This window comes from Neoarius graeffei, chromosome 12 (genome assembly GCF_027579695.1).
Source record: "Neoarius graeffei isolate fNeoGra1 chromosome 12, fNeoGra1.pri, whole genome shotgun sequence".
Taxonomy (NCBI): Eukaryota; Metazoa; Chordata; class Actinopteri; order Siluriformes; family Ariidae; genus Neoarius; species Neoarius graeffei.
The window spans coordinates 76,818,306-76,962,484 of record NC_083580.1 but is presented as its reverse complement, the minus strand read 5'-3'; the positions used below and the strand labels follow the sequence as shown (position 1 = coordinate 76,962,484).

General features: G+C 41.3%; 4 protein-coding genes across 8 annotated transcripts in view; 3 read left to right on the top strand and 1 right to left on the bottom strand.

Moving 5' to 3' along the window:
* Window positions 1-35,905: 35,905 nt before the first annotated feature.
* elnb (elastin b) lies at window positions 35,906-77,312 on the top strand. Its single transcript, XM_060934937.1, has 67 exons — window positions 35,906-35,981; window positions 38,937-39,209; window positions 39,499-39,534; window positions 39,676-39,879; window positions 41,201-41,227; window positions 41,397-41,477; window positions 41,584-41,751; window positions 42,028-42,054; window positions 42,168-42,659; window positions 43,284-43,310; window positions 43,932-44,000; window positions 44,137-44,544; window positions 44,640-44,726; window positions 44,811-44,858; window positions 44,944-44,994; window positions 45,073-45,105; window positions 45,189-45,269; window positions 45,695-45,736; window positions 46,336-46,692; window positions 47,235-47,354; window positions 47,454-47,483; window positions 47,719-47,970; window positions 48,072-48,101; window positions 48,335-48,646; window positions 48,752-48,781; window positions 49,008-49,319; window positions 49,425-49,454; window positions 49,571-49,870; window positions 49,976-50,005; window positions 50,120-50,449; window positions 50,537-50,566; window positions 50,768-50,986; window positions 53,246-53,278; window positions 53,362-53,646; window positions 54,212-54,241; window positions 54,338-54,571; window positions 54,668-54,700; window positions 54,786-54,989; window positions 56,241-56,273; window positions 58,309-58,386; window positions 58,490-58,522; window positions 58,648-58,761; window positions 58,836-58,892; window positions 58,997-59,098; window positions 61,634-61,669; window positions 61,782-61,805; window positions 61,896-61,952; window positions 62,075-62,155; window positions 62,521-62,541; window positions 62,655-62,681; window positions 62,813-62,839; window positions 63,003-63,017; window positions 67,315-67,362; window positions 67,455-67,550; window positions 68,006-68,146; window positions 68,591-68,641; window positions 68,761-68,799; window positions 69,017-69,043; window positions 69,120-69,281; window positions 70,699-70,752; window positions 71,407-71,544; window positions 71,624-71,683; window positions 71,819-71,860; window positions 73,551-73,610; window positions 74,449-74,505; window positions 74,902-74,958; window positions 76,699-77,312. The coding sequence occupies exons 1-67, from the start codon at window positions 35,906-35,908 to the stop codon at window positions 76,743-76,745; spliced, it is 7,215 nt and encodes a 2,404-aa protein (XP_060790920.1). The 3' UTR covers window positions 76,746-77,312.
* Window positions 77,313-96,505: 19,193 nt separating this feature from the next.
* On the top strand, window positions 96,506-116,568 carry limk1b (LIM domain kinase 1b). 2 transcript variants are annotated; one of them, XM_060936443.1, is made up of 15 exons: window positions 96,506-96,785; window positions 99,115-99,253; window positions 99,607-99,716; window positions 99,877-100,053; window positions 100,138-100,243; window positions 107,247-107,425; window positions 107,580-107,769; window positions 107,857-107,943; window positions 108,040-108,171; window positions 108,281-108,340; window positions 112,129-112,194; window positions 115,278-115,449; window positions 115,545-115,600; window positions 115,682-115,839; window positions 115,937-116,568. In XM_060936443.1, exons 1-15 carry the CDS (start codon window positions 96,742-96,744, stop codon window positions 116,118-116,120), a joined length of 1,860 nt encoding a protein of 619 aa, XP_060792426.1. In that variant the 5' UTR covers window positions 96,506-96,741; the 3' UTR covers window positions 116,121-116,568. The 2 variants fall into 2 exon arrangements, with proteins under 2 accessions (XP_060792426.1, XP_060792427.1); XM_060936444.1 differs by having other exon boundaries at window positions 96,508-98,945.
* A 9,205-nt stretch (window positions 116,569-125,773) lies between these two features.
* septin4a (septin 4a) lies at window positions 125,774-141,979 on the top strand. Of its 3 annotated transcripts, none has more exons than XM_060936442.1 (11): window positions 125,774-126,228; window positions 126,337-126,433; window positions 126,526-126,612; window positions 127,920-128,043; window positions 131,968-132,102; window positions 132,204-132,321; window positions 132,392-132,493; window positions 132,637-132,733; window positions 137,127-137,289; window positions 139,708-139,804; window positions 141,711-141,976. In XM_060936442.1, exons 1-11 carry the CDS (start codon window positions 125,965-125,967, stop codon window positions 141,768-141,770), a joined length of 1,344 nt encoding a protein of 447 aa, XP_060792425.1. In that variant the 5' UTR covers window positions 125,774-125,964; the 3' UTR covers window positions 141,771-141,976. The 3 variants fall into 3 exon arrangements, with proteins under 3 accessions (XP_060792425.1, XP_060792423.1, XP_060792424.1); XM_060936440.1 differs by lacking the exon at window positions 141,711-141,976 and adding an exon at window positions 140,165-140,244 and having other exon boundaries at window positions 125,873-126,228; XM_060936441.1 differs by lacking the exon at window positions 137,127-137,289 and having other exon boundaries at window positions 125,873-126,228; window positions 141,711-141,979.
* The window catches only part of mntb (MAX network transcriptional repressor b), a 42,224-nt gene continuing 39,960 nt past the window's right edge, over window positions 141,916-144,179 (bottom strand). For both annotated transcript variants that reach the window (XM_060936438.1, XM_060936439.1), the window contains one exon: window positions 141,916-144,179. This exon is cut by the window's right edge and continues 343 nt beyond it. In XM_060936438.1, coding sequence (XP_060792421.1) covers window positions 143,957-144,179 — 223 coding nt within the window. In that variant the 3' untranslated portion in view covers window positions 141,916-143,956.

The window sequence follows — 144,179 nt, the reverse complement described above, 5'->3', positions numbered from 1 at the left end:
CCCACAGTCCAAAGACATGCAGGTTAGGTTAACTGGTGACTCTAAATTGAGCGTAGGTGTGAATGTGAGTGTGAATGGTTGTCTGTGTCTATGTGTCAGCCCTGTGATGACCTGGCGACTTGTCCAGGGTGTACCCCGCCTTTCGCCCGTAGTCAGCTGGGATAGGCTCCAGCTTGCCTGCGACCCTGTAGAAGGATAAAGCAGCTAGAGATAATGAGATGAGATGAGATACATTTTAAAACTGTCATTTATACAGACTGTTTAAGCACTCTTCGCTGTTTTGATGATGATGATGATGATGTGATGGTGCAGGAACTTTGTGAACATTTCAACAGCTGGTATCAGATCATAAACTGAACTGACTTGGCATGTTCAAAAACTTGCTCAATTTGTCAGGAAATCACAGTTGGCTTGCACAGTTTTAGACAGCTTTAAGCAGCCTGATGCTGTTTGTTAAAAAAATGTGACGCCAAAAACATTTCCACATTAAATGCTTTTTTAAAGGGGAGAGATCTATTGTTGTATAAGTACTGTATATTACTGGCAGAAAAACAAAATTTTTATTAAATCCCAATTTTTGTCTTTGTCTTTGGCTTTTTTCCAGCATTCAGCTCGAGCTGCTTCCATCTACCTCACATATTGTTGTGTTATATTTATATACAGTATTGTGCAAAAGTCTTAGGCCCCCTATTTTTTCATACAAACTTTATTGTAGATTTTTATTTTATGACTTCTACATTATCGAGTCAAAACATTACAAAAACATTTTAGAGTTCCAAACGTTGTTTTTTTTCCAGCACAAAATTAAATGTTTGTATCTGATCAGCATATTACATAAGAGAGCACTTTTCAGATTAAAAAAGAAAACATAATGAAGGCTACTGGGTTTTGGTGCAAAATGAAGAAGCGAGTGTGACAGTCAAAGTGTCCAGAAGAACTGTGGCTGGTTCTACAACATGCTCAGTAAAACCTACAGCTCATTTCCGCATAAAACTGCACTCATTGGACCTGAGACTACTGTTTATATATATTTTTAAAGCAAAGGGTCGTCTCACACCAAATATTGACTTTGTTTCATTTATTATGGCTTATTGATTACTGTTTATAGTATTTTTTTAATGTTGAAACATTTCATTTCATTATTGTTTTAAGCCATTTTTGGTCGACAGCATTTCTTTACATGTGCCCAAGACTTTTGCACAGTACTGTGTGTATAAAGTTATAACATAAGACATTATATTTAATCAACTTAACATCCATGTAACAGAATTGTTATTCCCTGATATTCCATCTACATTATGCTTCGAGTTGCGATGAGCAAACACTCGCACAATTAGTGCTCTCTTGCAGAGTCCTGGCTATAAAAACAAAAGAATGTAAATACTTGGTTGATTCGGTCATTAGTCTGTCTTTACAACATATTTTCTGTCAACATGTTTTCCTCTTAAATGCAGCAGGGAGAACTCCTTTTCCTCTCCAGTGCCCCATTTCTTATTTGGTTGTAGTATTTAATTTTCTTGATCTTTGTTATCGATGAAGGTCAATATGCGCTCGGTGAGAAAACAGAGTGAGATCATTCGAGGACTGAATTATGCATGTGTGCAATGAGGGAATCATTTTATCCTCTGGCACAGAATGGTTCGATTATAAGAGAGTCTGCTACATACGGCTAAAATCTGGAATGTCTGTCCTGAAGCTACAAAGAATCTTTGAAGAATTTTGTGTTGCTTTTTTAGGGCTTTTCTTAAATGAGGATGGTAATCTATTGCTCCACGGACTGAGGTTTGGTTAAATCACAAATATAGGCCTTGTCACACAGGCATCCTGTTTTACTTCCTGGTTTTCCACAGTCCCTGTTTCTTGTCTCGCTTGAACATAATCCTGATTTTACTCTCGTTTGCTTGTTGTCATAGTTTTTCTTAGTTCTCATTTTCTCTTATTTTCTCATTCTGTTGTCCACTCCAGTCTTTGACCTTGTCCATGTCTCAAAGCCTTGTGTGAACCTTGTATGAGGTTCAGTCCTTGTCTATGAGCTAGCCCCAGTCTTGTTCTTAGAGATGCTTCTACGTTTTTCACATGCTGCTTTAAAGTAGTTCTTATTTCGTACATCGCTACCGCTCCAGCGCCTCCCTGATCATGTATCTGGATCAATAATTTGCTATTGTAGCTCATTATTAGTCTTATTCTATACTAAACAATATTCTCTTATACTCAAGTTTATTTTAGGTTCCTAATTTCTTCGTTCTCATAAATTCTTAACGTTCCTTTAGCCTCAGTGCATCTAGTTATTCTCTGGCATCGACCAGCTAAATCACAGTGCAAGCATCAGGTATTTCAGAGACTTCATTTCCAACTCTATTAAAATGGAACAGCTGCTAACTCAAACAACATGGCTCTTAAAATATTCCCACTCAGATGGTGGACCACAGCTAGCCTGATGGCAGATTCTCACTGTTAAATCAGACTAGATAGAACCTGTGAAAAGTGATAAATCACTAAGAAGTCCTTTAACACTAAATATGAAAGCTGAAGTGACAAACGCCAGTGGCAATGCTCACAATATTGCTGATCATGGCATTCCTGATTTAATCGTTTTCTTCTATTGGGATTAAATCCATGACTACATCTACTCAGATCCGCCCATCACTGCAACGTTTCTGTTTTAATATACACATACTAATATTCTTAGCTAACTTGTAGACCTACTTTCTGACTCTGATGGCTTATAATTTAGTCATGTGAACTGGATGAAACTTGTTATTGTGTAAACCATGGGGAAGCCATGGCCTAAAGGTTAGAGAAGCAGCTTTGGGACCTAAAAGTCACTGGTTCAATTTCCTGGACCAGCACGAATGGCTGAAGTGCCCTTGAGCAAGGCACCTAACGCCCAAATGCTCCCCAGGCTGCTCTGGGTATGTTGTACGTCGCTCTGGATAAGAGTGTCTGCTAAATGCCCGTAATGTAATGTAAACCAAGCCTTGAGTCTTGGCTGTAATCAGTGACATGTTGGTCATCTGAAAATTGTGGAGAAATCAAAGCTGGTTAGTTAATTATATTGGTGGTTAATTCATTGCATAAAGTTTTCATAAGGTAACTCAAATACGGTAACTCAAATGAGACTGTCAATGATGGTGTAGCTCACTCTGGCCCCGACTAGTCCAGAAGGAACGATTTAAAGTGGGCCACCTTGTGCAATAAATGTTGCAAGCTATATACACTATATACAAGCTATAAATAGACACTATATCCACCTTAGGAATACCAACCTATTTGCCAGAAAGAATTCAAAATGGCGAGGAATTGACTGAGAAGAAGCAATTTTTGTTGAACTGCTCATTAAGGCTTAACCCCTTCAATGCCCTTGGATGAGTCATGTACGTCATGAAACCTTTGACCGCTGTGCCTTATGATGTACACTACTCGTACTAAACACCTCCTTTTATGTACCTTACATGGCACATTACTTTTACGTCACAGTGGCACATATGAATTACAGTCAATGTCTAAAACATTCTTCCATCATAAGGCACAGCTGTAAAAGATTTCATGACATACGTGACTCGTCCAAGGGCACTGAAGGGGTTAATCAGTCCATAATTTCATTAATAATTGTAATGAAGCAAATCTGGGTAGAAGTTATATGCACCCTAGGTACCCCTACCTTCATGCCAGAAAGAATCAAAATCAGTGAAGAATTCAGGGAGAAGAAGTGATTTGTGTGGAAACTGCTCATTAGGGCTTAATTACTCCATATCTTCATTATTAATTGCAATTATGCAAATTTGGGTAGACACTACATGCACCCCAGGCAGACCTACCTTCCTGACAAAAATAACAAAAATTGATGAAGAATTGGAGAGAAGAAGCAATTTTTGTGAAATGTGGATGACCTCAGATGGACGACGGACGACGGGCAACACATGATAGCATGAGGTCATCACTTGTCAGCCAGATGAGCTAACAACCACTTTTTACAACTGTGGTGATCAGAAAAGCATGACACAATACTCAAACATTCAGGCAGATGAGCTACAACAGCACAAGACCACATCAGCTGTCAGACAAGAACAGGAATCTGTGGCTTCAGCCTCAGTGAAGATTGGAAAAGGGCCAAGAAGGGTCAGCAAGCTTCTTAATCAATGAGTGAGTTCACTTGGCTCTCTTTTTAGACACCACAACTGAAGAATAGAATGTGAGTATTGCTACAGTAATTGTGGAAATTAAGTGCAATAAATTAAGTGCACGGGGTGGCACAGTGGTGTAGTGGTTAGTACTGTTGCATCACAGCAAGGTCCTGAGTTTGAGCCCAGCGGCCGATGAGGGCCTTTCTGTGTGGAGTCTGCATGTTCTCCCTGTATCTGCGTGGGTTTCCTCCGGGTGCTCTGGTTTCCCCCACAGTCCAAAGACATGCAGGTTAGGCTAATTGTTGGCTCTAAATTGACCGTAGGTGTGAGTGTGGAGTGTTTTTATGTGTCAGCCCTGCGATGACCTGGCGACTTGTCCAGGGTGTACCCCGCCTCTCGCCCATGGTCAGCTGGGATAGGCTCTAGCTTGCCTGCGACCCTGTACAGGATAAGCGGCTACAGATAATGGATGTATGGATGGATGAATTAAGTGCATAGCTATTCTGTCAAAACAATTTAAAAAAAAAACCCAGATGTGTAATTTTTAGATCCTGAAATGCTTAAGCCTTCACTAGAAGTCTGTGAATTGCCATCTGGACACATCTGGCTAGAGAGACTCTATGGGTACATCCTGACACTGGTGTCCATGTGGTCTGACATCTTTGCAGATATACCATTTAAAACATGGATGCACTGAGGATTAAACCACTGTTTGTTTCTGGTTATGCTTCTCAAACTTTCATAGTGATCTCATTGGTAATTGTAGGCTTTGTTTCCTGACCAGTCTTGACCTCTTGCCAGGTCTCTTCCTGATCTCAACAAATTTCCAGTATGTTATACTGTATATGTATTAAACTGAGTCTGTTTCCTTTGTATCATTCCTTGGATATGTATATATGTACTATATGCGTTGAGAATATAAAGTATGCGATGTCTGTTCTGGGGCCAGATGACCAAATGTGATATCCCAAATCAAACAAATATCAAATACCAAAGACAATTTTAGTTTAGACTAGTGAAGTCACCCCAATAACCTGGTCCAAACAGTAGATAACAGCGAGGCTAACTCATATCTTGACTTAGCATGGGAAAGCAAATTCTGGACTGAATGAATAATGACAAATCGGATATTTAAAAACCATACTGAGTAACTGTTACTGTGACAAGAAATAGCGCTATTGATGTTCGCCATGAAGTGACTGAACATCTGTAAAGCATTAAATGCAATCTGTCTGAAAGCCTTTGTTATACGCTATGGGACAAAGTTGGATAAGTGAGGGTGATGGTGAGGGAACCTGTGGTTTAAAGTAATGCTTCACAAATTGGTTCAATACTTGATCTATGGATTAAAACACAGCCACAAGTGCAGTCATATTCATACAAACATCTATTCAATTAGCAGAGAGTTTTATCCAAAGTTCCATCTACTAAAATTCCATTAGACATTAATATCTCATCTCATCTCATTATCTCTAGCCGCTTTATCCTGTCCTACAGGGTCGCAGGCAAGCTGGAGCCTATCCCAGCTGACTACGGGCGAAAGGCGGGGTACACCCTGGACAAGTCGCCAGGTCATCACAGGGCTGACACATAGACACAGACAACCATTCATACTCACATTCACACCTACGCTCAATTTAGAGTCACCAGTTAACCTAACCTGCATGTCTTTGGACTGTGGGGGAAACCGGAGCACCCGGAGGAAACCCATGCGGACACGGGGAGAACATACAAACTCTACACAGAAAGGCCCTCGCCGGCCACGGGGCTCGAACCCGGACTTTCTTGCTGTGAGGCGACAGCGCTAACCACTACACCACCGTGCCACCCACATTAATATCTATATACAGAATCTTATCAAATATTTCTTAAACATTGTGTTAACTCAGACAATTCTAGAATTTTGCTTGTTGGTTAGCTTATGCCAAAAAACCTTGTTCGAAGTAATGAGGTCGCATTAGCAACTAAAACAAAACTAGCTAGAAAATTTAGCAAATTTAAAGGTGTTGAGTGCAAAGCTGTATTCTGGTCAAAATTTTCTATTTCTATTGGTGTTGGTGTTTTGAGATGTTTCGCTGCTGCACACACACACACACACACACACACACACACACACCGTGTATCCTATGTGTTAATGTTTTGCTGAGATAAAAAGCGTCCCACATTTTACAATTCCGGAGATTGCCGAAGCAAGTGAGCAACAATATCACACGACCACCTTGGGGCATTTTTGACCGACTTTTAACCAAAACCAGTTGGCGTGGGCAAACATGGCGGGCTCATGTTTTGGCAGAAACATAGTGAAACATAGTGTTTTCTATCCCTACCACCAAGCCTAGTGTTGTGTGCTGGAAGTGTGTGTTCACCAGTTTTATCAGCATTGTTTCTATGTTGCTTCCTGGTCAAGTTTATTTCCTCACCAAAGCCACAGAATCAAAGTTTAACCAAATAGAAAATAAACAATGATAGGTAACATAATACTCTGCCAAAATTACACCATTAAGCTATCTCAGTAAACGAGACACTCTCAGATCCCTATTAATATCCCCTGCCATCTCTGATAAAAGCGAATTCTATGTATGGTAAAACCTCAGAGAGCAGGGTCATTGCCCAGAGCCTTGAATGATTTCCCCCCCTCCTGATTAAATTTCTAATGTTTACTCAGTGATTCCGCAAGCTCTACTGCTGTAGATACAAAGTGTTCTCATGGCTGTGGCACGAGATATATTTACCACACACACACACACACACAGACTCATATTCGACACCATGGTATTATGGATGAATCATATCATAACATCATAACAACCACTGCTTATGTGTGTGTTTCTTTGCTTTGTTGAATGCTGGACTGCTTCAATGATCGGTGTCATGATCAAGATGGTTGTCATGATCAAGTACTGGTTTGATGAGTCAAATGAAGTTGAAATTTTGAAGTCTGGTAGTTTAGGAGCGAGAACATATTCAAGGTTGCTTAATAATGCAAAGATGAAAGTTAGGTTGAATGTTTTATGTTCGAGTTGTATGTTCTTACAACCATATTTGGTTTTATTCCATGCTGAAATGGATGAATGCAAATACTTTAATCTACACTGTATAATGAAATCTAGGGGTTATAAGAATCAAGTAGGGTCAGCGTTTATTGTACTCGTCATCCAGTGTTGGCCATATTAATCATTTTTAGCTCATCTGGCTGCAGGCCAGGCCGGATGAGCTTATGCGATCACATGTCGTCTGTGGTCCGTCCGTGGGCCGTCGTCGTCCGTCCACAATTTACAAAAATCGCTACTGCTCCTACAGGATTGATCGGATTTTGATCAAACTTACATATAATGTTCCCCAGGTGGGCGTGCATAAAAGTTGTCAAGATGATGGTGCCACCTGTCATATTTACGATTTTATGGGTGTCTGAATTTTTTGGGTGACTCGTCACATTAAATGCTACTTTTTGTAAACTGCTGGGACGTTTTCACTGAAACTCACCCAGAAGACTCTAAAGACACATTCCAACAAGAGTTGTTCACCAGGTGGCGCCACCTACCATGGATGAGGCTACAGAAGGGTCATGTGCAATTTTACGAACATCGCTACTCTTCCAACAGGAATTATCGGATTTTGATCAAACTCATACGGAATATTCTCCAGGTTGGTATGTATAAAAATTGTCAAGATGGTGGTGCCACCTGTCGTATTTAACATTTTATGGGTGTTTGAAAATTTTGGGTGACTCATCAAACCAAACACTACTGTTCGTAAACCGTTGGGACATTTTCACTGAAACTCACCCAGAAGACTCTAAAGACATATTTCAACAAAAATTGTTCACTAGGTGGCGCCACCTGCCATGGATGCGGCTACACAGGGTCATATGCAGTTTCACAAAAATCGCTACTCCTCCCACAGGATTGATCGGATTTCAAACTCACACACAACAACAGTGGCCGGTATGAGCTACAGACCCATTAAGGCTATTTTATTAAATTTGAGATATTGCTTACATGGAAATCTGAGTATCAAGGGTTAAACCAACATTCTAAACTGTACCTTTTGGTTTCCAGAGAGGAATCAGAAAAAGCATTTAGGTCTCCTATGAATGACTAGTGCTTGAGGAAAATCACTTTATGTTGGCCAAGCCATTGGAGAGGTGATGGACATTGGACACTTCACTTAAATTCAACTTTGACCCAGTTTACACCAAACTTTTTAAAGTGCAACCAATAAGTTGAGCACTTACAGTACCAATCAAAAGTTTGTACACCCTGACTCTACTCATTCATAGGTTTTTCTGTATTTTGACTATTTTCTGCATTGTAGAACAATACTGAAGACATCAAACTATGAAATAATATATATGGAATTATGTGTTGAACAAAAAAAAATTGTTAAAAACAAAATATGTTTGGTATTTTAGATTCTTCAAAATACCTTGATGACGCTTTGCACACTACTGGGGTCATCTTAACCAGCTTCATGAGGCGGTCACCTGGAATGCTTTTCAATTACAGCTGTATCTCGTCAAAAGTTAATTAGTGGAAGAGTTTCTTGCCTTCTTAATGTGTTTGAGATCAAACAGTAAATAGTAAATAATAAAAATATAGTAAATAGCCCTATTCCACACCACAACTGTAGTAATCCATATTTTGTCAAAAATTGCTCAACTAAGTAAAGAGAAATGACATCCATCATAACTTTAAGACATAAAGTGTCTTTTAATTAATAAAAATGAAGAAAAACCCATTGAATTAGAAGGTGTCCAAACTTTTGACTGCTGCTGTATATGTAAGGACACATAACAAGGACACATGTTTTCTCCCATCCTCTCCAGTTGCCCACCAAAGCCAGAAACTCTTTTTTTAAATTTGAGATATAGATAATATTTTACATTAGATATCCTTATGTTACGGGCGGCACAGTGGTGTAGTGGTTAGCACTGTTGCCTCACAGCAAGAAGGTCCTGGGTTCGAGCCCAGCAGCTGGCAAGGGCCTTTCTGTATGGAGTTTGCATGTTCTCCCCATGTCTGTGCAGGGTTTCTCCGGTTTCCCCTACAGTCCAAAGACATGCAGGTTAGGCTAATTGTTGGCTCTAAATTGACCATATGTGTGAATGGCTGTTTGTCTCTATGTGTTAGCCCTACAATAACCTGGCTACTTGTCCAGGGTGTACCCCACCTCTCACCCATAGTCAGCTGAAATAGGCTCCAGCTTGCCTGCAACCCTGTAGAACAGGATAAGTGGCTACAGATAATGGATGGATGGATCCTTATGTTACTCGTTCATGAGTTGGAAAAGTCTTTGGGGCATGTTTTCGTGTATGTACAGCATATTGGATTGAAATCAGTACAGATCTGAAGTGAGACTATTTGGTAGAGGTGGGACAAAATCTAACTCTAAGACATGGGCCTACATACAGTGGCATGCAAAAGTTTGGGCACCCTTGCTGAAAATGTCTGCTACTGTGAATAGTTAAGTGAGCAGAAGATGAACTGATCACCAAAAGGCATAAAGGTAAAGATGACACATTTCTTTAATATTTTCTCCAATATTACATTTTTACTTCCATCATTTACAGGCTTAAAATACCAAAAAATGAAAAGGACCTGAAGCAAAAGTTTGGGCACCTGACATGGTCAGTACTTAGTAACACCCCCTTTGGCAAGTATCACAGCTTGTAAACACTTTTTGTAGCCAGCTAATAATCTTTCACTTCTTACCTGGGGGATTTTTGCACATTCGTCCTTGCAAAAGGCTTCCAGTTCTACAAGTTTCTTGGGCTGTCTTGCATGCACTGCTCTTTTGAGATCCATCCACAGATTTTCAATGATGTTTAGGTCAGGGGACTGTGAGGGCCAGGGCAAAACCTTCAGCTTGTGCCTCTTGAGGTATTCCATTGTAGATTTTGAGGTGTGTTTTGGATCATCGTCTTATTGTAGGACCCATCCTCTTTTTAACTTCAACTTTCTTACAGATGGTGTGATGTTTGCTTCCAGAATTTGCTGGTATTTATTCGAATCCATGCTTCCCTCAACCAATGAAATGTGCCTTGTGCCACTGGCTGCAACACAACCCCAAAGCATGATCGATCCACACCCATGCTTCAGAGTCGGAGAGGTGTTCTTTTCCTGGAATTTGGCACCCTTTTTTCTCCAAACATACCTTTGCACATTGTGGCCAAAAAGTTCTATTTTGATTTCATCAGTCCACAGGACTTGTTTCCAAAATGCATCAGGCTTGCTTAGATGTTCATTTGCAAACTTCAGACACTGAATTTTGTGGCTAGGACGCAGGAACGGTTTCTTCTGATGACTCTCTCATGAAGGTCATATTTGTTCAGGTGTCGCTGCATAGTAGAACAGTGCACCACCACTCCAGGGTCTGCTAAATCTTTCTGAAGGTCTTTTGCAGTCAAACGGGGGGTTTTATTTGCCTTTCTAGCAATCCAACGAGCGGTTCTTTCAGAAAGTTTTCTTCATCTTCCAGACCTCACCTTGATCTCCAGTGTTTCTGTTAACTGCCATTTCTTAATAACATTACGATCTGAGGAAACAGCTACCTGAAAACACTTTGCTTGTAGCCTTCTCCTGCTTTGTGAGCATCAATTATTTTATTTTTCAGAATGCGAGGGAGTTGCTTAGCTGTTGATATTAGGGACAAATTTGAGGAGTCAGAGAATTTATACAGCTTTGAAAGCTGCATCATCTGACCTTTCTGAATGAAGAATTTGAACAAGCCACAGTTCAATAAGCTAATTAAGGTCTGGAACCTTGGTAAAAGTTACCGGAGAACCCAAATGTATTGGGGTGCCCAAATTTTCGCATGGTGTTCCTTTACTTTTTTCACTCTCCAATTGTACAAAACAAAAATAATACACAAATCTTGCATAAAATGCTGAAATGTCTCGTCTTTACCTTTATGCCTTTTGGTGATCAGTTCATCTTCTACTCACTTAACTATTCACAGTAACAGACATTTTCAGCAAGGGTGCCCAAACTTTTGCATGCCACTGTATTCATTCATTGTTATTCTGTTTAGTTTACCAAGTTCAAGCCAGATGGCCTTTTGATTTCATGAAATTTAGTTCCCTCTGAAATGTGGTCATTGTGCTAGATGTTTATTCCTGTAATATCTCACAAAATATCAGGCCATTCTGTGGCTGGGAAGTTATTTAATTTGAGGGGATTAAAACAAATAATGTGCATGAAATCACTTGCTTTGCACAGTCAAGCAGACAGAGAAAGTCCATGTACGCATGCGCAGGTTTACCTTCTTCTTCTTCTTTTGGGTTTTACGGCAGCTGGCATCCAGTGTTGCATTACTGCCATCTACAGGTTTACCTTTGAGCGTGCACTGACAGTTCCATCATTCTGTCACTAAATGAACAGCTGATCACACCGAGTTGCTCGCTGACCTCCGATATTTATTAGTTTGGTCCTGCATTTCCTTTCCTTCGCAAAATAATGTCTTTTCTTCTCACTGTCCGTTACTGTAGTCGGTCTTTCACATTTCATTCGCACACTCACGTCCTCCATTTTTCTCTCATGTTTCAAATTTATATCCCACAATGCCTTGCGTGAATGGGGAAAGCCCACCATGTGATGCATGATGTAGTATCTTGAATTGGGTCATGGTGAAGCAGGAAAAAATAGCAGAGAATTTCAGGCCACATGGCCCTAAATTCATTAATTGTTCTGTTTAAAAAAACTAATAAAATTGGAAGTCTGTGATTCGAATTCAGTAGCTTTCGGTCCACTAAACAAAAATAATTGGGTATCGGGGAAAATTCTTTTTATGACCTACACTTGAAAAATCTGAAAGGCAGTTTAGCTTTTATTGTAAGGAACGGTGCACAAACACATTCATAAACTCAAGTCAAGTCAAATTATTTGTATAGCGTTTGAGCAAAAAACTTGTTCATACCCATCATATCTAATATGGATTCTGCCTGGCATGTTCTTGGGAGGTTGGAGGAAACCAGGGAATGTGGGGGAAACCCATGAGGAAAACATGCACAGATCAGGATAATCACAAATCAGGATTGAACCAGGGACCTTGGAGCTGTCAGGCAGCAACGGTACCTGATGCACCTGGGCCCACATGTGACATGTATCTGAAATCTAATGTCTAATGTTAAATAAGAGTTAAACATTCACTTTGGGTGTACTATTCTAAAAGAACAACACATGAGCACTTAGAAGACCTTATGAACACTATTCTTTTTACACAGGCTCATGTCTTGACTTGGATGACCTTGTTTTTGCTGGCAGAAACAACTCCTGGCTGAGGGTTATCTCGCTGTGTGCCTGCATTCCCCCGATTCCTCTTTCACTTCTCACCCTGCCCTCTTCCCTCCCCATGAAGTCTCAGCCGAGACAGACCTGACATCATCCTTTTACAACAGTTGTCTTCAGGAACACAGAATGCAAAACATTTGTGATCCAGTGAAGTATTAGATTACAACAACAAGCTGGCATGGACAAACCTCAGATCTTTGCTGATTTCTTTTTCTTAGTTCTTGTTGATGTTGAAAACTTTATGTTTGTCCCCCAGGTGACCAGGTCATTAATAGCTCTGAAAATTCATTTCAGATCATATTAATTTACTGGTTCATAGTATTAGGGCGCTCCACATTATGTCTACAAATATCTCAGTCACCGTGTTTGCTTGGGCGGCATGGTGGTGTAGTGGTTATCACTGTTGCCTCACAGCAAGAAGGTCCGGGTTCGAGTCCCATGGCCGGCGAGGGCCTTTCTGTGTGGAGTTTGCATGTTCTCCCCGTGTCCGCGTGGGTTTCCTCCGGTTTCCCTACAGTCCAAAGACATGCAGGTTAGGTTAACTGGTGACTCTAAATTGAGCGTAGGTGTGAATGTGAGTGTGAATGGTTGTCTGTGTCTATGTGTCAGCCCTGTGATAACCTGGCGACTTGTCCAGGGTGTACCCCGCCTTTCGCCCGTAGTCAGCTGGGATAGGCTCCAGCTTGCCTGCGACCCTGTAGAACAGGATAAAGTGGCTAGAGATAATGAGATGAGATGACTGTGTTTGCTTATTACTCAATGAACTGGGCTCAGGATTGGAGGATGGCAACAAGTCCAAGACCCAGAGACAAAACAATTTTCCAATTAAAAGATAAGTTCCTATAAAAACAATTATATAGTGTTACAAAGTTAGGAAGAGCTCATTTGAAAGCTGAATCATGAGGTTACTCTAAAAATTCACTAGATATGAGGAGTAGCCAGTAGAATAATGCAAGTGTGCTCGACTTACAGAGTGATAGAGCTTATGCTGTTATTAGTGTTGTTCTGCTTCACTGCAGTCTACATCACAAAGCCATTGCAGCATGATTATGCTATTACGATATCTGAAAATGGGTCTACTGACTTTCTCTGAGGCATGCAGTGATTATAACACACAAATATCTGTACAATGTATTGATCAAGATGTTGACTAGAACATAATTACAGGCATTTAGCAAACGCTCTTATCCAGAGTGATGTACAACATACCCAGAGCAGCCTGGGGAGCAGTTAGGGGTTAGGTGCCTTGCTCAAGGGCACTTCAGCCATTCCTGTTTATCCAGGGAATCAAACCAGTGACCTTTTGGTCCCAAAGCTACTTCTTTAACCATTAGGTCATGGCTTCCTATGAAACTCAAAACATTGAATTTATAATTTGGAGACTGAGAGACTAAGCAAAACTCATGATTTGAGATCTAGACCGAGGTAGAAAAAAATCCAAATCTTTCAATCCAGCAAGGAAAATCAAGAAGAAATAAAAGTATATCTTTGTAGCCTATGGTGACTTAACCTATCTCAACTTATAGTGAACTGGCAGAAGGTTATAGAAAGATTGGTTGTCCATTTCTTAGATACAAACACACTATCAATGATCTTATAAAACGTGGTGATGCACTACACACATGGAAGGACACTGTAGCTGAGAGGCCGGAGTGGCAGAAGCGCACTTATGCAAAAAGATCATCGTTGGCTGTCCATCACTAGCGATGATGACTGCTTCATCAGGATGCGCAGAAACGCATATGGGCCATGAGGCCCGCACCAGAGTGACAGAGTCATCCGCAGTGGCAGCACAAATGGCCTGGCTGAACTGCCACGTAATTTCTGGTTTCGTGAGCTCCCACACACTATTCTCCTCTCCTAATGAAGTGCCTTTCACAGTAAGGTAAGACAAATGATGTCATGCCCCCTCATATTGTCTCTCTGGACCTCCAGACCTGATGCCAAGTGGTACACAAACGTGCCATAGACCTGACGGGTATGGAAGTTGCCCCACAGTGACAACTGACTTGCTGAGTGATGCCATCCGTTGGCCATTTGAGTGGCCTTTCCACATGCCAGATGGTGGTGTGCCATTGACCCTGTTGGGTTCATCTGCCACATTGCACCGAAAAGTGCCCTGCTGCCAGCGCCTTATTGGTGATGTACTATTTAACCCATAGCTGGAACCCAGGCAGGTGCTACCACTCCAGGTCAGAGCAGACCTGGGAGCAATGGTGATTAAGGGGTAACTCCACTTTCCCCAATATGCAAGTCCTCCCAGACCTGAAACTCACCACCGGTTGCAGTTTAAAGTCATACCCAGGACTAAAGATAAAAGATTCAAAAAGATAGACAGTGACAGAAAGGAAGACAACAAAAGAAGAAGAGCCAAGCGCCATGAGAAAAGAGCTTGGAAAGGAAAGGACACTAAGTGAATCAACGAACTGTCTATCACTGATTGACTTTCACCAGGTATTGGGTCTTAGGCATGTATTTGTAACATAGGATTAGATAATATAAAGACAATGATGGCTGTAGCTCTTGCCCTCTGTCATCTCTGTTTTACTTGACAGTTTGATTAACTCTGGTACTCTCCTGTACATGCTTAGAGCACTGTTATTGTTTTAAAGCTTCGACCCCCACCAGTTAATCGAGGCTAGTGAGTCATGGGAAGGAGGCTCGTAGCAGATGACATCACATGGCATAACTCATGTGACGTCAGATTGCTTAATGTTATTTTTAAAGCTGCGCCACAGCCCCTTTGGTGTGTATATAATGAAGAACACATTCCTTACACAAAGACAGTTAGATAGGCTATTTAGGTACGTATGGGTTGTTTTGTGTGGTTTTTTTTGGTAAATGTAAATATATTTTTACATTCATTCAACAAAGGCCTTCTTACATGAGTTTTATTTCATGGATCTTATGAAATCCTAAGCTGCATCTTGCTTTATACACAATTGAAAACAGGGTAGGACTGCAAAGACCAGCATTTAGATTCTTACTGCATGTTGCTATATATTCACACGTCATTCATGCAACATGACGAGGTCCACAGTACAGTATTCTGCAATGTTCTTGGTTACATTTCTTTTATTTTTTTTAGCTCTTACATCATACAACTCGCGAAATATGTTTGTGCAGACCAAAGAAATCAAATAATGTCTAGTCCTGTTCTCACATCTCCTGTCTTTGCGGTTAATTTGCCAAACAACACTGTTTTAGCATGCCCCACATATAATTCTGCATTATTTCAGGAAGCTATGGATTGTGGTTTTTAGTTGAAAAACCCCCAAAACAAAACAAAACCTGTATAACATTTGTTTATAGCTCAGTGTTGGAGTTCGCTCTATATTCTGTCTTGAGCGTGGCATTGAAAAGAGTTACATCTGAAAACAATACGGTAATATTCTATAAAAAGCATTAAAATATGACTTTCTGATTAGCAAAGCTGTCCATACATTCTCAGAAAACAAAGTACATTGTTGTACCTTTAGGCGTACAATGGCTTGTCACTGGAGCAGTACCCTCTAAGATACTTACAGTATTTGTACCATTTATATACTGATTGGGAACATATAAGTACCTTTTTGATGCTAAAAAGGTACACATAATTATCCTGATTGTCCAATAATGAGCCCTAGGGGGTACATCAGTGTAGATTGTACCTTGGGGGACAGAAATGGACTCCTACTGTACCCCTATTTCTGTCAGTGCAAGACATTCTGTTGAAAAAATACTCATCAGGTTTCCTGGAGGCTGGGGGTCATGTATTTGTGTTTGTCAGTATGGCTGGGTGATATGATATCAATATCTCATCTCATCTCATTATCTCTAGCCGCTTTATCCTGTTCTACAGGGTCGCAGGCAAGCTGGAGCCTATCCCAGCTGACTACGGGCGAAAGGCGGGGTACACCCTGGACAAGTCGCCAGGTCATCACAGGGCTGACACATAGACACAGGCAACCATTTACACTCACATTCACACCTACGCTCAATTTAGAGTCACCAGTTAACCTAACCTGCATGTCTTTGGACTGTGGGGGAAACCGGAGCACCCGGAGGAAACCCACGCGGACACGGGGAGAACATGCAAACTCCACACAGAAAGGCCCTCGCCGGCCCCGGGGCTCGAACCCAGGACCTTCTTGCTGTGAGGCGACAGCGCTAACCACTACACCACCGTGCCGCCGTAATATCAATATCAGTGATAAAATTGGTCAAATTTTGATATGATCGTTTATCTAACAATACACTTTTCTGTCATATTCTGGATATCAGGATATTGCTATAAAACCTTATTTAAATTATTATACATTGACTGATTCATTGTTAACAGTGAATATTAATATTTTAAAAAATTGCTTTCTTGGCACGGTGGTGTAGTGGTTAGCACTGTCGCCTCACAGCAAGAAGGTCCTGGGTTTAAGCCCAGCGGCCAGCGAGGGCCTTTCTGTGTTGAGTTTGCATGCTGTCCACGTGGGTTTCCCCCACAGTCCAAAGACGTGCAGGTTAGGCTAATTGGTGGCTCTAAATTGACTGTAGGTGTGAATGGTTGTTTGTCCAGGGTGTACCCTGCCTCTTACCCATAGTCAGCTGGGATAGGCTCCTGTGACCCTGTAGAACAGGATAAGGGGCTACAGATAATGGATGGATGCTTTCTTGACTCCCATGATAAGAGCAGCAATCTCCAAATTTAAAACTTGCAATCTCCAGACAAGAGGGTAAACACTTTTCTGTTGCACCATGTGGGACTTTGTAGCTTGTAGATTAAATACTGTAAAAAGTTTTTACAGTGGTGAACCGTTACTATTAGAGCTGGGACTTGAGCTCAGCCAAAACTTAGCCAGACACCAAAAAAGCAACAGGACAAGGATTTTGCAAGGGATTAGCGTCAGGCTGCCAGGTTGCTCTGTTGTGTGTAGCTGTCAATGTTGATTTTATAAATAACTAAGTACAGTAAATTACACAGGGAAATGAATACTTAAGTATGAGTGAAAAATACTGTGGTGGAGCGTGCAGCGTGGAAGAAGAGTCTGGAGACAGAAATCTTAGTTTCTCGGTCATTAGCCTGTGCTAATTGCTCTTGATAGATAGCACTGGCTTGACCATTTTATTAGCATTCGCTAACACTACTGATGAATGCTACACTGGCTGGAAGGTGACTACACTGCTGTGCTGACGGCGCTGACTCGCGGTTAAGCTCACGTTGGCCATCAAGAAGGCTAAGGGCGATAAATTTTTGTTCCCTCCCACTGTAAATCAAAATTTGATTGATTAATTCATCTGTCATTTCCTACATAAACATATACTGCCATGGCCTTCTGTCCCGGCAATGAAGTAGCAAACCAATGAGTGAGCAGCTCTAAACTCTTCTCAGCCTAGAGACAACAAACAAACAAAAAAAATCTCATTGGATAACTCGATTTTAATTTTTTCAGGACAGTAACCCTTTCATTTCTGAAGCACATTTGATAGAAAATGAGGCCGAATTAGAATTAGAAGAGAATAATTATCATGAAATTATGAAAGAATGAAAGCAATTAAAGAATAAAAGAAATTAAATATAACATTTGAAATGCTGATATATTTGGGCCTTCTCTGAAGGCCTAGAAGGCCCTGATGGTTCCCCTCTGGTAGAAACGTTGTTGAGAAATGTCTTAGATGAAAGCAGGTTGTGGCAGCGGGGGTGTGGCCAAGCAGCAGTCTGTGAATGGAGGGCGGGGTCGGGGAAGGTAAGTGACTAAGTAATTCCACCTGCTGTCAATTAATGTGTGTGTGTGTGTGTGTGTGTGTGTGTTTGTTACAGGGATGGAGCATAAAAGGAGAGAGAGAGCAGAGAAAAGGAGCTCTCTCCCCGACCACAACGCACGTGTGAGTGAGTAAGTGAGTGAGCGAGCGAGCGAGCAAGCAAGCAAGCAAGCAAGCAAGCAGAAAAGCTAAATAAAGTGGTTTGTGTAACCATCAACTCTCACCTGCCGTGCTTCTGTGCTCCACCCACATCAGGAACTGTTACAGTGGTGCTGAAACCCAGGAGGCACAGAAGGGAACCACCCCATAGAGTCCTCCCCATTCGAAGAGCTCATCCTTGCCCTCGCTACCACCCAGCAGAACCAGCATCAAGTGCTGATCACCCTCCGAAAGGAACAGGAGCAATGCTTCGAAGCCTTGATGCTGGCCCAGCAGGAAGATCGCCAGGTGTTCCGGCATCTGCTCACGTCAGCAGGGCCATCGGCCACCGCTGCCGTCACCCTCATGAAGATGGGATTGCAGGACGATCTGGAAGCGTTCCTCGCTTTCTTCGAGCAAGCAGCCAAGGCGTGGGGGTGGCCGCTGGAGCAGTGCGCAGCGCGCCTCCTCCCACTCCTGACTGGCGAGGCGCAGCTCGCAGCACAGCAGCTCCCTGCTGACAGCCGACTGATCTATGCTGACCTGAGGAAGGCCATCCTGCAGCGGCTTGGCCGCTCCCCGGAGCAACATTGCCAGCGCTTCCAGACGCTGGCACTGGAGGAGGTCGGCCGGCCGTTTGCATTCGGCCAGCAACTCCGGGACGCCTGCCGGCGGTGGCTGAGGGCGGAAGACCGCGACGCTGATGAGATCATCGATCTGGTGGCATTGGAACAGTTTATCTCTCGACTTCTGGAAGGAATGGCGGAATGGGTCCAGTGTCAGCGCCCTGTGTCGCTAGAATGAGCCACTGAGCTGATGGAGGACCATCTGGAGGCGGCGCCGATGGCAGGCAGATGAGGCCTCTCCCCTCGCTTCTCTTCTCTCTCTCTCTCTCTCTCCCCTCCCCCGTCTCTTGTCCCCCTCTCCACCCCATTCCCCTGCCATGGAGGTGGCAGCTGGCTCCTCCCCAGCTGGCCCGTCACACTTGTGGTGTCCTCCCATCTCCCTCTTCTGTGTCTGTGTTGTCTCCCCCTCAGGTGAGTGACACCCATAACACCAGTGTAGAGGGAAAGCCTGGGCCGGTGTGCTAGCGCAGCGGGGAATCGGAACATGTCCAGAGTCAGAGCTCCGCAAGGGAGGTGGGTGCTGTAATCTGGATCCCTGACATGCCAGAAACCGCCTCCAATCAGGCCGGAACGTATCGCATACCGATGAGTATTCAAGGGGATACATATCACGCTTTGGTGGATTACGGTTGCAATCAGACCTCAATTCACCAACGCCTGGTGCAAGGTGAGGCATTGGGGGGACCACAAGCGGTAAAAGTGTTGTGTGTGCACGGGGATGTTCACCATTACCCTCTAGTGTCTGTCCATATTCTATTCCGGGGCCAAATGCATAGAATAAAGGCAGCGGTTAGTCCTCGTCTCACCCACTCGTTAATTTTGGGTACTGATTGGCCAGGGTTTAAAAAACTAATGGAATATTTAACATGTAGTGGGTCCTGCACTAGTAGGTCATGGGAAGATCCCGGTGTGGCATTGACTGGAGAAGCTGTCACAGAGCCATCTATGTCAACACCGCATCAGAGTGAGGAGCAGCCCGCTCCTCCTCCCTCTCTCAGGGATTCCCTTGGGGATTTCCCATTAGAGCAGTTGTGAGACGAGACTCTGCAGCATGCGTTTGACCAAGTGAGAGCAATCGATGGTCAAACTCTTCAGCCAAGCGCAGCACCGACTTTCCCCTATTTTGCTATTATTAAAGATAGATTGTACTGAGTGACACAGGACACTCAAACTCATGAACGAATAACCCAGTTGTTAATCCCAAAGAGCCACAGGGAACTCGTATTCCATGTGGCTCACTTTAATCCCATGGCTGGACATTTAGGGCAAGATAAAACACTAGCCCAAATAATGGCCTGGTTCTATTGGCCAGGGATTTGCAGGGATGTCCGTCGGTGGTGTGCGGCATGCCGTGAATGCCAATTAGTAAATCCCGTGGCCACTCCAAAAGCGCCTTTGTGCCCTCTTCCTCTAATCGAGACCCCGTTTGAGCGAATTGGGATGGATCTTGTCAGGCCATTAGATCAGTCAGCACGGGGATATCACTTTATTTTAGTTCTGGTGGACTATACAATGCGATATCCGGAAGCAGTGCCTCTCCACAATATCTCAGCATGCAGTATTGTGGAAGCGCTCTTCCACTTTATCTTCCGGGTTGGGATTCCGAAAGAAATCCTGACAGACCAAGGCACCTCATTTATGTCATGCACACTGCGCAAACTGTATGGGTTACTGGGGATTGTCTATCCGCAACAGTGTCTATCACCCACAAACGGATGGCTTAGTAGAGCAATTTAACCAAACACTCAAAAACATAATCCAGAAATTCGTAAGTGAAGATGTACGTAATTGGGATAAGTGGCTCGAGCCCCTGTTATTTGCAGTACGAGAGGTCCCGCAAGCCTCCACGGGGTTTTCTCCCTTTGAATTATTATATGGGCGTAAACCGCGTGGCATTCTGGACGTGCTACGGGAAAATTGGGAGGAGGGACCTTCACTTATTAAAAATGAAATCCAGTACATTCTTGACCTGCGTGCAAAACTCCACACTCTCATGCACCTAACCCAGGAGAATTTGCGGCAGGCAAAAGAACGTCAAAGCCGGCTGTATTACAGGGGCACGCACCTTAGAGAGTTCACACTGGGAGACAAAGTGCTCGTATTATTCCCCATGTTGAGTTCTAAATTAGTCGCCAAGTGGCAAGGGCCCTTTGAGGTCACACAGCAAGTTGGGGACGTCGACTATGAGGTGAAGTGAACAGATAGGGGCGGGGCACTGCAAATCTACCACCTCAACCTTTTAAAACACTGGAATGAGGGGGTCCCCGTGGCGTTGGCATCGGTAGTCCCAGAGAAGGCGGAGGTAAAAAGGATAACATCTTGGACCACTCTGGTCCCTTGTGGAGACCACCTCTCACTGGCCCAACTCACGGAGGTAGCCAAGTTGCAGAAGGAATTTTCCAATGTGTTCTCACCCCTTCCTGGTCATACCCATCTCATAGAACACCAAATCGAAACACCCCCGGGGGTGGTAGTGTGTAGCCGCCCTTACCGATTGCCCGAACACAAGAAAAAGGTGGTTCGGGACGAACTCAAGGCTATGCTTGAAATGGGCATAATCGAGGGGTCCCACAGTGACTGGAGCAGCCCAGTGGTCCTGGTTCCCAAGACCGACGGGTCGGTCCGGTTCTGTGTGGACTACAGAAAGGTTGACACGGTGTCTAAATTTGACGCATACCTAATGCCTTGCATTGATGAATTGCTTGATCAGTTAGGCGCTGCTCACTTTTATTCAACACTGGATCTAACAAAGGGATATTGGCAGATCCCCTTGACTCCTCTATCCCGAGAGAAAACGGCCTTTTCCACACCATTTGGTTTACATCAATTTGTCACGCTCCCTTTTGGGTTGTTTGGGGCGCCTGCTATGTTCCAGTGGGATATGGACAGGGTCCTCCACCCTCATGCTGCCTACATGGCCGCCTATCTAGACGACATCATAATTTACAGTTATGATTGGCTGTGGCACTTGGAACACCTAAGGGCCGTTCTAAAGTCGCTGAGGCGAGCGGGCCTCACAGCTAACCTGAAAAAGTGTGTGATTGGGCGGGTGGAAGTACGGTATCTGGGGTTCCACTTGGGCCATGGGCAAGTGCATCCCCAAATTAACAAGACCGCAGTGATTGTGGCCTGCCTGAGGCCCAAGACCAAAAAGGAGGTGAGACGGTTCTTGGGGCTGGCTGGCTATTATCGTAGGTTTATACCTAATTATTCAGACATCACCAGCCCACTAACCAATCTCACTAAAAAGGGGGCTCCAGATCCGGTCCAGTGGACAGAGCAGTGCCAACAGGCCTTCTCTGAGGTAAAAGCTGCACTGTGTGGGGGGCCACTTTTACACTCCCCTGACTTCTCTCTCCCCTTTATTTTGCAGACTGATGCATCAGACAGAGGGCTGGGGGCCATTTTGTCCCAGGAGGTGGAGGGCGAGGAGTGCCCCCTGCTGTACATCAGCCAGAAACTGTCGATGCACGAAAGCAAGTACAGCACAATCGAGAAGGAGTGTCTCGCCATCAAGTGGGCAGTCCTCGCCCTCCGATACTACCTGCTGGGGTGCCCTTTCACGCTCTGTTCAGCCCACGCACCCCTCCAGTGGCTCCACAGCATGAAGGATGCCAATGTGCGGATCACCCGTTGGTATCTCACCCTCCAGCCATTTAAGTTTGAGGTGATCCACAGTCCGGGGGCGCAGATGGTGGTGGTGGACTTCCTGTCCCGTCAGGGGGGAGTCAGCTTCAGGCCGGACGGCTCCCTGGCCTGAGTCAGGTGGTGGGGGTATGTGGCAGCAGGGGCGTGGCCAAGCAGCAGTCTGTGGATGGAGGGCGGGGTCAGGGAAGGTAAGTGGCTAAGTAATTCCACCTGCTGTCAATTAGTGTGTGTGTGTGTGTGTGTGTGTGTTACAGGGATGGAGCATAAAAGGAGAGAGAGCAGAGAAAAGGAGCTCTCTCCCTGACCACAATGCGTGAGTGAGTGAGCAAACAAGCTGAAAAGCTAAATAAAGTGGTTTGCGTAACCATCAACTCTCACCTGCCGTGCTTCTGTGCTCCACCTACATCAGGAACTGTTACACAGGTATAGAAATGAACACAGCAAATGTTAGGTTATGATTTATTTTTCAAAATTGAAACATGTTTCTCGTTTGAGTATCTTATTCAGTAACTTTTTAAAGTCTGGTTACTCCCAAAAGTGAAAAAGGAGAATGGAAATGCACAAGATTAAAGATTAAAGATGTTATAATTTAAAGATTCCATTCCAAGTCCACATTGATTATCTTGAGGGAACCCTCCCAAAGGGATCAATAAAGTTTTATCTAATCTAATCTAATCTAATCTAATCTAATCTAATCTAATCTAATCTAATCTAATCTAATGGCTATTTATTGCTTTCATTTGCGTTTACAGAAGTAGTAAATATTACCATGAAAACTATGTCTCTCACTATACCAGCCTTTATTTATAACCTATAGATTATTCAGGAAGGACATCCATCCAGCCATAATACTGGATTCATTAACTGGGTTTTACATTTTTTGATTAGCTTTCAAACATGGGCACATTAGACCTCTGCAGTTTTCAGCGATGGTGCAGGTGCATGGACAACTTATATTTAGACCATTTACAAAATGAATCTATTTAACTTATGTACAGTACCCGTCAAAAGTTTGTATACCTTCACTCTACTCATTCATAGGTTTTTCTGTTTTTTGAGAATTTTCTACATTGTAGAACAATACTGAAGAGATCAAAACTATGGAATTATGTTTGTTTTATCTGTAACCGCTTATCCTGTGCAGGGTTGCAGGGCAAGCTGGAGCCTATCCCAGCTGACCATGGGTGAGAGGCAGGGTACACCCTGGACAAGTCGCCAGCTCATCGCAGGGCTGACACATACATAGACTCAAACAACCATTCACACTCACGGTCAATTTAGAGCCACCAATTAGCCTAACCTGCATATCTTTGGACTGTGGGAGGAAACCCATGCAGACACGGGGAAAACATGCAAACTCCACACAGAAAGGCCCTTGTCGGCCACTGGGCTCGAACCCAGAACCTTCTTTCTGTGAGGTGACAGTGCCAACCACTACATCACCATGCCGCCTATGGAATTATATGGTAAACAAAAAAGTGTTAAACAAAATATTTCATATTTTAGGTTTGTCAAAGTATCCACATTTACCTTGATGACATTTTGTACACTATTGGCGTTATCTTAACCAGCTTCATGAGGTAGTCACCTGGAATGCTTTTCAATTAACAGGTGTGCCTCGTCAAAAGTTAATTAGTGGACTAGTTTCTTGCCTTCTTAATACAGTTCATATCATCAAACAGTAAATAATAAATATACTAAATAAATAAATAGCCCTATTCCACAACTGTAGTAATCCATACAGTATTACAGTATGTCAAGAACCGAACAAATAAGTAAAGAGAAATGACATCCATCATTACTTTAAGACATGAAGTGACTTTTAATTCATAAAAATAAATAAAAACATTGAATTAACCCTTTGATGCAAAACATATGCACACCCCTTCTAATGCACAACATGGGTCAAAAATGACCCGCATTCATATTCCAGGTTATTTCATCTCATCTCATCTCATCATCTCTAGCCGCTTTATCCTTCTACAGGGTCGCAGGCAAGCTGGAGCCTATCCCAGCTGACTACGGGCGAAAGGCGGGGTACACCCTGGACAAGTCGCCAGGTCATCACAGGGCTGACACATAGACACAGACAACCATTCACACTCACATTCACACCTACGCTCAATTTAGAGTCACCAGTTAACCTAACCTGCATGTCTTTGGACTGTGGGGGAAACCGGAGCACCCGGAGGAAACCCACGCGGACACGGGGAGAACATGCAAACTCCACACAGAAAGGCCCTCGCCGGCCCCGGGGCTCGAACCCAGGACCTTCTTGCTGTGAGGCGACAGCGCTAACCACTACACCACCGTGCCGCCCCAGGTTATTTCATGCTGACTGATTTTTTCTTTGCTCTATCTTTTGAAATCAATTTATTTTATGATTGAATATTCCAAATATTCTTTAAATATCTTGTTTTTAATTACGACAAATCTTTAATTTAATTTTTTCTTTCCTACTTTATGAACAAAAATACTTTTTATATTACTACACACGGGTCATCCAAGTGTGATTTAAAATTAAATGTCTTAATACTATAATAATTTGTTTCAAGTAATGAGCAGTGAATGGGGCCAGTTATTTATTTATTAACTATGTAGTTAGCTAAGCCAACTACAATAAAATTAGCTAACTAAAGTAGGATATGTCAACAGCTAGGTAGCTAATAGTAATTACTTGTAACTTTCTGACAAGTAATCTACTCACTCTCAAGGTAACCTAAACATAATAAATTTTTTTCTAAGGTAATGTTAGAAGGGCGGCACGGTGGTGTAGTGGTTAGCGCTGTCGCCTCACAGCAAGAAGGTCCGGGTTTAAGCCCTGTGGCCGGCGAGGGCCTTTCTGTGCGGAGTTTGCATGTTCTCCCCGTGTCCGTGTGGGTTTCCTCCGGGTGCTCTGTTTTCCCCCACAGTCCAAAGACATGCAGGTTAGGTTAACTGGTGACTCTAAATTGACCGTAGGTGTGAATGTGAGTGTGAATGGTTGTCTGTGTCTATGTGTCAGCCCTGTGATGACCTGGCGACTTGTCCAGGGTGTACCCCGCCTTTCGCCCGTAGTCAGCTGGGATAGGCTCCAGCTCGCCTGCGACCCTGTAGAACAGGATAAAGCGGCTAGAGATAATGAGATGAGATGAGGTAATGTTAGAACAATTGAAAAACATTACTTACATGTATTAGATGGGCAAAGGGCGCTGTGCTGAGCTGTGAAATGTCGGACACAAGCACAATTCACAGTTCCCACCAAACGCTGGAGTAAATGTATGCGGGTCGGTTCTGACCCATGTGTGTAAACTTGATGTAGAATTACAAAAGCTGTGCTTGTTCATAACTTAAGAAAGGAAAAATAAAAATGATGATTTGTGCTAAACAAAAACAAGATATTTACTGCATATTTGGAAAAGTAAATGACAAAATGAATTTATTTCAAAAGTATATCATAGAAACACTCAGCCATACATGAAATAACCTGGAAAATGAATGCAGGTCGTTTTTGACCCATGTTGTGCATTAGAAGGGTAGTGATACAAAAAGGGTTTTTATTCAAAAAGTAAGAAAGGAAAAAATAAAATAAGGAAGTATGATGATCAAAAACAAGTTAATTGAGGAATACCTTGAATACTGAATGATGGAATTCATTTATTGCAAAGATATAGAAGATAAAAATTCAGCCGGGTCACTTTTGACCCATGTTTTGCATCAAAGGGTTAAAAGAGAAAATGTGTTCAAACTTTTGACTGGTACTGTATAGCACATAACCAACAACTTGATCAAAGCATGACATTCACTGCACGTGGAAATCATACATCGCTAGCAAGCTAGCAATTAAAATGTCTTTAAACAGACTGCTTTTACACTAACATTTGTTAAACTGTCTCCTTATTTACCTTACCTGATCTCTACACAACACCCAGGCAAGTTTAGAATTATAATAAAACACTTCTACAGTGGTTTAGTGAAATGTGTTCAGATTTTCTTAAAGTAAATGTGCTAAAGAATATCTAACAGTGGTGTTTCATAGACTAGTGGCCACTATGAAGTTGTTGACTAGTCGAGTGGTAGAACACAGAGAACCAGAAGGTAAAGAAGCAGTGAAGTTTGAAAATAATTCAGACTAGCTCCAGCCAATTCTATGGATAAGTTCACGCTTCACTTGGAAACATCTTTTTTCTTAAAATTTCTTTTGCTTTAATGGACAGTTAACGCTTTGATATCACGTTGTTTAAAGGAAATATCTCGCAAATAAACAAATTGAACTAAAAGTTGGTCTTTACGCCTGTCCTTTAAAAAAGTTGCATGTTGAATTTATCTTTAATGATCTAACCACTAAAGTGATGAAAATAGACGGGACTATTTTTTTGTCAGGGAGGCCGCCATAACTCCATCATGCGTGATGTCATTTTCTGCGAGCACAGCAGAGGTGTACAAATGCATGCTATACTAGACTATAGTATAATATTATGATCTAACATGACTTCTCGGTCAATTTGTTTGCATTTCACCACAAAAATTATGGCAATGCAGTATTAGAAAAGGAATCAAAATAAAGTACTGGCTAGTTTATTGCCTGTTTATTTTTAAAAATATATATAGACCTGCTTATCTTCCTTCCGTCTGATACATGACATGGTATGCTGTTGTGCTGCCGGTGTTTTGTAGTGAAACAAAGTCGGGTTCACGTCTGGCTTCGGTTGTCATTTCTGCCTCGTGTCTCGCTTCTTCCCAGTGATTTTTTTTTCATCCAAGTCCTCCACAAAACAATCTTTTGTAAAATGCTCACTGCACAATTTGCTGCTTTTTCCAGGAGTAAAGTTTTCTCGCTTTACTTGATGAAGCCAGTTCGCCAAACATCTTGGATCCAGGACAGAATAAGGAAGACGTGCAGAATCCTACATCACGCAGCACCACCCTCGTTTTTATCTTCTAATACATCCATGTATCTGGCTAATCCATCATGGCCACACCCAGGGAAATGGCTCAATGGACTGATGTTACAACTTTAGCATGTTTGTTAAGCTAAAGTCCACTTAATTTTTTGTCTAGAGCACATTGTATTAATGTATAATGATGACATTTCATAACCCCGTAATTTGTCTGTGGTTCTCAGTCATCCAGGTCATAGTAAACTGTAGGTGCTAAAGAAGTAAAAGAAGCCATCTTCGTCAACCTGGAACATCCATCACTGAACAGATGAGGTGGTCTGAGACACCACTTATACAATGCAGTCCTTGGCACATTTCCCAGAAAGCTGAATACACATCCACACCAAAACCCAACTGACTTCAATGACTCACATGATGGCAGAGAGAGCCAACAACCCACAGATCACCCTAACAACTCTCTAGGCTGCTAATAGAGATCTTGCAGTCACGTGACCGGAAAGTACACAGCCGCCATCTTGTCGGTAAAAAACACCGCTGAATACTGCTGCACTCGTGTACAAAATGGATAAATTTCAACCGACGGACTACACGGCTCATTTTTCTAATGAACAGATAACTAGATATATGCCTAAAATAAACAACCTACAGATTAGTGACCCTTATCGATTACCGGACGTAGTTTTCACGACCGTGTCAGTGGATATTGAACTGCCAGAGGTGGAATACCCAGACGTGCATAATTACCTCATTAACTTTCCCTCGCTGTTCAGTGGTGAAGCACTGCGTGCTTATAAATCTCTGGACAGTTATCTTTACAGAAATTCAGGATTTGTCAGCCGCCCTCAGATGTGGCATCTTGTAAACAAGAAAATAACAATCCTCATTGGACGGGTAAGTCACTTAAGTATTACTAGTACTGATACTAGATATATCAGTAGTATCTAGTATAGCACTGACCAGCCGATTATAGAATAGAATAGAATAGAATAGAATAGAATAGAATAGAATAGAATGTAGTGGATGTTGTAGTGGAATATCCACTTGTCCAATTGTATTGAATATCCAATTGTAGTGGATATTGAAGTCCGGTACAGACGAACAACACGCAAAAATACACACAAAAAACATAAAAAACGTGCACAGGTAGGGAGAGCTTGTAGCCGCAGCTGTTGTAGTAGAATTGTATATAGTAGGGTTTTCCAGAAGAAAAGGTAGAAGTAGAAGCAGAACCAGAAGTAGAAGTAGAAGGCGGAAATATGGCGTTTGACCGACAAGAGGGCGTCTGTTACAATCTGGATCGGCTGTGACGTCACATGCAAGATCTCTATACCATTCACACCTAGCCTCCAGTGACCCTAACACCTACAGGATGACTCAACAACCCATGTGACCTCAACAACTCTTTTGGTCAACTAGAGGATGAATACCTGGAACTCCTCACTAGTCAGACAGAACTGAAGAAGCCTTTTGGATGAGAGGTGAAATGTCTTCAAAAATTTCAAGCAAGTCCAATTTCCTTCTTGAACACCTACAGTGAACCCCATAATTTCAAAATTTCCTGGTTAATTGCTTTAAAGGGGAGAGGTGTATGCAAGATTCCACTCAGCAAGTTTAGAGATAAATCAGTGACGTAAGCCAGCTCAAAATGGTGATTAAGGTTCGTTTTCTAATGCTACTGAGGTCAGAGTTCAAACTGCCCGACACTGATGTAGACACCACGTCCTCCATCCATCATTAAGCTACAATTTTGTCATCATTGAGCTATAAGGCAGAAAAGGTAATTTTTTTAGTCAAACAATGATTTTTTTGTCATTTTTGGCTTTTTACAGAATTCATCAGACTGGTCTTCCTGGAGCGCCTCATTAGTTCATTCATGCGTGTATTATTGATTTCTGTCTGAAATTTGCACTAGATTTGACCTGAGAAAAGTTACATTTGTGCCAACTTATCTAAAGGGGCCCCGAGACCAAGTTCTGATATCCTGTTGAAAAACAATCCACATTCCCCAAGCCTTGTTAAATGGTGAGAGTCGTCTGTGGGAGAGTAAGCAGGCAGCATGTAGATCCTTATATAGACAGCAGACATTAGGTAAACGTAAGGTAGACATGAGGTAAACTGAAAATAGGCGCATTTCAATCAACAGTTTTATTCATAACCATGATATGCCTCTCTGAGCTGGCAAAGAGAGCAAGGCACTGGGCACACAACACCGAAGTGTGTGTGTGTGTGTGTGTGTGTGTGTGTGTGTGTGTGTGTGTGTGTGTGTGTGTGTGTGTTTATATACTACTGAGGACCAAATGTCCCCACAAGGATAGTAAAATCTGACAATTTCGACATTTGGATGGTCCCAATAAGGAAATTGCTGTTGTGTTTGTTTTAAAACAAAACATTTAAACAAACAAACAACTAAATAAATGAATAAATAAATAAATAAATAAGAGCCAAAAAGTTTCCTTTTCATTACTGAGGTTAAGGTTAGGTTTAGGTGCAGGCACAGCATTAATTAACTGCAATAATAATTATGTCAATGGAAGGTCCTCACAAGGATAGTGAGACAAACGTGTGTGTGTGTGTGTGTGTGTGTGTGTGAGAGACATGTTTATATATCTGGGTGGGGATCAAATGATCTCCATATGGAATATCTGAGAGTTTTGACCATGTGGGGACCTTGAGCTGGTCCCCATAAGGAAAACTACTTCATTCTCCATGTTACGTTATGTAGTGATTTGACAATATACAACCCCGATTCCAAAAAAGTTGGGACAAAGTCTCATCTCATCTCATTATCTGTAGCCGCTTTATCCTGTTCTACAGGGTCGCAGGCAAGCTGGAGCCTATCCCAGCTGACTACGGGTGAAAGGCGGGGTACACCCTGGACAAGTCGCCAGGTCATCACAAGGCTGACACATAGACACAGACAACCATTCCCACTCACATTCACACCTACGGTCAATTTAGAGTCACCAGTTAACCTAACCTGCATGTCTTTGGACTGTGGGGGAAACCGGAGCACCCGGAGGAAACCCACGCGGACACGGGGAGAACATGCAAACTCCGCACAGAAAGGCCCTCGCCGGCCACGGGGCTCGAACCCGGACCTTCTTGCTGTGAGGCGACAGCGCTAACCACTACACCACCATGCCGCTCTTGGGACAAAGTACAAATTGTAAATAAAAACAGAATGCGATAATTTACAAATCTCAAAAACTGATATTGTATTCACAATAGAACATAGACAACATATCAAATGTGAAAGTGAGACATTTTGAAATTTCATGCCAAATATTGGCTCATTTGAAATTTCATGACAGCAACACATCTCAAAAAAGTTGGGACAGGGGCAATAAGAGGCTGGAAAAGTTAAAGGTACAAAAAAGGAACAGCTGGAGGACCAAATTGCAACTCATTAGGTCAATTGGCAATAGGTCATTAACATGACTGGGTATAAAAAGAGCATCTTGGAGTGGCAGTGGCTCTCAGAAGTAAAGATGGGAAGAGGATCACCAATCCCCCTAATTCTGTGCCGACAAATAGTGGAGCAATATCAGAAAGGAGTTCGACAGTGTAAAATTGCAAAGAGTTTGAACATATCATCATCTACAGTGCATAATATCATCAAAAGATTCAGAGGATCTGGAAGAATCTCTGTGCGTAAGGGTCAAGGCCGGAAAACCATACTGGGTGCCCATGATCTTCGGGCCCTTAGACAGCATTGCATCACATACAGGCATGCTTCTGTATTGGAAATCACAAAATGGGCTCAGGAATATTTCCAGAGAACATTATCTGTGAACACAATTCACCGTGCCATCCGCTGTTGCCAGCTAAAACTCTATAGTTCAAAGAAGAAGCCGTATCTAAACATGATCCAGAAGCGCAGACGTCTTCTCAGGGCCAAGGCTCATTTAAAATGGACTGTGGCAAAGTGGAAAACTGTTCTGTGGTCAGACGAATCAAAATTTGAAGTTCTTTATGGAAATCAGGGACGCCGTGTCATTCGGACTAAAGAGGAGAAGAACGACCCAAGTTGTTATCAGTGCTCAGTTCAGAAGCCTGCATCTCTGATGGTATGGGGTTGCATTAGTGCATGTGGCATGGGCAGCTTACACATCTGGAAAGACACCATCAATGCTGAAAGGTATATCCAGGTTCTAGAGCAACATATGCTCCCATCCAGATGACGTCTCTTTCAGGGAAGACCTTGCATTTTCCAACATGACAATGCCAAACCACATACTGCATCAATTACAGCATCATGGCTGCATAGAAGAAGGGTCTGGGTACTGAACTGGCCAGCCTGCAGTCCAGATCTTTCACCCATAGAAAACATTTGGCGCATCATAAAACGGAAGATACGACAAAAAAGACCTAAGACAGTTGAGCAACTAGAATCCTACATTAGGCAAGAATGGGTTAACATTCCTATCCCTAAACTTGAGCAACTTGTCTCCTCAGTCCCCAGACGTTTACAGACTGTTGTAAAGAGAAAAGGGGATGTCTCACAGTGGTAAACATGGCCTTGTCCCAACTTTTTTGAGATATGTTGTTGTCATGAAATTTAAAATCACCTAATTTTTCTCTTTAAATGATACATTTTCTCAGTTTAAACATTTGATATGTCATCTATGTTCTATTCTGAATAAAATATGGAATTTTGAAACTTCCACATCGTTGCATTCCGTTTTTATTTACAATTTGTACTTTGTCCCAACTTTTTTGGAATCGGGGTTGTATAAGATTATTATAATGAACCTATATGCTACATACTGGGTGTAATATTTAGAATAAGTCTTACTGTGTCTTTATCTCTTTATTGCTGGACACAACATAATCACTGAATTCGTAAACATGCTGCACCTTTCACCAAATTTATAATCACGTCATGGTGGTTTCATAGCTTCATTTCCAAACCTTACACTTTTTGTGTTTTTTTCTTTTCTTTTTTTTCTCCACATACTCACTGCAGCTTATCACCCTGGGAGAGAAATGTATATCTTCTTTGTAGACCCCTTTCCCCTGTTGTTTTTTTTATTCTGCAATTATTTCATCGCATAACTATGCTGCTCCATCAAACTGTACGTAAAAATGGTTTCAATCATGTTTCACGCAAGGCAATAAAAGCAGCTTTTGTGTCCAATTAAGGTATTACACTGTTTTGCGTTAAGGAATTACAGCATTGTGAAAGCCTCAGGCCTACTCCATTGCAAATCCAACGCTTTATTAAAGGCACATTAGACATTGGCGAAGTCACTTCATGCAATGGCCAATAACTAACTGACTTAACTTATCAGTCCTCACACAGGCCAGACGTCTTGGTTTAAAACTGTCTGCGTTTGGATGCCAGTGTGTTTTGTAAAGTCTGTATGCAAAAATAAGAATTGTCTTGTGTGTATATATATATATATATATATATATATATATATATATATATATATATATATATATATATATATACACAGTGGTGCTTGAAAGTTTGTGAACCCTTTAGAATTTTCTATATTTCTGCATAAATATGACCTAAAACATCATCGGATTTTCACACAAGTCCTAAAAGTAGATGAAGAGAACCCAGTTAAACAAATGAGACAAAAATATTATACTTGGTCATTTATTTATTGAGGAAAATGATCCAATATTACGTACCTGTGAGTGGCAAAAGTATGTGAACCTTTGCTTTCAGTATCTGGTGTGACCCCCTTGTGCAGCAATAACTGCAACTAAACGTTTGCGGTAACTGTTGATCAGTCCTGCACACCGGCTTGGAGGAATTTTAGCCCATTCCTCCGTACAGAACAGCTTCAACTCTGGGATGTTGGTGGGTTTCCTCACATGAACTAGTCACTTCAGGTCCTTCCACAACATTTCCATTGGATTAAGGTCAGGACTTTGACTTGGCCATTCCATTCCAAAACATTAACTTTATTCTTCTTTAACCATTCTTTAGGAGAGCGACTTGTGTGCTTAGGGTCGTTGTCTTGCTGCATGACCCACCTTCTCTTGAGATTCAGGTCATGGACAGATGTCCTGACATTTTCCTTTAGAATTCACTGGTATAATTCAGAATTCATTGTTCCATCAATGATGGCAAGCTGTCCTGGCCCAGATGCAGCAAAACAGGCCCAAACCATGACACTACCACCACCATGTTTCACAGATGGGATAAGGTTCTTATGCTGGAATGCAGTGTTTTCCTTTCTCCAAACATAATGCTTCTCATTTAAACCAAAAAGTTCTATTTTGTTCTCATCCGTCCACAAAATTTTTTCCAATAGCTTTCTGGCTTGTCCACGTGATCTTTAGCAAACTGCAGACGAGCAGCAATGTTGTTTTTGGAGAGCAGTGGCTTTCTCCTTGCAACCCTGCCATGCACACCATTGTTGTTCAGTGTTCTCCTGATGGTGGACTCACAAATATTAACATTAGCCAATGTGAGAGAGGCCTTCAGTTGCTTAGAAGTTACCCTGGGGTCCTTTGTGACCTCGCCGACTATTATACGCCTTGCTCTTGGAGTGATCTTTGTTGGTCAACCACTCCTAGGGAGGGTAACGATGGTCTTGAATCTCCTCCATTTGTACACAATCTGTCTGACTGTGGATTGGTGGAGTCCAAACTCTTTAGAGATGGTTTTGTAACCTTTTCCAGCCTGATGAGCATCAACAATGCTTTTTCTGAGGTCCTCAGAAATCTCCTTTGTTCATGCCATGATACACTTCCACAAACATGTGTTGTGAAGATCAGACTTTGATAGATCCCTGTTCTTTAAATAAAACAGGGTGCCCACTCACACCTGATTGTCATCCCATTGATGGAAAACACCTGACTCTAATTTCACCTTCAAATTAACTGCTAATCCTAGAGGTTCACATACTTTTGCCGCTCACAGATATGTAATATTGGATCATTTTCCTCAATAAATAAATGACCAAGTATAATATTTTTGTCTCATTTGTTTAACTGGGTTCTCTTTATCTACTTTTAGGACTTGTGTGAAAATCTGATGATGTTTTAGGTCATATTTATGCAGAAATATAGAAAATTCTAAAGGGTTCACAAACTTTCAAGCACCACTGTAGGTATAAAATCTCTTTTCGTTTGTCAAATGCATCATATTGTTGCTGTATGCATGTTACCAATGCAACACATCAACCAAAATTAATAGAGTCATCTTTGTGAATTTATGGACATTCGCACATCTGTAATTACACTATGTGGTGCTAACATGGTATGTTGATTTTACTTTTTGGAAGGAAGACAGTTTAAAAAATGTTTGATTTGGAGCACAGAAGAAAATCATCTTGTGATGGACTTGTAATTGGTTACATCATTACAGCTCTGGTTGCTTTATTTTTGTTGTACATTAGGCTCTTTAATGAAGAACATGCCTGTCGTTTGTATAACAAAGGCCTTATGATGTTTCACTTACATAATTATTATTAATGCAGCTAATTAATGTTATACCGACAACCAAATACAATCCTAACCTTAGTATCCAAGCATCCAAAAGGAAATTTTTTGGATCTTTTATTTTCTTTTAGTTTTCCTTGTAGAGACCAGCTAAATATCCCCATAGGGTCAAAAACCACCATTTCTATCCTTGTGGGGACTCTCTCTCTCTCTCTCTACATATATGCGGTTTTACGTTCAATTTCAAAATGTCTATCAATACAAGAATGACCTAATCTTTAGTCTTGCCAACAGCCGAAAAAACACAGCTTGGGTTCTGGCAAGAAGGATCCCAGCCCAAAGAAGGAGAGCTAGATCACCAGCAAAAATTAAACTTAACTCAAGGAATAAAAAAAAAGTGATACCTTTCCAGGAAACCCCTTAGAATCACTGCAAAAGGCACCGAACCTGCCATACCAGGTTCGATTATACCAGGAGACCAAGTGATAGATTTGAAGTATTCAGTAAAGCAGCAGCATAAGCATGTCTGGATCTATTGATAATTTGCTTATACAAAAAAAAAAAAAAAATCTGTTTTGGTACATCTCTGGAGCAATTAAGTAAAATAAATAAATAAATAAATAAATAAATAGCATGTTTTTGGAATTCATGAGAATATCTGGCATACAATATATGGATTTTATTTTGATGTAATGATATCTTACTCTCTCTTAAACTCTATCTCTCTTCTCTCTGTGTCTCTTTTTTTTCCCCTCTTCAGTCATGTGTTTCCCAAGCACAAATTATTTTGGGAGCCTCAGAGGTGGAGTAAAGAGGAAAAAAAAAGTTAAATGTTCATAGACACAATGTTGGGTGTAGTAATGATTTAGTAAATCATACCCTTACCTTTGTCCAACCCCCCATCTTGATTACACACACACACACACACACACACACACACACACACACACACAGACATCCCACTCCAATTTCCCTCCTTTTTCAAGGCATGGGTGTACTGCTATGAGTTTTGAGGGGGAATAAAACCCCTAGGTTGCTAAAGGACAGGGGTATTACAGAGCAGGATGGCGAGGGGCAAAGCTCTGCTGCTCTTCCATGGATTTGTCCTGCTGGCTCTGTGTAGACCCTCACTTCAAGGAGGTAAGATGTCTTGTGCTTTCTCAAACAGGCTTTCTCTCTGTGAAATCTTCCAGATGCTGTAAAACACAACACCCTCAAATCATTATTATAGACAGTGATCCAATTGTTATAATTAGATTGTGTGTATCTTTGGCAGCAGGTAGAAACTGATGTAATCTAGTGCAGATTTAAAGGTCCTTAGGACAAGTTCTTGGGGGACAAGTACTTTGTCTTTCAGATTCAACCAATAGTCATAGTCACTGAGCTTAACTCCAATGACTTATGTTAACACAAGCAAAAAGAACTTTAAAAATAAAGTAGGGTTTTACACTTAACATTTTGAAAGAGAACAGGGAGCTGGAAGAAATAAAAACAAAAAATCTTTTTTTTTTCCCGCTGTAATGACATTCTAGATTATGAACGCACCACCTAAATCATTTTCAAATTCATTTTTTTTCAGCATTCTGGATCATTATTTTAGTGCATTTCTACAAACTCGAGACAAGGCTCTTTAAAGTCTTGTAAGCCCACTGAACTAATATTGAATTGTTGCACTTTTTTATGCAACTTACCAATTCGTAAAATGTAAAATGGAGGACATCTGTGTACATTGCTACCACTACAGAATGTAAAATAGAAGGCACCTTTAATTGTTTATTTACAGGTGCATCACTGGATGCAGTTTAGAGATTTCATAGAGTACATTAAGAAGCTAAATCAGATTTCACCAGAACTTCATTCAATCACCTTTTTCAATTCAAAAAATGAATTATTCCAATATATATGCTCATGAATGAAGAGATTGTTATCTAGTAACAAACTACAGGTATACTGTTCTCAAGGTATCATATACTATTCGAAAAAGAAATTATTTACATACACTTCAGGGTCTTCAGTTGTCTTTCTGGAGGAGTGATCATTAAAGGTTCTTCAAAGAACCTGAGTGTTTCTTACTCAGAGTATATAGCAGTTACAACCCTTTCTGGAAAATATAGACCCTTAACCATCCAAGGAACCATTGAAGAACTCTAGAAAGGGTTTTTTGTTTGTTTGTTTTCTAAAACTGTATAGTAGATGAGAAGACATGTTCCCATAGATATTAACTCTAATGTCACAGATACCTAGCTGAAGACTATAATTTTCATAATTTGATAAAAATTAATCCTTAAAATATTAATTACAGGATAAACTTTTTTGTTCCAGATGTTCATGTAACATTGAGTGTTTAAAGTTCTATGGACCTGGAGGAGGATAGTACCCTTATGAAAGGTGTAAATTCTAAGAACTGGCCTTGTTATTCAAGTAATAGTGGGTCAATAGGTAACTGGAAGAATGATAGTGGGTCAGCAGGTAACTGGTGGGATATTAGTGGGTCAGCAGGTAACTGGAAGAATTGCACTGGGCCAGCAGGTAAGTGGTGAAATGGCAGTAGACCAGCAGGTAACTGGTGGAATGTTAGTGAGTCGGCAGGTAACTGGAAGAATCATACTGGGCCAACAGCTAAGTGGTAAAATGGATGTAGACCAGCAGGTAACTGGTGGGATATTAGTGGGTCAGCAGGTAACTGGAAGAATTGTACTCGGCCAGCAGGTAAGTGGTAAAATGTCAGTAGACCAGCAGGTAACTGGTGGAATGTTAGTGGGTCGACAGGTAACTGGAAGAATCATACTGGGCCAACAGTTAAGTGGTAAAATGGCAGTAGACCAGCAGATAACTGGTGGAATGTTAGTGGGTCAGCAGGTAACTGGAAGAATTGTTCTGGGCCAGCAGGTAAGTGTTAAAATGACCATTGACCAGCAGGTAACTGGTGGGATATTACTGGGTCAGCAGGTAACTGGAAGAACTGTACTGGACCAGCAGGTAAGTGGTGAAATGGCCAATGACCAGCAGGTAACTGGTGGGATATTAGTGGGTCAGCAGGTAACTGGAAGAATTGTACTGGACCAGCAGGTAAGTGGTGAAATGGCCATTGGCCAGCAGGTAACTGGTGGAATATTAGTGGATCGACAGGTAACTGGAAGAATCATACTGGGCCAACAGGTAAGTGGCAAAATGGCAGTAGACCAGCAGGTAACTGGTGGAATGTTAGTGGGTCGGCAGGTAACTGGAAAAATTGTACTGGACCAGCAGGTAAGTGGTGAAAAGGCCATTGACCAGCAGGTAATTGGTGGGGTATTAGTGGGTCAGCAGGTAACTGGAAGAATTGTACTAGACCAGCAGGTAAGTGGTGAAATGGCAGTAGACCAGCAGGTAACTGGTGGAATGTTAGTGGGTCGGCAGGTAACTGGAAGAATCATACTAGACCAACAGCTAAGTGGTAAAATGGCAGTAGACCAGCAGGTAACTGGTGGAATATTAGTAGGTCAGCAGGTAACTGGAAGAATTGTACTGGGCCAGCAGGTAAGTGGTGAAATGGCCATTGATCAGCAGGTAACTGGTGGGATATTAGTGTATCAGCAGGTAACTGGAAGTATAGTAGTGGGAATGGCAAGTAATTGGTGGAATATTAGTGGGTCAGCAGGTAACTGGAAGAATTGTACTGGGCCAGCAGGTAAGTGGTGAAATGGCAGTAGACCAGCAGGTAACTGGTGGAATGTTAGTGGGTCAGCAGGTAACTGGAAGAATTGTACTGGACCAGCAGGTAAGTAGTGAAATGGCAGTGGGCTGGCAGGTAGCTGGTGGAATGTTATTGTATGAGCAGGTAACCAGAGGAATGGGTTGCTAAATGTAAGCTACCAATTATAGGCCCTTCAGCAAGCTCGCCCTGCACGCTGACCCCAGCATCCTTCTGGGATATACACAAAATTCAATACTGTACACATGTGTAATGACAATAATGGTAACTTATATGTTCCAGATGTTTTTTAAAATGAGTACATTTGAAATGTATACATTCCCTACATTTTCTTTTCTCTATCATTCATCACTCCAAATAATTTAATAATTATCGACTAAGATTTTTGTTCTCTGTTGCAGGAGTCTACATACCAGCTGCAGGAGGAGGAGGAGGGGCTGGGCCTGGGGTAGGGACTGGCATTGGTCCTGGTTTTGGACAAGGTGCTGGAGCTGGTCCAATAGGGGGTCTTGGAACTGGACTTGGTACTGGAATTAGGCCTGGGGTAGGGCCTGGCATAGGACTCGGTCTTGGAGGTATAGGAACTGGGGTCCTTCCAGGGAGTGGTCTTGGTGCTGGTCCTGGAGGTGCACTAGGAACTGGACCAGGATTTGGCACTGGTCCTGGAGTGGGAGGTGGTAGATATTTCCTTTTAATAAACACTAAATATGCTAATATAAATTTTCTCTAATTTTTTAAAAATGATTTAGTTAATATTTTAGCGTTTGGCACATATACTGTATGTCGAGCAGATATCTTGTTTATGTCTTCAGCATATACTGTATGTTATTTGAAAAAACAATTCTAGCATTTTTACATTCGTAGCCTTGCCATGTACAATAGTAAACACAGGAAAAACATGTACAAACTCATATATTCTATAAAAATAAATATTTCCTCCATTACAATGTATTTTACTACCAGGGAGGTTTCCTGGTTACAAGCCAGGAAAGACAGCCGGTAAGTGGCATACTATATTCTTTATACTTAACTATTATGGCCATACATTATTTTTAAAATATAAATTTCATTTATTTAAAGACAATATACTGAAGTTAAATCAAAGCAAGACACACTTTTTTTTTTTTAATTATGATATAGGTCCTGGTACAGCAGGTACTGCATTTGGTTCTGGTAGTGGTGGGCCAGGACTTGGAACTGGAGCATTTGTTCCTGGTACTGGTACAGGAGGAGTAGGCCCAGGTGGTTATGGTACAGGTCCTGGAACTGGTGGGCCATTCACTGGAGGTCTTGGAACTGGTGGAATAGGTGTTGGTGGCTTGGGAACTGGAAGATTTGGAGCAGGTTTGTGGAAATTCTGTTAGACAAGTTACATAAAAAAATTCACATCTAAAATTTCACTGTAAACTCTCTTTCGAAGGGCTGTCCTGTAATTCCCCCAAAGACCCCCATACAGTATATTGAGGGTAACACACTAAATTACATGATATGGTGGGCTTCGTTGTGTGTATACTAGCTCTGAACCTGTTGGCCATGTGGGTACTGGCTCTGGATCTTGTAGGTTTGGTCCCGGGGGCATTGGATCAGGCGCTTTCAGTCCTGGAAGTCCTGTTCTCAAAGTTGTCAAATCTGAAAGCAAGGCCAGTGGTCAATACTGAAGGGCTTGGATCAGATCAAGTTAGATCAGATTGACTTAAATTCCACAAAAAAACAGCAGCAAGAGTTTTACTGTAGATCTTGTAAAGCATTGGATAAACAGGGATGGTTTAAGTTGGGTGTGCTAAACCTTTAACAGGATACAATTAACAGATACATTGACATTATAGTAAGCGCTTCGACAAATATTTTTGATAGCTTTTTTTTAAATCAAACAGAATATGTGTCAAGAAAATCATGAATAATAGCTAGATGCCAAAAATGTAACTGAATGAAAAGTAGTTTATAGACAATTTCAAAAATCATTATATATAAGGCAAATTGTTATTCATACATTTCTGAGATTCATATTCAGGCTATAGCTCAATGCAAAATGAACTCATCTCATTATCTCTAGCCGCTTTATCCTTCTACAGGGTCACAGGCAAGCTGGAGCCTATCCCAGCTGACTACGGGCGAAAGGCGGGGTACACCCTGGACAAGTCGCCAGGTCATCACAGGGCTGACACATAGACACAGACAACCATTCACACTCACATTCACACCTACGGTCAATTTAGAGTCACCAGTTAACCTAACCTGCATGTCTTTGGACTGTGGGGGAAACCGGAGCACCCGGAGGAAACCCATGCGGACACGGGGAGAACATGCAAACTACACACAGAAAGGCCCTCGCCGGCCCCGGGGCTCGAACCCAGGACCTTCTTGCTGTGAGGCGACAGCGCTAACCACTACACCACCGTGCCGCCGCAAAATGAACTGCTAAATTAATTTCAATTATAGAATTATTTTAGTAGCTTATGACAGTTTCCCAAAAAAAGATCAAACAGACTTCAAGCCAATTAATTTTTTCTCTTTACCAACTACTGTATTATTTCTTCTACTTTGTGTTTCTCATGCGTTGATACCTGGTTAGGTATAAAAACTTGAATAATTTCAGACTGAGCCAATTATTCTTATTCTCACATGACACACACTATTTTTTTTATTTTTTATTTTTTAAAATCAGGAGCTGCTGGGAAGCCTCCAAAAACAGGTGAGATTAAAGTCAGCCATTCTATAGCAATTATATGGATGATATTTCCTTATACAGAGTACACAAGGCAACTTTTCAGCAGATTTTCTATATTTAATATTCACTAATATGTATAAAAACTTTAATATAGTAAATGTGTCATTAATAAATTTATACTTTCCTGGGGCAGGGTATGGTGCTCAGGGACTTGGAACTGGTGCTCTTGGAGGTAGTGGACTAGGAGGACTTGTGCCTGGAGGTGCAGGGCCTGGTGAGTTTGATGCTTTTATTGTTGTAACACTGAAAGTCCACGAATTGAATGTCATTACTTTTCCATTGAAAAACTTAAGAGAATATTTGGCACCTTGTTTATGGAGGGAGGGGTGTTGGAACTGGATTAGGTGCTGGAGGACTAGGTCTTGGTCCTGGTACTCTTGGAGCAGGAATTGGACCTGGAGGGATTGGTCCAGGTGGTCTTGGAACTGGTGGTGTTGGCCCTGGTGGACTTGGAACTGGTGGTGTTGTCCCTGGTAGACTTGGACAAGGTGAGAATGACCAAGTACTTATCCCTTAACTAGAGTGAGAGATAAGTGTACAGTTTATGAATAGTTAATAGCATTCTGTAAAACTAAAAAAAACAAAAAACAACAACTAATTGATTTTATTTGAGGCGTGGTTAATATAAAGTCTTAGAATGATATAATGCAATATTGCTTTTATGTTTTTATCTCTGCTATTGTGGTTGTAGAATATTAATATATGCAATTTAAGCATATTTATAGCAACCTAGCAAAATACCATATTTTGGTTTCTTTTTATAGCCATCAGTGGGAAACCTCCAAAATTGGGTCAGTACTTTTTAACTGACATAATATTGTGGTTTTTCTTCAAGAGAAAATACAACAGGTGAAGGGGATAAACAGTCTGGACTAAATGTACATTTGCCAATTTTTTTCTGTAGGAGGCTTTGGTGGACCAGGAGGTGTTGGTCCTGGAGTTGGAATAGGAGTAATACCAGGTGGAGTTGGTCCAGGAGGAATTGGTCCAGCCGGGGTTGGTCCAGGAGGAATCAGACCAGGAGGAGTTGGTCCAGGTGGCACCAGTCTAGGAGGATTAGGTCCAGGAGGAGTTGGCCCAGCTGGAGTTGGTCCAGGAGTGGGAGGCGGAGTTGGTCCTGGAGGAATTGGTCCAGGTGGAGTTGGTCCAGGTGGATTTGGTCCAGGAGGAATCAGACCAGGAGGAGTTGGCCCAGCTGGAGTTGGTCCAGGAGTGGGACCAGGAGGAGTTGGTCCTGGAGGAATTGGTCCTGGTGGAGTTGGTCCAGGAGGAACCAGACCAGGAGGAGTTGGCCCAGCTGGAGTTGGTCCAGGAGTGGGACCAGGAGGAGTTGGTCCTGGAGGAATTGGTCCTGGTGGAGTTGGTCTAGGTTATGGTCCTGGTGGAGTGGGAGTAGGTAAGGAAATTTAATTTACTTTTTCAAATATACAAACAGGTGACAAAAGGAAAAAACAGTGGCTCTATTTTGCTGTGGGGTCATTGTGATGGCATGTTTTGGGCCTGCTTGTTCTGTTAAAGGGGATGCACACATTATGTGAAGGTTTCTATAATAATAATAATAATAATAATAATAATAATAATAATAATAATAATGAGAGTGGCCTCTTCCAGGATGACAATGCAACCACAGAGCCCATATCTATGGCCTTCACAGTCACCAATTGAACACCTATGGGACACTTTAGACCTACATGTTAACTTTCTCCACCACCATCATCCAAACACCAAATGAGGGAATATTTGGAGTAACAGTGTTCTGTCCCTCTAGTACAGTTCCAGGGACTTGTAGAATATATACCAAGGTACACTGAAGTTATTCTGGTGGCTCATGGCAGCCCAACACCTTATTAAGACACTGTTATATACCTGGTGTACCTGGTGTTATGCTATAAGCTACAAACATTAGATGTATAAGATGTGATTTTAGGTTTGTAGGCATAGAAAATTACCCTAATTTGAGATTCATTTGCAAATACAATCTTAATTATTAAGTATGTGAGCATATTGTACTTTTCCACAGGAGCTGGTGGAAAACCCAGGAAATCAGGTAAGATTGTAATATTAAAAAGTAACAGTGGAGTTTGCTAAAAAAAATGCCATTGGATATTCAGTGATGGTGCCAATAAGATCTAATTTGAAAATAATTTAATGGTAGTATACAGAACAATGTCAATACTATACCAGTGTTATTCAATGTAGGGCATACAGTATGTATTATGTAAAAAAAAATGGATATTTTAACATTCTGCCTTATTAAGGTTCCCAGAAAAAGTTAAACAAATATTTAGAATAGAAAATACTGCTGAATTTGAATATGCCGGTACATGTGGTCCTTCTCAAATTTCTTATGAATTGCATTAGAGAGTTTTTGGGTAGCCACATCAGTAGATGAAAATAAATTCTACACTTCTCTACATCAGGCAACAAGAAAGTAGGAGTGGACACCACATGAATCCAGAAGCACAGTCAGAAATTTTGTTGAATCTATTTGGCAGGTTTCACGGGGGGGGGGGGGGGGGGGGGGGGGGATATCCAGACTTAAATATTGAACGACAACAACAAAATTCAAATATTACCCAGTGGCATTCCATAGAGTTCTCATATAATATTTTAATATCCGGTGATTTGGTATGGTTTCCTGTGTATATTATAAGCTATGTCTTTTTAGGCATATATGGAATATATGGCACTACTGGAGGTCTCTATCCTGGCACTGGACAGAAACCACCAAAAACAGGTAAGTGATTAATTTAAGACATTAGTCATTTGAGGCATGTTGCAGTTACAAAACGTATAGCTTTAAATATCCATAGCAGAGAGCAATTATAACTTATATTATTTATAAAATCCAAAAAAATTACATTGTGGAATAGGTCTTGGTGGAACTAGATTTGGTCCTGGTGGTGTAGGAGTCAGCCCTGGTGGTACAGCAATTGGCTCTGGAGCTGGAGTTGGTCCTGGTGGTACAGGTTTCGGCCCTGGCGGAGCTGGATTTGGGCCTGGTGGAACTGGAGTAGGACCTGGTGGAGCTGGAGTTGGTCCGGGTGGAGCTGGAGTTAGCCCTGGTGGAGTGGGAGTCGGTCCAGGTGGAGCGGGAGTCAGTCCGGGTGGAGTGGGAGTCGGTCCGGGTGGAGTTGGAGTTGGCCCTGGTGGAGTTGGAGTTGGTCCTGGTGGAGTTGGAGTTGGCCCTGGTGGAGTTGGAGTTGGCCCTGGTGGAGTTGGAGTTGGCCCTGGTGGAGTTGGAGTTGGTCCGGGTGGAACTGGAGTTGGCCCTGGTGGAGGTGATTCCCAAAAAGCATGGTTCTTGTGATATTTTGTTGCTTGGAAAATAGATACCTATACATTGACAGTCTCCCTGTTATTTTTGTCCCTTTAGCACCTATTTTGCCACAAACTGGATTACCAGGCACTGGAACAGGCCCTGGGCGCAAAGTTGGCAAGACAGGGAAGGCACCAGTACCAGGTAATGTAGTTCTACCACTTATTTCTTGGCATCATACTTGCATTATAATTTGCAAATGCAAGACTTTTTTTTATCTTAAATTAGGGATTAGTGTTCCTGGGTTGTACCAGGGTGGTATCGTTCCTGGACAAGGTAAATACCACTGAAGCACTTAATGATATCTGTGAAATTTGCTTTTATTAAACATCAGAAATTTAGACCAACTTTCTGTATGCAGGTTTTGGTGGTCAAGGAGTTCTGCCCGGTGTAGCTACAGGATCTCAGACTGGTGAGTTTTACTGATTGGATAATAGGATCAATCATCTGCTTGTGTATCTATCTCTCATTTTCCCCTCTTAATTTGTAGCTCAGCTTGGTCAAGGTGGACTTGGGGCCAATGGTGAGTACAAAGTATTACTAATATATATAAGCATATAAAAACAAGAGACCTTAACAGGTCACAAGATAATGTTTTTTTTATAGGCGGTCGTGGTGGGAGCTTTGCTGGACAACAGTTACCAGGAGTGTTTCGTGGATATCCTCTCATTTCACCAAAGTCTGGAGGTATTATTGTAACTTACTAGCATTCAAACATATGCCAAACGATACACATTACTTAAGTTTATTGAATTTTTTATGCTGGGTGATTCATGAAATCTTGAAGCATTTTTGGATTTTATTTCAGTTGCATACTGATTCCAACTCAAGAAAATTGATTACGTGTTCATTTTCAGTGAGTAATTTACCCTAGTCAAGTTCATAGTGGATTCACAGCCTATGCCAGAACCACTGCAATGAAAAAAAAAAGAAAAAAAAACATTAAAAATTTTTATTAATTAGGTCTGACACTTTAGTCACACCCTTTACAGGTTGTCTCTTTATTGAATGATTCTGTGTTCCACACCACAACTATATATAATACCACATGCGTGTTTTGCATAATTATATAAATAATTTCTGTTCTATAATTGTATTCTTTGTTCTTTCAGGACCTGGCTCTGCTAAGTCTCAAGCTAAAGCTGCTAAATATGGTAAGTTTGCTTTTCAAGTTGAAAGCTGAAGATGAAACACACACTAAGCTGCACTATAAGACCAAAGGTTTGTGGACACCTGACAATCAAACCTTATCTTTCCTTGAACATCCTATTCAAAAACCACTGGGATATGGTCTTGGTCCCCCCCTTTACTGCTATAACAGCCTCCACTCTTTTGGGAAGGCTTCTCACTAGATTTTGAAATCTGGCAGTCAGGATTTGCCCACTTAGCTACAACAGTATTACTAAGGGAAGGCTCTGATGTTGGGCAAGAAGGTTGGAGGATCAGTTGGAGTGAGGCCAGGGCTCTGTGCAGGCCACTCATGTTCTTACACACCACTGCTTTGTGAACAGGAACATTGTCATGCTTGAACAAGAGTAGGCTAGGGACCTTAGTTCCAGTGAAGGGGAATCTTAATGCTACAGCACACAGACACATTCGAGACAGCTGTGTACTACCAACTTTTTAGTTTGGGGAAGACCTACATTTGGGTATGATTGTCAAGTGTTCACATACTTTTGGCCATATTGTGTATTAAGCTGATTATAATGAATATGTACTAGAATACTCATATTACTATTAATGTCTCCAACAGCAGTTGGACTTGGTATAGGAACTGGAGCAGGTGCTGTACCTGGTGCTGTTCCTGGAGCAGGTGGTATACCTGGTGTTGTACCTGGTGCTGGTGTTGTACCAGGAACAGGAGGCGTACCTGGTGCTGGCGTTGTACCAGGAGCAGGAGGTGTACCTGGTGCTGGTGTTGTACCAGGAGCAGGAGGTGTACCTGGTGCGGGTGTTGTACCAGGAGCAGGAGGTGTACCTGGTGCTGGTGTTGTACCAGGAGCAGGAGGTGTACCTGGTGTTGGTGTTGTGCCTGGAGCAGGTGGTGTACCTGGTGCTGGTGCTATACCTGGTGCAGGTGGTGTACCTGGTGTTGGTACCTATCCGGGAGGTAAGTTTTATATTTTATATATATATATATATATATATATATATATATATATATATATATATATATATATATATATATATCATCTTATCTCATTATCTCTAGCCGCTTTATCCTTCTACAGGGTCGCAGGCAAGCTGGAGCCTATCCCAGCTGACTACGGGCGAAAGGCGGGGTACACCCTGGACAAGTCGCCAGGTCATCGCAGGGCTGACACATAGACACAGACAACCATTCACACTCACACCTACGGTCAATTTAGAGTCACCGGTTGACCTAACCTGCATGTCTTTGGACTGTGGGGGAAACCGGAGCACCCGGAGGAAACCCACATATATATATATATATATATATATATATATATATATATATATATATATATATATATATATATCTGCAGATAAGGGTGAAATTAATTTAATGCCAATTCCTAATGGGATATTGTGTTGAAGACTATTGTTTTTTGTTTTTACGATGTTCTTTCACTAGATATTTCAGTGGAACCTCTTATTTGACAGTAGAGAGATTATATTTTTAACCCTCAGGTATTGGTGTGGGTGGGCTACCTGGACTTGGAACTAGTGGGCTTGGTGCTGGTGCTCTTTCTGGATCCGGTCTGGGGGCTGGTGGACTTCCTGGTTCTGGTGTTGGAGTTGGTCCTGGAGGTAACTTGCTAAATGAAACGTGGATATTGTTGAATTAGATATACTAAAATAGGTTATTTTTGTTTCTGAGTAATGAGATGTTTCTTTTACAAATTTCAGGATATGCTGGAGCCAAAGCACGAAAATATGGTAAAAGTCGCATTAATAATGCATGTGAATACATGTATAGCATGTTCTTTAGTGACAGAAGATAATATACAAAAGTCTGTACTATGCTCATGTTCATCACTTTTAAAGCAAAATGTCTATTTAACCAATGATCCTTATAATTTTATTTAAGCCCATCATTTCACTTGAGCCCAATAACTTTACAATGTTATCCAATACAAGTTTTATGCATAGTTTTTATCATTTTGTTCTGTAGCTCAGCTTGGAGGTCCTGGTGGGGCATTAGGTGCTGGAGGATTGCCAGGAGGACTTGGGACTGGTGGTCTTCCAGGCTCTGGACTTGGAACTGGTGTACTCCCTGGCTCTGGTCTGGGAGCTGGTGGACTTCCTGGGTCTGGACTGGGAACTGGTGGACTTCCTGGTGCTGGACTTGGAACTGGTGTACTCCCTGGCTCTGGTCTGGGAGGTGGTGTACTTCCTGGCTCTGGTGTTGGAGGTGTTCCTGGAGGTAATTTGTTAAATGAAATGTGAATATTGATGCATTATGTATGTAATAAAATATATTATTTTTGTTTCAGAGTATTGATATGTTTTGTTTACAAATTTCAGGTTATGCTGGAGCCAAAGCACGAAAATATGGTAAAAGTCATATTAGTGATGCACATGAATTAGTGTATGTTCTGTAAGGCTTAAAGATAATGTCCAAAATTCAAGATGGTTGTATTAATATCTTTTTAAAGCACTGTGTTCATTTAACCAATAATCCATAACACATTCATTGAAGTTCTTAATTTCACTTGAGCCACAAGGAAATTTATAAGGTTGTTCAATAAAATTTAGATGTATTTTTTCTACTATCAATGTTTCCATAGCTCAGCTTGGAGGTCCTGGTGGGGCTTTAGGTGCTGGAAGATTACCAGGAGGGCTCGGAACTGGTGGGCTTCCTGGCTCTGGACTGGGAACTGGTGGACGTTTTGGCTCTGGACTTGGAGCTGGTAGTCTTCCAGGCTCTGGACTTGGAGCTGGTGGACTTCTTGGCTCTGGACTGGGAACTGGTGGGCTTCCTGGCTCTGGACTGGGAACTGGTGGGCTTCCTGGCTCTGGACTGGGAACTGGTGGGCTTCCTGGCTCTGGACTTGGAGCTGGTGGACTTCCTGGCTCTGGTCTTGGAGCTGGTCCTGGAGGTAACTTGTTAAATGAAATGCGAATATATTTGAATTATATATGTACTAAAATATGTTATTTTTTGTTTCAGAGTATTGATACATGTTTTTGTTTACAAATTTCAGGTTATGCTGGAGCCAAAGCACGAAAATATGGTAAAAGTCACATTAGTAATGTACATGAATTAGTGTATGTTCTGAAAGGATTAATGTCCAAAATTCAAGATGGTCATATTCACACCTTTCAAAGCATTGTGCTCATTTAACCAATAATCCATAACACATTCAGTGAAGTTCTTAATTTTACTTGAGCCACAAGGTAATTTATAAGGTTGTTCAATAAATTTTTCATGTATTGTTTCTATTATTACTGTTTCTGTAGCTCAGCTTGGAGGTCCTGGTGGGGCTTTAGGTGCTGGAGGATTGCCAGGAGGGTTTGGAACTGGTGGGTTTCCAGGCTCTGGACTTGGAATTGGTGGACTTCCAGGCTCTGGTCTTGGAACTGGTGGACTTCCTGGCTCTGGACTTGGAGCTGGTGGACTTCCTGGCTCTGGTCTTGGAGCTGGTGGACTTCCTGGCTCTGGACTTGGAGCTGGTGGACTTCCTGGCTCTGGACTTGGAGCTGGTGGACTTCCTGGCTCTGGACTTGGAGCTGGTGGACTTCCTGGCTCTGGTCTTGGAGCTGGTCCTGGAGGTAACTTGTTAAATGAAATGCGAATATTTTTGAATTATATATGTACTAAAATATGTTATTTTTTATTTCAGAGTATTGATACATGTTTTTGTTTACAAATTTCAGGTTATGCTGGAGCCAAAGCACGAAAATATGGTAAAAGTCACATTAGTAATGTACATGAATTAGTGTATGTTCTGAAAGGATTAATGTCCAAAATTCAAGATGGTCATATTCATACCTTTCAAAGCATTGTGCTCATTTGTGCTCAGGTCCTGGTGGGGCTTTAGGTGCTGGAGGATTGCCAGGAGGCTTTGGAACTGGTAGGCTTCCAGGCTCTGGACTTGGAACTGGTGGACTTCCTGGCTCAGGTCTTGGAGCTGGTGGACTTCCTGGCTCTGGGCTTGGAACTGGTGGACTTCCTGGCTCTGGTCTTGGAACTGGTGGACTTCCTGGCTCTGGACTTGGAGCTGGTGGACTTCCTGGCTCTGGTCTTGGAGCTGGTGGACTTCCTGGCTCTGGACTTGGAGCTGGTGGACTTCCTGGCTCTGGTCTTGGAGCTGGTCCTGGAGGTAACTTGTTAAATGAAATGCGAATATTTTTGAATTATATATGTACTAAAATATGTTATTTTTTATTTCAGAGTATTGATACATGTTTTTGTTTACAAATTTCAGGTTATGCTGGAGCCAAAGCACGAAAATATGGTAAGTCACATTAGTAATGTACATGAATTAGTGTATGTTCTGAAAGGATTAATGTCCAAAATTCAAGATGGTCATATTCATACCTTTCAAAGCATTGTGCTCATTTGTGCTCAGGTCCTGGTGGGGCTTTAGGTGCTGGAGGATTGCCAGGAGGCTTTGGAACTGGTAGGCTTCCAGGCTCTGGACTTGGAACTGGTGGACTTCCTGGCTCAGGTCTTGGAGCTGGTGGACTTCCTGGCTCTGGACTTGGAACTGGTGGACTTCCTGGCTCTGGTCTTGGAACTGGTGGACTTCCTGGCTCTGGACTTGGAGCTGGTGGACTTCCTGGCTCTGGACTTGGAACTGGTGGACTTCCTGGCTCTGGACTTGGAACTGGTGGACTTCCTGGCTCAGGACTTGGAACTGGTGGACTTCCTGGTGCTGGTGTTGGAGTTGGTCCTGGAGGTAACTTGTTAAATGTTGTTGCATCATATAAACTATAATGAGTTATTTTTGTTTCTGAATGAGACGTTTTCTTTTTCTAAATTTCAGGATATGCTGGAGCGAAAGCACGAAAATATGGTAAGAGTTATATTAATTATGCATATGAATCCATGTATGTTTAGTTTATTATTTATAGGATTAAAGCACAATACTTATTTCACCAATGATACTTCACAGGGCTTTATTTTAACCCTTAATTTCACTTGAATCACATGAAACTTTACAAGGTTGTCAAGTAAAAATTTAATGTATTGTTTCTACTAATATTTTGTTCTGTAGCTCAGCTTGGAGGTGCTGGTGGGGCTTTAGGTGCTGGAGGATTGCCAGGAGGATTACCAGGAGGATTTCCAGGGGGATTACCTGGGGGTCTTGGGACTGGTAGTTTAGCTGGTAGTGGACTTGGAGCTGGTGGAGGAATTGGAAGAACTGGTGGTGTACCTGGCGGAGGTGTTGGAGGGCTGCCTGGTGGAGGCCTTGGACCTGCTACTGGAACTGGGGGTATTAATTCATATGTTTCTAATGATTCACTTTGCAATTATAATTTGTGCTTTTTATATCATTTCAACTGTTATGTTGTGTACACTGCCTGGCCAAAAAAAGTCGTACATACTAATATTCTGTTGGACCGCCTTTAGCTTTGATTACAACGCACATTCACCATGGCATTGTTTTGACAACTTGATACAACCTCACAACATTTATTTCCATCCAGAGTTGCATTAATGTTTTGCTGAGATCTTGTATTCACAACAGGAAGGTCAAACCACTCTGTAAAGTCTTCTCCAGTAAATCCCAAAGACATTCAATGAGGTTAAGGCCAGGCCCTGTGGTGGCCAATTCATGTGTGAAAATGGTTTCTCATGATCCCTGAACCCCTCTTTCACAATTTGAGCTTGATATTCATCCTGGAATATGCCTGTACCATTAGGGAAGAAAAAAAAATCCATTGATAGGATAATCTGGCCATTCAGTCAATTCAGGTAGTCAGCTGACTTCATTTTATTGCCATATGATATTTCTGAGCCTAGATCTGACCAGTTGAAGCAACCCCATATCATAAGCCTACAGAGGCTTGTACAGTGGCCTCTATGCCTGAGTGATTGATACATTGCTTAATGCGCTTTCCTTCTTACCTGGACACACCCACTGCTCTGGATTAGGGAAAATCTGGACTGATCTGACCTTTTCCATTTGCTCCCTAGCAAATTGAAGATTTTTCTTCTGATTACCCTCACAAACAAATGGTTTTCTTATGTCCACACAGCTGTTTAGTCCCCATCATGTGAGTTCTTTTCGTATTGTGTATGGAAATGCTCTTATTTTCACTACTAAATATAGCCGTGAGTTTTACTGTTTTATGATTTGACTTCACCAAGCTTTTAAGTGATCTCTGATCATGGTCAGACAAGATTTTTTTCTGACCACATTTCTTCCATGAAATTGATGATTCACCACTATCCTTCCAGGTTTTAATAATGCGTTGGACAGTTCTTAACCCAATTCTAGTCATTTCAGCAATCTCCTTAGTTGTTTTCTTTGCTTGATGCAGTCCAATATTTTGACTTTTCTGAATCACAGTAGTGGGCGGAATGGTGGTGTAGTGGTTAGCGCTGTTGCCTCACAGCAAGAAGGTCCGGGTTCGAGCCCCGTGGCCAGCGAGGGCCTTTCTGTGCGGAGTTTGCATGTTCTCCCCGTGTCCGCGTGGGTTTCCTCCGGGTGCTCCGGTTTCCCCCACAGTCCAAAGACATGCAGGTTAGGTTAACTGGTGACTCTAAATTGACCGTAGGTGTGAATGTGAGTGTGAATGGTTGTCTGTGTCTATGTGTCAGCCCTGTGATGACCTGGAGACTTGTCCAGGGTGTACCCCGCCTTTCGCCCATAGTCAGCTGGGATAGGCTCCAGCTTGCCTGCGACCCCAAAAAAATATCTTTAAAAGAAATGAGAAGCTACTCACTGCATCAGTTAGGGTTCAAAGAATTGTTGCCAGCTGAAACATATTGATCACTGTAGTAATTTTCAAATCAAAGGCTCTTAAGTATGTGCTTATTTAAATCTACGCTACCGTTCAAAAGTTTGGGGTCATTTTGAAATTTCCTTATTTTTGAAAGAAAAGCACTGTTCTTTTCAATGAAGATCACTTTAAACTAATCAGAAATACACTCTATACATTGCTAATGTGGTAAATGACTATTCTAGCTGCAAATGTCTGGTTTTTGGTGCAATATCTACATAGGTGTATAGAGGCCCATTTCCAGCAACTATCACTCCAGTGTTCTAATGGTACAATGTCAGAAGGCTAATGGATGATTAGAAAACCCTTGTACAATCATGTTAGCACAGCTGAAAACAGTTGAGCTCTTTAGAGAAGCTATAAAACTGACCTTCCTTTGAGCAGATTGAGTTTCTGGAGCATCACATTTGTGGGGTCGATTAAATGCTCAAAATGGCCAGAAAAATGTCTTGACTATATTTTCTATTCATTTTACAACTTATGGTGGTAAATAAAAGTGTGACTTTCCATGGAAAACACAAAATTGTCTGGGTAACCCCAAACTTTTGAACGGTAGTGTAAGTGGTGACATTGTTTTACCAGGCATTGTATATTAGCACATTTGCCAAAGTTTTGTAAGTGATATAACAGAAACAGTCAATAGATTGGACAGTGGGTAGAGTAGATGGAGATGATGTATAACTTTCTGAAGGATATAGATTAGGAGTGGCACCAAACAACTTTATTTTCTGATTAAAATTCCACAGGATATGGATCTGAAGCAAAAGCTCGTAAATACGGTAAGACATTTAATTTTGTAAAGGTGATATACTTCTTTCTTGATAGCCTCAAAATTAACTTTATACCTAAAATTGTATAATAGGAGGTGCTGGCAGTGCCCTAGGAGGACCTGGTTCAGGAGTTGTACCAGGAGGGACAGTAGGTGGACTTGGCGGAATGGGAAGTCAGACTGGAAATGGACTGAGACCAGGAGGGACAATTGGTGGTGGACCAGGTAGTGTGCCGGGTGGTGGCCTTGGAACTGGAGGTGTACCTGGTGGTGGCCTTGGTCCTGGAGGTGTAGCAGGTGGTGGCCTTGGGCCTGGAAGTGTGCCAGGTGGTGGCTTTGGACCTGGAGGAGTACCTGGTGGCAGTTTTGGACCTGGAGGTAAATAAGTCTATGTTGAAATATTTTAGTATGCTGGAAATTCATTCTAGCAATCATAAAAATATATTTTTGCATAGATGTTTTTCTGCATGTACACAATATATTGTTAAAGCACATTTCTGTATGCATACATAGATCTATAAAGTGCTGAACTGAAGGACTCATCAGTGCTTGTGGGATTGCAGTCTAACTTTAACATCATATAGACTTATCGTACCCTTATTCCTGACTTAGTGAACCAGTTTGAAGATATACTTATTGATAGAGACTTCAAAGCTTCTGTAAGTCCTCTGGATAAGGGTATCTGCACAATGCCATAGATGTAAATGTAAATGCATCTAGCTAACGTGCATAACTTATAATAATAGCACCCAAGAGAAATCAAAATTAAGTAATTGTTCCTCAGTTTAGGATCATGAAAAACATAAAAATGTCCACAAACTTTTACTTTGCTTTATAAATGTTATAAATGTCCATACACTTATTTAGTTTTGGAAATATTATAAACATGTAATCCCAATCCTTATGTTCTATGTGCTGTATTTTTGCATCACAATTCTTTCAGGATATGCTGGCGCTAAAGCTCGCAAATATGGTAAGGCACATTAAATTACATATAGATCTAGTTAGAATTCTCTAACCGAATCCTCAAGCTGAAAATGTCATACACATTTTATTTTTTGCTGCAAAGGATTCCCAAGTGGAACAGTCAGGACAGCTGGAACAGGATTGCCTGGAGGATTCGGAGGGGTAGTCAGTGGTGGATTAGGAACAGGAGTACCAGCTGGTGGTCTTGGTGCTGGAGTGGCACCAGGAGGTGGAGTAGGAACTGGAGGTGTACCAGCTGGAGGCTATGGACCTGGTGGAGTACCTGGGGGATATGGTCCTGGTGGAGTACCTCGGAGCTATGGTCCAGGTACTGGAGGTAAAGCACAAATTGTTATACACATACAGTATAACATTCACATTTTATTAGATTGGCAATTTCATATATTGCTTGCATCTTGTGTCCTAATTGTAGGATATCCAAGTGGATCAAAGGCACTTAAATATGGTAGGTAAACTTATTTTATTATTGTAAAATTATTAAGCACATAATACTAGTTTGCATTGTGACTGTTTATAAATCCAATGTGCAGGTCAAGCTGGAAGCAATGCTCCATCTGGTGTAGGTGGACCATTTGGAATAGGTACAGGTCCTGCTCAAGGATATGGAACTGGAGCAGGACCTGTTGGTGGATATGGCCAGGGCACTGGATTGAGTCCTGGGGCTGGATATGGACTTGGAGCAGGCGGCGTACCTGGTGGAACAGGTGTCAGAGGAGGGCCTACAGGTGCTGGAGGTAATTGCATGTTTGAAAAAGCTTCAGTAGAACAATTTAAGTGGTTTAGATGTACACTGAAAAGCCATAACATTAAAACCACCTGCTGAATATTATGTAGGTCTCCTTTGTGCCAACAAAACAGCTTTGACCCATTGAGGCATGAACTCCACAAGACCTCTGAAGGTGTACAATGGTATCTGGCACCAAGCTGTTATTGGCAGAAAGTTGTGAGGTGAGGCCTTCATAGATCGGACTTGTTTGTCTATCACATCCCACAGATGCTCGATCGGATTGAGAACTGAGGAATTTGGAGCCCAAGCCAACACCTTGAACCCTTTGTCATGTTCCTCAAATCATTCCTGAACAATTTTTGCAGTGTAGCAGGGTGCATTATCTTGCTGAAATAGGCCACTGCCATCAGGGAATACTGTTGCCAGAAGGGGTGTATCCACATGAATGCAAGGACTCAAGGTTCCCCAGCAGAACATTGCCCAGAGCATCACACTGTCTTGGCCAGCTTGCCTTCTTCCCATAGAGCATCCTGGTGCCATCTCTTCCCCAGGTAAGTGACGGCCATGCACCTGGCCATCCACATGATGTAAAAGAAAGCATGGTTCATCAGACCAGGCCACCTTCTTCCATTGCCCCATGGTCCAGTACTGAGGCTCACGTGCCAATTGTAGGTGCTTTTGGTGGTGGACAAGGGTCAGCATGGGCATTCTGACTGAGCTACAGCTCTGCAGCCTCATACGCAGTGAACTGCAATGCACTGTGTTCTGACACCTTTCTGTCATAGCTAGCATTACCTTTTTCAGTAATTTGTGCTGTAGTAGCTCTTCTAAGGGATCAGCTCAGACATGCTATCCTTCAGTCCCCATTCGCATCAGTGAGCCTTGGGCTCCCATGACCCTGTCGCAGGTTCACCGGTTGTCCTTCCTTGGACCTCTTTTGGTAGGTACTAACCATTGCACACTGGGAACACCCCACAAGACCTGCTGTCTAGCCATTACAATTTGGCTCTTGTCAAAGTCTCTCAAAATATCAAAATGCCCATTTTTCCTGCTTCCAATACATCAAGTTTGAGAACTGACTGTTCACTAGCTGCCTAATATATCCCACCTCTTGACAGGTGCCACTCTAATGAGATAATCAGTGTTATTCACGTCACCTGTCATTGGTTTTCATGTTATGGCTGATTGGTGTATGTACTTACCGTAATTGTTTTTCCAAACATTTTCTATTGAAAGTAACATGTTTTGTTTCTTATAGGATATGGCCCAGGTTCGAAAGCTGCTAAATATGGTATGCTTCTGAACATACATATGTTTTCAAATGAACTCAATTGAATTGGTGGCATGACTGACCATGTCTATACATAAGCAACTTAAAGCTAGATGGCCTTTCGATTTCATAAAATCTGTGAAATTTAGTTCCCTCTGAAATTTAGTCATTGTGATACATGTTTATTTCTGTAACACCTCACAAAATATCAGGCCATTCTGTGGCTGGGAAGTTATTTAATATGAGGGGATTCCCGAGCAAATAATGCGTATGAAATCGCTCACTTCGTGCAGTCAAACAGACAGAGGAAGTCCGTATAGAGGAAGTATAAATAATACACATAATTAATTTTCTAAGAGGAAGAGCATATCTTGTGAAAAGACATTACAGGCATTTAGTAGACACTCTTTTTCAGAATGACATACAACATACCCAGAGCAGCAGTTGGGGATTAGGTGCCTTGCTCAAGGGCGCTTTAGCCATTCCTGCTGGTCCAGGGACTCAAACCAGCAACATTTTAGTCCCAAAGCTGATTCTCTAACCATTAGGCCATGACTTCCCCAACAGCTACTTAACCCTAATCATACCAGGTGGGGTCATTTCTGACCCTGGACGTCTATTTTTTAGGATAAATTTAATATGCATTATTTTTTCATGAAATTTCATGAATTTGTCACATTTTTTTGCAGGTTACAGGATACGCATCTGGATTATTTGTGCCCTCGATGCTGCTTTTTATCAGACCAAAAACCATTGGGGTCGTAAACGACCCCACTCAATTTTCACTATTTAGCCATATAGTACTTGTTTTTTATTCAGTGTATTTTACCCAATTTTGTCTTTTCAGATTGAAATATGGCAGGCAGACCAAGAGTAGTGAGATACTTGAGAAGAGAAGAGATTCAAAGACTCTTAGAGCAGGACAGTACCACAGATGAGAGTGAACCAAATGAATCTGACTCTGAGGAAGAAGCAGACCACATATCTGAAGCATCAGACAGAGGTGACACTGAGAGTGCCAGTGATAATGATCCAGAGGTTGAACACCATGGAAATCAACAATGCCCTGACGACAGAGAGGCTGAAATAAATCAAGAAAGGGGAAGAGGCCATGGCAGAGGTCGTGGCAGGGGGCGTGGGCGAGGCCAGGACAATGGTGCAATTCCCCAAGGCCAAGCCCAGCCCAACAACCCTGCTGTGGACCAAGACCACATAATTGGTAAAGATGGAACTGTTTGGGATAAGGCCCAGCCACCGCAGGGACGAAGGCGAGCCCAGGATATTTTGAGACAGGCCCCTGGAATCACACCAGAAGGAAGATGTACTGATATACTGCAGTCTTTCCAGCTTTTTATCACCCAGCCAATAGTGATTCAGATTGTCCAAGAGACAAATAGAGAGGGTCGCCGGAAGACTACTGAGTACAATGCTGTTCATCCTCAGAGTCAGAAAGTATGGAAGGATGTTGAAGTGGAAATATTTTTGAAAAAAAATAGGTTTGGTTGAATCAAACTGGTGTCCTAGATATACATAGAATAGTATAGAATAGTATTTGTGGATCTCTAACAAGATGTTTAATAAAGAATATTGATCTCCTATGAAGCTTTTGTTGTCTACACATAAAAAATGTAACGATATTTGGCTAAAAATAACTTGGGGTCATAACCGACCCCACCTGGTATGAATAGGTTGCAAAATATGCTGGTATGATTAGAGTTAATAAGTAGGGCTTTTACTCATTAATCATCAACTGTGCCTTTGTATCCTGTCTCAAGTGTAACTTTTTTTTTGGATAAAAGCATCAGCCATATTATGTAAATGTAAATACAAGGTTTCTAAGTAACCACATCTTAAAAATGCAGCAAAACCTCTGCAGTGACAGCTTTCACACTTTGTCCAATCTGCATACTACAATTTATTTTTTCATAAATAAAGGATTAAATAGAAACGTTTTGTGAATTTAGGATAATGTAGCAGTGCGATTGTAACATGTTAGCACTGTTATAAAGGTAACAGTGTAATCTAGATGGAGTTTTTCTGTTGATACATTGAGCAGTGCCTGGGGGCTTTGGAGGTGCTCTTGGCTCTGGATCTGCTCTTGGTGGACCAAGTACTGGTCTTGGACCGTATGGAGGCAAGTTTCTGCTAACACTAACAAATCAATAGTGATGACATTCAAGTTTTTATAATGTTTAATGCGATCTAAGTATCCATTTCTTCTCTATTACAACATGCAGGATATGGACCAGGGGGAAAGCCACCAAAATATGGTAGGAACCCCTTTTGATAGGACCTCTAAAGCTGTTTAAAGGAATGATTAATGGGATACAGTCTTATTGCATTAATTTATCTCTAATAACTCTGAACTATTAATGATCACTCACCTCCTTAACAGGCCAACCTGCTGCTGGAACTGGGACTGTGTTGGGTGGACCAGGGTCAGTGCCTGGTGTTGCTGGAGCTGGAACCACAACCACAGGAATAGGGACTGGAACTGCAACCGGTGCAGGTGATGATCAACAATTGGAAAAATGTTAAACAATCAACAAAAGGCTGCATTTTGACAAATTGTTTTATTTTCAGGCACTATCGGTGGGACAGGAGGGGTACCAGTTACTGGAAGCAAGACAGACAAATATGGTGTGTTGGTGTCCTCTCTTGTTTGTTGGGTTGATCAACATCCTCCATTTTATTGAGTGACCAGGAAAACAACAAGGAAGAATATGTTCTAAATCTGACCCTAGGAGTTCCAGGTGTCACAGGAGGAGCACTAGGAGGAACAGGAGTCCCAGGCATTATACCAACAACATCCACGGATCAGAGAACCAAACCAGGAGCTGATGGAGGTAATATGTTTAATGAAAGAAAGTAAAGAAGGAAGGAATAAAGTAAGTAAGAAAGTACGTCCTTAAATAGGAAAGAAAGTAAGTAAGCAAGCAAAGTAGAATGTTTGTAAGTATAAGTCAGATAGAAGAAGAATTTATTTGTCACATATACTTTGGCGCAGAATAAAATTCTTTCTCTGCATTTGGCCCTTCTGAAGCAGTGAACACACACATGCACACACAAGTTAGCAGTCAACACACATCTGGGCAGCTGGGAGTTAGGTGCCTTGCACAAGGCCAGTTCAGCCATGGATGTAGAGGGAGGGGAACGTGCTGTTCATTCCCCCCACCCACACACACACACTTTTCCAGCCAGTTCAGGGAATTGAACCAGCAACTTTTTAGTCCGAAAGAAAGAAAGAAAGAAAGAAAGAAAGAAAGAAAGTCAGTCAGAAAGAAAGGAAGGCAGTCAGTCAGACAGTCAGTCAGGAAGAAAGAAAGAAAATTAATCAGAAAGAAAGAAAGTCAGTCAGTAAGAAAGAAAGAAAGTCAGTCAGTCAGTCAGTCAGAAAGAAAGAAAATCAGTAAAAAAGAAAGTTAATCAGTAAGAGAGAAAGAAAGAAAGAAAGAAAGAAAGAAAGAAAGAAAGAAAGAAAGAAAGAAAGGCAGTCAGAAAGAAAGAAAGTTAGGAAGAAAGAAAGTTAATCAGCAAAAAAGAAAGAGAGAAAGAAAGTCAGTCAGTCAGAAAGAAAGAAGGAAAGAAAGTTAATCAGTAAAAAAGAAAGTTAATCAGTAAGAAAGAAAGAAAGAAAGTTAATCAGTAAAAAAGAAAGTTAATCAGTAAGAAATAAATAGAAAGAAAGAAAGAAAGTTAATCAGTAAAAAAGAAAGTTAATCAGTAAGAAAGAAAGAAAGAAAGAAAGAAAGAAAGAAAGAAAGAAAGAAAGAAAGACAGTCAGGAAGAAAGAAAGAAAATTAATCAGAAAGAAAGAAAGTCAGTCAGTCAGAAAGAAAGAAAGAAAATCAGTAAAAAAGAAAGTTAATCAGTAAGAGAGAAAGAAAGGCAGTCAGAAAGAAAGAAAGAAAGAAAGTTAGGAAGAAAGAAAGTTAATCAGCAAAAAAGAGAGAAAGAAAGTCAGTCAGTCAGAAAGAAAGAAGGAAAGAAAGTTAATCAGTAAAAAAGAAAGTTAATCAGTAAGAAATAAATAGAAAGAAAGAAAGAAAGTTAATCAGTAAAAAAGAAAGTTAATCAGTAAAAAAGAAAGAAAGAAAGAAAGAAAGAAAGAAAGAAAGAAAGTTAATCAGTAAAAAAGAAAGTTAATCAGTAAGAAAGAAAGAAAGAAAGAAAGAAAGAAAGAAAGAAAGAAAGTTAATCAGTAAAAAAGAAAGTTAATCAGTAAGAAAGAAAGTTAATCAGTAAGAAAGAAAGAAAGAAAGAAAGAAAGAAAGAAAGAAAGAGAAAGAAAGAAAGTTAATCAGTAAAAAAGAAAGTTAATCAGTAAGAAAGAAAGAAAGAAAGAAAGAAAGAAAGAAAGAAAGAAAGAAAGAAAGAAAGAAAGAAAGTTAATCAGTAAAAAAGAAAGTTAATCAGTAAGAAAGAAAGAAAGAAAGAAAGAAAGAAAGAAAGAAAGAAAGAAAGAAAGAAAGTCAGTAAGAAAGACAGACAGACAGTCAGTCAGGAAGAAAGAAAGAAAATTAATCAGAAAGAAAGAAAGTCAGTCAGTAAGAAAGAAAGAAAGTCAGTCAGTCAGAAAGAAAGAAAGAAAATCAGTAAAAAAGAAAGTTAATCAGTAAGAGAGAAAGAAAGAAAGGCAGTCAGAAAGAAAGAAAGAAAGTTAGGAAGAAAGAAAGTTAATCAGCAAAAAAGAAAGAGAGAAAGAAAGAAAGTCAGTCAGTCAGAAAGAAAGAAGGAAAGAAAGAAAGTTAATCAGTAAAAAAGAAAGTTAATCAGTAAGAAAGAAAGAAAGAAAGAAAGAAAGAAAGAAAGAAAGAAAGAAAGAAAGTTAATCAGTAAAAAAGAAAGTTAATCAGTAAGAAAGAAAGAAAGAAAGTTAATCAGTAAAAAAGAAAGTTAATCAGTAAGAAAGAAAGAAAAAGAAAGAAAGAAAGAAAGAAAGAAAGAAAGAAAGAAAGAAAGAAAGAAAGTTAATCAGTAAAAAAGAAAGTTAATCAGTAAGAAAGAAAGAAAGAAAGTTAATCAGTAAAAAAGAAAGTTAATCAGTAAGAAAGAAAGAAAAAGAAAGAAAGAAAGAAAGAAAGAAAGAAAGAAAGAAAGAAAGAAAGAAAGAAAGTTAATCAGTAAAAAAGAAAGTTAATCAGTAAGAAAGAAAGAAAGAAAGAAAGAAAGAAAGAAAGTTAATCAGAAAGAAAGAAAGTCAGTAAGAAAGACAGACAGACAGTCAGTCAGGAAGAAAGAAAGAAAATTAATCAGAAAGAAAGAAAGTCAGTCAGTAAGAAAGAAAGAGAAAGAAAGAAAGAAGCAGGACAGAAATAATACACCTGTGCAGAAACCTATAACTCTTTCTTTGTTTTTCTCCCTCTATCCTGCTGGATCAGCTGTTCGGACTGGTAATGACACTACAGAAGGACCAGGTTAGTATAGTGCTTGTTAGAAATCTAATGTGCAAAATGTTAAGTTAAATTGTGACTTCACCCCAAATGGCTCTTTACAAATGTAATAAATGTGTCTTTACTTTGAACACAGGTGCTACTAAATCCCCCAGGTTGGGTAAGTCCCCCCCCCCATCTTTTCTCACACTTTTCTTCTTACACCCTATATAATCTTGACATGAAATGCCTCAATTTAATCATTCAAAAGAATCAGGTGGCGTGATAGAGGGATCTGGAAGCTCTATTGGTGGTGGTCCAGGTGAAGGTAAATTTTAAAAATGAAGATATTGTGGGGTTTGAAAGCAGCTTGTATTTTCTAGTCATATTTAAACTATTTTGGATTTCCATATGAAGTTGTGTAGGTGGTGACTTTTTTTTTAATTAAAGGAGTTAGCGGCGGTCCTGTTGATGGGGATGGACTTGGAGTTACTGGGACAGGAATACCAATCCTAGCTGGTGGTAAACCAGGTATTATTTTGAATGCTGATGTTTTACACATCATTGTCTTCATTCATGACTAGTTTTCATTGGTGAAAAAAAAGAATCTGATTATAAGCTATCATAATCCTGTATTAAAAGAATCAGATTTGGGAAGAGGAATGGTTTCAGGAAACCCATGTGCTATGTTAAGCTACATTTGCCTCCATGCTTACATTAGAAGAACCTTATATGAACCCAGAGCCAGTTGCCTAGTATCATATTGTGATAGATAGATAGATAGATAGATAGATAGATAGATAGATAGATAGATAGATAGATAGATAGATAGATAGATAGATAGATAGATAGATAGAATTTGTGTATTGATTTTCTTCCATTTTTCCATATTTTAGATGCAGCTGGTTCAGTTCCAGGTAGGTTACAGAACCTTTGTTAATAACCAATAATCAATTATAATCAATCTCTTCTCATTCCTATTTCCAAACTTTTCTCATTTCAATTTTTGCCATTTATTTTTTCTTTTCAGGTGGAACGGGAGGGCAGATACCAGAAAGTAAGGCTTTCTTCCATCTTAAAAAAAGGAAACATTAAAATTTATGATATTAGCATACTTGATGGCTCAAAAATATTTTAAGTGCAATCACATAAAGTGATCCTCTCTCTCTCCTCTCTCTCTCTCTCTAGTTGATATTGGAGTAATTCAACCCAGTGGTAAGGGCTGGAATTAAGAAAAAATTACTCATAAAATAATTGTATTTTTTGTAATCATATGGAGGCTCAAGTAAGCATTAAATATATTTGTATTATCTTCTCTGTGTGCAAGTGTATCTTTTCTTTGTACATTGATTTTATGTTTTTCCTTGTGTTTTCATAGCTGGAACAAGAATTGGTGAGTAGGAGTGGAAAACCCCCTCAGATGTTCCTGTGTCTCCCTCTGGAGATACAGTGAATAAAATGCATGCAATTCTTCAGTCCATTTTATGTTTATTTTCCATATGAAAATCAAAACAAATTATTACAAGATATTACAACTTTTATTACCAACTTGTTTCCAAGTGGTGTTGGTCAAGGTCAGCCATCAGGTGGTATATACAGTCAAAAATTCCAGTAAAAAGTAAATATTTAACTCAAATCACATCAGCTTCTGGTCTCTTTATCAGGATTTGGTTTGGGGATTGGTCTTAGTTTTGGTGGCACCACGAGTGTAAATGTTGCCAGAGGTATTGGCATTGGTATTGGCAGGGCCGTTGACAGCTTTGGCTGGGCCCGGGACAAAATAATCTGAGTGGGCCCCCCCCAAATAATCTGAGTGCCCCCCACACACACACACATACGCGCGCACGCACATCGCCACACAGCAACCACCCACACCCAACCCCTCTTCACAGTCTCCATTCACTCCAACCCTTAAATAACAGGTATTCCAAGCCCATTATAACAGTCAACCATTTTATTTCAACATTTCAACATATTTACAGTTTGAACATTTCCTTAGTCTGCAACTATTCAGGTGCGAAATGCAATGCGCCGGACTTTTGCTGTGGCAAAGTCGTCAATAAGGTCATTGAAGTCCAGCTTCTTTGCAAGTTCGCGCTCTATAGAGAGCATAGCCAGCCCATTGAGCCTCTCCTGTGACATGTTTGAGTGCAGGTAGTTGATAAACCAAAATGATTGTTTACGGGATGGAACTGGGCCTCAATGAGAACGGAGTTATGGCTTTCCAAAATCTGAACATAGAAGCATCACCACTAGTGATGTGTACAGTGAGTTTTTCAGTGTATTTTTTTGTCTTGTTTTTCATAAACGTCCTTTCCATACTCGATTTAGAATGTTACAAAAAAAAATTGACACCCTCCCAACCACATAACATTAGCCTATCTGACCTGGGGGCTGACACGTTTATTACGGATAAACCAAAAGGATTACAACGTTCCCTGGATATAGAACTGGACCGAGAAGATTTCAAAATCTTAACGTGTAAGCAACAACAATAAAACAGAGGTTGTTTTATTCATTTAGGGCTTATTAGGCTACTTTCATTAATTGTGCTTTTCATACAGGCCTATCATTTTTCACTTGAGCAAGGGAATTGTTTGAAGAGTATCCATTCTAAGCGAAAGTTTAATGTTTTGCAACAGACTAACCTCAAAACACCCCATTTATAGCCCATTCGTTACATTAAACTCTATCTAGCTGGCAATTTCACATGCCGTCGTATCTACACGGGATGATTTCCAACAAAATAAGGTTTAATTAACAAGAGGCAGCGTTCCACGGGCTTTCAGCTAACCGGAGTCCAGCTCAGCGCAGCTCAGCAAGCGTGCCTAAAACATTTGGATATGATTGCCACATACATATACACATACAAACAGCCACTCAAATCTCCACTGCCAAGCCTCTACCTCTCCAACGCCAGATCCATGTAAACAAAACGGACGATTTGGAATTACCTTATTCTATTCTATAATCGGCTGGTCAGTGCAGTACTAGTAATACTTAAGTGACTTACCCATCCAATGAGGATTATTTTCTTGTTTACAAGATGCCACATCTGAGTCGCTGACAAATCCTGAATTTCTATAAAGATAACTGTGCAGAGATTTATAAGCACGCAGTGCTTCACCACTGAACAGCAAGGGAAAGTTAATGAGGTAATCATACACGTCCGGGTATTCTGCTGGCAGTTCAAAATCCGGTCGTGAAAACTCCGTCCGGTAAGCCATAAGGGTCACAAATCTGTAGATCATTTATTTTAGACATATATCTAGTTATCTGTTCATTAGAAAAATGAGCCGTGTAGTCCGTCGGTTGAAACTGATCCATTCTGTACACGAGTGCAGCAGTATTCAGCGGTGTTTTTTACCGACAAGATGGCGGTTGTGTTCTTTCCGGTCACGTGACTGCAAGATCTCTATTGAGGTATTTCACTCACGTGACCAAGTCATGTGATGCTGCCATTTTGGACGGCACGGCTCAAATCAGTTTGAATGCGAGGAAGGCGACAAACGAAAAACATAAAAGAAAAAGGAGCGAGATGCAGAAAACACCTTCACTATCCAGCGACATAAGGCATTTACAGGGCGAGCAGAGGGAGAGGTATTTGCAAAAATTGAGGTTAGCAGGCTTAGAGAACGACGTTTACCTGCTTCCACCAGGACTGTTCACTGACAGCTAAGATTTGTTCACATTTTCATTTACTTTCGGTCCTCAGGATAAACAAAATGTTATTAAATGTCATTGAAATAACTTCTTAGTCTGTTGAGACATGGCCCGTTATAAGTTTTTCCTTTACTGTATTTACTAGTTTACTGAGCGCGCTCCGGGGCTGGCCGGGGCTAGCTAGTGCTCCGGGGCTGGCCGGGGCTGGCTAGCGCTCCGGGGCTGGCTAGCGCTCCGGGGCTGGCCGGCGCTGGCTAGCGCTCCGGGGCTGGCTGGCGCTCTGGGGCTGGCCGGGGCTGGCTAGCGCTCCGGGGCTAGCTAGCGCTCCGGGGCTGGCCGGCGCTAGCTAGCGCTCCGGGGCTGGCCGGCGCTAGCTAGCGCTCCGGGGCTGGCCGGCACTAGCTAGCGCTCCGGGGCTGGCCGGTGCTAGCTAGCGCTCCGGGGCTGGCCGGCGCTAACTAGCGCTCCGGGGCTGGCTGGCTCAGTAAACTAGTAAATACAGTAAAGGAAAAACTTGAGACTGAAAGGTTTTAACAGTCATCCAAATGACTGAACGTAAACGTTGCTACAGCAACATACTAGGTACTATGATGTTGACATTAGCTAGCTTGCCGTCCAAAATGGCGGACACCGGGGCGTCACGTGACCCTGTGACGTCAGGTGAAATACCTCAATAGTGCCGTGTTATTTGGCGCCTTAATCAAAGACCAAACCATTTCTGCATTAGGGGTGGTAGGTGGGTTCTTGAATCTATTTTCGAAGACAATAAAGGCAAAAGAACCAGAAATCATTCATTGAATGCAAATATAGCACATTTTTCTCCCCCAAATCAACACATTTTGAAATGAAACAGAATGATTAATGGCATCTTCATGAGGGACCAGTTCTGGGCCCCCCCTCATGCCTGGGCCCGGGACAAAATACCCGGTTGTCCCCCCCTGTCGACGGCCCTGGGTATTGGTGTTGATAGCTCTGGAACAGGTCTCGGTATTGGTGTTGTATTTGTTAAATCCCCAATCCCAACAACTGGCAGGAGCAGGTACTGTAATGAGTACAATTGAAACTTAATAGATTAACAACCCTTTACTAATTCTACTGGGGTAAAAAGAAGCCTACCTGAGAATGAAGTGGGTTTGCATTGCTGCATGGTTCTACTAACATACCATGCTGATACAAAGACAAGTATGACTTTAGCCTCCTTGTGTCTTCTCAAGGTTCATTTTGAATGTCAAACGATAATAAAACTTTAGGCAAGAAAGATATATTTTAACTTTTTAACCAGTTTACTGTGTAAAAAAAAAAACTAGAAGCAATACCCAATTACTTCATTTCAGCTGCTATTCTTTATAACAAATTGTAAAATGTATTTCACTCACACCTAAACTACTGATCTAAAATGGAAATAAAACAAATAACTAACTACATATTTTTGCTGCTGATAAGCAGACAGCTCTGAAACATTACTGTAACTTGATTCAGCTCCATCTTACAAAGATCACTTTAATAAAACTACTCATAAACTAGCCATAGACAACCTATATCAATCAAAACAAAAGCTATGGAAAGATTTAAAAGCTGATCAATCTTTTTCCAAGGTGCTGGTGTTGGTACTGGTTTGGTGTCAGTATTGGTGTTGGTGGAAAATTGCAAAAACCAAATGCAGATGATTGTATTAATTTAGCTATAAGATTATTAATTTGAGAATGTAAATATTTCTGATTGTGTCACTGTTATTATGATAGACAATAACAACAAATATCGTGAAAATATAGTAATAGTGTTATCTGCTATGTTACGTTATGTTACATAAACAAGTGTTTTTACCATTAAGTGTCAGAAATGTGACAATGGCAAAAGGTTTACACAGTTTTGCAAAACATCAATACAAAGTGAACTATGTAGGAAATTACAATGTCTCAGTAACCAGTACATACACAGCAATATGCAGCTAAATAATTTTATTAAAAATCTAGTTATCAGTGTTCAGGACTATCTTATAAGTTGTGGTTGGATATAATCTTGTGCAGGTGGAGTAGGTGATGGTCTACCAGGAGCCAAGCCTCTGAAACCTCCAGGTATTCCCAATTCCTCTCAGCATGGTTACTCAAGAACATCTTGTCCTAGCGAGACCAGAATTGTAATTTTATTGTGTATGTATTTGCCCGAGGTGGTGTCATACCTGGACGTGGTGATACTCCAGGTGGAACTGGTGAAGAGCCAAGTGGAACTGGCATTGGACTAGGTGGAATTGAAGGCAGACCAGGTGGAGTTGGAGGGGGACCTGGTGGAGTTGGAGGGGGACCTGGTGGAGTTGGAGGGGGACCAGGTGGAGTTGGAGGGGGACCAGGTGGAGTTGGAGGGGGACCAGGTGGAGTTGGAGGGGGACCTGGTGGGGTTGGAGGGGGACCAGGTGGAGTTGGAGGGGGACCAGGTGGAGTTGGAGGGGGACCTGGTGGGGTTGGAGGGGGACCAGGTGGGGTTGGAGGGGGACCAGGTGGAGTTGGAGGGGGACCAGGTGGAATTGGAGGCGGACCAGGTGGAGTTAGTACCAGCCCTGTAGGTGGAACAATTAAACCCCCCAAAGGTATTCATTCATAATTTTCCAAGGGCCTATTAAACAAAATATAAATGTTAATATAAATATAATTCAATATACATGTCAAGAAATGCCTTTTCATGCCATGCTTTTTATCTCTACATAAAATTGTTCTGCTTCAGGATACGTTAGTACAGTTGGAGGACTCCTTGGTGGCATCGGAGGCCCAGGTGGAGTGACAGGGCCTGGAATGACAACAGGAAGTGGCTTTTTGCCTGGAAGTAGCAGTCTACTGCCAGGAGGTACAGCAGCAGGAACTGGAGGTCAGAATTCTGGCAAAACTACACATAACAAATATGAATAAAATTAATTATCTAACTCAGTGGTGTCAAATTTATTTTATGTAATGGGCCACATTATTCTTAGTTTGATGTCGAGTGGGTGGGAAACAAAAAAACAGCTTACTGACCAATAGCACATCAACAAATGTTCTCAAATGTGTTCCTTTATTGGCATCTATCTAAATTCACAAACAGATTAAACATATCATGTACAGAACAGACAAACACACTGCAATTCATTAGAAAGAAGTCCAAATTATGGTTTTATGAAATATAAATTAGCTTGCATAAGTAGTGTCTACAAGCTTATTTTAATTGGTGGGCTGTATTTAAATCCTTATCAGGCCAGTTCCAGGCCGTGGGCCACATGTTTGACAACTTTGACTTGGCATGATTCTGTCTTAAAAGCAATTTTGCTCATTCTAGGTTATGGTGGGGTTGGAGGTTTAGGTACCAGCAGCCTTCTTCCAGTAAATGGTATGTTCATGATTTTGTTTAAAAAAAAATCTAAAAATGATTACTTTTTCATGAATTGATTTCATTAAAACTAGGCATCTACAAATGCCTCCTATGAAATAATATCTGATATTTTCCAGGTCTAAGGTTCCCAAGTGGAGCTGCTGTTGGTAGCAAAGGTTTGCTATTTTAATCTCCTCAATTCAATAATAAATATTAAGGAAACATAGCATTCATATTTTAAATTAATGAATTAAGTAATTAAGTTAACCTATTATTAAGAGTCCATTAGGTAGTTTTAGATAATGATCAGATAAAATGGCATGTCTTAAAATATAATATACAATGCGTAATCATTTCTCATGCAGCCAATGACTGTAGTCTCCCCCCCCCCAGGTCCTGGAATGGGAAAGCCAGCCAAAAGTATGTGACTAGCAGATTTACTTTATATCCCAATGGTAAAGCAGGCAAAGATTTAAATAAATCTTTTTTACATCAGGCTATTGGGGAACTGGAGCACTGGGTGGGGTGGGAGGCCCAGGAGGACTTGGAGGAGTTCCTGGAGGTGTTGGTACTGGTCTAGGAGGAGTTGGTGGAGGTCAAGGAAGCATTCGTGGAGGACCTGGTGCACTTGGAGGTGGTCTGGGTGGTCAAGGAGGAGGTATATAGCAGCAGATATTACTGTAATAGCCTAGCCATCTATACCCCTGATCATTCTGTAATCATCCAGTCAACTTGGTGTGGCAGTAGGGCAATGCATGTAGATAAAGATCAAGAGCCTCAGTTAATGTTCACATCAAACATGAAAATGGGGAAAACTGTGATCTCAGTGACTTTGACCATGGTACGGTTGTTGATGCCAGACAAGCTAGCTTGAATATTTCTGAAACTGCCAATCTCCTGGGATTTTCAAGCACAACCCTCTCTCAAAGAGAAAGTCCCTCCTGTGCAAGGACCTGGTCTTCCCAGGCAGTCTCCCGTCTCAGTACTAACCAGGCCCTTAAGGCGCATTGGGCAGTGCTGATCTCTGCTTCTATAGTCTTCAGCCTCTCACCTAGGGTTACCGTGGGGGGTTAATCCTCTGGTATCCGCAAGAGTTTGACTCCCCACTCACATCTGTATTGCAACATGCCTTACCAGATGGCAGTAGGTACCATTTTTATGATGGTCTTTGGTATGACCCAACCACAAGTAGAACTCACAATCTCCCGATCAAGAGGTGGACACGCTAACCACTAGGCCAGCTTGCGGTGCACGACACTCTCTAGAGCGTGCAAATTTATTTAAGGAAACTGGACAGTTGAAGATTGGAAAAATGTCCTCTGGTCCTTTTCCAATCTTTAATTGTCCAGCCTGTGCACAGTGTAGCCTCAGGTTCTTATTCTTGGTTGACAGGAGTGGAACCCATTGTGGTCTTCTGCTGTTATAGCCCATCCTCCTCAAGGTTCACCATGATGCGCATTCTAAAATGCTTTTCTGCTCACCACAGATGTAAAGAGTGGTTATTTGAGTTACCATAGCCTTCATATCATCTCAAACAAGTCTGTCCATTCTCCTCTGACCTCTCTCATCAACAAGCTACAGAACTGCTGCTCACTGGATATTTTTTTTTCCACATCATTCTGTGTAAACTCTCAAGAGATCAGCAGTTTCTAAGATCCTCAGACCAACCCATCTGGCACCAACAATCACACCATGGTCAAAGTAACTGAGATTACTTTTTCCCCCATTCTGATGCTTGATGTGAACATTAACTCCATGTAGCTGCATGATTTTATGCATTGTGCTGTTGTCACGTGAGTGGCTGACTGGATAATTGCATAAATGTACAAGTGTTCCTCATAAAGTGGTCAGTAAGTGTATATTATTATGCTTGATGCCCAGAAGATGAATAGTTCCTAATCCCAGTTCTAAGGATTTTTTTAAAGGTTTCCTTTAAAATATCTCGCATTATGGAACTAATTAATGAATTATCAGCTTAAACAAGTTGCATCTTTAATTTCTACCTTCTAATTCTGCTAACTTACTATTCATATTGTCAGATCTGCAGTAAAAAAGCTCAGTGTTTTTATTTTCAGGTTTGGGCTACCCAGCTGGAGCAGGACTAAGAGCTGGGAAACCTGGGAAATCAGGTGCTACTTGTTTGAATAGCCATACAGTTGTGATGGTGATTCAACTTTGCCTGTGGTCAATAATATATTTACTGTGAAACAATTTGCTGTATGAATTTGAATATGGATGAATTAAAGTGGAACTTTACAATTAAAGGTAGCTTGGTGTTCCTTATGTGCTTGATGTGTGGCACCTCTACATGCATGTTACATGGGGAAAAAATGACACACTTACATGACTAACTTACTTATTACACATCTTCTAAATACTAAATACAACAAACAGGTCTTTATAAAATCACATGGAAATGGTATTAAAAATCAAATCTGGGTACTATATTATATTTAGTTTAGGTTTAGATCTGATTACTCCAAATGACTTGCTGTGTATGAACCAACCACTGACAGATAGCAAGGCTGCTTTTAGACTCAATTCAAGACTCAATCTAAAAGAAATACTCACACAAAAAAAAAATCTTGGTATTTTTACTGTTCTCAGTGTGAACATGAATCCAACTACATGACTTTTGATATGATAAATATGCATACTTGTGTGTCAGTGCTTCACCTACATAAAGAACAAAATAAATACAATCAATAATTAAAAATGTCACCTCTTAGCCAAATGATCCTAACCATTATCATGTGCTCAGTAACATGTTCCTGTGTTTGTAGGATTTGGCAGTTTGGGTGGAGCAGGAGGCCTAGGACTCGGAGGTACAGGTGGGGCTTTAGGAGGAGGTCCCAGTGGTGTAGGTGGAGGGCTAGGAGGCATAGGAGGAGGACCTGGTGGCCCAGGTGGCATTGGTGGCGGTATATTATATAGCTTCAGGCCTAAAATCAATAAAAGCACCATTTTCAAATACTAGCCATCACAATCTTTTGCTTTTAGGTTACATCTACCCAGGCGGGGCTGGACTGGGAGCTGGAGTTGGGAAGCCTGGTAAATCAGGTGCCACAAAATAATCAATTCCATTATCAATGATCAAATTTCAGACATAATTTAAAAACTGTTTTATTTCCTGAAATTGCACTGATCAACCCTTTCTCTGTTCATGCGTTTTGCTTCTTCTCTCCTTTGTTACAGGGTATGGGACAGGTGCCTTGGGAGGTCAAGGTTACCAGCCAGGTAGGATGGCATTCTTATGTTCTTCTCATCCAAGCTATAGAGGGAATAAAAGTTGTGTTCTCTCATCAGAGGTCAAAATAAAACTGAGAAATTATTCTTAAGTGAAAGTAACTTCCAGTTCAAAGTGGAAGTCCCCAGCCAAAACTGTACTCGTGAAAGTAAAGGGAAAAAAAAGTGCTACTTTCAAATGTACTCTATTAAAAATGTTTTCATGTGAAAAGTATGTTTATTACTAAAACTGGTTTGAAGATTATTTTTATCTTAAAGCAAGACGGCCTTTCGATTTCATTAAATCGGTAAAATGTACTTCTCTCTGAAATTTGGTCATTGTGATATATGTTTATTTCTGTAATATCTTACAAAATATCAGGCCATTCTGTGGCTGGGAAGTTATTTAATTTGAGGGGATTCCTGAGCAAATAATGCGCATGAAATCGTTCGGTTCGCGCAGTCAAGCAGACAGAGGAAGTCCATGTGCGCATGGGCAAGTTTACCTTTGAGCATGCACTGACAGTTCCATCATTCTGTCCCTGAATGAACAGCTGATCACACCGAGCTGCTCGCTGACCACCGATATTTATTAGTTTGATATTTCCTGTGTTTCCTTTCCTTCGTATATAACATAACGTCTTTTCTTCTCGCTTTCCGTTACTGTAGTCAGTCTTTCACGTTTCATTCGCATACTCATGTCCTCCATTTTTCTCTCCTGTTTCAAATTTGTATCTCACAATGACTTGCACAAACAGGAAAGGCCCACCATGTGATGCATGACATAGTATCTTGAATTGGGTCATGGTGAAGCAGGAAAAAATAGTGAAGAATTTAGGGCCACGTGGAGATAAATTCATTCACTGTTCTATTTTTAAAAAACTAATAAAATTGGAAGTCTGTGATTCGAATTCAGTTGCTTTCAGTCCACTAAACAAACATAATTGGATGTCAGGGAAAATTCTTTTTATGACCTACGCTTGAAAAAATCTGAAAGGTGGTCTACCTTTAAAGTAAGTACGCCATTTTTTGTATTGAACCATTCAGTCTATATACGTTTGCTGCTCATATGCATGAGTAAAGCTAGATAGTTTGCTAATGAATTAATTAGAAGTAAATATTTACCATTAGTTAAAATGTGAATTGCTGCCTAGCCAATTAGATTAGCTTCTACAATTGATGCTAATCTACTGTAACCTGGCATTAGCAAAGAAAACAGGTTAACTTAGTTAAATTTACTGTAGTTAATTAATGTTAGTAAATTTCCAATGATTTTTTAGCTGGACTTCCTGTCTTCTAGGAAGGCAAAGGACACACCTTATTTTATACCAGTCTTTGCGTACATTTTATTGTGGTCCAGTGCACACAGATAGCTCTAATACATTATTTAGCATAAGAAGGTCGCCGCAGATGAAGAATTGTCACAATTCTTGATAGTTTTTTCGACACTGATGATCTTGATTGGATGCTAAACTGAACCATATAGCATGCACTCATCGGCTGGATGAGAGAAGAAGAGACTTGAGATTTGTAAGAGTACTTTGAAGGTCTACATAATAATGAAAGGAATAAAAAAATTTATTTTTGGAATGATGCAAGAGTACAATATTCAGTTTCAGTAGTCAAGTAAAGTATAAATACACCAAAATCATACATAAGGATAGTAATGAAGTACAAGTGAATGAGCTTTTCACTCCTGTAGGTAGTGGAGTGCCAGGATACGGTGGTGGTGGTGCAGGCGGTTACCAGCAGCCACTCCCAGGTAATGAAGCCACTTTTTGAAAGCAAACTCATTCCTTTAGCAGCATTTACAAACATCTTCCTGAGTGGTGTAAGAGAAAAGTGTTTCCCCTATCACTGCCAGTTCAAATATTGATGATGCCACAGCCATACATAGCTGGGAGTCAAGCAAGCAAAGCTTTCTGGGTGGGCGGGACAGTATACTTTCTCTGTCCTGTTAATCACAGTGACAACAGCCAATTATGGGAGCTCGTGTATTCAGAAGAGGGCAGATAGCACCTTCTTCTGGGTGTTACACTGCCCTGTGACACAGCATGTGCAGCAGTTTGCAAAGACTGGATTTATATGCCTGTATTTGCCTTCAACCATCCTCATCTCATCTCATTATCTCTAGCCGCTTTATCCTGTTCTACAGGGTCGCAGGCAAGCTGGAGCCTATCCCAGCTGACTACGGGCGAAAGGCGGGGTACACCCTGGACAAGTCGCCAGGTCATCACAGGGCTGACACATAGACACAGACAACCATTCACACTCACATTCACACGTACGGTCAATTTAGAGTCACCAGTTAACCTAACCTGCATGTCTTTGGACTGTGGGGGAAACCGGAGCACCCGGAGGAAACCCACGCGGACACGGGGAGAACATGCAAACTCCGCACAGAAAGGCCCTCGCCGGCCACGGGGCTCGAACCCGGACCTTCTTGCTGTGAGGCGACAGCGCTAACCACTACACCACCGTGCCGCCCTCTTCAACCATCCTGTGATAGTTAAAATAGATAAACTAGTTAGTGGGTGGCAATAAGCAAATGACAAAATTGAAGAAGCGTACATAAATTTATTAATTTTCTTTTATGCTAGGTTATGGTCGAGCTGGACCAGGAGGAGCTGGAAGTGCACCACTTACACCTCAACAATGTAGGCCATTTCTGTTTCACCTGATACATTCATATAACTAATGCAGATTTTGTCCAAGATAACTGCTCATGTATAAGTCAACAACATCGGTTTAAAAATATCATAAAAAATAGTAAAAAATGTATATAGTATAATAAAATGATTTTAATATTTTAACAATATTTTATATTTATCACATTTTTGCTATGATTTAATGATGCAATGGACGCGCAAACAAGATACCTGGTTTGGGCCAGATGTATGGGAAGGACGTGTACAAATATTTGCATTGACAATGAATGGAGCACCAGTCATTCTGGCTGTCTTGGCTTGAGTAAAGGTTTCCCATACTTAATAATTTATTAAATCAGAAACTTTAATGTAAATGTTTTGTTATTATTATTATTATTATTACAGCTAAAGCAGCCAAATATGCAGCTCTTCAGAGTGCTCTAGGTGCTAGAGGCTACAGAGGTACAGTATAGCGCACATTTAGTAATGTACTGTGTGTTTGCATGCTTGGGATGCGCCTTCTGTTGAACTGTGATAGTCAAATACCCACAGGATTTAATGAATGGATATTTAGGTTAACTATATATACATATGACATGAGTGTTTTACTGAGAAATACTCCACTCATATTTTTCATACGAGCTATATCTGGGACATTGAGAATAGTAACGGTGACATATTCCTCTATATGTCATTCGTGATTAAATCAATGAATTGTTTTGAGAAATTTGGGTCCTTTTTGGTTGTGGATGTGTCGATATAATAAGAAAATTACATGTTGGCTTGAAGATATGAAGTTTATCTTCTTGTGTTGAAAAACTCGCATTTTTCGTACAAAATACATCGTGGATCTGAGTGACATATTTAAATAATATTGGCTGGCTTTTTTCATGGTATATCAGATATATTCCATTCAGCTAGCATGATACTGAATGAGTCGAAGATGCGTAGCTGAATGGAATAGATCTGATATACCACGAAAAAAGCCAGCCAATAATATTATTATTATTATTATTATTATTATTATTATTATTATTGTTGTTGTTATTATTATTATTACTATTATACACACACGTTCCTTTTGGGTGTTCAGCATGTCTTTCTTTTTCAAAATTCTCTCAAAATTTTCCATATTTAACCTCCTAGGGCTTAGCGGTCACATGCATGGACAGCACTTTATGGAAATTCAGAACAAGAATCCACATATGTGGACATACTTTTTCTCTAAAAGTACATCTTATCAAAAGATGATGCTTAGTTTTTATTCTAATCAGGTTCTAATAAGCCCAAATAGCAAAGAGAAATAAAAAATGCGTGTAAAAAAACAGCTTGGGCCTTAGGAGGTTAACGACGCAAATCTGGCGGCCATGTTTGTTTATAAATTGTCCCAGTCGCTCGCTAGCACAGAAGTTGTACGTCTCCAATGTGTGATGTCATGTTGTCTCAACAACCATGCAATATCGTAAACCATATTCAACACTCATTCTCCATTGGGTAGAGTGACATAATACACGTAGGATAAGCGATATGCTAACAATATTGCATGCTATCGAACCAAATGAATGAAACTTGCTAGAAGGGAATAGAGCACATGTTTTTATTCCATTGAAAAAGTGTCCTGTATGTATAATAATTCCTGATATTTCACTTCGATGACGTCTCTCCCAGTGTTTTCCCACTGACTAGGTGCGTGTTGTCAAAATGGCGAACTGGTTCAAATTTAAACTTCTTTTGATTAACTTTTTGTGTGTGTGTGTGTGTGTGTGTGTGTGTGTGTGTGTGTGTGTGTGTCCATATAATGTAAAGAATATTACACTGTGGCATGAAACTTCGCTCACTCATGAAATATACATTCACCACTCAAAGATAAACTTCATATCTTCGCATAACTGTGTATATATATAATGGAGAGAGGAGGACAAACAGTGCTGCTCTCTACATCAGAATCCTGTGGATTTTTCCTTTCATATTTTTTTTTTCACTGACTTAATATGGACACATCAGGCATATCAATTGCCTGAATAGTGATTTCAGTATTCAAACACAGTACACCCATCTGGGTATTTGCATACATCCATAACACACGTACCATTTGATTGAAGGCACATTTCCAAATGTATAATGAACTATTTTTGGATCTTATGCTTTTAAGCCATTAGACACTTAAGAAAGTGGTCACTTTGGCTATGTTTGTGACTGCAGGAGGTACTGGGTGCCAAGGCAAATACTGCGGCAGGAGGAGGAAATGAGAGCCCTGCAGTGAGAAGTGACCTCATGAACAAGTGGTGCTACTGCATAATCTCGAATGTACTTTTTCGTTTCTAGTGGGAAAAAAGTCAAAGTATTCCTGCTCAAAGTGCACCTCGTAACACGAGACAGACATTCAGTGTTCAAATCTTCCTTCGTACATAGCTTGGAGTCAAGGATGTATGCAGTGTGGACTTACTCATGCACTTGTGGCACAATGTAAACCCCAAGTTTTATTTACACCCACCAGTTAATCCTTAAAGGACAGGCTTTATTACAGCACCCAAGTCACCATGTCACTACTTAATGTACACTGTAACCTCACCGTCAATTAGCTAAACATGTTACCGCCAACACAGAACACCAGGATTTACACCTCAGTCTGTCAGCCTTCACTTTCACTTCCATAACTGCATAGTTAGTCATGCTGTATGGGGAAATGTTGCTGCTATGTACTGTAATAGACAAACTGTGATAGTATTATCAAGTTGTCATTAAGCTAAGTGGTTCAGGCCACCTCATCACATATACTTAACATTTGCTTTTCTTTCTTTTGATGGTGCCATATATATATATATATATATATATATATATATATATATATATATATATATAGTATTAAGGGGAGCTTTAACTGACCTCCTCATGAGTGCACGATGCTGTTCTTGAAACGCAGATGTGCTCCATGTCATTGTGTTTGCCATTAACACTTTATTGAACAAACAGTACTTTCTGCTGTAGGAAGTATATTATCAAAGTACTGAGGAATACAAGTTCACAAAACCTCAGGTTTAAGGTAGTTTTCATTTAGTTTTTGATATAGTGAGATCTGAATTTTCTTTCTGTCACTTGATTTAGTGTTCCTTATGCATTTAACCCTAGTAACGTGTGAGTTCGATTTGCTTACTGTGTGATTTCTCACTGTATGTGTTTGTGGTTTTGTTTGTTTGTTTGTTTGTTTGTTTTGTGATTCGTGAATCATGTATCAGTATTCGGAAAAGAAACCTGAGATAATGGGAATGACGGTTCACTCACTGAATCTTATTCATTACCAGCAGGTTTGCAATGTTTACCTTTTGATTTTCACAAACCTTGAAAATCATATCAAACTCTTTTCATGTGATGCATTTTATATATATTTTTGCCTTTAACTAAATAACAAAATAAAGGATATCAAGGATAGGAGATTTAATTGTGGAAATCGTTCCACAGTGTGACTTTGGTGACTTTGGACTTTGTTTGTTAACGGTTAATCAATAGTAATTGCATTATTTCAGAAAAGAAATTCCAGCTAGATGCTGCTTCATCAAAGAAGATTGACATCAACTTTTTTTTTCAGGATATTTCTGCACAATTAGAAGAAAATGTCATAAAAATCAATCAAAAGACCATCATGATCTCTAGAGGAACGGCAGATATGTACGATAACTGGAAAACGAAATTGACAGGTAGTTTAATCAGAAAAATATGTTTTTATAAAGTTTAGGGTACTTTAAATCATTTTCCAAATAGCAAAAAAAAGGGGGAAAAATCAGGCTAACCTTCACTTATACAGTACTGTGGAAAAGTCTTAGGCACTATATATTTTTTTTTTTCAGTACAAACTCTCTTATAGATTTTTATCTTATGACTTCTACATTATCAAGTCAGTACAAAAACATTTTAGATTTCCAAAGATTAGTTTTCCAGCACCAAATTAAATGTTACAGTAAAATATTTGTATGTCAGTAAATAAAGCAAGATATAACATAAGACACTTTTCAGAAAAAAAAGAAAACATAATGAAGGCTGCTGGGTTTTGCTGCAAAAATAAGAAGCAAGTGTGACAGTGTTCAGAAGAACTGAAGCTGTTTCTGTAAAACTTACAACTCACTTCCTTATAAAACTCCACACATTGTATTTGACTTTCATTTATTACTGTTTAGTTCTCTGTATCATTTTTTAATGTATAAATGTTTAATTTCATTATTTATGAAGGCATCTTTGCTTTACAGCATTTTTTTGCACGTGCCAAAGATTTCTGCACGTGATTTAATGCTTTATATATGATTTCAACCTCAATGAAATTCTTCCATATTGCATGTCATAATTTGAGTATATGAAGCAGAATGTCTAGTGTTTCTATATATAGGAGTAAACTTAAAAAGTATCTTAACATGTTTATTGAACAGATATCTGTTGTAGTAAAATTACTATCTTACTGTGCATCTTTAAGCGCCACACATCTGGTGTTCAGTAAGACAAATATGCACAGTCACTAAATTTTAAGAGCACTAAATTCTACATCAAAAAATGCAATTTTCCATAAATTTAGAAAACCTCAAACTTCACTTACATTCGTCCATTCATTATCCGTAACCGCTTATCCTGTGCAGGGTCGCAGGCAAGCTGGAGCCTAATCCCAACTGACTATGGGCAAGAGGTAGGGTACACCCTGGGCAAGAGTAAGGGTACACCCTGGACAAGTCGCTAGATCATTGCAGGGCTGACACATAGAGACAAACAACCATTCACACTCAGATCCACACCTACGGTCAATTTAGAGCCACCAATTAGCCTAACCTGCATGTCTTTGGACTGTGGGGGAAACCAGAGCACCCGGAGGAAACCCACACAGACATGGGGAGAACATGCAAACTCCGCACAGAAAGGCCCCCATCGGCCGCTGGGCTCAAATCCAGAACCTTCTTGCTGTGAGGTGACAGTGCTAACCACTACACCACCGTGCCGCCCACTTACATTCAGTGGATCTGAAAATTCAAAAATACTAGTGTGGCCAAAAAAAAGAAAGAACTATCTTAGATTGGATTATAAATGAAAGGATGAAGAAGGATGTCTGTGAACTGGTGTAACTGTAATTTTTCAAAATATATGGAGCAGACACCAAACCGTCCTGTCGGCTTGAAGTTACCTCTCTTTGTCCGTACAAATCGAACTCATTCATTCCATAAGCATCCTGACAATTTTGGGCTATCTAAAGTCCTTCCCGCACCATATGGTGCACAGAGCGGCACCAATCTCTGTTTCTGTAGCCCTCGGCCTCTCGCCTATTACATAGCTAGGGTTACAGTGGGGGGCTAGTCCTCTGGTAACCATGAGAGTTTGACTTCCCACTTGCAACTGTATTGCAGTGTGCCTTGCCAGATGGCAGTAGGTACCATTTTTATAATGGTCTTTGGTATGACCTGACCGCGAGTAGAACTCGTGATCTCCCGATTGAGTGGCAGACACGCGGTTTGGGCTATAATGGATTGAAATTTCACTTTTTTTATCAACTACACTTGAACAGCCTTGACTGACACACCTCTTAGAAGGCATGCTTTGGTTTTAATTTTGTTTTGGAATAAAAAAATCACCCCTCCTAGAACTGCCACCTTATTGTGGTGGAGGGGTTTGTGTGCTTGAATGATCCTAGGAGCTATGTTGTCGGGGGCATTACACCCCTGTTAGGGTCTCCCAAGGCAGACAGGTCCTAGGTGACAGGCCAGACTAAGAGCAGTTCACCAAAACCCCTTATGGATAATAATCTATCAAGGACCGTGACGTCGCCTGGTATGGCACAGCCGGGGCCCCACCCTGGAGCCAGGCCCGGGGTTGGGGCTCGTATGCGAATGCTTGGTGGCCAGACCTTTGCCCATGGGGCCCGGCCAGGCTCAGCCTGAAGCGGTGACGTGGGCCCGACCTCCTGTGGGTTCACCACCCACAGAGGTAGCCATAGGGGGCTGGTGCAGTGTGGATTGGGCGGCAGTCAAAGGCAGGGGCCTCGATGACCTCATCCCTGAACACAGCAGCTAGCTGTTGGGACATGGAATGTCACTTTGCTGGGGGGGAAAGAGCCTGAGCTTGTGCAGGAGGTTGAGAGGTACCGGCTAGAGATAGTCGTGCTCACCTCCACGCACAGCTTGGGCTCCGGAACCCAGCTCCTTGAGAGGGGCTGGACTCTCTACTTCTCTGGAGTCGCCCATGGTGAACGGCGGCGGGCTGGTGTGGGCTTGTTTATAGCTCCCCAGCTCAGCCACCATGTGTTGGAGTTTACTCCAGTGAACGAGAGGGTCGCCTCTCTGCACCTTAGGATTGGGGAGAGGGCTCTTGCTGTTGTTTGTGCCTACGGGCCGAATATCAGTATAGAGTATCCGGCCTTCTTGGAGTCCCTGGGAGAGGTACTGAGAGGTGCTCAGACTGGGGACTCCATTGTTCTACTGGGAGACTTCAACGCTCACATGGGCGATGACAGTGACACCTGGAGGGGCTTGATTGGGAGGAATGGCCTCCCCGATCTGAACCCGAGTGGTGTTTTGTTATTGGACTTCTGTGCTAGTCATGGTTTGTCCATAACAAACACCATGTTCGAGCATAGGGGTGTCCATAAGTGCACGTGGCACCAGGACACCTTAGGTCAGAGGTCGATGATCGACTTTGTTGTCGTTTCATCGGATCTCTCGCCCTATGTCTTGGACACTCAGGTGAAGAGAGGGGCTGAGCTGTCAACTGATCACCACCTGGTGGTGAGTTGGATCCGCTGGCGGAGGAGGAAGCTGGACAGACCTGGCAGGCCCAAACGTATGGTGAGGGTCTGCTGGGAACATCTGGCCGAGCACTCTGTTGGGGAGGTCTTTAACTCCCACTTCCGAGGGAGGCTGAGGACATTGAGTCTGAGTGGACCATGTTCTCTGCCTCCATTGTTGACGTGGCTGTTCGGAGCTGTGGCCGCAAGGTCTCCGGTGCCTGTCGTGGCGGCAATCCCCGAACCCTGTGCTGGACACCGGAAGTAAGGGATGCCATCAAGCTGAAGAAGGAGTCCTATCGGGCCATGTTGGCCTCCGGGACTCCTGAGGCAGCTGACGGGTATTGGCAGGCCAGGTGTGCCGCAGCTTGGGTAGTTGCGGAGGCAAAAACTCAGAACTGGGAGGAGTTCGGTGAGCCCATGGAGGAGGACCATCGGTCGGCCTCAAAGAAATTCTGGCAAACCATCCAGCACCTCAGGAGGGGGAAGCAGTACTCTGCCAACACTGTTTACAGTGCGGGTGGGGAGCTGTTGACCTCGACTGGGGACATTGTCAGGCGGTGGAAGGAATACTTCAAGGATCTCCTCAATCCCACCGTCGTGCCTTCCATTGAAGAAGCGGAGGCTGATGACTCAGAGGTGGACTCGTCCATTACCCAAGCTGAAGTCACTGAGGTGGTTAGCAAGCTCCTCGGTGGCAAGGCACCGGGGGTGGATGAGATCCGCCCCGAGTATCTCAAGTCTCTGGATGTTGTGGGGCTGTCTTGGCTGACACGCCTCTGCAACATCGCGTGGCGGTCGGGGACAGTGCCTCTGGAGTGTCAGACTGGGGTGGTGGTCGCTCTTTTTAAGAAAGGGGACCAGAGAGTGTTCTCCAATTATAGGGGAATCACACTTCTCAGCCTCCCAGGAAAGGTTTACTCCAGGGTACTGGAGAGGAGAATTCGGCCAATAGTCGAACCTCGGATTCAGGAGGAACAATGCGGTTTTTGTCCTGGTCACGGAACACTGGACCAGCTCTATACCCTTCATAGGGTGCTCAAGGGTTCATGGGAGTTTGCCCAACCAGTCCACATGTGCTTTATGAATTTGGAGAAGGCATTCGACCGTGTCCCTTGTGGTATTCTGTGGGGGGTGCTTTGGGAGTATGGGGTTTGGGGCTCTTTGCTAAGGGCTGTCCGGTCCCCGTACAAAGGGAGCAGGAGTCTGGTATGCATTGCCGGCAGTAAGTCAGACCTGTTCCCAGTGCATGTTGGACTCTGGCAGGGCTGCCCTTTGTCACTGGTTCTGTTCATAATCTTTATGGACAGAATTTCTAGGCGCAGCCAGGGGCCGGAGGGAATCCTGTTTGGGAACTACAGGATTTCATCTCTGCTTTTCGCAGATGTTGTCCTGTTGGCTTCTTCAAACCAGGACCTTCAGCATGCACTGGGGTGGTTTGCAGTCGAGTGTGAAGTGGCTGGGATGAGAATCAGCACCTCCAAGTCAGAGGCCATGGTTCTCGACTGGAAAAGGGTGGCTTGCCCTCTCCAGGTTGGTGGAGAAGCCCTGCCTCAAGTGGAGGAGTTTAAGTATCTCGGGATCTTGTTCACGAGTGAGGGAAGGATAGAGCATGAGATCGACAGGCAGATCGGTGTGGCCTCCGCAGTGATGCAGTCGCTTTATCGGTCCATCATGGTGAAGAAGGAGCTGAGCCAAAAGGCGAAGCTCTCGATTTACCGGTCGAGCTATGTTCTGACTCTCACCTATGGTCATGAGCTTTGGGTAATGACCGAAAGAATAAGATCGCGGATACAAGCGGCTGAAATGAGTTTCCTTCTCAGGGTGGCTGGGCGCTCCCTTAGAGATAAGGTGAGAAGCACAGTCACTCGGGAGGAGCTCGGAGTAGAACCGCTGCTCCTCCACATCGAGAGGAATCAGCTGAGGTGGCTCGGGCATCTCTTTCGGATGCCTCCTGGACACCTCCCTGGGGAGGTGTTCCAGGCATGTCCCCCCGGGAGGAGGCCCTGGGGAAGACCCAGGACATGCTGGAGGGACTATGTCTCTCGGCTGGCCTGGGAATGCCTCGGTGTTCTTCCCGAGGAGCTGGCCAAGGTGTCTGGGGAAAGGGAAGTTTGGGCTTCCATGCTCAGACTGCTGCCTCCGCGACCCGGCCCCGGATAAGCGGAAGAAGACGAGACGAGATGAGATGATAAAAAATTATTAAAAAGGTGCTCCATTTTGCAAAGCAGATGAAGCCAGAAATGCTGCAAACTTTCAAGTGTTGCGCATATGACATCACTTCCTCTGAATTAACAATAACTTACCAGAAACACATTCATGTAATGGCAGACTCAAAGAGCCAAACTTTACCTGCTAAATAGAATATGTTCCTGGTCTCATATTAAAATGCAATTTAGACCGTAAACTATTGAACATGTCTCGTTTTATAAGGTATAATTTCCAGGGTTGATGTCATTTTTGTAAGACTAGCACTTTAAAGGGTGGAAACTATTGCTTTAGATGAAAAATGAGATCTGCAAAGCACTGTACATGCACTTAAAGAGGTACTGGACACTTAAATGTGTTTTTTGAGCTGTAACCGAAATGATATGCAGGAAAACTGGATACCCCAAGAAAAACTGGAAAGAGTAGTGGCCCCCCGAGCACAGCGAGGTGCAAAGAGCATGCCACTGAGGGTGTGCTCCCCCACAAAATTTTTAAATATAAGGGTTCATTTCATGGCTTTTGTTGACAGCTGATTTTTACCAGTTCAACATGTTGGGGAAAAGGCTATATTTTAGTTATAATTTTACTGAATTCCCACCCTAAAAACAGAAAAAAACAAAGTCAATACAATACCCACTTGCATCTCACAAGCCGTATCCTGCAGTTTATTTCACATCAAACAAAGTGAATGGTGATGCAACATGGCATGAGTTCTTCAAAATACTGATCATTAAATTTTGGCAATAGTGCAGATGTCTAAATACTCTCACTGTCAGAATCAAGCTGGTCAGCAACATGCAGCAAACCTGCCATCGTGGTCTCACAGCTACAGTCTGCCACTGTTGCTGAGTTGTTTTCCACAGTTTTCTTTTTGAAAAACTCTGTAATTAAGTTGCATCCTGTCTGTGTTTTTGCTCACTCGTGTCCGGCTTGAAGGCTCCGCCATTTTTGGATAAGTTACCTATGAATATTAATTACACATCACTCATCCAGTCAGTGTGGGATACCACACACACTCAGCCAATCAATGTGGAATACCAGTCTCTGACATGAGCTGTGAACTTAGGTCAAGTTCAGGTCCATGGGCTTACATGGACTGTACTGATTACCTGCTCAAAAGCTACAAAACACATGCATGTTGATTAAAAGCCAGTCTCACGTTTTCTCAATCACAGATCGACACACTCGTATTAGAAAACAGTGAACTAAAAGGAAATGTCACAAACTTATCCAACCAGGTAACACATCTCACTAGCGAAAATAGAATCATGAAAGAAAAAATACTAGACCTCCAATGTCACAGCATGCGTGACAACCTCATTTTTTCAGGAATCCCACTATCAACAGCTACACCTGATAATCCGGAGAAAGCTGCTAAAGAATTCATGCAGTCATCCCTGAAAACTAGGGCTTAATTTTGGGTAGGGACACTAGGGACGTGTCCCTACCAATATTCAGCCGCTACTGTGTAATCACGATCAGTAAAACCGATGTCCTAACCTGAGCAATGATTATATGGCACACAAAGGGTTAAATGTATGACACTGCTAATAATCCCCCCTCTAATGTAGATATCATTCTCTGATTAGCTACCTGTTTCTCGCTAACTTACATGGTTGGCTATCCCAGCTGTCACTCCATCTGCTGTAAAAGCAGCACACTTCCCACAGCAGCCGTGACTACCCGCCCATCAACCCCCCGTATCTCACACGTACACACCTGACCTACCCCACGCACCCCCCACTCTCCGTCAGCCTACAAATTGAGCTGGACTTCAATGTCCATGCATGCTTGCCCTACGACTCGCATGCTGACTTGAGTATCATGGATGACGGCTCCCCTCCCAAGAAACGAGACATTCGTTCATTCTTCTTCAAAGTCAAGAATGTAAGTGCAAGGTTTCCGTCAAGCTTTAAAAACTCAACAAAATCCTTTTGATGTATGGAAACCCTTCATGAAAGTATTGCTGCGGCTCCTTAGGCAGGTTTAGCAATGTGACAGGACGCATCAGAGCTAGGCTACTGCATAGCTGCAGAGAAAAGGAATGCTGGAGCAATGTAACTTGGTGTTAGATAATATCCTCAATGAATGAATGTTAAATTTATAGACCTAATGGTTTTACAGAATGTAAGTAGTCAGATGTAGGCTACTGCATGGCCATGCAGATGTGCGACTTGCATTTCAGAATCAACAGCGTGACAGCTGCTGAGTCTGCTGCGTTCACCGTTTTACAGAGACCTCTTTCTACTACTACTAGGCTAGGCTAGATACAACAAATCCATGGTCCTTTACTGCCACCTACAGACGAATATTGGTAACTGCCTTGGATCACTTTTGTGTCCCCACCAATGTCAAAATCAAAGTTACTCCCTTGACTGAAAATCTCACCAGAGGCAGTCAACAGGATTACCTTTCATCGAGTCCACCGTCTCACTTCCAAACACAATAAAAAGCCACCTCCGATAATCGCCAAATTCGAAAACTACAAGCACAAAGAACTCATTAAAAGCAAAGGAAAAGAACTGAAAGGCACATCATATGGACTAAACGACCAATTCCCACGAGAAATTCAGGAAAGAAGAAGAACCCTCTTGCCTATAATGAAACAACTCCAGCAAGAAGGTAAACGAGCCACACTGTCTGTCAACAAGTTTACATCAATGGAACACCGCGACCTCAATATCACCACCTGGTTATAGCAGCTCATACCCCACGCCAATATTTATCTTGATTGTAATTTTGTCACCCTCCCCTTCCCCTAACTTACTGTACTAGCTCTGATGCATCGAACTCTGTCTCCACACCTTTTTCTCTTTCTAAGCCTCTCTCTCTCTTTTCCTTTTGTTCACTCCATCCCATTTTTTCTCTCAATGTTCAGTATATTTCAATGTGTTGTGTCTTTATACGGTATGTTGGCTCGTATGTCCTGTCCATTTTTGTTCAATATGTCTACAGGCTGAATTTAAATTGTGATTATGATTTTAATACTAAACAGGAAATCATCATGTTGACACCATTCCAGAACCAGATTTCTACTTCTTTATTCTTTGTATCTATCCCACCCCCTTTCTTGTACAACTCATACATATGCTATGCTACATACCTATCCCTCTCCCTCTCTTCCCCCTCTCCTTTTTAAGCCATATTGAGGTTTTTCACCCACGTGACCAAGTCATGTGAGGCTGCCATTTTGGACGTCACGGCTCGAATCAGTTTGAATGCGAGGAAGGCGACAAACGAAAAACATAAAAGAAAAAGGAGCGAGATGCAGAAAACACCTTCACTATCCAGCGACGTAGGGCATTTACAGGGCGAGCAGAGGGAGAGGTATTTGCAAAAATTGAGGTTAGCAGGCTTAGAGAACGACGTTTACCTGCTTCCACCAGGATTGTTCACTGACGTACGGAAGTACACGAAGCCCTCGTCTTTACCTGACTTCGGCCCACATGATCTGTATACCTATGTCGTTAAAAACCCATCGCCATACACAGGTATTGATCTGAAAGCGTATAAGAGTTTGGATACCTACAAATATTTTGTGTCAGGCTGGGTAACATGCCTACATCAGCGGGTCGTCCCTGGAGCCGGTGGTCGCCATCTTATTACAGCTAAGGTTTGTTCACATTTTCATTTACTTTCGGTCCTCAGGATAAACAAAATGTTATTAAATGTCATTGAAATAACTTTAGTCTGTTGAGACATGGCCCGTTATAAATTTGCTGTTACCAGGCAATGACCAAGAACTGTATTATTAGGGTCGGTGTCTGTGTTGTAGCAGTGTACTAGCAACTAGCTGTTAGCACTAGCTAATGTCAACAACATCATAGCTAGTATGTTACTGTAGCAATGTTTACGTTCAGTCATTTGGATGACTGTTAAAACCTTTCAGTCTCAAGTTTTTCCTTTACTGTATTTACTAGTTTACTGTAATTATGATCCGGCAGCTATTTACACCAGATCCAGTGTAAATAGCTGCCGGAGCGCGCTCCGGCTTGCTCCCCCTCAAATTAAGCAGCGCGCTCCGGCTTGCTCCTCGACCGGAGCACTCCGGGAGCAAGCCGGAGCGCGCTCCGGAACCTCGGCCGGAGTACTCCGGGAGCAAGCCGGAGCACGCTGCTTAATTTGAGGGGGAGCAAGCCAGAGCACGCTGCTTAATTTGAGGGGGAGCAAGCCGGAGCGCACTCCGGAACCTCGGCCGGAGCACTCCGGGAGCAAGCCGGAGCGCGCTCCGGAACCTCAGCCGGAGTACTCCGGGAGCAAGCCGGAGCACGCTGCTTAATTTGAGGGGGAGCAAGCCGGAGCGCGCTCCGGAAGCTATTTACACTGGATCCGGTGTAAATAGCTGCCGGATCATAATTACAGTAAACTAGTAAATACAGTAAAGGAAAAACTTGAGACTGAAAGGTTTTAACAGTCATCCAAATGACTGAACGTAAACATTGCTACAGTAACATACCAGCTATGATGTTGTTGGCATTAGCTAGCTTGACCTTCAAAATGGCGGACACCGGGGCGTCACGTGACCCTGTGACGTCAGGTGAAAAACCTCAATACATGCCTGCTCACACTCTCTCACACACACAGCCCATCTTTTCATCTCACATTTTCATACCTTTAAGATCAGAACATGGCATCACTTACATTGCTGACTTGGAACATCCGTGGGATTGGATCTCAGGCAAAGAGGATCAAAGTCTTAAATCATTTGGATAATTTAAAAGCTGACATATGCCTCTTACAAGAAACTCACCTCTCAGAATCAGATTACACCCGTATCAAATCAACACGATTCAGTTACTTGTTCTCAGCACATTACAACACAAAACAGAGGGGAGTTTGTATCTTGATTAACAAAAGAATCTCTTTCACTCATAACACCACTATCACAGACCCAGAAGGACGTTTTATCATTATAAACCTTTCAATTAACACCCGTTACAATTGCTAATGTTTATGGCCCTAACACAGATGATCCAGTTTTCTTTCAGAACTTTTTTGTTTCCATCTCAACTTTATCTGACTGTCCCATCATAATTGCAGGCGACATCAATACAGTTTTAGACCCCACTATAGATAGATCTGATCATTCAAAAAACAAACGAATTTGGCAATCCACAAAAACAATAAAACAGTTCATGGGCGATTTTGGCCTTGTTGATGGTTGGCGGCTTCAGCACCCAGACTCTAAAGACTACTCTTTTTTCTCACCAGTCCACCACTCTTATTCCCGCATTGACTATTTTCTCACTAGCAATTCTATCATGCCAAATATCTCTGATTCAACAATTCATCCCATAGTCATTAGTGATCATGCCCCTGTAACAATCAAATGGAACAGAACCCCCCCCCCACAGAAATATAGTAATAGATGGCGCTTCAATACTTCCCTCTTGCAAGACCCCAAATTTAACAGTTTTATTAGGAGAGAGTGGGTATGCTTTCTAGAAATGAATGATTCCTCTGGATCATCTCCTTCCCTTCTGTGGGAAACAGGAAAGGCAGTGCTTAGAGGAAGAATAATCTCATTTAAAGTATACAAAAAAAGAAAGAAAAAGAACAGGAAGTAGAATTAAATAACAAAATTAAACAATTGGAAGAGATCGACGCAAGTAACCCAACAGAAGAAACGCAGACTGAACTAAGGAAATGTAAATTCTGTTACGACCACTAGGCTCAAGTGACCATAACATAAAAGGGAGTCCACACAGTTGTTCCAGTTTTAGCAGTATTTTAATTAAATAATAATAATAAAAAGAAGAAAAATGAGAAAGAACAAAGGAAAACCTGCGCTGGGCAGGCCTTCTCCCAGTGAAGGCCTGAACAGCACACAGCCAAACAACCAAACCAAAATGCCAGCAAAGCACGCCCTCCAACCTGACAGCCATAGGTTGTATTTGAACTGTTCCGCCTGTTTGGCCAAAGTGACAAGATACCAAACAGCTCCTCCTAAAGGTCGGGAGGGGGAGAGAGAACAAGTTCAAGATTAATATATCAAAAAGGTGGAGTAAGCACTCTCAGCATGACCAAGCTGGGCGTGACAATTCAAAGTCAATGAAATACTTAATAGACAAACTCAATTTATGATCCATCATTTAAGGCAAGAAAATTTCCACTATAGCAATAAATCAGGTAAATACTTAGCAAATCAAATCAGACGGAACATAGAAAAAGTAACAGTCCCAGTCATAAAGAACTCAGCAGGGAAGCTAACCAGCTTACCTGAAGAAATAAATCAGGTTTTCTACAATTTTTACAATAAACTATACTTTTCAGAAATAAACCCCAACCAGGATGCCATGACTCATTTCTTAACAGCATCAACTTACCACAACTTAATGAAAACCAAACAAATAAACTAGAGTCACCTATAACTCAACAAGAACTGTACAAGGCTCTTAAACGTATGCCTAATAACAAAGCACCAAGTCCGGATGGCTTCCCTGCTGAGTTCTACAAACAATTTTGGTCCATTTTGGCTCCACTTTTTATCAGGATGATCAATGAATCAAAACAAAAAAAAAAGACTTCCAGCTAGTATCACCACAGCTTCAATTTCACTTCTCCTTAAGCCCAATAAGGATCCAACAATCCCATCCAGCTACCGGCCAATCTCCCTACTCAATGTTGACAATAAAATAATCACCAAAACGTTAGCGCTCAGATTAGAAGAGGTCTCCCCATCCATTATCCACCCAGATCAGACTGGCTTCATTAAAGGCAGAATTTCTTCCTCCAACACCCGCAGATTGTTTAAAGGGTATGGGACATGGATTTTTTTCTGGGCATAATTATGTATAAAGGACATAAGAAATGCCATCTAAATCACTGCAGGGTGTCAAAAATGTGAAAATCATCACATTATTCAAGTTTTTTTATACATCAGCGTAAAACAAGGATTCGTTAATGAGCTAGGTCTTGGGTGGCCAACCCGCGGCTCGCGAGCCACATGCGGCTCTTTGCCCGGTGTCATGCGGCTCTTACGTTCATATCGAAGTTTGTGTTTGTGTTTTTTTTTATGTGCGTGTGCGCTTTGCTTGAGTTCAGTATGGTATTTTCATCAAATGCATCTTCGCTTTGCTTGGGTATATTATGGTATTTTCAGGTCATGTCAAATGCGCATGTGCGTGAGATAATTGCTAAGTTTTTGGGCAAGGTGTATCTTGTGTCAAGTAGCCTCTCAAAATGGCAATGAAAAAATGCACAGCAAAACGAAAATATGAAGATGAACATGGGACATTTTTAACAGAGTGGGAGAGTTTATACTTTTTTGTTGAACGTAATGGCAAGCCATTCTGCCTTATATGTCAGTCGTCATTAGCTCATTTCAAAGCTTCCCGCCTCCCTGAATAAGCAAGGAGCCAGATATGCAACACTAATTGAAAACCTGCACGAAAGCTTTGTAACCCGGTTCCGTGATATACAACTGAAAAGGCCACAGATTACGTTCCTCGTCGACCCATTCAATGCAGAGACGGACTGTTTGAAAGCCCCGCTTGTCACAGATGAGGCTGCGGCTGAGTTGGAGATGATCGATCTTCGTGAGGAAGACCAACTGAAACCTGTTTTGAGGGAAGGCACCATTGAGTTTTGGAAAAGTGTGCCATTGGAAAAATACCCGAATGTGAAACGGGCTGCGCTTAAGATACTGTCAATGTTTGGGTCAACATACGTCTGCGAGTCTGTGTTCTCTACCATGAAACACGTGAAGTCAAAGCATCGTTCTGTTCTGACTGAAACCCATGTGAAAGAACTGCTTCGAGTGGCAACGACGGAATACAAGCCAGATTTGAAGAGGATTGTTCAAGGCAAGGAATGTCAGAAGTCCCACTAAGCAACATGCATAGTAAGTGCACACGATATTGATTGCTGTAAATGACTGGCCTGTGGTATTAGTACTGACTGAAGGAGTAAATTTCTCTCATGTTGGCGTGTGACATTTACTATTAATCTGGCTGAGCAGAGGTGAGTGCTTGAGCGTGTGCGTGTGTGTCTGTGAGGGAGGGGGGGCGATGTTCATGTGTGGTCATGTGTATGATGCGGCTTTTTTTTGGTAATGCCATGAGTCCCACTAAGCAGCATGCATAGTAAGTGCACACAATGTTCATTGTTAAAAATGACTGGCCTCAGCCTGTGGTCTTAGTACTGTAGGAGTAAATATGTTGGTGTGTGACATTTACTATTAATCTGGCTGAGCAGAGGTGTGTGTGTGTGTGTGTGTGTGAGAGAGAGAGAGGAAGGGATGGGTGATGCTCGTGTGCCCATGTGTATGATGTGGCTCTTTGCGGTAATACAATAAAAAATGTGGCTCTTGGTCTCCAACTGCTTGGCCACCCCTGAGCTAGGTGGTCACGTGACCCGTGACGTAACAAAAACTTTCCAAGGAGCCAGCGCTTGGGAATCTAATGTAAACAGGTTACCGAAATGGACACCATCGACAGTGACATTCCCGATGTTTCACAGAGATGTGAAGTTAGACCCTATCAATTCGAACCGATAGCTGGAAATTCACATGAACATGGATCTTGTCTTTACTCTGACGGGTCAGATGATTCTGAGAGTGAGAGTTCATTCAGTCCCCATGAAACTGAAAGCGGTCGGCTCGATAACACTTCCTGGTAAGTTAAAAACAATTCTGCTCAAAGGCTAATGATCTGTTGAAAGAAGTATTATTTTTGTATCATACATTGAAAGTTCATCATAGATCTAGCTAAAGTCCGTTGCAAGCTATTTTTTTTGCTGATATTTTTCGAGATTGATTGAGATACAATGCTTCCAGAGTCCATTTACAGAAGTAAAAGCAAAACAGTAAACGATAGATAATAAAATTACATAAAATAAATGGGGAAGAAAAATAATAAGAATTAAACAATAGTAGAAATAAAATATAGAATAATAAAATGAAATAAAAGTTCAAAAAAACCTCTTCTACAACTTCACCACAACTCTTCGATTCGATACGTAAACAAAGAAGGACAGATATAAGAGTAAATGAGTCAGAATTATGATAATCAATAATTGATACACCCAAAATTATAACACTAATCCTTACCTCGGCTTTCAGATGCTTAGCGAATGCACCTCGTGGTGGCCGTAGCACTTCTGGTTTCACTCCGCCGTCTTGTTCCTGAATTGGGACGTTGGGAACGACTCCATCTTTAAGTAGCCTCTTAAATTTGGCTTGGCAATTAATTTCGTTCAGTACCTGAGTATTAAAGTTGAAAGAATCCTCTGTGAAATGGTCCGAACACAGTCTGTGGGAAACAGTAGGTGCAAAGTTTTTTCTACGGCAGTAGTGAGCCCACACTTTCCTCAGCTTCGGGTCCTTGGGGAATGCAAAAAAACTTACTCCAGGGCATTTCCCATTGGAATTATTGCAACCATAAGCAGTACAATACACCATGATGTCCAATGTATGATGTCCAATGTACTTTAAAGACTATAAAAACAATTTTCTTGTCATCCACTTCTCCATTCATCTACCCGCTTGTGCTGTGCCCAAAAGTTTTTGTGACGTATGATCACGTGACAGCGGCTCTTCCAGTTGTAGAAAATGCATATCGGAAGTCGAGCAGAAATGCCATATAATCATCACGAATATAACGATTTTGCTGAATTTAATAGATGATTTTGTATTTGTTGATGCAATTAATTCATATTTTTAATGGAAAGAAATGATATAGCGTGCATTTATGTTTCATGTCCCATATCCTTTAATATAATGTACCACTCCTCAACTATACAAGAAAAAAAAACATTATAGCAACTCTTGATGCGGAAAAAGCTTTTGATAGGGTCAACTGGAATTTTCTGTTTTCCACATTAGGGTGGTTTGGTTTCGGGGAATTGTTCATTAATTGGATTAAAATTCTCTACACTTCACCTTCAGCCACAGTGATCACCAGTGGACTAACATCACACAGTTTCACTCTGCACCGGGGAACTAGACAGGGATGCCCACTCTCGCCTTTATTATTTACCATCTTCATTGAACCTCTAGCTGTTGCCATCCGTCAGAACCCCCATATTAAGGGAGTTCAGACTCTAAATACGCATCATAAAATCAGCCTCTATGCCGACGACATCCTACTTTTTCTTCAAGACCCCACAGTATCAGTAAAAGAAGCCATTAAACTTATTGACACATTCTCTAATATTTCTGAATACTCAATCAATTGGAATAAGTCTGCAATTCTTCCATTACACTCCAACAGCTGGGATGTGACAGCCCATCCATCACCTATCCCACTATGTACTAATTATATCACATATTTAGGGATAAAGGTTTCCCCAAGGCTGTCAGATTTATTTAGTCTAAATTTTACCCCCCTGCTCAATTCAATAGATGATGATCTCCAGCGATGGATGAACCTTCCACTATCCATCATGGGCAGGATATCAGTCGTCAAAATGTCAATATTACCCAAAATAAATTATTTCTTCTCAATGATTCCGACACAGCCCTCCCCTCCCTGGTTTAAATCACTAGACTCAACAATTACTAAGTTCTACTGGAAAAATAAGACACCAAGAATCAAACTGACCACTCTACAAAAACCTAAAATACTCGGAGGACTAGAGGCTCCACACTTCCAACATTATGCCCTGGCCAGCCAGCTTCGTTACATATACAAATGATTACATCCCACCCCCTCAGACAATACCTGGTTAGACAAAGAACAAACTATTTGCAAGGATATTCAGATCTCAGACCTTCCTTTCTGTAGTCATCTCATCTCATCTCATTATCTCTAGCCGCTTTATCCTGTTCTACAGGGTCGCAGGCAAGCTGGAGCCTATCCCAGCTGGCTACAGGCGAAAGGCGGGGTACACCCTGGACAAGTCGCCAGGTCATCACAGGGCTGACACATAGACACAGACAACCATTCACACTCACATTCACACCTACGGTCAATTTAGAGTCACCAGTTAACCTAACCTGCATGTCTTTGGACTGTGGGGGAAACCGGAGCACCCGGAGGAAACCCACGCAGGGTTCTTGTGGCGTGCAGGGGGAAATCTGGGCAGAGACTCACCCTGTGTGCACACTTCTTTTAATGCAATACATTAGAGAAAGCCCACAATATAGCCATTTACATTCTTACATAGGATAAATATGGCGTGTTGTGTGATGGTCTGAAGTTGAGGTGTGGTGGGTCGTGAGGGGTGAGGGGGGTGCTGGGGGCCATGGGCCGTGGGCTGATTAGCATGCAGGGCCTTCCCTCTGCCGTCTCATTGTGGTATATCCTGTGCGGGGGCGGGATGACACCGTGGTCATATTTGGGTGCCCAGGCAATCTGTATAATTAGTCAGCTAATCAAATTATTCCTATTCTTATCCTATTCTTATTTCTCTTATTATATTACACATTATTCCTCACTGTTAATTTTGGTTTTTCACTCAATTTTAAATTCGCTGTTGTGTTTGATTTTTGCTTTTTTGGGTAGTTGTATTGTTTGTTTTGTATAATTATATGGTATACGAATAAAAAAAAAAAGGATAAGTTACCTATGAATATTAATTGCACATCGCACATCCAGTCAATGTGGGATATCACACACACTCAGCCAATCAATGTGGAATACCCGTCTCTGACATGAGCTGTGAACTTAGGTCAAGTTCAGGTCCATGGGCTTACATGGACTGTACTGATTACCTGCTCAAAAGCTACAAAACACATGCATGTTGATTCTAGGCCTAAACTATAAGTGTCGCGGCGGCAGTTTAATGCATAGCGGCATGTCACTAAGCTATAATGCCTTAGTGGAAGCCCTGATATGACTGTAAGGTCATGGACCACACTAATGCTGGTGTTAATATTGACAAATTACTATTTTTCCAAAACAAAAAAGCATTTTATTGGGTTGAAAATGGCTCAAAACAGGTCCGGGTTCGAGCCCCGTGGCCGGTGAAGGCCTTTCTGTGCGGAGTTTGCATGTTCTCCCCGTGTCCGCGTGGGTTTCCTCCGGGTGCTCCGGTTTCCCCCACAGTCCAAAGAGATGCAGGTTAGGTTAACTGGTGACTCTAAATTGACCGTAGGTGTGAATGTGAGTGTGAATGGTTGTCTGTGTCTATGTGTCAGCCCTGTGATGACCTGGCGACTTGTCCAGGGTGTACCCCGCCTTTCGCCCGTAGTCAGCTGGGATAGGCTCCAGCTTGCCTGCGACCCTGTAGAAGGATAAAGCGGCTAGAGATAATGAGATGAGATGAGATGAAAATGGCTCAAAACGCCATCTACTGGCTAAAATCATCCTGAACGTTGCAAGGCCGATGCTGATGTAGAGTCGACCCGTCATCACAAGTCGCCAGGTCATCACAGGGCTGACACATAGACACAGACAATCATTCACACTCACATTCACACCTACGGTCAATTTAGAGTCACCAGTTAACCTAACCTGCATGTCTTTGGACTGTGGGGGAAACCGGAGCATCCGGAGGAAACCCACGCGGACACGGGGAGAACATGCAAACTCCACACAGAAAGGCCCTCGCCGGCCATGTGGCTCGAACCCGGACCTTCTTGCTGTGAGGTGACAGCGCTAACCACTACACCACCGTGCCGCCCGTCATGAAATTTATATTACAAAAAAAAAAAAAGTTAACACCCCCTGATGATAGGTGTGTGACCCACCTGCCCCAGCCCCACCCTTGAATGAGATTCTGTGAAACCAGGCTCACTGAGCAACTCCTGCTGCCTCTCAGCCCCTTTCCGACTTTTTAAAAGTGTTTTTCAAAATTATACTACAGTGGATGGAGTTCGGCTCAGAGCTAAGGGTGAAGTGACACTTTTAAGGTTAAACTGTATGCCTTCATATTAAATTGTTTGCATGCTAATGACTTTAAGGACCAATGGTGGGGGGGGTTAAACATGTTCTAGCTGGAGTGGAATTTCTGTTAATTTCCTCAGAAATTACACAGAAGGAGGGAGACTGGTGATTTATGAGCAGGTTTCTACATGCTCCTGCTCTCTGTATATATCAGCTATCAGGTGGGCGTGTAACTTTATCCCCCGTTTAACTGCTGACCCGAGCAATCTGACATACAGGGCCAGCTAAAGTTAGGGACAGACAGCAACATGGTCGCTGCGTGCACAGCTTAAGTTCTTGCTGTATGTACAAGAACATTAAAACTCATCTGGTGCGCAGTCTGTATTTCCGTTCAGCTGGTGTTTCCTCCCCTCCCATTTACTCTACTTACTCTACTTCCCCTTCGATGTAGAGAGAGAGAGAGAGAGAGAGAGAGAAAGAGAAACAGAGCACACTTACCAGTTTGTACTCCTGAAACACATGTCTCAACAGGACGAGCGTTACACGAGAAGAATAAGTGCAAGGTAGGCTGACTCACACCTTCACACTTCTGTCAAAATGTGCCTGAAACTATGAATTTTCTAAATCTGGTGTTAATTTTACATTTACATTCACGCTGTGTAACATATAACGGTTTACACTTTCAGTTCATCAGGTCACATTCTACACATTATTACTGTAACTCCTAAATTGTGGCCTAAACACTTTGCTTATGAGACTGCATATTTTTCTTTCACGTGTTTGTGTAGTACAAACAGATCACACACACATGTTTATCGGAGCCATGTTTTAATGCTGTTTCTCTACTTTTTTTTTTTCCAAAAACGCCTGCTGAGACACAAAAACATGACACAGAAAAGAGATAATATCTCACCATATTCCGGCCTGGTGGGTAATTTTAGCTTGCTTGGGGGAAAAAAGGTGCTTTATTTATTTATTTATGAACAAGGAAATTCTGAGGAACGTTTATGTACAAGAAGTACGAATGGGAGGAGACAGATGACATTTAACCCAAGATTACAACAAGAAGAAAGCCCTAGGGCTGTTTTCAATCCTCTGTGCACGGAAGGACGTAGAAGTTTATGAAAAGGGGCCATGTCACACTGCGAGAGTTTCTGTTTGGTAGAGAGATGAAACAAAATAAAAAGCAAGGGGGAATTTCCTGTACAAATGTGACTGTTAGATTTTGGTAAACAACAGCAGTTCTCATCTCATCTCATCATCTCTAGCCGCTTTATCCGGGCAAGCTGGAGCCTATCCCAGCTGACTACGGGCGAAAGGCGGGGTACACCCTGGACAAGTCGCCAGGTCATCACAGGGCTGACACATAGACACAGACAACCATTCACACCTACGGTCAATTTAGAGTCACCAGTTAACCTAACCTGCATGTCTTTGGGGGAAACCGGAGCAAACCCATGTGGACAAGGGGAGAACATGCAGACTCCATACAGAAAGGCCCTCGCCGGCCACGGGGCTCGAACCTAGACCTTCTTGCTGTGAGGCGACAACGCTAACCACTACACCACCGTGCCGCCCAACAGCAGTTCTTTTTATTAAAAAAAAAAACACCACTAAATGACTGGTGATCATCATACAGTATGTGCAATATTTGTGTTTGGACCTTCTTCAGTAACAGCAGCATAGTAACAACAGCAGAGCTCACAGTTCTATGGAAGTAAGATTCCGTGGAAATACTAATTACCACTTTTGAGTGAACAAATGATTAAAAAATGTTGCTGTTTGATAGCTATAACCCAACATTCCCTTGATTTTCTTGCCTTTCTAGATGTTGCAGCATGTTCACTGCCTCATTTAGCGCCATAGAATTATTGTATTATTTCCCCTAGTGGTCAAAAATGGGAACTGCAACACACTTATAGAGGCCCACTGGGGCAGGAATCATGGTGCTCCATGCTTACTCTATATGAACATTTTCAGTGGTAGAGAAGCAGCAGAGAGTACAGTTAATGACAGGATTGCCAAGATCTTGTTTTATAGCAAATCTTCTTCTTCTTCTTCACCATCTTTTGGCTACTCCCATACATTTGAGGTCACCACAGAGGGTCTGCTCCGCATATTTTACCTGACATAGATTTTACACCGGATGCTCTTCCTGACGCAACACCCCGTCTATCCGGCGGCCGCCGCATTTCACGAAAATCACTTCTTCTCTCTCAATTCTTCACTGATTTTTATTCTTTTTGGCAGGAAGGTAGGTCTGCCTGGGGTGCATATAGCTTCCACCCAAATTTGCATAATTGCAATTAATAATGAAGATCTGGAGTAATTAAGCCCTTATGAGCAGTTTCCATACAAATTGCTTCTTCTCCTTCAATTCTTCAATGATTTTGATTCTTTCTGGCAGGAAGGTAGGGGAACCTAGGATGCGCTTCTACTCAGATTTGCTTGATTACAATTATCAATGAAGTTATGGACTAATTAAGCCTTAATGAGCAGTTCAACAAAAATAATTTCTTCTTGGTCAATCCCTCGCCGTTTTGGATTCTTTCTGGCAAATAGGTCGGTATTCCTAGGGTGGTTATAGCTTCTATATATAGCTTGCAACATTTATTGCGCAAGGTGGCCCACTTTAGACCGTTCCTTCTGGACTAGACGGGGCCGGAGTGAGCTACGCCATCATTGACAGTCTTGTTAATGATACTAGTACACTGGTGACAAAGGTACGTCTAAAACTACTCAAACCGAACTCCTAGATTGTACACTGGATGGCTCCATGTTGTCAATTCTTAATTGTCTATTATGGAGTTACTCAGAAAAGTCATGTGGGATAGCCTCGTGGCTCCATTTTCTTTTCTGTCGATTCACTCCTTGTCTTTTCACCACATGAAGGTGCTGCGAGTGTAACTCTGCACTCTCTCACTGGTACTATGAAAGAGATGGACAGTATTTCTGCAAAAAGGACTACTGGGCTCGTTTTGGAGAACAGTGTTGTGGATGCTCAGAGATTATCACCACTGGTGTCATTATGGTAAGAACGTCACAAAAGTCTGATTAATGATGCTCTCACAAGATTGCTTAAGACACTCGAGTTAGTTTAGTAATGACTGTATAGAACACATTCATCATGATCCTATAATCATACTGTGAGGATTATTATTGCGCACAAGTGACACACAAACCTTTCTACTCTGTCATTCTTGCTTCCTTTCCTTCATTGTACAGATCCAGCTCATATTTCAAATGGTGATGTCACCACCGCCCTTCCCTAATCCACCTCCCATGACCTCTACATCCTCTCTTTCATTGTGTTTTGCTTTGAGGTTACGTTTTTGTTTTCTGTTTTTTTTTTTTTTTGTAAAAATCTGCTTCCTTCCTCTGTAGGTGGTGAGAGAGTGCAAGTATCATTCGGAATGTTTCATCTGTGAACACTGCAACATGTTCATTGGAGATGAGGATTCATACGCTTTAGTGGAGCATTCCAAATTATACTGGTGTGTTTGGAATTAAGACGCATTATAAAGAAATTAATTTAGTGCAGTGTATGTATGGGTGATATCAATGCCGTTAAAAGACATTCACTGTTTATATCAATTTCAGAAATCGTAATATTTCCCAGAATCTGTCCAGTGACTGTCTTTGCCTCGTTTTTAGTGAGCACTGTTATTATCAGCATGCATCAGGGAGGCATCCAGGGGCAGGATGTTCCAGGCATCCTCATACTGTCGCGCTGGTGTCATTTCCTCCTTCAGCAGAGAGCAGGAGAAATCTCTCATTCACTGTGGATCAGTGCCCTGTCAATGGAAACAGCCCCATTATCAAAGTATCTCAGTGAGTCTGCATATTACACAACACCATGTTTTGGCAACTATCTCTCAGCATCTTGGCTCATTCTGCAGCATCCACCCTTTCCAGGTTAGATACATCCAAGACCAGTCCTGAAATTAAGGAAATGATTCACGTTGGAGACACTGTACTTGAAATCAATGGAATCTCAGTCCAAAACATTCCACTCAATGAGGTAAGATATTGTTGAAATTCTTGATTCTGATTGGTCAGAAGGTGGTTATTTCCCTATTACTGAATGGCCTGGACAGTAGTTCCAGCCTCAAGGAAAATTATATTAACTATATGTGTCAGTGGGGCCGCATGGTGGTGTAGTGGTTAGCGCTGTCGCCTCACAGCAAGAAGGTCCGGGTTCGAGCCCCGTGGTTAGCAAGGGCCTTTCTGTGTGGAGTTTGCATGTTCTCCCCGTGTTTGCGTGGGTTTCCTCCAGGTGCTCCGGTTTCCCCCAAAGACATGCAGGTTAGGTTAACTGGTGACTCTAAATTGACCGTAGGTGTGAATGTGAGTGTGAATGGTTGTCTGTGTCTATGTGTCAGCCCTGTGATGACCTGGCGACTTGTCCAGGGTGTACCCCGCCTTTCGCCCATAGTCAGCTGGGATAGGCTCCAGCTTGCCTGCGACCCTGTAGAACAGGATAAAGCAGCTAGAGATAATGAGATATGTGTCAGTCCACCAGATTTTTATACCAGATGCTCATATGATAGATTTTGAGTTCTACCTGCTGCATTACACTACCAAGCCTCTGTATGCAGGAAATACAAACCAAAGTGAAACTGGACTGAGAGAAGTGACTGTAAATCTGACATGAAATCATGTGCATGCAACCCAAAATGGTCCATTTTCCAGGCAGAAAGCCTTCAAAGTGTCCATGATGTACATGATGTTTCAGCTCGGTCTAAAGTGTATTTTTGGACCAGAGTGACACGACTTTTACTATGGATTTGCAAAACAGTTATCAGTAATTTAATTTGAAGCCTCACTGATTGGTTAGCACCATGCCAAATTCATTTTCGGCACTGCGCCAATTATGTCAGAATATTAGTTGCTGATACTCCGTTTCTAACGTGGAACCAAATTTAACCTGTACAACATGTTACCAACAAAGCTAGAACCGCTGTTGATACAGTCATAAAAATTTTTTTTATTCTTTATAACCTCTGAACATGCAGTGTTGAAAACATGGAGTCCAGGACTCCGAATCAGTCAGTACATGTACGATGAATGGACGCTGTCGAGTGTTGACTCATTTCTGGTTCTGGACAGTAACTACACGGTAGTCATTTAAAACGAATCCCTGGCTCAAGTCCTCTCGAACCAGGCTCAGTCCAACACAGTCATGGATGATGTTAAAAGTGGTAAATGTATCCCATAGGGGCGCTATTGAGGTTATTATTCGTTGATAGTTACTGGATCAGACAGCAACAATGGTGCAAAATATCACACGCTTTTCAACACTGTTTCTATGCATTATGTAAACAGAACATCTAGCACAAAAATCCTGTGGCATGACACATACAGTGCCTTGCAAAAATATTCATCCCCCTTGGTGTTTGTCCTGTTTTGTCGCATTACAAGCTGGAATTAAAATGGATTGGGGGGGGGGTAGTACCATTTGATTTACACAACATGCCTACCACTTTAAAGGTGCACATTGTTTTTTTTTTATTGTGACACAAATAATAATTAAGATGAAGAAACAGAAATCTGGAGTGTGCATAGGTATCCCCCCCCCCCAGTCAATACTTTATAGAGCCACCTTTTGGTACAGTTACAGCTGCAAGTCTCTTGGGGTGTGTCTCTATTAGCTTAGCACATCTAGCCACTGGGATATTTGTCCATTCCTCAAGGCAAAACTGCTCCAACTCCTTCAAGTTAGATGGGTTGCGTTGGTGTACAGCAATCTCCAAGTTATGCCACAGATTCTCAATTGGATTAAGGTCTGGGTTTTGACTAGGCCATTCCAAGACATTTAAATGTTTCCCTTTAAACCACTCCAGTGTAGTTTTAGCAGTATGTTTAGTGTCATTGTCCTGCTAGACCATGAACCTTCGTCCCAGTCTCAAACCTCTGGCTGACTCAAACAGGTTTTCCTCCAGAATTGCCCTGTATTTAGTGCCATCCATCTTTTCTTCAATCCTGACCAGCTTTCCTGTCCCTGCAGATGAAAAACTTCCCCACAGCATGATGCTGCCACCATCACGCTTCATTGTAGGGATGGTGTTCTCAGGGTGTTGGGTTTGCGCCACACATGGTGTTTCCCATGATGGCCAAAAAGTTCAATTTTTGTCTTATTTGACCAGAGAATCTTCTTCCATGTGTTTGGGGAGTCTGCCACATGCTGTTGGGCAAACTCCAAATGCGTTTTTTAAGCAATGACTTTTTTCTGGCCACTCTTCCATAAAGCCCTGCCCACTCTGTAAGGCTTAAAGTGGTCCTATGTACAGATACTCCCATCTCCACTGTGGATCTTTGCAGCTCCCTCAGCGTTATCTTTGGTGTCTTTGTTGCATCTCTGATTAATGCCCTCCTTGCCCGGTCTGTGAGTTTTGGTGGATGGCCTTCTCTTGTCAGGTTTGTAGTGGTGACATATTCTTTCCATTTTGCTAGAATGGATTTAATGGAGCTCCCTGGGATATTCAAAGTTTGGGATTTTTTATGACCCAACCCTGATCTATACTTCTCCACAACTTTGTGTCTGACCTGTCTGGAGTGTTCCTTGGTTTTCATGTTGCTTGCTTAGTAGTGTTGCAGAGTCAGGGTCCTTCCAGAACAGGGTGACATCATGTAACAGATCATGTGACACTTTGATTGCACACAGCTGGATCTTAATCAACTAATTATGTGACTTATGAAATGAATTGGTTGGACCAGCTCTTATTTAGGGGTTTCATACGAAAGGGGGTGAATACTTATGCACACTCCAGATTTCTGTTTTTTCATCTTAATTATTGTTTGTATCACAATAAAAAAAACAATATGCGCCTTTAAAGTGGTAGGCATGTTGTGTAAATCAAATGGTGTTAACCCCCCAAAAATCCATTTTAATTCCAGCTTGTAATGCGACAAAACGGGACAAACACCAAGGGGGGATGAATACTTTTGCAAGGCACTGTATATACTTGTTCTGGGTGGCATGGTGGTGCAGTGCTTATCACTTTCACCTCACACAAGAAGGTTCTGGGCTGATGGAAGTCTTTCTTGTGTGGAGTTTGCATGTCTGTGTGGGTTTCCTCCAGGTGCTCCAGTTTCCTCCACGGTGCAAAGACATGCAGATTATGTAAAAATACCCAGCCACTGGGGTTGTACAAGCCAGTGCATACTTGGTGCCAGTCCCAAGCCCAGATAGATTGGGGAGGGTTGCGTCAGGAAGGGCATCTGGTGTAAAAACCTATGCCAAATCAAATATGCGGAACAGATCCACTGTGGCACCCCCTAACAAGAGCAGCTGAAAGAAGAACATATATGCTATAATACATTATTGTTTCTATAATAACAGCTAACACACACTTGTATGGTGGATGCTTGATGCAAACGTTTATAACGTGTACAGTTTTTGATATGGTGAGATTTCTCTAAGGGCGGCACGGTGGTGTAGTGGTTAGCGCTGTCGCCTCACAGCAAGAAGGTCCTGGGTTCGAGCCCCGGGGCCGGCGAGGGCCTTTCTGTGTGGAGTTTGCATGTTCTCCCTGTGTCCGCGTGGGTTTCCTCCGGGTGCTCCGGTTTCCCCCACAGTCCAAAGACATGCAGGTTAGGTTAACTGGTGACTCTAAATTGACCATAGGTGTGAATGGTTGTCTGTGTCTATGTGTCAGCCCTGTGATGACCTGGCGACTTGTCCAGGGTGTACCCCGCCTTTCGCCCGTAGTCAGCTGGGATAGGCTCCAGCTTGCCTGCGACCCTGTAGAAGGATAAAGCGGCTAGAGATAATGAGATGAGATTTCTTGAAGGAAATATTCATGCAACATTTATGGAAGGAGTTGTGAGTGTCAGCACTTTGTATTAGTCAGAAGTAAAGCTGCAACTCCTGAAGCAGAAATGTTGATTTCTTGGTAACATGACAAGCTGCATTTTTTTTTTTGTCTTATTAACTTCAAGAAAGAATAAAAACAGGACCTAGTGAGAGAACAAACATTTATAGCCGCTATAATGTAAGTGATAAATTGAGTAACTTGTTCACTGACGTTCCACAACATTAAGCATAACTATAAACAAATAAAACGTCACTTTTTAAGTTAAAAAAAGTATAATAATTGGCAAATTGTTGTGATATAAAAGGAATAAAATACTTCAGGATTCGGTGTTACTAGAAAATAAGACCAGTCTATGTTTCCATTAACCTGCTTAAAAAATAATTAAAGGGAACACATAAATTTTGAAAAAAGTCTCAATTATCACAAAAATTTTTTTAAGGCCCGGTCCCACAATATCAATAACTATAACTAAATCAGTCCCCTGCAGTCGGTGCTCACACCAGACCGATAACGATCCCTATAGCCCAAGCCTGGGTTTATCCGTATCGGTGAGATTGCTTCGGGAGCCATTTTTCCAGACCTGGACCTGATCTGATAAAACATCTGACCAATCAGGTAATTGTTTACGTTATGTTGTCTGGGCATCTTTGTACATCCTTGCTGCATCACGAAGTCACAGAATACACTGAGTGCAGAATTATTAGGCAAGTTGTATTTTTGAGGATTAGTTTTATTATTGAACAACAACTATGTTCTCAATCAACCAAAAAGTCTCATAAATATCAAAGCTGAATATGTATGGAAGTTAGAGTGGGGCGTTTTTAGTTTTGGCCATTTTAGGAGAATATGTATGTGTTCAGGTAACTTTCACTGTGCAGAATTATTAGGCAACTTAATAAAAACCAAATATGTAGCCATTTCACTTATTTATTTTCACCAGGTACACTGATATGACAACTCCAGATTTGCAAATAAACATATCTGACATTCAAACACAAAACAAAAACAAATCAGTGACCAATATAGCCACCCTTCTTCATGAGGACACTCAAAAGCCTTCCATCCATAGATTCTGTCAATTTCTTTATCTGTTCACGACCAACATTGTGTGCAGCAGCAACCACGGCCTCCCAGACGCTGTTCAGAGAGGTGTACTGTTTTCCCTCTTTGTAGACCTCACGTTTTATAATGGACCACAGGTTCTCTATGGGGTTTAGGTCAGGTGAACAAGGGGGCCATGTCATTATTTTTTCACCTTTCAGGCCTTTACTGGCTAGCCACGCAGTGGAGTATTTGGACGCATGAGATGGAGAATTATCCTGCATGAAAATCATGTTCTTCTTGAAAGATGCTGACTTTTTCCTATACCACTGCTTGAAGAAGGTTTCTTCCAGGAACTGGCAGTAGGTCTGGGAGTTGAGTTTGAGTCCATCCTCAACTCGAAAAGGTCCAACAAGCTCATCTTTGATGATACCAGCCCATAGCAGTACTCCACCTCCACCTTGCTGGCGTCTGAGTCAGAGTGGAGCTCTGTGCCCATTACTGATCCAGCCACAGGCCCATCCATCTGGCCCATCAAGAGTCACTCTCATCTCATCAGACCACAGCACCTTAGAAAAATCAGTCTTAAGATATTTCTTGGCCCAGTCTTGATGTTTTATCTTGTGTGCCTTACTCAGTGGTGGTCGTTTTTCAGCCTTCCTTACCTTGGCCATGTCCCTCAGTATTGCACACCTTGTACTCTTTGACACTCCAGGAATGTTGCAACTCTGGAATATGGCAGAACTGGATGCTAATGGCTGCTTGTTAGCTTCACGCTTGATTTTCCGCAGATCATGTGCAGTTATTTTGCGCCTTTTTTTTTCCACATGCTTCTTTTGACCCTGTTGACTATTTGCAATGAAACGCTTGATTGTTCGGTGATCACGTTTCAACATCTTCGCAATTTCAAGAGTGCTGCATCCGTCTGCAAGACATCTCACAATTTTAGACTTTTCAAAGTCTATCAGATCTCTCTTCTGACCCATTTTGCCAGAGGAAAAGAGGTTGCCTAATAATTATGCACACCTGATATAGGGTGTTGATGTCATTAGACCACACCCCCTCTCATTACACAGATGCATAGCACCTGATATACTTAATTGGTAGTAGGCTTTCAAGCCTAAACAGCTTGGAGTGGGACAACATGCATTAAAAGGATGTTGTGGTCAAAATACTCACTTGCCTAATAATTCTGCACTCAGTGTACAAATCCACAGAAAATAAAAACATATAATCCAAAGCACGGATCTTTTATTCACGGATATGTGATTTCCCATGAAATATCAAGAGTAAATTAATTAAGTAAAAATATAAATGCAGGTAAGATATTTTAATTATGAACTTTGGCAGTCCAAACATTTAATTGTTTTAGACTCCTTAATTTTTTTATCCATGATGCATCATCCGTATGAAATCGGTAACCAGTCTGTAATATACTGAAACATCCGTGACCGATCCATAAATTATTAGTGTCCATAATGCATCCGTATTAAAATCTGTAACCACTCTGTATTTTGTATCCTTTTTTATTATATTTCCATAATCCGTGATCTAGCCGTATTATATCAACCACTGGAGTGTGTGCATGGGCTGTTTTGAAGTCCAAGCTGTACAGTACGACCCGGAATAATGTGCTACTACTTGGAAAAAACTTCCATGGCTATTCCTAAATTGCATGTGTTTATTTCCCTGAATGTCAGGACCAAGCGATATTATAGTCAGGATCATAGTTGTGGTGTTTTTCTGCTCCAGACTGGAACTAAATTCAGGCCGAGGGACAGTCAGAGTTTTAGTTATAGGTATAGTTATAGTTATCATTGTTGTGGGACCGGGCCCTTACACTGACATGAGGTGGTTTTTCAGATGATTCAATAAAGCAATATCGTGTAAAATTGAAATGTAAACACTTTTTTTTATTTAAGTCACATGACATGACATGAAGTGCAAATGGAAATGCTACCTTTCTGAAAAAAGAGTGCTCTGTAAGAGCTATAGCGAGAGGAGAAAACCTAACTTTATTCGCATAACATCCCTTAGCAGAAACACAAACCATTCACAATTGTGTTTTTTTCGAAACCAGGCTAATGACTATTTTTCGATAACGTCACACCTCTTCTTGCTTTACTCCTTAGACATGATAATACACCACATTTTAATCTTCAACAGATTGACTCCATGATCCATGACATTGAGCACTGCCTGAAACTCACTGTTGAACACAACCCTGATGGACTTCCTAGTCAGGAGGATCAATCTTGCCTGGACGAAGAAGCAGACCAACCTGGGAAATTAGACTTCTTCCCGCTTCACAACTACAACATCCGCCATCGCTCCAAACATGTGATGTAGGTTAACCTTTCAAACAAATGATCATTAATTACATGACAATGTTGTGTTGATGAAATAACGTGACTGGAACACTCTTACTAACTTACGTACTATGATGACCATTTTTAAAAATAATCTCTGAACGTCTGAGGTCACTTTGTTCCTGTGTAGGCGCAGCTGTAGCATTGAAAAAAGCCCATGTTCACAAAACCACTTGCTGCTGCTCTCTCACCGAAGGAACATTAATCGCTCTGAATCTCTGCATGTCGATCCAGTTGACAAAACACAGCGCATTTTCCGTCCTTGCGACCTCATATACGGGGAGGTTCTTGGTAAGGGCTGCTTCGGTCAAGCCATCAAGGTAAAGAAGAACCGGTTACACTGAACTACAACAAAGAGCCCAAAAGATAAAGTTACATTAAACGCAATTTCTACTTCTGCTCATCAGGTGACACATCAGCAAACAGGCGAGGTCATGGTGATGAAGGAGCTTCTTCGTTTTGATGAAGAAACCCAGGCAACGTTTCTCAAGGAGGTTTGTGATTGTCTCATTGTATTGTGATTATGTATTGGACAGCTCATTTCTCAACAGGGTTTCAACTCAGTGTAAAATCATTTACTGTCATTTTAGGTAAAAGTGATGCGTTGTCTGGATCACCCAAATGTCCTGAAGTTTATCGGAGTTCTTTACAAAGACAAGCGAGTAAACTTCATCTCGGAGTATGTGCCTGGAGGGACTCTGAGGGAAACCATACAGAAAATGGTTTAAATGTCTTTCTTTCTGATCATTTCTTTATTTTTAATGCAAAAAACAACAACAACGTGTGATGTAATGCCAATAAGCAATACATTTTTTATCAACTCTCTAACAGGGCAGTGATCATCCATGGAAACGAAGAGTGAGCTATGCAAAGGATATTTCTGCAGGAATGGTAAGCACTTACTGTGACAGATTCCTGCGCTTGTATTTATTTCAGATCGCAACAACATAATGTATGTAGAGGATATTACATGGTTGCGCGAAGATGTGAAGTTTATCTACAAGTGGTGAATGTATATATACTACCGTTCAAAAGTTTGGGGTCACTTTGAAATGTCTGTATTTTTGAAAGAAAAGCACTGTTCTTTTCAATGAAGATCACTTTAAACTAATCAGAAATCCACTCTATACATTGCTAATGTGGTAAATGACTATTCTAGCTGCAAATGTCTGGTTTTTGGTGCAATATCTCCATAGGTGTATAGAGGCCCATTTCCAGCAACTCTCACTCCAGTGTTCTAATGGTACAATGTGTTTGCTCATTGCCTCAGAAGGCTAATGGATGATTAGAAAACCCTTGTACAATCATGTTAGCACAGCTGAAAACAGTTGAGCTCTTTAGAGAAGCTATAAAACTGACCTTCCTTTGAGCAGATTGAGTTTCTGGAGCATCACATTTGTGGGGTCGATTAAATGCTCAAAATGGCCAGAAAAATGTCTTGACTATATTTTCTATTCATTTTACAACTTATGGTGGTAAATAAAAGTGTGACTTTTCATGGAAAACACAAAATTGTCTGGGTAACCCCAAACTTTTGAACGGTAGTGCATCATGACTGAGTGAAGAGAACAAGTGGCATATTTTTCAACATGAGAAGATAAACTTCATATCTTCGTACCACCATGTAATGTTCTTTATACTATATGGACACATCCACAAAAAAAATAAAAATACACAAGTTATTCAACAGAATTTTAATTTTGACCCGGTTCACCATTTTGACAACGCACATCTCGTCAGTGGGAAAACACTGGGAGTGACATCATCAGAGTGAAATATCAGAAATTATTATACATACAGGACACTTTTTCAGTGGACTAAAACTGTTCTATTCCCTTCTAATGGGTTTCATTCATTTGGTTCGATAGCATGCAATATTGTTAGCATATCGCTTAGCCTACGTGTATTACGTCACTCTACCCAATGGAGAATGAGCATTGAATATGGTTTATGATATTGCATGGTTGTCAACACAACATGGCATCACACGTCGGAGATGTAATACTTCCACGCTAGCGAGCGACTGTGACAATTTGTAAACAAACATGGCCACCAGGTTTGCATCGTTAAAAACGGAAGATTTTGAGAGAATTTTGAAAGAGAAAGACGCGTTGAACACCCGAAAGGAATGTCTCATCTCATCTCATCTCATTATCTCTAGCCGCTTTATCCTTCTACAGGGTTGCAGGCAAGCTGGAGCCTATCCCAGCTGACTATGGGCGAAAGGCGGGGTACACCCTGGACAAGTCGCCAGGTCATCACAGGGCTGACACATAGACACAGACAACCATTCACACTCACATTCACACCTACGCTCAATTTAGAGTCACCAGTTAACCTAACCTGCATGTCTTTGGGGGAAACCGGAGCACCCAGAGGAAACCCACGCAGACACGGGGAGAACATGCAAACTCCACACAGAAAGGCCCTCGCCGGCCCCGGGGCTCGAACCCAGGACCTTCTTGCTGTGAGGCGACAGCGCTAACCACTACACCACCGTGCCGCCCACCCAAAAGGAATGTGTATAATAATAATAATAATAATAATAATATTGGCTGTCTTTTTTTGTGGTCTATCAGATATATTCTATTCAGCTACTCATCTTCAACTCGTTCAGTATCATGCTAGGTGAATGGAATACATCTGATATACCATGAAAAAAAGCCAGCCAATATTACTTAAATATGTCACTCAGATCCGAGATGTATTTCGTATGAATGTGAGGTTTTCAACACAAGAAGATAAACTTCATATCATCAAGCCAGCATGTGATTTTCTTTTTATTATATCAACACATTCACAAACAAAAAGTCTCCAAATTTATCAAAAAAATTCATTGATTTTAATCACAACTGACATATAGAGATTTGTGTCATGGTTTTGGTTCTCCATGTCCCAGATGGAGCTCGTATGAAAAATATGAGTGGTGTATTTCCCAGTAAAACACTCGTTTCTATGTAATATATATACCGGTACTGTGGAAGTTTGGGAAAACTTATGGAAGTCACTAAGGATGAATTCTGGCAAACTGACAGAAAGGGGCTTTATAGGGAGGCTTTTTTTTCTTCCTATAACATATTGTGACACCTGAACTTTAAGTAACCCCTTATCAAAAAGAAGTATACTTCAAGTTAAGTATACTTAAGTAAAGTTAAAGTATATTTCCTTAAGTATACTTTTGTGTACCAAGTATAATGATATCAATGTGCTTACAGTATACTTGTACATAAACTAATCTAATACTTCTTGGGACTAAATTGACCCACATTTAGTTTATAAAAAGTATACTTTAAGTCTAAGAGAAGTAAACTTTGAGTATACAACTAGTATTTTTTTTTTACTTTGTACTGTAAGTATACCACAAGTAAACTTATATACTAATAGTTTACTATTTCTATACTTGTAGTCCACTCTTTAGTTTACAAAAGCATACTTCATAGTATACTGGAAATATACTATGAGTTTACTTGTTTTAGTCCACTTTTTAGTTTACTAAAGTATACTTTATAGCATATTGGAAATATACTATTAGTTACTGGTTATATACATCTTGTCCACTTTTTAGTTTTGAAGTTTACTGCAATTACCCTTCTAGGTATACTATTAGTTTTCTAGCCCGAACCCTTACCTCATGCACACTACCAGTAGACAACTTGAGTGTTTTGTACCTTAAGTTACAATGAAGTTATAAAGGTATGAATTCACAAAATAACAACAGGTACTCAGGATTAAGAACATTTTCATTTCTTTAAAAATCAAAATTTAAAGCAACACTGTATTAAATGCCAAAATATAAAAACATGGCAATGACAACTGAAATTGACATCCAAGCTCTAAAGAAAAAGAAATAAATAAAAAAATTAATTATCCCACTCAAGAGAAATTAAAAAAAAAAAAAAAACTTATATGGAACCACAGACATACCTAAGAGTCAACAATGCTGAAGCACAACTACAGGGCAAGTACACTTAAACATAAGGCACAAATATTTTAATACTTTATTACACTTTTGTTAAGTATATCTTGATCAAAAGTTTAAGCTTAATATACTTAGACTTTTCTATATACTTTTCAGTATAAGCCAGTAAAGTTATGCATAAGTATATCCCTGATAAGTAAATAAAAAGTAAACTGAAAGCATACTCTCTTATGTTTAATTTAAAAGAAGTTTACTAGAAGCACACTTCTTTTTTGTAAGGGACATTAAATATGTTTCATAAAAATGACGCATGATGGAAAAGTTTTAATTCATTAAAATAGTCCAATAATTAAATCTAGGCTATTTTCCTGCAAAGATAAGTCACAGTGAAATCTACATACTATAAGTCAAATCACTTCTGTTTGTAATAATATACCAGCTATTAAAATGTCCATAATCATGTATGAAAGTGGTATCAGAAGTTTTAAATGAAAATGTTCTTCCTTTTCACTTTACCCAGATGTTAAAATGCTTCAACATTACTTCTGGTTGAGATACATCCAAAAGAAAAATAAATTCCAGTCCACGAATGAATATAGTTTTCAGAAATGTACTGCAAGTGAGGAAATAAAAGTTTCACCATGTGAAGGGTTTTCAAAACAATCATATAAAAGTGAAAAGGCGACACTGCTGCTTTAGCAATAACAAAGACCATATGGATCAAATTATCAGTGCGTAACATCTTGTGTTCTTCGTCTAGGCCTACCTGCACTCCATGAATGTGATCCATCGAGATCTGAACTCTCACAACTGCCTTGTCAGAGAGGTGAGGATGCATAACAATCATAATGCTTCTTCCAGAAAACCATTTAAACTCTTTTTCTAAGATGGATTGATTCAGCGCATGAAACTAAAAATCTGACCGGCTGAGCTACGTAGCCATATCTGTGACTGGATCTTAATAACTGAATTTTGTATTAATGCACCAGGTTTTAAACCAATAAAAACATTTCACTTAAACTATTGTATAGAATGTACAGCATACCCTAATCACTGTCTGTTTTACTGGTAACGGATTACACTGTGTGGCAGAAAAATGGTTTATTGCAAATATTCATTCATTCATTCATTCAGCTTCAGTAAATATTATTATTAGCTCATCCAGCCAACAGGCGATGAGTTTATGCCATCATGTGTTGTCCATTGTCTGTTGTCTATCGTCTGTCCGTTGTCATCCACATTTCAAGAAAATCGCTTTTTCTCTCTCTCAATTCTTCACCGATTTTTATTCTTTTTGGCAGGAAATTAGGTCTGCCTGGGCTGCATATATATTCTGCCCATCTCATCTCTCATCTCATCTCATTATCTGTAGCCGCTTTATCCTTCTACAGGGTCGCAGGCAAGCTGGAGCCTATCCCAGCTGACTACGGGCGAAAGGCGGGGTACACCCTGGACAAGTCACCAGGTCATCACAGGGCTGACACATAGACACAGACAACCATTCACACTCACATTCACACCTACGGTCAATTTAGAGCCACCAGTTAACCTAACCTGCATGTCTTTGGACTGTGGGGGAAACCGGAGCACCCGGAGGAAACCCACGTGGACACGGGGAGAACATGCAAACTCCGCACAGAAAGGCCCTCGCCGGCCACGGGGCTCGAACCCGGACCTTCTTGCTGTGAGGCGACAGCGCTAACCACTACACCACCGTGCCGCCATATTCTGCCCAAATTTACATAATTATAATTAATAATGAAGATATGGAGTAATTAATCAATCCTTAACAAGCAGTTTCGACACAAATTCCTTCTACTCCCTCAATTCTTCACCGATTTTGATTCTTTCTATCATGAAGGTAGGGGTCCCTAGGGTGCATATAACTTCTACACAGATTTGCTTGATTACAATTATTAATGAAGTTATGGACAAATTAAGCCTTAATTCAACAGCAGTTCAACAAAAATCGCTTCTTATTGGTCAATTCCTGACCATTTTGGATTCTTTCTGGCAAATAGGTTGGTATTCCTCAGGTGGACGTAGCTTCTATATATAGCTTGTACAACCCCGATTCCAAAAAAGTTGCGACAAAGTACAAATTGTAAATAAAAACGGAATGCAATAATTTACAAATCTCAAAAACTGATATTGTATTCACAATAGAACATAGACAACATATCAAATGTCGAAAGTGAGACATTTTGAAATTTCATGCCAAATATTGGCTCATTTGAAATTTCATGACAGCAACACATCTCAAAAAAGTTGGGACAGGGGCAATAAGAGGCTGGAAAAGTTAAAGGTACAAAAAAGGAACAGCTGGAGGACCAAATTGCAACTCATTAGGTCAATCGGCAATAGGTCATTAACATGACTGGGTATAAAAAGAGCATCTTGGAGTGGCAGCGGCTCTCAGAAGTAAAGATGGGAAGAGGATCACCAATCCCCCTAATTCTGCACCGACAAATAGTGGAGCAATATCAGAAAGGAGTTCGACAGTGTAAAATTGCAAAGAGTTTGAATATATCTTCATCTACAGTGCATAATACTGTATCATCAAAAGATTCAGAGAATCTGGAAGAATCTCTGTGCATAAGGGTCAAGGCCGGAAAACCATACTGGGTGCCCGTGATCTTCGGGCCCTTAGACGGCACTGCATCACATACAGGCATGCTTCTGTATTGGAAATCACAAAATGGGCTCAGGAATATTTCCAGAGAACATTACCTGTGAACACAATTCACCGTGCCATCTGCCGTTGCCAGATAAAACTCTATAGTTCAAAGAAGAAGCCGTATCTAAACATGATCCAGAAGTGCAGACGTCTTCTCTGGGTCAAGGCTCATTTAAAATGGACTGTGGCAAAGTGGAAAACTGTTCTGTGGTCAGACGAATCAAAATTTGAAGTTCTTTATGGAAATCAGGGACGCCGTGTCATTCGGACTAAAGAGGAGAAGGACGACCCAAGTTGTTATCAGTGCTCAGTTCAGAAGCCTGCATCTCTGATGGTATGGGGTTGCATTAGCGCGTGTGGCATGGGCAGCTTACACATCTGGAAAGACACCATCAATGCTGAAAGGTATATCCAGGTTCTAGAGCAACATATGCTCCCATCCAGACGACGTCTCTTTCAGGGAAGACCTTGCATTTTCCAACATGACAATGCCAAACCACATACTGCATCAATTACAGCATCATGGCTGCGTAGAAGAAGGGTCCGGGTACTGAACTGGCCAGCCTGCAGTCCAGATCTTTCACCCATAGAAAACATTTGGCGCATCATAAAACGGAAGATACGACAAAAAAGACCTAAGACAGTTGAGCAACTAGAATCCTACATTAGACAAGAATGGGTTAACATTCCTATCCCTAAACTTGAGCAACTTGTCTCCTCAGTCCCCAGACGTTTACAGACTGTTGTAAAGAGAAAAGGGGATGTCTCACAGTGGTAAACATGGCCTTGTCCCAACTTTTTTGAGATGTGTTGTTGTCATGAAATTTAAAATCACCTAATTTGTCTCTTTAAATGATACATTTTCTCAGTTTAAACATTTGATATGTCATCTATGTTCTATTCTGAATAAAATATGGAATTTTGAAACTTCCACATCATTGCATTCCGTTTTTATTTACAATTTGTACTTTGTCCCAACTTTTTTGGAATCGGGGTTGTATGTAGTGTATATAGCTTGCAACATTTATTGCGCAAGGTAGCCCACTTTAGATCGTTCCTTCTGGACTAGACAGGGCCGGAGTGAGCTACACCGTCAATGATGGTCTTGTTTTTATCCTGGTCAGGGTTGTGCTGGATTTGGATCCAGTCCTGAAAATGCCAAATGCAGAACATGAAGATTCTCAACTTTGTGTCACTCCTATGAACATTATAGTCTTGACTAATGTTTACAGAACCATTCTGTGGTAGTGGCAGACTTCGGGTTGGCCCGACTCCTGAAGGAGGATAAATCTGAGACAAAGAATTCTTCTCCTGAGCAAGCATCAAAGCTGAGTAAGTCACAGAGGAAAAAAAGATATACAGTGGTGGGGAACCCATACTGGATGGCACCCGAGATGATCCGAGGTGAGCCACGGCAATGAACTAAACAAACCAAAACATCCATAGATTCTTCATGGTCATGATCTCGATGTCTTCTTCTTCTTCTTCTTCTCTTTAAGGTATTAGCTATGATGAGCGTGTTGATATCTTCTCCTTTGGAATCATTCTCTGTGAGGTAACCAGTACTTAAATATTAATTAGATATTACATTATTTTAACCATACAGTGTAAACATACATTCGTTTCTTTGCACCAGATTATCGGACGAGTGTATGCTGATCCGGACTATCTCCCTCGCACTATGGAATTTGGACTAGGTGTCAAGGAATTTCTAAAGTGCTACCATCCAGCAGAATGTCCGTCAGCCTTCTTTCCTCTTGCAGCTCTTTGTTGTGATACAGAAGCTGAAAAACGGTAGGGTGAAAATCTCTTTCGCTTCTGCAAAATACAGGTGAGCAGATAAACATGCAGTTCAATTATACTGTGTTTTGGTTTTCACTTTCTGTTCTAGACCTTCATTTGTAAAGCTAGAAGAATGGCTAGAGAGCTTGCTGATGCATCTGGAGATCAAACTTCCTCTAATCTCAGAACTGGATAAGTTGCATAAAGCTTTTTGGGAAACGCACAGCAAACTTCAGCATGAAAATGGTTTCCAGTCCGAACAAAAAGAGAGGCGAGTGTCAAATCAGGAGTGATAAGCTGTGGACAAGCTAAAAACAAACTGTGAAGGAACAATTTGTTCATGGATGTGGTCATTTCAGGACAATCTGTGGTCATTTTTAATGACTATTTTTAATGTAGCAATTGAGTTTAGCAATAATAAGGATGCCTGTAAAATAAATAAATACTGATGAAAATTAGGCAAATACTGGAAGCTCGCAGGGTTTTTGTCTGGTCAATGTCCTAATTAACTTATAAAAATGTGAATCATTGTATAATACCAGGTACAAACTGGTTAATATAATGTATAGTTTTCTTTTCTTTTTTTTTTAAGTTAGTTAAGATCTACACATAATTAAATAAACAATGTGTAGCTATTTCAAGTGCAGATTTTTTTAAACCTCTCTTAAGCTTTCTACCATGGATAAATTCTTCAAAGATTTTATGACCCTGAAATAAAAACCCTTTTCAAATCTTCAGAAACACATCAGTTTCTTGTTGTAAAATGCTTAAAACTTAAAAAATGCCTGAAAATAGAAACAAACATACTGTTTTATATATAATCTACTGTGGGTGGCATGGTGGTGCCTGTCAGCGAGCACTGTCACCTCAGAGCAAGAAAGTTCTTGCGGCCAACCGGGACCTTTCTGTGCGGAGTTCTTCCCATGCCTGTGTGGGCTTCCTCCAGGTGCTCCGGTTTCCTCCAACAGTCCAAAGACATAGTTAGTTTTTTTTTTCTTTTTTATCAGACATCTAGTTTTTGGGTTTGTTTACCTGACATGTTTCGACGTACGACTGTCGTCTTCCTCAGAGTGTCACCGGATGTTAATTGGTGACGCATCTTTTATCAGCTGATGTTTCTGAAGGCGTGGCCTTCCTGTCTGGATTGACAGGTCGGTCACGCCTTCTACTGTCTGTTTGTCCCCTGCAAGATGGCACTCCAGGTGTGGGAGAGCATGTATGCTCCCTCATCCCGGTTGATGGTCCTCGGGCTTCGCTTACGGATCTCCATGGCCTCCCTGATCCAGCGCTGATGTTTGTTATCTTCTGTGCGGATGACTCTGGCATTCCCCCAGTCCATAATATGATTTTCCCTTTTACAGTGATCTGTTATAGCTGACTTATAATTTTCCTGTTGTGCCTTTTCTTTTATTGTTCGGGTTTGTCTTGTAGCTGTCTCCTTTTCGCACTCTTTCTTATGTTCATTTTTTCTTGTGTTGAAACTCCTTACTGTCTCCCCAATGTAAGTTTTATTGCATAATTGACATGGAATCTCATATATGGTGTTGCATCTGTTGTCCGGATGTATTCTGTCTTTGGGATGAACCAGGATCTGACGGAGTGTTGTGTGTGGTTTGACAGGTGTGTTAATGTTGTGTTTCCTCATTGCTCTTTGAATGCGTTCAGTTATTCCCCTAATGTATGGTAATGTCACTACTCCCCTGTGTTCTTGTTTGTTGGTTTGTTTTTTCTCTTTCTTCTGTGTTTTGTTGTTCTTAACCTGTTCTGCCCCTTTTGATATTGCCCATTGTGGATATTGACATGCCTTCAGTGCGTGTTGTATATGTTGTTCCTCCTGTTCTTTGTCCTGTGGATCTGTAATTATTGCTGTGTGTTCATGTAATGTTCTGACTACAGATATTTTGTGCATTATGGGGTGTTCGGAAGTCCAGTTTAAATATTGGTCGGTGTGTGTGGGTTTTCTGTGTACTTTTATTTTGATGTCCCCATCTTCTGTGTGATGTATTTTTAAGTCCAAAAATGCTATTGACTGCTCCGTTTCTTCTTCATGCGTGAATTTTATATTGCTGGTATTGTCTATGGTGTTGAGATGGTCGGTGAGTTGTTGAGTGTGTCCCCTCTTCACTTTTTCTAGTATGTCATCCATGTAACGTTTCCAGAGTGTTGGCCTGTATTCTGCTGGTATTGTCGTGAGTGCTTTCTGCTCCAGATCTTCCATGAAAAAGCCGCACATGATGGCTGATAGTGGGTCTCCCATGGCAAAACCTTCCTTCTGTCTGTAAATTGTATTCCTGAACTGAAAGTATGTGGATGTGGCGATGAATTGAAGGAGCTGAGTGATGTCTTGTACAGTGAGGTTTGTGCGTTTCTTGAGCGTCCTGTCTGTTTTTAATTTTTCTTGTACTATCTGTATGGTGGCTTCCGTGGGTGTTCTGGTGAAAAGAGATATGACATCGTGTGATATGAAAACTTCGTCTTGCTGCATTTTTATGTTTTTTAGTTCTTCTGCCAATTGTTTTGAGTTTTTGCAGTGTTGGTCTGTGAATCCTAGTAATGGTTTAATTATTTCGGTAAGTGCTTTTGATAAGTTGTAAGTGACTGAACCAATGCTATCTACTATGGGGCGTAATGGTGTTCCTGGTTTGTGTATCTTTGGTGTGCCGTAAATCCTGGGGATGACGTTGGCTGTGGGTACTAAATGATTGTATGCCTGCTTATCTATTTTATTTTCATCGAGTAGTGGCTTGAGTAGTGCTTTAAGTTTCTTTTTCTTGTCTTCTGTTGGGTCTTTTTTTAATATTTCAAATGCGTTGTCACTGAGTAATTCAATCATTTTCCGTTCATATATCAGGATCAGGGACAAAAAGCAGCACTAAGAAACGCAATAGCTGGTATATTGAAAACGGCCAAACCACCACCCAGTAACATCACAAAACAGGAAGCCAAAGCCATGAAAACATTAGCAAAAAATAAAGATATCACAATTCTCCCAGCAGATAAAGGCAAAACAACAGTTATTATGGACACTGATGAATATGAACGGAAAATGATTGAATTACTCAGTGACAACGCATTTGAAATATTAAAAAAAGACCCAACAGAAGACAAGAAAAAGAAACTTAAAGCACTACTCAAGCCACTACTCGATGAAAATAAAATAGATAAGCAGGCATACAATCATTTAGTACCCACAGCCAACGTCATCCCCAGGATTTATGGCACACCAAAGATACACAAACCAGGAACACCATTAAGCCCCATAGTAGATAGCATTGGTTCAGTCACTTACAACTTATCAAAAGCACTTACCGAAATAATTAAACCATTACTAGGATTCACAGACCAACACTGCAAAAACTCAAAACAATTGGCAGAAGAACTAAAAAACATAAAAATGCAGCAAGACGAAGTTTTCATATCACACGATGTCATATCTCTTTTCACCAGAACACCCACGGAAGCCACCATACAGATAGTACAAGAAAAATTAAAAACAGACAGGACGCTCAAGAAACGCACAAACCTCACTGTACAAGACATCACTCAGCTCCTTCAATTCATCGCCACATCCACATACTTTCAGTTCAGGAATACAATTTACAGACAGAAGGAAGGTTTCGCCATGGGAGACCCACTATCAGCCATCATGTGCGGCTTTTTCATGGAAGATCTGGAGCAGAAAGCACTCACGACAGTACCAGCAGAATACAGGCCAACACTCTGGAAACGTTACGTGGATGACATACTAGAAAAAGTGAAGAGGGGACACACTCAACAACTCACCGACCATCTCAACACCATAGACAATACCGGCAATATAAAATTCACGCATGAAGAAGAAACGGAGCAGTCAATAGCATTTTTGGACTTAAAAATACATCACACAGAAGATGGGGACATCAAAATAAAAGTACACAGAAAACCCACACACACCGACCAATATTTAAACTGGACTTCCGAACACCCCATAATGCACAAAATATCTGTAGTCAGAACATTACATGAACGCACAGCAATAATTACAGATCCACAGGACAAAGAACAGGAGAAACAACATATACAACACGCACTGAAGGCATGTCAATATCCACAATGGGCAATATCAAAAGGGGCGGAACAGGTTAAGAACAACAAAACACAGAAGAAAGAGAAAAAACAAACCAACAAACAAGAACACAGGGGAGTAGTGACATTACCATACATTAGGGGAATAACTGAACGCATTCAAAGAGCAATGAGGAAACACAACATTAACACACCTGTCAAACCACACACACAACACTCCGTCAGATCCTGGTTCATTCCAAAGACAGAATACATCCGGACAACAGATGCAACACCATATATGAGATTCCATGTCAATTATGCAATAAAACTTACATTGGGGAGACAGGAAGGAGTTTCAACACAAGAAAAAATGAACATAAGAAAGAGTGCGAAAAGGAGACAGCTACAAGACAAACCCGAACAATAAAAGAAAAGGCACAACAGGAAAATTATAAGTCAGCTATAACAGATCACTGTAAAAGGGAAAATCATATTATGGACTGGGGGAATGCCAGAGTCATCTGCACAGAAGATAACAAACATCAGCGCTGGATCAGGGAGGCCATGGAGATCCGTAAGCGAAGCCCGAGGACCATCAACCGGGATGAGGGAGCATACATGCTCTCCCACACCTGGAGTGCCATCTTGCAGGGGACAAACAGACAGTAGAAGGCGTGACCGACCTGTCAATCCAGACAGGAAGGCCACGCCTTCAGAAACATCAGCTGATAAAAGATGCGTCACCAATTAACATCCGGTGACACTGAGGAAGACGACAGTCGTACGTCGAAACATGTCAGGTAAACAAACCCAAAAACTAGATGTCTGATAAAAAAGAAAAAAAACCCTAACTATATTTAATATAAGACATAATGAACGTAATCGAAATAGTCCAAAGACATGTGAATTAGGTCAATTGGCTACTCAAAATTGCCCATAGGTGTGAATGTGAGTGTGAGCGTGAGTGGTTGTTCGTCTCTGTATTAGTCCTGTGATACGTAGATTGGTGACCTGCCCAGGGTGTGCCCCGTCTCTCACCCAAAGTCAGCTGGGATTGTCTCAAGCTTCCCCCTGTGACCCTGATGGATAAGTGGAAAAGAGAATAGAGATAATGGATGGATGAAGTCCATGGTTAGACATTCGTTTAGATGATTCAGTTAGTTACTGGCATTACATTTTTGACCATTTTCCCAAAATGACTTGTTTCTCAAGGCTTATATTCCATGATTTCATTCACAGGTCCATAGGTTCCATTCTTTTTCCTAATAGTCCATAAAACTATGCAAACTATGCATAAAACGATTTTAATAAAATTGTTTATTTATCAAACTATGCACTGTTTTATATGAATTATTAAATATTTACTAAGATCTTGATAAAGTGATATGTGAAAGTTTGATCTTTGGGTGCATTATAACAATAATAATTAAACTAGATAGAACTCAACGCCAACGGCGTCGATGGGGATGCCTCCGCCTGGTGGACTACACGCCTTATTAAGTTGTGATTTGGGGATGGACATTTGACCTCACAGTAATCTTGACCTGGTGAAATTACTTGTATTTGCCTTGGAGATATTGTGTTCACAAGGTTTTTGGACAGACATTTGACCTCACAGTTACCTTGACCATAGACCTTTTGATCTCAAAATCTAATCAGTTTATCTTTGTCCCCAAATGCACAAATGGTGAAAGTTTGGTGAAAGTCCTTTCATTTGCCTTGGAGATATTGTGTTCCCAAGCACTTACAGTAATGCTTTTATGGCTGAGGACTACAGTTGACTTGCTAACTTTAGGACTGCAGTTGTCATGAACAGTTTTGCACTCAAGTTTCCATCAATGAAGAGTTTATAACATCACGAAACTGTCTTCATGTTAAAACTGTTAATGTTATAGTCATGCTGTCTGTTGCTGCCCAAATGAGGATGGGTTCCCTTTTGAGTCTGGTTCCTCTCGAGGTTTCTTCCTCATGTTGTCTGAGGGAGTTTTTCCTTGCCACCGTCGCCACAGGCTTGCTCATTGGGGATAGATTAGTGACAAAATTAGCTCATGTTTTAATTCGTTCAAATTCTGTAAAGCTGCTTTGCAACAATGTTTATTGTTAAAAGCGCTATACAAATAAACTTGACAAGGTTTTTGGACAGACATTTGACCTCACAGTGACCTTGACCTTAGACCTTTTGATCTCAAAATCTAATCAGTTCATGTTTGTCCCAAAGCGCACAAATGGTGAAAGTTTGGTGAAATTCCTTTCATTAGCCTTTGAGATATCGCGTTCACAAGGTTTCGGGATGGACGCACACACGGACGCATGCACGGACAGACAGACAACCCGAAAACATAATGTCTCCTGCACTTTAAGGTGGCGGAGGCATAAAAACAAACTAACAAATAAAACAGTTAAAATGAGTTAAATCAGACTATACCCTTACAAAAAAGAAGTTTATTCAAGTGTGTTTCTAGTAAACTTCTTTTAAACTAAAAATAAGAGCATATGCTTTCAGTTTACTTTTTATTTACTTATCAGAGATATACTTAATAAATTTATACATAAGTATACTTGGCTTATACTGAAAAAAAGTATAGAAAAGTCTAAGTATATTAAGCTTATACTTAAACTTTTGATCAATATATACTTAACAAAAGTGGAATAAAGTATTAAAATATTTGTGCCTTATGTTTAAGTGTACTTGCCCTGTAGTTGTGCTTCAGCATTGTTGACTCGTAAGCCAGTATCTCACTGGGCTGCGACAGTTTGCGACAAATTGCGAACGCCATTCGCGAGAGAGTTTCAAAAGTGTCTTGAAACATTCGCAGGGCTTCTCAATTTCCTTGCATGAGTCGCAAAGTGTCGCTCCTTCATCGCTGAAATTTTGAACATGTTCAAAAAATTCGTGCGACAAAATTTCTCTCAAAATAGCCGCGTCGCTGGTGTCACAAAGCCGTCGTGAACCCTTCTCAAGTCAGTTTCCGTGAAGCTTCTCTACTTCCCTGCCTGCCGAGGGAAAGCCGGGCTGCAACTAGTTGGAGACACAACAATTGCGGTAAAATATGCGAATATAAATTCAGTGTGATTCCAAGTGAAAATTGTCGCTAATTTGCATATTTTATCGCAATTGTTGTGTCTCCAACTAGTCGTGGGCTGTCGCAGCCCAGTGAGATACTACCCTTAGGTATGTCTGGGGTCCATATAAGTTTTTTTTTTTTCAATCTCTCCTGAGTGGGATAATTATATTTTTTTATTTATTTCTTTAGAGCTTGGATGTTAATTTCAGTTGTCATTGCCATGTTTTTATACTTTGGCATTTAATACAGTGTTGCTTTAAATTTTGATTTTTAAAGAAAATGACTATGTTCTTAATTCTGAGTATCTGTTGTTATGTTGTGAATTCTTACCTTTATAACTTCATTGTAACTTAAGGTACAAACCACATAGTATCTTGAATTGGGTCACGGTGAAGCAGGGAAAAAATAGCGCAGAATTTAGGGCCATGTGGCTCTAAATTAATTAATTGTTCTACTTTTTAAAAAACTAATAAAATTGGAAGTCTGTGATTCAAATTCAGTAGCTTTCGGTCCACTAAGCAAAAATAATTGGGTGTTGGGGAAAATTCTTTTTATGACCTACACTTGAAAAATCTGAAAGCCAGTCTAGCTTTAATTAACAAATTAACAAAGATTAACAGCATTTTGCCATGTGTTTGGCTGAGCTGTGACAGAAAATCTGTAGAAAATCTCAGAAGGTCATTTAATCCCCACGGAGAACAAGCACACGAAGGAAGGAAGGAAGGAAGACCGAGGCAAACACAAAGAAGACGACAGCACGTTTGGACTCCATTAGGTTTTCAGGACAGATGGATTATCCAAAACCAAGCACTGACCCCTTCATCAGGGCAATGTTCAAACAACGTGGTGAGAAATAATAATTTCATTATTGTGTTCAATCTCAATCATGTTTTTTAAAATTATTTAATGTCCATTCTTTGAAAGATTTGACACGGTACTGTAATCAATATTTAATTATCAATTAATCAAACTATTTTTTAGTACTATTATAGCTATCAAAAATTTTAAATGTAGTAAATATACAGTATATAAAAACAGTATGTTACTCTAGATAGCACACACTACTTGGACTTACATAGCCATAGTGCTTTTGTGCTTGAATGGTCATGTTGTCCTTCTTTTTTTCATGGTTTTTTCACATGCACTCGGACTAGAACCTAAGGTATGGAAGCGGTGAATTAAACTTTAAAAAGAAATTTTAATTTGTTTTGCCCTCAAGCAAATAAAAAGAGGCTGCCTCCTGAAACCTGTCTCCAATGTCTTAAAGCAGCTCAGGGAATTAGTTTGAGGGTTTAATCCGGCTACAGCGGCTGCTCACTAATCAGAAGTGACAGAATGAATGTGCTCCGCTTCGTAATTCTAAGACCTAAGAGTAGTAAGTAACATGCTGCATTTTCAGAGCAGACAGGATTTTGAAGAGCAGCCTGTGAAGGGAAACTACTTTTGGTTTTAATATACAGGACTTGAATGTGTGGGCGGCACGGTGGTGTAGTGGTTAGCGCTGTCGCCTCACAGCAAGAAGGCCCAGGTTCGAGCCCCGTGGCCGGCGAGGGCCTTTCTGTGTGGAGTTTGCATGTTCTCCCCGTGTCCGCGTGGGTTTCCTCCGGGTGCTCCGGTTTCCCCCACAGTCCAAAGACATGCAGGTTAGGTTAACTGGTGACTCTAAATTGACCGTAGGTGTGAATGTGAGTGTGAATGGTTGTCTGCGTCTATGTGTCAGCCCTGTAATGACCTGGCGACTTGTCCAGGGTGTACCCTGCCTTTCGCCTGTAGTCAGCTGGGATAGGCTCCAGCTTGCCTGCAACCCTGTAGAACAGGATAAAGCGGCTACAGATAATGAGATGAGATGGGACTTGAATGTGCTTCTAGTGTATTCATCCACTTCAAATTTACACACGTCGTGTTTTTTGACTTGGGATCATCCGCACAACTTTCTTTCAACTATTGTCAAAGAATTCTGTTTTTGTTTCACCTGACCAGAGTAATTATTCCAGTAGATTTCTGATATGTCTGAATGTTCATGTACAAATTTTCAATGTGCATCTCTGGGCTTCTTTTTTTTTTTTTTTAGCAAAAAAAGATTTGTATGAGATGCAGAAACGGAGATGATTGCGGTGCTGTACATTGCTTATTATTCTATCCACATTCACTGGATATGAGCAATCGCGTGCTCTGATTGGCTACTCTACTACTAGGATATCAGTTCATACTGTATACCATGAGTAGAGAAAAACAAAATGGTGGAGCGTGTTGCTGAACCAACCGAGGACGAAATAAAAACTACTCGAAAACAAAATCCCCCCCCCAAAAAAGCAACAAAATATGGAATAAAAGTATTTGATTACAAGAACAACTTTTTTAAAAATTATTTTTCAAGAATTATTATTACCGCATTTTTCACAAATTGCTCCTGTCATTTCACCACTTTGTTTACATTCTAAGCAGAAATTATTTTGTCGGACGTTTTGCATAAAGATTTTATTTATCAAGTTTGCAAAAAGTAAAAATGCTCTGTTTCTCAAAATCCACTGGATGTGGATAGAACAAAACAGTTATTCCTCTCAATCTCGTCGTACATGGTTTATAGCTATCAGCTCATGTACGACTCGATTTCATGGAATAACTGTTTATTGTTCACTGTGTAACTGTTGTTCCTGCTGCTTTCAAGTCGTCCTGCAACTCTTTTCCAGTCCCTGCTGCCTTATGTTAAATAACAAAACCAAAAATTATTGAATACGTCTTTCTCTATACTCCTTACTCTATTTGAACAGTATCATTAATAGACACCGTCAGATTTGGTGGGATCTTGGATCCTTGTCCTTTATAATCTTTTATAAGAGTAAATGCTATTATTTATAGCTGTTCTAAGAATGATTTTTATTTGTGGAAAGTGGACCGCAAAATAGAAATACACACTCAAATCAAATATATAAATGTCCTTAATCTCAGTAAACTTTCTCTGTGCGTCGATCAGTTCTCCAGTTTATCTCTAGAAGATCAACAGGATGCAGAGCCAGCGTATCCCATGAGAGAGCTGACTCCCAGATCGAGACACACATTTCCTAGCCAAGAGATCCGCATGATGGACAGGGACCCAGATGGCAGAATCTGTCCTCACACCTCTGGCACATCCGCTTTCATGCGTCGAGTGGGAAGGAACCTGCAGGACTCAGAACCAGACCTGCTGCACCGCTGTCACTTCACTTCCACCAGCTCTCTAGAATCTTCACTCAGTCCTTCACCATCTCAGAACCCCTGGACTAGACTAGATCCTTATGATTCTCCTGAGGTAATGTTTGAAATCTTCAAGATGGAGACCAAAATTCTGACTTGGTCCATGTCAAGGTCCTTGTAATATGTCTGTTAGTCTGTAATTATCCTCTATAATTGTTTGAAGGATCAGGATAAGGAATATGTAGGATTTGCAACACTTCCCAACCAAGTACACAGGAAATCTGTGAAAAAAGGCTTCGCTTTTACGCTGATGGTAGCCGGTGAGTTCACAGCATTTCAAAGTTAAAATTGGGAAAAAGTTATTTTATTAACTCATTTTTTTAAATATAATTGTTTGACAAACTTTCTCTAGGGGAGTCTGGTTTAGGAAAGTCTACGTTGATCAGCAGCCTTTTCCTAACAGATCTCTACAAGGACAGGATACTACTGAATGCTGAAGGTAAATCAGAAAGGTTTTATATGTCAAACTACTGGGAAAAATGCAAACAGTGCACAGATTTGTGACTTATAAGATGTCCAAGTGGTACAAAAAAGATACATTTTAATATATTTAACAGTTATTCCACGAAATCGAGTCGTACGTGAGCTGATAGCCGACAAGGCGCATAGCACCGAGTTGTCTATAAGCCGTGTACGACGAGATTGAGTGGAATAACTGTTTTATTCTATCCACATATTCACTGGATTTTAAGAAACAGAGCATTTTTATTTTTATTTTTTGCAAATTCAATAAATAAAAACTTTATACAAAACGTCCGACAGAATCATTTCCACTTCGAATGTAAACAAACCAGCGAATGACAGTAGCAATTTGTGAAAAATGCTATAATAATAATAATTCTTGAAAATGTAAAACAAGTTCTTACCATCAAATACTTTAATTCCATATTTTGTTGCTTTTTTGTGGTTTTGTTTTCAAGTAGAGTTTTTATTTCATCCTCAGCTGGTTCAGCAACACACTCCGCCATTTTGTTTTTCTCTACTCATGGTATATAAGCTGATAGCCTAGTAGTAGAGTAGCCAACTGGAGCATGCGATTGCTCGTATCCAGTGAATCTGGATAGAATAATAATCACTAGTCAGACAGAACTGAAGAAGCCTTTCAGATGAGAGGTGAAACGTCTTCAAGGATTTCAAGCAAGTCCAGCTGCCTTCTTTAGCACCTACAGATTATGATGACTTGGATGACTGAGAACATCCATCCATCCATCCATCCATCCATCCATCCATCCATCCATCAATTATCTGTAACCACTTATCCTGTACAGGGTCGCAGACAAGTTGGAGCCTATCCCAGCTGGCTATGGGTGAGAGGTGGGGTACACCTTGGACAAGTTGCCAGGTCATTGCAGGGCTGACACACAGAGACAAACAACCATTCACACTCACATTCACACCTACAGTCAATTTAGAGTCACCAATTAGCCTAACCTGCATGTCTTTGGACTGTGGGGGAAACCGGAGCGCCCGGAAGAAACCCACACAGACACGGGGAGAACATGCAAACTCCACACAGAAAGACCCCCGTCAGCTGCTGGGCTCAAACCCAGAACCTTCTTGCTGTGAGGCAACAGTGTTAACCACTACACCACCGACTGAGAACCTTCACAGACAAATCTCTGTGTATTGTACCACATGTATACTGATACTCAGTCTAATAAAGCTTTAAAATGGAGGACCAGCAGAATCATTATTAAGAATGAAGGAAAATCGTGTATTTGCAACTTTGTTTTCCCTTTCATACAGAAAGGATCACAAAAACAGTCGAAATCACCAAACATGCCATTAGCATCGAGGAGAAAGGCGTGAAACTCAAACTCACCATTGTGGACACACCAGGCTTTGGAGATGCTGTCAACAACGCTGAGAGGTAACGATACACCATATGGCCAAACGTTTCTTGACACCTGACCATCACAATCCATATGTGGTTCTTCTCCAAATTGTTGCCACACAGTTGTATGCTGTGGATGTCTTTGTACACTGTGGTATTACAGTTTCCTTCACTGTAATTAAGAGAAACCTGGTCCAGCGTGACAAAATGACAAAATTGAGAATATCCGACAAAAAATTCAAACTACTAATGTAAGGTCAGACAATGTAAGTGACCCTGTAGTTAACAATATAACTGTATTAGATCAGCAATTAGAATGTTTTACTCCCCTTAGAGAAATTGAATTACTTTCATTAATCTCCGCATCAAAAGCCTCAACTTGTGTACTAGATCCCTACCTACATGTCTATTCAAACAGATAATACCTGAAGTAATTGAACCGCTTCTAAAAATAATAAATTCTTCTCTTAGGATTGGCTATGTACCCAAATCCTTTAAACTAGCAGTTATCAAACCCCTGATTAAAAAACCTGACCTTGATCCCTGTCAGCTGTCCAATTATCGGCCAATATCAAACCTCTCCTTTATCTCCATGTAAGACTTTGAGTGGGTGGGTGGAGCACAGAAGTACGGCAGGCCAGAACTGAGTTTTCAAAACTCTTTATTTTCAGCTTTTCAGCCTTCACAATCTCCCAGTACCACAGGCATGCACACACACATCATTTGTCTGGTTGGGGAGACAGCTCCCTTCCTCTGCTCTCTCTCTCCTTATATAGGGCGCAGTCACTGGGGAAGACACACAAACACAGGTTAATTGACATCAGGTACAGTGATTCTGCTACTTACCTTCCCTGACTCTGCCCTTCGGTCACAGACCGACACTTGACCACGCCCCCACTGCCACACTCCAAGATCCTTGAAAAAGCTGTGGCACAGCAGTTATGCTCATATTTACATAGGAATAACATCCATGAAATGTATCAGTCAGGATTTAGACCTCATCATAGCACAAAAACAGCACTGGTTAAAGTAGTAAACGACCTACTGTTGGCATCTGATCAGGGCTGTATCTCGCTGCTTGTGTTGCTTGACCTTAGTGCAGCATTTGATATCATTGATCATTCCATTCTTCTGGATAGACTAGAAAATGTTGTGGGAGTTAAGGGAACAGCCCTCTCCTGGCTCAGGTCTTATTTAACTGATCGCTATCAATATGTTGATGTAAATGGTGATTTTTCTAGACATACTGAGGTAAAGTTTGGTGTTCCACAAGGTTCTGTCTTGGGTCCACTGCTTTTTTCTTTATACATGTTACATCTGGGTGATATTATTTGTAAACATTGTATTAGTTTCCACTGTTATGCTGATGACACACAGTTGTATGTGTCTGCAAAACCTGATGAGAGACACCACCTTAATAGAATTGAGGAACATGTGAAGGACATTAGACACTGGATGCTTATTAACTTCCTTCTGCTTAACTCTGACAAGACTGAAGTACTTGTACTAGGACCACATGCAGCTAGAAGCAAGTTTTCTGATTCCACAGTAACTCTGGATGGCCTTTCTGTTTCTTCACGTGCAGCAGTAAAAGACCTCGGAGTGATTATTGAGCCCAGTCTTTCATTCAAAACTCACATTGATAACATTACCCGAATAGCTTTCTTTCATCTCAGAAATATTGCTAAGATAAGAAATTTAATGTCACTCCATGACGCGGAAAAATTAGTTCATGCTTTTGTTACCTCCAGGAGATTATTGTAATGCCTTATGTTCCAATAAGTGCATAAACAAGCTCCAGTTAGTTCAAAATGCAGCAGCAAGAGTCCTTACTAGAACTAGAAAATATGACCATATCACCCTTGTCTTATCCACACTGCATTGGCTCCCAATCAAATTTCGTATTGATTATAAAATACTACTATTGACCTTTAAAGCACTGAATGGTCTCACACCATGGTACCTGAGTGAACTTCTGGTCCTCTATGACCCGCCACGCCTACTTAGATCAAAAGGTGCAGGCTATCTGCTGGTACCTCGTATAGTGAAGGCTACATCAGGGAGCAGAGCCTTTTCTTACAAAGCTCCACAGTTATGGAACAGCCTTCCAAGTAATGTTCGGGAATCAGACACAATCTCAGAGTTTAAGTCTAGGCTGAAAACATATCTGTTTAGTCAAGCCTTTTGTTAATGGCATTTATGAGGTAAAGGAGGAGATCTGGAGGGTCCTCAGACAGAGTGTTTTGGTAAACTGGGATGTATGGATGCTGTCAGCCCCCACTCGCTTGCTCACTTGAGTTTGTTGATGGTGTAGTGGCTGCTGCTTTATGTCCCGGGGCTCCCTCATGCCTGTGTTACCTTCTGGCTCTCCCCTTTTAGTTATGCTGTCATAGTTAGTTTTGCCAGAGTCCCTGCTTGTACTCAGTGCAATATGTATACTGTTCCTACTTATTCAGGTGATATTGGACATACCTAACGACCTGTGCCCCCCCCCCCAGTCTGGCCCTCTGAGTTACATGTCGGTCCTGGGATCGAGATGCTGACCTCTTCTGCTCCTCGGACCCACCCGCCTGATCCATCCTGGTGCCCTGTGTCTGGTTGGAGTCTCATTGCATCACTCCTGTGGAGGACAGCCCCGTGTGGACAGTTGAAAGTCACACTTGGAGGACGCTCTGGACACTTACAGTAATGCTTTTATGGCTGAGGACTACAGTTGACTTGCTAACTTTAGGACTGCAGTTGTCATGAACAGTTTTACACTCAAGTTTCCATCAATGAAGAGTTTATAACATCAACGAAACTGACTTCATGTTAAAACTGTTAATGTTATAGTCATGTTGTCTGTTGTTGCCCAAATGAGGATGGGTTCCCTTCTGAGTCTGGTTCCTCTCGAGGTTTCTTCCTCATGTCGTCTGAGGGAGTTTTTCCTTGCCACTGTTGCTACAGGCTTGCTCATTGGGGATAGATTAGGGATAAAATTAGCTCATGTTTTAAGTCATTCAAATTCTGTGAAGCTGCTTTGCGACAATGTTTATTGTTAAAAGCGCTATACAAATAAACTTGACTTGACTTGACAATTATGGTCCTGTGCGCAAAGCAAGCTCCATGAAGATGTGGTGTGTTAAGGTTGGAGTGGAAGAACTTGAGTGTCCTAAACAGCTTTGGGATGAACTGGAATGACGACTGCACCCCAGGCCTCCTCACCCGACATCCGTGCCTGACCTCACTAATGCTCTTGTAGATGATTGAACTCAAATCCCCACTGTGACACTTCAAAATCTAGTGGAAAGCCTTCCCAGAAGAGTGGAGCTTATTATAACTTGGGGAGGCGACTTAGGTTCCCAGTCATGATGTGGTCCTGATGTTTGAGGACTCCAGACATGTGGTCTCTGCCCTGGGAAGATTGGCTGAAGGAGGCTCAGGAGAGAAAGAGAGCCAGATATGCCGACCTAGTGGCTGACTGTCGGAAACAAGGGTGAATGGCCTGCTGTGAGCCTGTGGAGGTGGGATGTAGAGGGTTTGCAGGCCAGTCCCTATATTGGGTCCTGGGCCTTCTGAGAACCTGTGAGCTGCAAAGAAGAAGGGCCATCAAAAACATCTTGGAAGCAGTAGAGAAGTCTTCCTGAAGGCTCTGGCTGAAGAGGGGTGACACATGGCAGAGTACGCTACCTGGACACAAGTCGGGGCCTGATCACCCTCGGCTGGCTCGCCTGGGTGAGGATGTCTGATGTCAAGACCCAAAACACCCACATGACCTCAGGAAACATCATTGATGATGCATCCAGGTTGCACCACAGGTGTATCATAGAACCCTCACTGTAAAGGGGGACGGACTCTGGAATAGGATGCTCAGAAAGGTCCATAATGGTCAGGTGTCCACAAACCTTTGGCCATCTATGTACGTATATAGCAGGCCATAGCCTTTTTTTTAATGTAGTTTTTTTTTTCTACTCCTGATAGCTGGAAACCAGTAGTGGATTTTGTCGACCATCAGTTTGAGCAATATTTCAGGGATGAGAGTGGGCTGAACCGCAAGAACATTCAGGACAACCGAGTGCATTGCTGCCTCTATTTCATCTCACCATATGGCCATGGGTAAAAAACAAAAATAAAAAAGAAGTTATTATTGTATTAAGAATTTGCTCCTTGATTATTAAATTCATTATAAGATCTTTTTATGATAACTGCATTTCCAGCCTGAGGCTGATTGACGTGGAGTTTATGAGGGCACTACATGAGAAGGTCAACATAGTGCCTGTGCTGGGTAAAGCAGACTGCCTCACACCATTGGAAGTGTCACAGAAGAAAAAAAAGGTGCGTATGTCACTATCTTTTGCTCAAGAGTTTAATGACGGAGTGGCTTTAAGTTCTCTGCCTTATCCAGATACGAGAGGAGATTGAGAGGTTTGGGATCAACATCTACCAGTTCCCTGAATGTGACTCAGATGAGGATGATGAAGTTAAAATCCAAACTCAAGACCTAAAAGTGAGCAAAGGATTAGTCCTTTTTGATTTTTTAAGTGTCATGCACCAGAAATGTTGATTGTTCCATATTCCTTGTATTCTTCTCTTCTTTTCTGCTGTTAATTTGAGGTCTGATCTGTCTATTGTGTGCTCTCTTCTCTGAAGGATAGCATTCCCTTTGCTGTGGTTGGCAGTAACATTCTTGTCGAAATCAAAGGCAGGAGAGTCCGAGGCCGCGCTTATCCTTGGGGCGTGGTCGAAGGTATTTTATAGCCATGTATTAAAATAAACTTTTTTGTTTCTTATATACTTTGTATGACTGACTAAGCCTGCCACAAGCATGGAAGTTTGTCTGAGACATAATTTGTGATTGACAATATGGCAGTAGTTTATTAGTGCAAGAGAAAGCAGCTATTTATCTGTCTTTTAGATAAAAAACTTTGTTAAAGGAAGACTTAATGTAAAGAGTAACTTCAATTATATTTAAATAATATTGGCTGGCTTTTTTTGTGGTACAGTGGTGCTTGAAAGTTTGTGAACCCTTTAGAATTTTCTATATTTCTGCATAAATATGACCTAAAACATCATCAGATTTTCACACAAGTCCTAAAAGTAGATAAAGAGAACCCAGTTAAACAAATGAGACAAAAATATTATTATATTATATTATCTCATCTCATTATCTCTAGCCGCTTTATCCTTCTACAGGGTCGCAGGCAAGCTGGAGCCTATCCCAGCTGACTACGGGCGAAAGGCGGGGTACACCCTGGACAAGTCACCAGGTCATCACAGGGCTGACACATAGACACAGACAACCATTCACACTCACATTCACACCTACGCTCAATTTAGAGTCACCAGTTAACCTAACCTGCATGTCTTTGGACTGTGGGGGAAACCGGAGCACCCGGAGGAAACCCACGCGGACACGGGGAGAACATGCAAACTCCACACAGAAAGGCCCTCGCCGGCCCCGGGGCTCGAACCCAGGACCTTCTTGCTGTGAGGCGACAGCGCTAACCACTACACCACCGTGCCGCCCTATATTATATTATATTATATTATATTATATTATACTTGGTTATTTATTTATTGAGGAAAATTATCCAATATTACATATCTGTGAGTGGCAAAAGTATGTGAACCTCTAGGATTAGCAGTTAATTTGAAGGTGAAATTAGATTCAGGTGTTTTCAATCAATGGGATGACAATCAGGTGTGAGTGGGCACCCTGTTTTATTTAAAGAACAGGGATCTATCAAAGTCTGATCTTCACAATGCATGTTTGTGGAAGTGTAATCTGGCACGAACAAAGGAGATTTCTGAGGACCCCAGAAAAAGCGTTGTTGATGCTCATCAGACTGGAAAAGGTTACAAAACCATCTCTAAAGAGTTTGGACTCCACCAATCCACAGTCAGACAGATTGTGTACAAATGGAGGAAATTCAAGACCATTGTTACCCTCCCCAGGAGTGATCGACCAACAAAGATCACTCCAAGAGCAAGGCATGTAATAGTCGTCAAGGTCACAAAGGACCCCTGGGTAACTTCTAAGCAACTGAAGGCCTCTCTCACGTTGGCTAATGGTAATGTTCATGAGTCCACCATGAGGAGAACACTGAACAACAATGGTGTGCATGGCAGGGTTGCAAGGAGAAAGCCACTGATCTCCAAAAAGAACATTGCTGCTCATCTGCAATTTGCTAAAGATCACGTGGACAAGCCAGAAGGCTATTGGAAAAATGTTTTGTGGACGGATGAGACCAAAATATAACTTTTTGGTTTAAATGAGAAGCATTACGTTTGGAGAAAGGAAAACACTGCATTCCAGCATAAGAACCTTATCCCATCTGTGAAACATGGCGGTGGTAGTATCATGGTTTGGGCCTGTTTTCCTGCATCTGAGTCAGGATGGCTTGCCATCATTGATGGAATGATGAATTCTGAATTATACCAGTGAATTCTAAAGGAAAATGTCAGGACATCTGTCCATGAACTGAATCTGAAGAGAAGGTGGGTCATGCAGCAAGACAACGACCCTAAGCACACAAGTCGTTCTACCAAAGAACGGTTAAAGAAGAATAAAAGTTAATGTTTTGGAATGGCCAAGTCAAAGTCCTGACCTTAATCCAATGGAAATGTTGTGGAAGGACCTGAAGTGAGCAGTTCATGTGAGGAAACCCACCAACATCCCAGAGTTGAAGGTGTTCTGTACGGAGGAACGGGCTAAAATTCCTCCAAGCCGGTGTGCAGGACTGATCAACAGTTACCACAAACGTTTAGTTGCAGTTATTGCTGCACAAGGGGGTCACACCAGATACTGAAAGCAAAGGTTCACATACTTTTGCCACTCACAGTATGTAATATTGGATCATTTTCCTCAATAAATAAATGACTGAGTATAATATTTTTTGTCTCATTTGTTAAACTGGTTTCTATTTCTCTACTTTTAGGATTTGTGTGAAAATCTGATGATGCTTTAGGTCATATTTATGCAGAAATATAGAAAATTCTAAAGGGTTCACAAACTTTCAAGCACTACTGCATATCAGATATATTCCATTCAGCTATCATGATACTGAATGAGTCGAAGATGATTAGCTGAATGGAATATATCTGATAGACCACAAAAAAAGCGCCAGCCAATAATAATAATATTATTATTATTATTATTATTATTATACATTCCTTTCGGGTGTTCAACGCGTCTTTCTCTTTTAAAGTTCTGTCAAAATCTTCCGTATTTAATGAAGCAAACCTGGTGGCCATGTTTGTTTACAAATTGTCACAGTCGCTCGCTAGCGCGGAAGTTTTACATCTCTGATGTATAAAGTCATGTTGTCTTGACAACCATACAATATCGTAAACCATATTCAACACTTATTCTCCATTGGGTAGAGTGACGTAATACACGTAGGATAAGTGATATGCTAACAATATCGCATGCTATCAAACCAAATGAATGAAACTCGCAAGAAGGGAATAGAACACGTTTTTATTCCATCGAAAAAGTGTCCTGTATGTATAATAATATAAAATAAGGAATTGGACAAATAAGTTACAGTGCAATAAATAATGTACTATAGCAGTAAATACGCCACAGTACTGTTGAATCCTTGATTCTAATTGGTCAGAAGATTCTCATCTCATCTCATTATCTCTAGCCGCTTTATCCTGTTCTACAGGGTCGCAGGCAAGCTGGAGCCTATCCCAGCTGACTACGGGTGAAAGGCGGGGTACACCCTGGACAAGTCGCCAGGTCATCACAGGGCTGACACATAGACACAGACAACCATTCACACTCACATTCACACCTACGGTCAATTTAGAGTCACCAGTTAACCTAACCTGCATGTCTTTGGACTGTGGGGAAACCGGAGCACCCGGAGGAAACCCACGCGGACACGGGGAGAACATGCAAACTCCACACAGAAAGGCCCTTGTCGGCCATGGGGCTCGAACCCGGACCTTCTTGCTGTGAGGCGACAGCGCTAACCACTGCATTACCGTGCCGCCCGGTCAGAAGATTCATTTTCTATATTTCTATCTTCCCATATGACATTGATTCTATAATATCATCAACAATAACAACAGCATAACAAGTGCCATTACTTTTTAAAGCATCCTTGGGTTGGTGAAAGGCACATTCACTGGATTTTGAGAAACAGAGCATTTTTATTTTTTGTAAATTCAATGAATAAAAACTTTATATAAAACGTCCAACAAAATCATTTCTGTTTAGAATGTAAACAAACTGGCGAAATGACAGGAGCAATTTGTGAAAAATGTGGTGATAATTCTTGAAAAATAAAAAAGATAAGTTCTTACCATCAAATACTTTCATTCCATATTTTGTTGCTTTTTTTGTATTTTTTGGGGTTTTGTTTTCAAGTAGTTTTTATTTCATCCTCGGTTGGTTCAGCAACACGCGCCGCTATTTTGTTTTTCTCTACTAACGGTATATGAGCTGATATCCTAGTAGTAGAGTAGCTAATCAGAGCATGCGATTGCGCATATCCAGTGAATGTGGATAGAATAATTGTGATTATCTCATCTCATCTCATTATCTGTAGCCTCTTTATCCTTCTACAGGGTTGCAGGCAAGCTGGAGCCTATCCCAGCTGACTACGGGCGAAAGGCGGGGTACACCCTGGACAAGTCGCCAGGCCATCACAGGGCTGACACATAGACACAGACAACCATTCACACTCACATTCACACCTACGGTCAATTTAGAGTCATCAGTTAACCTAACCTGCATGTCTTTGGACTGTGGGGGAAACCGGAGCACCCGGAGGAAACCCACGCGGACACGGGGAGAACATGCAAACTCCGCACAGAAAGGCCCTCGCCGGCCCCGGGGCTCGAACCCGGACCTTCTTGCTGTGAGGCGACAGCGCTAACCACTACACCACCGTGCTGCCCTAATTGTGATTATGTGATGAGATAATAATTCTGACTTGTACACATACTGCTCAACAGAACACTTCTCAGCATGAGCAGGACAAGTCAGAGAATAAAAATAACAGATCGCTTTAGATTTCTCCTGCTACCTTTAAAATAATCAAATATTTAATCACATAATCCTTTTATTGCTCAATGGTTCCTGCAAAACATAACATTGCTGCTGATGATTTGTGACTTTTTTTTTTTAGTGGAAAACCACGCCCACTCTGACTTCCTGATGCTTCGGAACATGCTGGTTCGTACCCACATGCAAGACCTGAAGGACGTGACGCAGGAAACCCATTATGAGAACTATCGCTCTGAGTGCATCCGGAACATGACCCGCATGATGGTCAGAGAGAGAAAACGCAGGTCTCTGCACAATACAATACACAAGAGGACACTTACTTTCATGCTAAAGCTCTACCTTCATCACACAAGTGTCCATAAGGATGCCTGGTGCCTGGAAAACTGTATTTCGGAATGCAGTTTGATGATAGATGATGGTTGAAGGATGCAAGAAATCTGATTGGCTCATTATGCTTCCATGTGTTCCATGTGTACACCACTTTCCACCAGGAAAAAAACAACAACAAGCTTTTAAACACAGTGTGCCTTTTAGAGCAAGGCATAGTCACTGGATCAAAGATGATTAATTGCAAAAATGATTAGTTTTCTAGTTGAAACAGTGGTGAGAAAACATGGATGGTGTATTTGCAGCATTTAACAGATAATTAAGAGATGAGAAAGGACCAAAGTACACGAGCTCATGAAATTAGTCACGCCTGGAGACTTCATCACTTAAACAAGACCGTCAATGATGGTGTAGCTCACTCCGGCCCCGTCTAGTCCAGAAGGAACGATCTAAAGTGGCCCACCTTGCACAATGAGTGTTGCAAGCTATACTGTATACAAGCTACATGTATATATAGAAGTGATATCCACCCTTGTAGTGGTTAGCGCTGTCGCCTCACAGCAAGAAGGTCCGGGTTCGAGCCCCGTGGCCAGCGAGGCCCTTTCTGTGCGGAGTTTGCATGTTCTCCCCGTGTCCGCGTGGGTTTCCTCCGGGTGCTCCGGTTTCCCCCACAGTCCAAAGACATGCAGGTTACGTTAACTGGTGACTCTAAATTGACCGTAGGTGTGAATGTGAGTGTGAATGGTTGTGTGTCTATGTGTCAGCCCTGTGATGACCTGGCGACTTGTCCAGGGTGTACCCCGCCTTTCGCCCGTAGTCAGCTGGGATAGGCTCCAGCTTGCCTTCGACCCTGTAGAAGGATAAAGCAGCTAGAGATAATGAGATGAGATATCCACCCTAAGAATACTGACCTATTTGTCAGAAAGAATCCAAAGCAGCGAGAAATTGACCTTTATGTTGAACTGCTCATTAAGGCTTAATTAGTCCATAACTTCATTAATAATTGTAATGAAGCAAATCTGGGTAGAAGTTATATGCGCCCTAGGTACCCCTACCTTCCTGTCAAAAAGAATAAAAATTGGTGCGGAATTGAGAAAGAAGAAGCGATTTTTGTGAAATCTAGATGACACCGGACGGACAACGGACAACACATCGCCTGTCGGCCGGAGGAGCTAACAAGTCTTTGTTCTAATAATGTACATGGATATTAAGTGATGGGGAAGTCATGGCCTAATGGTTAGAGAAGCATCTTTGTGACCAGAAGGTTGCCAGTTCAATTCCCTGGACCAGCAGGAATGGCTAAAGTGCCCTTGAGCAAGGTGCCTAACCCCCAACTGCTCCCCAGGCTGCTCTGGATAAGAGCGTCAGCTAAACATCATTAAAGTAATGCCTGTCATGAATTCATGCCTGTCCTTTTCAAGATTTATTTCCTTTACCAATTAAATGAAATTTAAATTTTATATTTAGCTCACTGGCTGTAGGACGATGAGCCATTGCCATCACGCAGCATCCGTCCATCCGTCTACAATTCACAAAAATCGCTTCTCCTCCCTGAATTTTCACTGGATTTTGATTCTGATTGTTTTGTTTGAAAGATCTAATCTGTCTGCACAAAAGTTCCTCCCTGGTTTTGTAATTTTTCATTAACAAGTTGCTAATTAGGCCGATTAACGAACTTTCAGGAAAATCGTTATTCCTCCCTGAGTTTTCAATGGATTTTGATTCAGATTGTTTTGTTTGAAAGATCAAATTGTTCTGATTGTTCTCACAAAGAACATCTTGGCTAATTATAAGCGAGTCTGGTTTCTCATGGTATGGCTGTGTGAGCTATTGCGTTGCTGACGCTCTGGTTCCATAGTGCCCCAATGAATTGGTAAAATGTCTTTTGTTAAATGCTGAAAAATACATTTAAATAAATCTCTTTTAAATTCCAGTCTTCATTTTGCTCACATCCTGCATGGCCATGATTTTATAAAAACATAATTCTTGTCCATCAAAGAGGGTTAAATCTGGAGCCTTGGTTGTGTATGCCAGCAATATTGTGTTGTCTAGAATTCAAGGGCATACGAAGGTCTCTAGAAAGAAACACAGATGTTTTGAGTACCATTACATTGGAGCAGCTGGGGGTGAGGTGCCTTGCTCAAGGACACTTCAGCCATTCCTGCTGGTCCAGGGAATCAAACCGGCAACCTTTTGTTCCCAAAGCTTCTTTGCTAACCATTAAGCCATGGCTTCCCCACAGAGCTGAATAAACATGTTCATTGTGTCTGCTATATAGTGTGTTTGGTTTTGGGTTCAGTTACACTATCGGTTGAGAACATGGTTAAGACTAAACAGGGCTTTTTGTTGTCGCTTGTTTCTTTCTCTGCTCGTAGCAGTCTGTGTAACTATCTCAGAGAGAGAAATACAGACTCACCTCTGGTGCCTGTGGACGATGAAACAGAGCGGCTCATTTGGGAGAAAGATGAGGAGGTAAGAAAGCTGTTCACGTTAAGTGGGATGGGCGTTAGGGGTGGAACAGTGGGATGATGCAACAATTTGAAATCAATTAAGGCAATAATCAGAATTTATTATGCCTTGAGAATTGAAATAATCTCGTATTGTAAGTGGAAGCCTGGCGTTTATACTTCTAGTGGGTTTTATTTCAAATTTATCTCTAACCAAAAGCTGATATAGCTGGAATGATTCTCATTAACAGTCTTTATATGGTATAACACAACTGAACCAACCATCTTTCATCTTGTCTTCCCTCCCGTATGCTATATGGCAAAAAGTTTGTGGACACCTGACCTGACCATTATACCCTTGTGCTTTTTGAACCTCCCATTCCAGATTGAGTCCCCATTACTGTTATAATATCCTCCACTCTTCTGGGAGCGAGATGTCAGAGTGTGGCTGTGGAGATTTGTGAGCATTAATGAGATCAGTCACTGATGTCAGTCGAGGAGGCCTGGCGTGCAGTCAGCATTCCAGCTCCAGTCAGGGATTTGGACTCCAGAAAAACATGAATTCTTTCACTTCAAACCATCCCAGTGTCTGAAATCACTCACTACTCGCTATATAGTGGACTATATCAAGAGTTGAACATTTTGTAGTGCTGTCCGAATGTATAGTCAGAATTATTACACCCTATATAGTGGACTCATAGTATCCCACAATGCATCGTGAAAAGTAGTGAACAACCGATGGTCACTAACCAAGCAATATATACCATCATGCATTGTGGTCGCGTTGAAAGAAAAGCTGTTTCATAAGGACTGTTAAGTATTTTAGGTTGAGTACAGTAGTAGCTTGTTTTTTCCTTATAACAACGGGCACGAGACAAATGAAATATACACATTTTTCATACGTGAAAACAGCAATAACATGGCAATGGAGGAAGAAACACATTATAAACAGACATTCAAGTACAATTAAAAACAGTAAGAGAATAGAAAAATAGCATGACAGATAAAATACAGGGTGGCACGGTGGTGTAGTGGTTAGCGCTGTCGCCTCACAGCAAGAAGGTCCGGGTTCGAGCCCCATGGCCGGCGAGGGCCTTTCTGTGCAGAGTTTGCATGTTCTCTGTGTGGGTTTCCTCCGGGTGCTCCGGTTTCCCCCACAGTCCAAAGACATGCAGGTTAGGATAAATGGTGACTCTAAATTGAGCGTAGGTGTGAATGTGAGTGTGAATGGTTGTCTGTGTCTATGTGTCAGCCCTGTGATGACCTGGCGACTTGTCCAGGGTGTACCCCGCCTTTCACCCGTAGTCAGCTGGGATAGGCTCCAGCTTGCCTGCGACCCTGTAGAACAGGATAAAGTGGCTAGAGATAATGAGATGAGAATGAGATAAAATACAAGAATAAAAGTTAGCGCGCAGAGTGAGGAATTAATCAAAAGCCTCAAATTTGATTTCATAAAAGGCAGTGGCCAAGAAGAAAAAGGATTCAGCCTTGATTTAAAAGAACTGAAAGATGCAGTAGACACAAAGTACTTTGTATTTATTAATGTGGGAAATACGCTCAGTATAATATGGATTTATCACAAATATACACGCATGTATTTATTTTGAAAACAGTAATGACATAAATAACGACGTGGCGGAGTGGTGTCCGAAAGTGTTTTTTTTTCCCTTCATTTTAGCAATGAGCTCACTATATAGAATTCCCTAGATAGTGAGTATGGAGTAGTGAACGAGTGAGTAATTTCAGACACAGGGCATGTCTCCATGGAGCTCAGGTTGTTTGGAGGAGGTCCACATATGTACGTGATGGTCAGGTGTCCACAAACTTTTGGACACCGTGTACAAGTAGAGTAGCGATGCTGTAGGTGTTTTAACTGCTGTAGACGGAGTTGGTTTTCTATCTGATTTGGTTTGTGTGTGATTTATGTGCAGCTACAAAGAATGCAAGAGATGCTCCAAAGGATCCAAGAGCAGAAGCAGCACGGAAACTGAAACGGAATTGGACAATTCTGTTATATGATCATTATTAATTTAATAAAATAAAAACAAGAACCTGGGCAACAAACAAAAAAGAATACAGGACAACTAACTTTGTAAATGTAAGATTTATTATGAATAGTCAATGATTTTTTGTTTAATTACTCTAGCATATTTCAACATTATTATCGTTTTATTTCATGGTGGACAATTAGATTTTTTTAATGCAGCCCAAAATGTACAGGCGATATATAACTTAAACTTTCTCCATAGGGAAAAATGCAGATTTTTATATATGTATATATAATATCAATGTTAGAATGAGGTCTAATGGTCCCCACCACATCATACAGTATTAGACATGGTCCCGGAAAAAAAAAAAAAAAAAGAGAAAGAAAGAAAATTAAGGAGGGGATCAATGCTAAACAAAGCAAAAAAAAATAAAAAAATAAAAATATTGCAATCTACATGCAAAACCAGGCAACAGTGTAATCCTCAAATACATACACGTATAGGTGAATGCGTGCATATCCATCACATTTATATATACACACACACATACATACATATGACAATTTCTTTAAGAAAAAAAAAGAAAAAAAAAAACTACAATTTGTTTTTTTTTTTACAAAAGGATAAGCGCTTTTTTCTTTTACTAAATATTAAAGCACAGCAAGTTTCATTCACGCTTCCTGTCGTAGAAGTTTTCACATCTAAAGTGAACATAAGCAAGCACATGACTTTCTCACCTAGGCGTGTAAATCAAAGCACCAGACTTGCTTGGTTTTATAATTTTCTTTCTTTTGAAGGAGGTGGGGACTGTAAATTAAGAGCAGGGTATCACAGTGTTCTGGTTAAAATTTGATAGTACATAGCAATGAGACACAGTACATCAGAGCATCAGATTCGCTTTAGCAGAGAGTTTTTCATTCTGTAGTAAAATAGAAAATGTCTTGTAGGATTACTGCAAATAATATTTTAAAAAAATAATACAACAACAGGAAAGTACCATAAGGAAGCAACACAAGGAATGTGTCACATGAGTGTTACATGGTACGTGGATGTTGGGAAGATAGCATCATGTAGAAATCTCATCGATGGACAGAAAGTAAAAAAAAAAAAAGTGGTGACGGAACGTTCATACAATGAATACCACCTCCTCAAAAGTAAGCTAACGCACATAAAAAAAGAAAACACGACCGTGCATCAGGCGCTTTTCTTTAAAAAAAAAAAATGGAAAAAAAAAGGGAAGAAATCCAAGGACAAGCTCTCACATACAGTATATTGACATCCATAGAACAGGTACAACTAGAGGAGCGCCGTCAGACTGCTTCTCTGCGGAAGTGAATCAATTGCATGTCCAGTAGAAGACTTCGGAAAATTTAGTGGTATCGTGAAGAAATATCGGCAACACACTTGCAATGGAAGAAACACCGTTCTAGACTAACTGCTTGATGACGTCGTTTTGAACGTTTCAGTGCTCTCCTGATTGCGGAGGGTTCTCCTGTCATATCATTTCACTTCACTTCACAGTCCGTGTTCGAAGCACAGCTATCATGCCCATGAGCATTACCGTTATCACTATCGCTGCCTGCGGTTGACATTGCTAAAAGGACGTGTTGAGAAGTCGAGCAGTCCTTCTGAAAAAAGCTCAGCAGGACCATGTTTAAGCAGCAGAGGGCGCCATTAGACTGAGACCATGGGTTAGGCACTTCTAGATTTCCGTATCATCATATAAATGTCAGCCTAATCATGAATCATTTTATTTTCAACAAAATCACGCTTTCTTGTTGACTCTGATGTTTGTCTTCATATATATATTTGTTTTACATTTCTACCATTTTTTTCTTCATTGGATGAGAAAGTGATGCCTGAGACGTTTAAGTACGCTAGCTAATCCAAGGAACATGACTGAAGGGTGGAGAGGGCGTGAAAAGGATGCGGTTTCTAGCACCTCTATCACGCAGTGTGAAAAACGGGACACCCATTTTCACGTTTTGTGATTTTAAGTGAATCATGTGTTTCTCATTCAGTCTACGTGACGAGACTCTGTTCCATGATTAGGCATGCCATGAAGCATGCTCACAATGCTAAATCAATAAAAGTCCCGAGCTCTTCTGAACATCCAGATGTTCTTCACATGCCACAGATCTTTCTCACACACGCACACGCGCGCGCGCACACACACACACAAACGTGTCTCATGCTAGCTTTAGTGTGCTGACAGGAAAAGGCGGTACGGTCACCATAGTCACTGGGTTAAGCACGGCCTGCCCCACGAGACCCGCGTGATGGTGGGCAACGACAGCTGTGGGCTTTCCCACAACGGCACCCTGTTGACCCACTGCTGCACCGTTAACATGGCTGTGGCTCTGGGGCGGCTGGGCCAGCGTCTGTGTGATGTGGCCCAGCACTGGAGGCTGC

Bases quoted from the DNA above. Each gene is read 5' to 3' on its own strand.
- septin4a (XM_060936442.1), top strand. From the start codon at position 125,965: ATGAGAGAGCTGACTCCCAGATCGAGACACACATTTCCTAGCCAAGAG. The intron at 132,494-132,636 runs GTGAGCAAAGGA...TCTTCTCTGAAG, and splicing joins TCCAAACTCAAGACCTAAAA to GATAGCATTCCCTTTGCTGT. The intron at 139,805-141,710 runs GTAAGAAAGCTG...ATTTATGTGCAG, and splicing joins TTTGGGAGAAAGATGAGGAG to CTACAAAGAATGCAAGAGAT.
- limk1b (XM_060936443.1), top strand. From the start codon at position 96,742: ATGTCTCAACAGGACGAGCGTTACACGAGAAGAATAAGTGCAAG. The intron at 100,244-107,246 runs GTAAGATATTGT...AATCTTCAACAG, and splicing joins AAAACATTCCACTCAATGAG to ATTGACTCCATGATCCATGA. The intron at 115,840-115,936 runs GTAGGGTGAAAA...TTTCTGTTCTAG, and splicing joins GATACAGAAGCTGAAAAACG to ACCTTCATTTGTAAAGCTAG.
- elnb (XM_060934937.1), top strand. From the start codon at position 35,906: ATGGCGAGGGGCAAAGCTCTGCTGCTCTTCCATGGATTTGTCCTGCTG. The intron at 39,210-39,498 runs GTGGTAGATATT...TTTTACTACCAG, and splicing joins CACTGGTCCTGGAGTGGGAG to GGAGGTTTCCTGGTTACAAG. The intron at 54,242-54,337 runs GTAAGGCACATT...TTTGCTGCAAAG, and splicing joins CGCTAAAGCTCGCAAATATG to GATTCCCAAGTGGAACAGTC.